The 115,663-nt window shown below is 32.5% G+C and overlaps 2 protein-coding genes across 4 annotated transcripts; one reads left to right on the forward strand and one right to left on the reverse strand.

Moving 5' to 3' along the window:
- The first annotated feature begins 14,278 nt into the window (after positions 1–14,278).
- On the forward strand, positions 14,279–90,351 carry LOC129920939 (uncharacterized protein DDB_G0283357). Of its 3 annotated transcripts, none has more exons than XM_056002488.1 (7): positions 14,279–15,123; positions 21,310–22,624; positions 57,755–58,514; positions 64,758–64,955; positions 65,166–65,442; positions 65,510–66,097; positions 88,882–90,351. In XM_056002488.1, exons 2-7 carry the CDS (start codon positions 22,570–22,572, stop codon positions 89,296–89,298), a joined length of 2,295 nt encoding a protein of 764 aa, XP_055858463.1. In that variant the 5' UTR covers positions 14,279–15,123; positions 21,310–22,569; the 3' UTR covers positions 89,299–90,351. The 3 variants fall into 3 exon arrangements, with proteins under 3 accessions (XP_055858463.1, XP_055858466.1, XP_055858464.1); XM_056002491.1 differs by lacking the exon at positions 14,279–15,123 and adding an exon at positions 15,205–15,530; XM_056002489.1 differs by lacking the exon at positions 14,279–15,123 and adding an exon at positions 15,560–15,712.
- A 14,796-nt stretch (positions 90,352–105,147) lies between these two features.
- LOC129920944 (deoxyuridine 5'-triphosphate nucleotidohydrolase) lies at positions 105,148–106,086 on the reverse strand. Its single transcript, XM_056002502.1, has one exon. It carries the CDS (start codon positions 105,859–105,861, stop codon positions 105,235–105,237), a length of 627 nt encoding a protein of 208 aa, XP_055858477.1. The 5' UTR covers positions 105,862–106,086; the 3' UTR covers positions 105,148–105,234.
- Between the last annotated feature and the right edge of the window lie 9,577 nt (positions 106,087–115,663).

The following is a 115,663-nucleotide window of genomic DNA, read 5'->3' on the forward strand; positions in this document are numbered from 1 at the left end:
TGACATACTGTGGTGCATATCTAGATATGTGCACACTCGAATTTCGGTTATATCAAAACTGCCAAAATATGCTGCCGGCTCTTAGACTATTATATTTGTGATCACATATCTAAAAAGAAATGATTATAAGAAGCATAGAGGAAGGAATACCTTATTCCTATGATAAGAAGAAAGTTTGGTTTTGATTTTATAGGTATAATATACTCACTATCATTGCATTAAGGCTATGGTATCCATCAATGTATATATATTTCCATAGTACTATCATGAAGTGAAACGGTCTCAGGAACTCTGGTGGTAACTTAAAAAAGCAGAATTTGATGGATTCACTACACAGCTCTCTTTCCATTTCTAAATGAACCTTGGATGTAGTTTTTGAATTAGTGCTTTGACACAATCAAATTTTGAACAAATCGCTACCGACAGTGTGCTGGTACCCACCACTTGGTAATAGTGCAAGCGTCGAAGCTAACTGCAAAATTGATGGTAGGGAAGTTGACAAGTGCCCATCAAACCTAAGTTTAGCTAACATGTGGTTGAATGCTTCTTGGTTTAAGCGAAATCTTTTAATGAAACTGCAAATATCCAGATGCTTTATCACATTATTATTATTTGTACACATGAAACTTAGGTACGGCTGTTGGTGGCAATTCTAGAGGGTTGTTTTCCGTAAATTTTTTCTTTATATTCTTCACTCTCAGAAGATGAATCAAAATAAAAAAGAATTGCGGAATTCATGATTTTATCAAATATTAAATTTATTTTGAAAAACATTCGGAGGATAAAACGAAAACAAACAAAAAAAAAAACAAAACTCATTTTGAATCCACAGTTCATCAGTTTTTTTAAAAACTATTATTTGTGGAAGAGTTAAACAATACATTCTTCAAATATGTGAGGACATAATATTTGTTGTTGTGACCCCACTTTCGTATTCGTATTGGAAAAGGTTCGCTCACTACAGAGTTAAAAATCGGAAATAAATAGTGGGAAAATAGTGATTCCGCGGGGTCAGTTAGTTTTAAATAAATTGCTATTTATAGAAAATTAAATTTCCTATCGATGTGGACTTTTTTCAAAATTAAAAAAAAAAACTGAACACAATTTAAGAAAAACCAAAACCTATTTCTAAAAAGAAAAAAAATATATGATTTCAGTTACAAATACTTTATGTTTAAACGTGACGGTCACGAAAATTCATTGCGAAATATGGACTCAAAAAAACAGTTTTTATCTTTTTGAACATTTTTTTCTTTAAACTTTAAAAATTTTAAATGGATACCTACCATTTTTAATTTTTTAATGTGAATTGCGAAACCCTTAGTTTATGTAAGCCAGTGTAATCATCGTAAAACCGTGAACAACAGCAAAAAAGTGCTTTGAATTTATAATTCTTCAGCAATGTCTTGCAAAAATTAGTGAAATCTGTACAAAAACATAACTGGAGTTCTGCTATTTTTTCAACGAATTTTCAAAAAGGAGGAGGTTCTCAATTTGTCTGTATTTAGTTTATGTTTGTTACCTCAGAACCTTAACTTGCATTGGGTGAACCGATTTTGGCGATGCATTTGAAAGCTGGTCGTCCTTTTTCTATTTTGTCCCGTTCTGACTATGGAATCGATGAGAAAACCATAATAGTTTCAAAGAAGTCGGTTTTTTGTTTTAAATCATAAACAATTCTTTTATGTTGCAAAATCTCGCACAAAAATCACTGAAATATAAAAGGCATCAAGGTCTAAGATTTAGATAGATAGATAGAGATATAAGCTAATCCGTTATTCTTGATTGAACGACAATCTGCGTCGAAAAGTGTTGTTCGCTATATAAATCGTATCTAGATAATTTAAACAGAACATTAATTTTAGATTCAAATTCTACTAACGGCCAATTTCTTCACATAAGTCCTAAGTCAGCTTAGTACCCGGTCTAGCTAGACCAGGTACTAGCACTAGTACTCGGTCCTAAGGAAAAGTTAGGACCCGAGCATTTCTTCACATATATAGGACCTGATCTAAATTCACAACGCAGTCCTAAGAATTAATAAGTATAAAACTGGTCTAACTGTCATTCTGACAATATTTTGATGTTTGAAATATTTTATTTTGATATTTCAGAAGATTAAACCAAATGAAAAATATACAAAAAACAGTAAATTAATGAAATTATCATCAAAATAATTCTTTTTAAATATTGTGAAGATTGAAAAAGAGGCCAACAAGAACAGAAGATAAATTCTATTAAGAACTGTCACAATCAAGAATGCAGATAATGTCTGGATTGTATACAAAAGTATCGGCAAGACTGGTAACTAGCTCACCAACGAATATATAGATTGGCCATTGCCTGGGAAAGTCCGAAGACGGAAAAAAAATAATTTTAAAATAAGTAATAAAAAAGACGTTTACTATGCGGATGTTTGTTCATTATTTACATTCATATCTAAATAAAAATAACGTTTTTAAAAACTGCGGGTTTATTGTTTTGGTGCAGTTTTTTTTTATAGCAGTCATAGGACGAACAGAATGAAGACAAGTTTGAGCATAATCTTCAATACTATTTGTAAATAGAATCCTTTTGCAAATACATTTTGCGTTGGAAATTGGAAGATGGTTTTCACACGGCCATCACGAATTCTAAAACCTGTCCTCTGCCCGTAAAATGGTACCGAAAGGTGATATTTTGAGTGAATATTGTATGTAGGTGACTCCATTTATATTTATACTTAACCATGGTTTTCCTATCAGAAATGCAGTGCCAACGATTTTTTTTTCATAATAATTTATTCAAAAGTTGCTTTGTCGTTATTATTCATGAATTATATCTAATGCAAAAAATCGGTTATTATGTTTTTGGTAAATAAAAACAAAATCATCCAAATCATTAAAATCAATAGAAACGCATTTGTCAAGCGCAACAACACCCAAGAAATTAAGAAATCTACCAGATATCTCTTAAAAATAATTAAATCCATTGCTTATATTGAAGTACTAACCGGTAGACTACCGATTTTAAGGTCCTAATAAATACCGAGTCCTAACTAATACTCGGTACCAATTTGACAGTACTAAGGCTTAGGACTTTTGTGAAGAAATCACTTGGTACCGATCTGAGTACTAACGATTGGTATAATAACCAGGTACTAGTCGATTTTGAGGAGCTAGCTAGGACCAGGTCCTAACTAGTACTCGGTCCTAAATTGACAGTTTTAGGACCTAGTACTTGGGTGAAGAAATGAGTTGGTACTGATTTGAGTACTAACTTTAGGACTAGGACCGGTATTAGCGTTAGGACTCTGTGAAGAAATCGGCCGTAATATTATGATACGAAAATGAACTTATTAGTTTTAAAACAAGGCAGAAATAACTTTAAACTTTGTCGGACAATTGAAAAGAAACTCTTAAACATAAAAATATTATGCATAGAATTTATAAATTCCAACATTTAAAACAAAATGTTTATTCTAAAATAGGCTTTTTAAAAATTCTCATCCATAAACATGTTGCTTTACAAAATTCTTTGTCTATGAATTAATCAAAATTACTACCGTCCATTTTCCTCTTAAGCGCTCAAGACAATATCCTGCATCTGAAGCAGCAATGTGCTAAATGCAGTCATAAATTATTTGTCAAGAGCCATCATCAACTTAGCTAGTTGCCCCCAGTTAAGTTTTATTAGCACTGTAAACTTGTGCACCAGATCCAGCAAAGGTTTTAAAAGAAATAATTAGCTCTTCAATGAACTCATAAATATTTAATGCAGGGTAGTGGTCAGATTACAAGATACCTTGTCCAGCATCAGCCAGCATTCGTGTCTGTCGCGTTGACAATATTGCTGTAGTTCACGCAAAACCATTATGACAAGCAGCCATCACATACAAGACATCATTTTGTGGATGTAGCGGCCACCAATATAATGGTTCAAAAGTATTTGGAAAATCTGTTCAAAAATGTTGCTGCTGCTGCTACTGCTGTTTCTCCTCCTTCTGTCTAGCCTATCCTGTAGAAATTACTTTTTCTCTTCATTAATTTTACTTTGTCTTCATGTTCGACTTGGTTTGTCGTTTGTGTTCAGAGTTTTTTGTCCAAAAGTTATTCAAGGACCTAAGCGCTGAGCAGCGTCATCGTCAGCAGGAGGAACCTACGCTTCTTATGTCTAAGCATTTTGTTGGGTTTTCTTTGGTGAGACATATAAAAAAATATTGTTTTGTTCTCTGACCGGAGCAGAACTGAAGACATCCATAAGATCATGAAAGCTCTTGTTTATAACAACTATTTGATCAGATTCAGAAATATTATCAAAAGAACTTGTCTTACAGCGCAGCACATTACTCTTTGCGACCGATGCATGCAATGGTGAGACAGAAAAGAGTTGCCATCATTCGTACGATTATATTAAAATGGTGACATGAACGGGATAAAGTAACGCTTTGCAGGACATAATATTTATCAGTTTGACGAACAGCCCCAAAAAAAGTTGGAACCTACCTGCGCAAATTTAGAAATTAATCAAAGTTTTGCATGTTCTTCATGTTTCACGAAGAAATGAGGAATACCATGATATTTTTGCAGTTGTTCGGTGACAAATGATACTTCATAAGCTTATAAAGGTGTATCTTTCACATTTCTCCATTAAATTCACGAGATTTTATCAACGTTTTTCCTTTTTTCATGAACAACATTCTTTAGGTGAGTCTGAATAAAAACTTTGTTACCACACCAAAGGAATGAAAAAAGTGAGACTATTACAAGTGTTGATTAAATTGATGTCTAAAAACAAGAATTAAACAGGAAACAAATTTCCATTGAGTGCTATTCACTAAGTAAAATATAGTTAAGCAGAATTTACACGAGGCTAAGACATTAATATAAAAATATTTCTTAGGCTCAGCAAGAGTTTAGAGAAAATTACGTATTAATCAAATGAAACTTTGGAAATAAGATCTATGGCAACCCTATTTGCCCAGCGGAGATAAAATAATCCGTGAACACCCATTCAAATAACGAAGGAAAAAAATCAGAGCACAACCGGCAGCATAGCGCATCCATCCCTTGCAGATACAGTGCAGCAGCAGCAAAAATGAGGTAGGTATGTGCAGACCGTGGCATGACTTGCATACCAATATCAACATTAGGTATAAAAACCGCCACTTGTTACTCTATAGTTTATTCTTGAGAGTTAAAACTGAAATTTCTTTTCAGTCAATACAAAGAACTATAACTGCAGGGGTGGGCGAACTTAAATCAACCTGCTACCGACTGGGCTACGTTAACGAACTGGATATTTTTTTAACGAACTGGATATTTTTACGCAAAATGTGACGCCAAAAACTTTCATATTTGCTCATAATGGCGTTATGTGGTTTAAATTTTATGTGGATTCAATTTTATGAAAACTTAATGGTAACATACAATGAACTGTTTATATTCCCCTTAGTCTATCACTATTAGATATGAAGTTTGAACCTAAATAGGTTCATTAAGTAATATTTTTATTAATACATTATATTAAATGAATAAAGAAATCACAACTGAACACAGTTTTTCAATTAAATTAAACCGATCGATGGCGAATTATTAAAAAAAATGTTTTTTTTTGATGACAGTTAATTCAAAACAGTCAAATTATCGAGTTTGAGAAAAAATTTTCCCTAAGACAAGATTTTTCTTCACTCAAGTGACAGCACCATTTTCAATTCGCTTGAAATATTGCTCAACTAACTGGAGTCGAGAAAAATCTTAACTCGAGTAACGACTATGAATTCCGTTCTAAGGGATTGTAGATATAACATGCGTATGTCGACTCACTTTTGATTTAAGAAAATCGATCTCAAAGTTTTTTTTAATGATTAATTAGTTATGTAATAGTAAAGTATAAAGTATAATAGTAAAGGTTGTGTGTATTCGAAAAAAAAAAAATAAGTTAAATGGTATTTGTAAGCAAAAAATATGGAAAAAGAGAACTGGGCTGTCTTTGAACTAGAACCTTGGACTTCTGCACAGTGCGTTGAGTCGAGTGCATGGGGGATGTGGACAAAAATCAGAATAAAAAAGATTTTTGTTTCTTACAATAAAAAAAAACCATCAGAAACACATTTTTATGGTATATTTCATAAAAGTAATGATAAATTTCACAAAAAAATAATAAATATTTAAATAATATCGAATAAGATAAACAAAATTCCTTAAAAAAAACTCCAGATTTTTTAAATTCAATCTTAAAACAGTTTTTCGTTTTGATAATGCAAATACAAAAACAAAACAAAAATATAATATATAATGTAAACTCATTAAAAAAAAATAAATTAAAAAACGACGTAGGAAAGTTTTCCAAAAAAAAAAGTTTTCCGATATTTTGGAACAAAATATTTTGAAAGGCACTTAAGCATCCACAGTTTTTCGTTTTACCTAAAACAAACTCATACCGCACCTTTCCACCTTTGTCGTTGGGAATTTTACAATTTAAAGAAAGAAATCCTTGTTTTTTTGTACTGAAAATGAGTCTACCAACATGTGAATATTTTGAAAATGAGCAAGTATGAGCAAAAACGGTTAAGAAAGTAGAAATATAAGGGAACATAGTGGCATTCAAGACTCTGCTACAGCTTGCTAAAATCTGATATAAATTTAGTTTTTGAGTCACAAAAAACAGACTTTTTAAGGTTAAATTCTTAAATACTTACAAGCCATTTATAAGACTTTATCACGTCAAAAAATAAAATATTCCATTTAACTATATTGAACAAGACGTACACGGAGAAAAAAAGGGCACCTTTAAAAATAAGATGATGCGCCCATTAAATTTCACCACCTTAAAATAAGGTGATATCCGCTTAATATAAGGTGATTCCACTTAAAATCAGTTAAACTTAATGTGAACTTCATCTTATTTTAATGTGAATGTTCATCTTAAAAAAACTGACCAAAAATAAAAATTTTAAATGTTTTACAATTTTGGCTATTTGACAATTCATTATCTAGTTCAATAATTTTTAATGTAAGGCCAAATATTCAAAATTGTATGAAATTCGACGAATATTGACAAAAATATTTAATGCACACATTTTGCATTGAATTTTTTTTTCAATGGAAATTTTTTTATTTGCAATACAATTTTTACTTGCTCAATAGGGCAAGTATTGGTTTCGTGTCAAAAAAATTCGAGGTTTTAATCGAAACTTACAATACGATGATGGAGAAGTCCGAAAAAGTGGTTTTCGTCATGACGTCCGTCGGTCTGTGCGTCTGTGCGTCGTCAAAAAAGCTGTACATGAAGCTGCAGCTTTAGTTGCAGTTTATCATGCACGATGGTAAGGCACTCGACTAGTGAACCTTTTTTTTATTTACGCATTCAAGAAATTGTTATGATTTGTCACCTTAATTTAAGGTAGGTACCAAAAAAACATGCAGAAATCCGGGGGTATTTTTTGTTTCGCTTTTATTTCTCGATTTTCGTTGTATTTCGTCTCAGTCGATTCGCTGTATTATTGTTTCGCATTTTAGTTGTTTAGTTTTTATTTCGTGTTTCATTATTTCAACAAACTCATCTTCGCTTTCTTAAAACTGCGTTTTTGGTTTATTTTGTGAATTACTATCGTTTTGGAATTAAGTTGATTTTTAATTAATTTCGATTTTAATTATTTCGCCAGCATTTGTTTTTTTAATTTTTGTGGATGTTAAAGATTGCGAACTAATTAAAAATAATTATGTGAAAAAAGAAATAACAAGAATCGAAGCCAAGAAAACGAAACAATAGGCACCCGTACAAAACGTACAATTTCGGAGCAATGGAACCAGAAGTTATAATATGAAAATCCAATACTGGCACCAACCTTAGATTTTCCTATATTATGAATAAAATGGACCGATATCTATGGAAAAAAATATATATGAAACAAAATTTTCTAGCTTTTATATGCTGTTCAAAACAAGACGAAAAAGATCACGTATACGCCACAGTGTATATGGACAACGTTCAAATAATGTGAATTACAACTCTGGCCTAGATGCTAATAAACCCTAATCGAAATTAAATAAACGCTTATACTCAATAATTTAACAAAATGTTCATTTTCTTGTCGTCAGTGTTAATAGATGCACAAAAACACAAGATTCCTTCAAATAAGAATCAAAAATTTTAAAATATTTCTGTAGTCTAGTAAATTCTGTGTATTTTTAAACTATGTATTTCAAAATCAAAAAATAAATAAATATAAATTTAACAGTAAACAAAACTAATAAACAAATAAACAAAATAAACGTAGCATTTTTAGTTAACAAAAAGTCCTTTTCGAGGATTTTTTGGAGATCAACACACAATACTGAAAAGCGACTATAGCGCTGCATTTCATTCATATCGGATTTTTTTCCCGATGACCCTTCTGTATACATTATAACACTGAAATACAAAGTTATGAGGTAACAAACACAAAAATAAAAAACAAAAAAAAAATACAGACGATTTGGAATTCGGTAAAAATAATGCGGCACATCACATTTGTTGATTTTATATGGAATGAATCCACATACTACAATTATAATTGTTTCTATAAAACTTAATATATTGATGACCTGACCTGGTCAACCACCAAATTACAAAATAATTTCCTTGGAAATACATATCTATTAGGGTGGGTCAAAAAAATCAAAAATTTTTTTTTGATTTGGTACTCCGAAAAATCGATTGCTAGACCCCTCTAGAATATACACACCAAATATGAGCTCTTTGTATTAATGGGAAGGTCCTCCGCTTTGCAATTTTCCATTTTTACATCAAGCTTCTACTAAAAAAAAATAATTTTTTTATTAATTGACTTTTTAGCAAATTTCTTTTCATATTCTTGTAGGAAATTGAACGCTCTACAAAAAAGGCCTTATACACTTTTTTCGTTTATCTAACCGTTGAATAGATATTTGAGGTCCAAAAATCGAGAAAATCTTAAAAAATTCGTTTTTTGGTCTTAATTTTGTAACAAATTGAAAAATTATAATGATCAAACGCGCAAGACATATTCTTGTTGAAAATTGATTGCTCCACAAAAAAGGTCTTGTTAACTTTTTTCATTAATCTAACCATTCTAAAGATATTCGAGTCCAAAGTAAAAAAAAAATATAAAAACATTTTATACTTTTAAAAAATTTCTAATTCATTGAAACTTCATTATTTTCAAATTAGCAAGATATATTCTTGTAGGGGCTTAAACGTTCTACAAAAAATCCCTTGGCATCAAATTGATTGCTTTAACCGTTTAGAAGATATTCGTATCCAAATCGCAATGCATATGGGTCATAAGAAAACTATTGAAATCAGTGAGCATTAGTTTAGATATGAATATCTTCTAAACGATTAAAGCAATCAATGTGATTCCAAGAGAATTTTTGTAGAACGTTTAAGCCCCAACAAGAATATATCTTGCTAATTTGAAAATAATGAAGTTTCAGTGAATTAGAAATTTTTGAAAAATATAAAATGTTTTTATATTTTTTTTTAACTTTGACCTCGAATATCTTAAGAATGCAATGGTTAGATTAATGAAAAAAGTTAACAAGACCTTTTTTGTGGAGTAATCAATTTCCAACAAGAATATGTCCTGCGCGTTTGATCATTATAATTTTTTAATTTGTTACAAAATTAAGAACAAAAAACGAATTTTTAAAGATTTTCTCGATTTTTGGACCTCAAATATCTATTCAACGGTTAGATAAACGAAAAAAGTGTATGAGGCCTTTTTGTAGAGCGTTCAATTTCCTACAAGAATATGAAAAGAAATTTGCTAAAAAGTCAATTAATAAAAAAATTATTTTTTTTTTAGTAGAAGCTTGATGTAAAAATGGAAAATTGCAAAGCGGAGGACCTTCTCATTAATACAAAGAGCTCATATTTGGTGTGTATATTCTAGAGGGGTCTAGCAATCGATTTTTTGGAGTACCAATTCAAAAAAAAGAATTTCGATTTTTTTGACCCACCCTAATATCTATCCTATTCCTAGACAATAATGCATTTCTTAAATTAAAAAAAAATCTAAGTCATAAACTAACGAAGTAGTATACAGTTCAAGAGAATGCCACTGCATATTATACTAGGAAAGTCTCTGTTATCGATTCGTAATAATGAACCTATTGATTGATGTCTGACCTCCTATACTGTCTTCTTTACTAAAACTGAAACTGTCACTATGTAAACACTGCCATCAACACGCTACGCATGCCTTTTTGAACACAAGCTCATTTAACTTTGACATCAAAGTTTGGTTTGTCACGTATCTACTGTACTCTGTCTATTGTACAGTGTGCATGTACCTACACTGTACAAGTTTACAGTGCACTGTAGAGGAAAGTGCATTATAAAAACAAACTTAACCCTTTGTAGCCTAATGTAACATATCTATTACAAACCAACAAAAATCCCACAAAAGCTGTACAAACTATATTTTTCTTATATATAACATTTCTAATAAAGATTTTTTAATTGGCAGTTAGTGTTTAAGTTCAGAAAAATTATTTTTCCTGCATATACTTACGGTATTTATTTTTGGATTTTAAGAAAGTAAGTGCTTAAAAATTAATATTAGATAGTTTTTTGTTTGAATTTTTGTATTATATACAGAAATAAATTGTTTAAACTTATTTTTTACTCCGTAAATTTCGAAATAACTTATTAAAATGAAGATATTGAATTTAAAAAGAATACGTGTTTTATTATAGTTAAAGGCAAGTCGATAGACATTATTAATTTTCACAATTGGGAAATAATGATTCCTTTTTGTAATTAAGTAATTGAACTTTTTTCAATTACAATTACATGTAATTGTAATATTACATAATTCCATTACTTGTAATTGTAATCAAAAAAGTTCAATTTCTATACAGATGTATCTAATTGAAAATAGTAATGGATTCGAAAGTAATTGGAATTAAAAACAGTTTTAATTACATTTTTCTGTAATTGATTACTGAGATTGTAATTCATTACATGTTTTTATTAATTACACTGGCAAAATATTTTATTTTTTTTTTTTATTCTGCACATAGATTTATATGAAATTTTATGGATTTGGGTTAAAAATCCCCGAAATTCGTATTGGTTTTCTTCCAGCATTTGAAATACTTAATTTTTCACATTTTAGGACATGTTGTTCATACGTGTGTTTCAGTTTCATGTATATAAGCGTGAAGGTTTCAAAATGCATACATTTTGTATAATGAACTGTAGACGGGGGAAAAAAATCGAACTTAAAAATTCAAAGACGCTATCAAACCTCAAGAATTGAGTACGTTGCTAGTGCAGATAACAACTGTTGAGATCAAATCATCTTATACGATTCTCAGAGTGTTTACATCAATAGAAGTGTCATAAGCAGTGTTGCTGAAATTACTACTTTCGACAAATTCGTACTATCGTACTACACTTTTTTTTTTAACCTCCAATAGAAAGTGAAATTCTGTGTCGATATCAATCATAAAAATTTGTGAATTAATTTTTCTGATTCTAGCTCTTATCTTTCTTGCACTGTTATGCATTTCTTGTTTCGCAGAATATATCTATAAACTAAATATTGCATTTAACAAAAATTTCCAGTACTTTTTCAAATTTATCAGAGATTTAATTTCAAAATTTCAATTGGGATTGAAATTGAAAAACGTGTATTTTATGGGCTTCAATAGCGATAACTATAACTAAATTACATAAAAGCATTGATGCATGAATCAAACATCTAAACTAAAAATTAAGAAAAAAAAAAACACTATTGTCCATGTTTGTTCATGATCATAAAAAGAATGATTACTACCATAGTTCTTGTTTTGGCAGCCCTGAGCTACCCTCTAATACTCACAGTAATAAAAAACAACAATGTTTTTTGTATTTCTCTCTTTGCTTTGGTTATGTTTCTCATCATCAATTGCTCTCCTTCTCCATGTTTTGTGCGGGTCATATTTGGATCACTTTTTTATACCTACTACACTCCCCAATGTGTGTGGCTCCCCAATGTGTAGGGTTAAGTATTACTCAAGAGTGTATACGGGAGCTTTTTGGATCATGAAGATACGATGGCTTTAACATTCTACTTCCACACTAGTGTGAAAATCGGAGGTGTTCAGTGTTGCTCATTTGAAGTTAATTAGGGGTGCGTGGCTAAGCACAATTCATTTTTTAAAAGTATGAGTGTGAACTATCTTCAAAAGAAACTTGTAATCTTTTCTGAGATTTTTGAGGTTTGAGGATGGTATATTTTATCGTAACTCAATGTTAAAGTCGTGATATTATCCTGCTTTTATTGTAACACAAATACAAACAAAGATCTGATCCGGATTACGAGAAAATAAAACACACTATCAAATCATATTTTCATGAAAAAAAACAACAGAGAAAAAAAATCAGAATGAAAACATTCATATGGATACAAAACTTTATTAAAACTTTCAAACAGTATGTTTTATTTTGTATAGGATTTTTTGGATTTAACTAGGTATGTATCTAATTTTTGACGTGCAGAACTAAAATTTTTTGACGTGCAAAAGCAGATTTTTTAGATTTTTTATAAGTTATATTGTTCAAACAAAGATGTTTTCAAAACTTTAAGCCTTTTACCAAAGTTTCGAAGTTTATTTAGCTTTTCACACTTATTATACTGTACTAACCGGAGGAGGATTTATAGATTCTACAGCAGCTTCAACAAACAATTAACAACAAAGAAGATAAGCCCGAAGCATGTTTTTTCAGTTTTTGATTTAGTTTTTCTAGGAAGAAAGTATTTCATACTTTATTTATTTATAAAAAGGTAATCAAAGAATTAACAATGGTGGAGAAATCCATAAAAATGGTTTTTTGTCAGGGAGTCCGTCGGTCTGTGCCATATCAATCTTACATTTACATCTCTTGCGTCGTTAGACGAGTGCTTTACCATCAAGCTATCTAAATGTTGATAATTAGTGCGATAAACTTCATCTAAAACTAAAGTCTGATAATTTTTTAAAACTTTTTTTTAGTTGTTTTGTTCCATCTTTAATTTAAAGATGTTTCATGTTAGTTTTTCAAAAGTGAATTAACGTTGACCATATAAAATTTACGCTGCGTTTTTTCCCTCAGTGTCTCTGAGTATATAATTACAGATCTTCAAAAGTTCCCAGTTCCTTCGGTTAAAAGCTTGTGCTATCTTTTTAATGTTTTAAAAAACCGGCAAATCCATTAAGCGGAAAAAGTCTTTTAAAATGTTACAAATGATTTAGGTACGTATAGAGCTATTTTTGCATTAAAGATTTGAAGGAAAAACTTGAAAACTATTAATTGGACTCACTTTTCAGTAATCGATTGACTGCATTCTATAATTTATATACATATGTATACACACTGTGTATACACAGTCCCCCATATTTATAAACGTTGTATAACTTTATACAACTGTTTAAGTTTGGAAAATGTTATCAAAAACCTTGTTTATTGTTGTCATATAGCTGTCAAACTTATACACAAGAGTAGATTGTCTTAACCGCGAATAATGTTATTGTTATTTTAGATAAAAAAAGGATATTTCCAACAGTTTGAAAAAATTTATGCAGTGTATAAGTAGGCAAAAATCTAATAAATATGACTGAGTGTGTATTACACAGTATTGATTTTTTTTGTAAATTGAAATCAAACAATTTGTTTTTAAAATAAACAATTCTTTTTTTAACATATTTAATAACAAAAAAAGAATCACAATCAATTAATTTCATTTAATTTCTTTTATAGACATGCTTAACCAACAGTTAACTGTTGTTACCTAGTTAATTCGTAAAGTAAAGTCAAGACTACTAAAGTAGGATTTAACATACATTATGTAGCTGTTGTGAGGTAAATAAATTCATCTCAAAGTCTCATGGTCATCCCTTTCGAACTGTTATGTGCTTATAATTATGAAAATAGATAGACTAAGTCACTTTTTGCTAACTTACTTTATAATTTTATTTAAACGACTAAGTTATATTTTTTCATACTATGAAGGAGTAACAAATAAGTCTATTTAGATACCGCAATTTCACTCTCAAATGAAGTCTAAATTTTAATATTTTTCTAGCAGTAGCTTTGTCCACTTTCATAATTAAGGGCAACAAAAATTTACCAACAATCACATCACTGAATAGAAGCAGCATATTTTTTTTTAGATCAATTTTGAAATGCGCCACTTTTTCGTCTCTGCAAACATTCTCAAAAGTAGAGTGATGCGCGACGACTCTGGGTAAATACACAGGGCAGCAGCAGCGCGCACAATTTCCCCCCGTCCGTGTTTGCTTTTAATAATTTTCTACATTGAATCCGATCAGTTGGTTAGGTTACGCTATTGCAATAAGATCGTGTCGTAGCTACTTTCGAGCGCGACCAGTGTTTTTATCTCTCGTACTTAATACAAATAAAAAAGAAATAATAATAACTCAGTACACAATTTATTTATCAATAAAGCGATTTGATTTGTTCTTATTCACTATTTATGTACATACCCCGAAATTATACTCATAAATGTGTTTTGTATAATAATATTTTTCTATTATTTATTCGTTGATATCTTTTTTGATAGTTAAATTATCTCGATAGTGCGGTACGGGGTGAATGTGATATTTTGATTAAACTCTTGCACACATATCCGGCGGCAACAACTACATACTGATAATGATAAGATACCTATGCTCTTATGAATTTATGTGTCAATGCTTCATCGTAAACTAAGTGAATCAAATAAAACCACCTTTGAGGTTATTCGTTATTATTATATTTAAACAAATAAATGGAAAAGTTCAGTGAAAAATAACCATACTGCCGCATTGTGTTATTGTGATACCCTCTATAAAAAAAAACGCCTACAAAAAATCTCTACATATATAAACATTGAAGTTATATTACAAAAAAAAAAAAATAGATTAAAAAAACAAGATCATTCATAAAGGTTGGAGCCCGAGCCGTCTGTCGATCACCTCGTCTCCCAATTCACAATATACCGTCAATATTATCAAGCCTTCCCCCCACACACACTAGCAAATATGTAAATACACTGAACGTGATCGCGCTTTGGATATCAAACACGATATGTCAAATGAGAAATGACATGCGCCATCGATAGAGTAGTTGTTTTCGGTGGATTGTTTATTAAAGGTGTGTATACATTTTATTATTATTATTTTTTTTAAATAGTATTTAATAGGAGAAGATGTGTAGAATGTAGATACTTTGCGTTTTTAAACAAAGACATAATTATTTTTATTGTCATTTGGTGTAAGGCGATTGTTATATAGCATGATTAACGATCCTTTTTATATAAATTCCATAAATCTATAGGTACTTGTAACTGAATAACTGCTGCCGCGCGGCGGCCGTCGCCGCTGTTCAGCGCACAAGCACAGCCACGACACAGTTTATTAACATTTTCTTACTCATTTATTGATTGCTGAGAGTGATCTTTTGACAGCAGAAAAAGATCAAAGATCTCGAGCTAGTAATCAACAATCGTTGCCATTTGCAATCTGTCGTATTTCCATGCCGCCAATTTTTCGTTTTCAATGGTTGGTTTTTTTAACTTTTAAGTTAAGTGTATTTGTCGTAGTTCGTCTCTTTTTTAATTATCGATCGTCCACGATATTCCGAGTAAAATATCAGATTTGAATTTTGATTTTTATAATCACATAATGGCATGAAATAAGTTGCAGGCTTAGGTTAATGAACAATCACTGTTTATCAAATTAGGGTAGGTATTTTGTTAGTTTTTTTAGAACTAAAGAATTGGAAGGGGGAGTTGAATGAAAACTCCTTTTATTATAAAAAAATGGATTTAATAACTAAGCACATGAAACTTAAGGTATATTGTACCTACAGTCAGTAACAAAATGAAGTGCATACAACCCTAGCTTTGCTTTAACAAAAACGTTTAAGGGTTTCCAAGATAAAATAATTTATCTTGGAAATCATTAAATCAATTAATTAATTAAATTAATATACATATATAAAACTCATCTAAAACTAAAAAAAAGTACAAAACTTAGAAATAAAATGCGCGCCTGGGGCCACGATCTTTTTATATAAAAATTATGTACAAAAAATTTTTCGAAAAAAAAACATAAATTACTCTAAAAAAACCTGTCCATTTAAATCAAAATTAATCGATGTCGATATATTTTTAAATAATATATTTAAAATTAATTGTAAAATTGTAAAATTATGCCCCCATTGCCAAAGTCAAAGGTGCCCCGGAGGAGTCATAAGTGTTTTTCTTTTTTTCAATAACTTATACTTTTTCCACAAAGCTGGCTTTCATTTACTAAACTTTACGCATACACCCAGAGAAAAAACGCATAGTAATTTTTAATACGTTCTACATTGAAACAATGGTGAAAAACACATTCATTAATTTTCTTAAAATCGTCGTTTGGTTAAGTTACAGTTTGTCACATACATTTTTATAAGTGAGATGGTACAGTGGTAAAGCTTAAGCTTGTCAACCCAGGTATAGCGTTCGATCCCCAGCGGATGCCAGTTTTACTTTTTTTATTTTTTTTTATTTTTTTCAAAGTGGTTTCCATTGATTTTAGGTTGTTTTTTGCCTCAGTGTAGTGCTATCAAAGTATTGATTCATCATAAAAAAAAGTTTTTATTAGGTTCAGAAATTGGTGGTCAAAAATTAGATCAGAAATACAGAAAACACGTGGTACTCCGCGAAGAGTTGAAGAAAGTCTGCGAAATTTCATAACGTTATTTAAATCAAACTAAGCTTCTATCTGCATCCAAAATTTCCTTTATTAAGGGCACGATCATACCGGACGCTATCTACAAATTTTTGGGAAAAAGTTAAGAAACTTGGCGGCTGCTACAATTGTATTTTCTCTCCTAGGCCAAAAAGTTGCACTTAACTCATACCGATTATAGTTCCACATGAAAGTCATTTTTGAAAAAAGTGTCACTTGATACATTCTTACGGGAAGGTATTGATATGATCAGACATTGTAAAAATAAAAAATTCAATTCAATTCAAGGCAAGTATTGGATATTGGTTCATACCAGCATTATGAAGATAGAGAAAAGTTAAAAACAAATGGAATTAATGATAATTTGACCATTTATTTGAACTATTAATGTTTATGTTGAATCGGTCTTTTTTGGTTACTTCCTTCTATATGCAAATAAAAATCTTTATTTCATACTTTTTCCCTACGTTTCGTCGTAATTTCTCGACTTCTTCAGGGGTATTTTTATTAAATCTAATGAATATTATATTGAAAACTTGTAGATACTTTGCTGACTGACTGACTGACTATTACAAAAATTGTTTAAACTTACATGAAAATATTATTTTGTTACATTTATTAATTGACAGAGCAATTTCCTGAGACTCAGTCTTGAATTTTATAATGAATGGGCTTATATTTAGAATTTATAAAATATGTACATATGTATAGGTACTTAAGAAATTATGATTTTGAACAAAATTCTTTTTTATAATTAATGAAAAATTTGTATCGCCATCGCCAGTGATAAAGTTACAGAACACTGTTCTTGAATCTGCATTGACTATAGATGGAAAATGGTTGTAAAAGGCTTTATCCAAGAAATAGTATTATACCTCGTATTTCAAAGCTAAAAATCATCTACTGACACAAAACTAACAGTAAATTTCCTTGTAAAATAAGAAAGAACAAAACAAAAATATTAGTTATTTTTATTAGTTATTAAGTTATTAGATAGTTATGTACATACGAATAAATACATATATGTAGATAATTACAAATATGCTCGTTTTTTTAAGTACAAAATATACATATATTCTAAAACATAATGAATACAGTTTTTGGCGAACAGAATTGTGCTGAATTTTTTGTCACATATCGGCTGTATGTATACAGCAATAAATATCGGACTTAATATTATGCCCACATATACATCCAACAAAATCCCAAATATATATCTTTTTCTGCCCGGTGTATCTACAATCGCCACGAGGTACACCAGCAGGCACGAGATCTTCATATAACTTATATGAATACGAGTATATTTTTAGAATATATTCCGACTTTTTGTTGATCTCTACGAAAATGTCGAAACGTTCGGGAACATAGGTCATAAGGTCTGTGATCTCGCTCTCGACGACGACGGAGCTGCGTAGACGTGTAGGTAGTCGATTTCAAAAAAAGAATCAAAATAAACTTGAAAAACAAAATTATAAACAAAACAAAAAAAAAACATTGAGACAGCAAAACCGAATGCCAACGACACAACTGCTCGCTGTGCGCTAGAGGTGGGTAGTTCAAAAATATATATTTATTCGCCCGGGTTATAATACCAAAGCAGTCAGGCCTGGCTACTTGAATCTGGTTGAAAATGAATATTTTTTTTTTGTGTGCTCCTAAACACGGACCTCATAAAATCTGGTGGTCGTTCTTCTAGGACGACTAGGCATGCGATCGTCCGAACGACTAAGAGGTGAAGAGTTCTTCGAAATGCCCCGCCGTCACTACCGAGTTTTGCTGCCGTCCTACTGATGGGTGTCGACTTGTGGGGCTTTTTGGCGAATACAATTTATTTTTAGACACTCAACTCGGTGTACTTATTCCGAGATGATGATACACACAAGTGGGCAGATATTTAATTGTTATTTGACACAGGCAGGTTACTTATATTATTTTAATGCAAGCTATCAAAATAAAGAATTGATACAAAACTCTGAAAAGCTTCTTCTTGTAATTATCTTGTTCTGGAATATGTATCTACCTTCCATTTTCACAATCATGTAAACCATGTAAAACTACTTAAAACCCTTCGTAGAATAGTAGTATTACATTATATTCAAAAGATCAGCGTTGCCAGGGTTCTCCAACGAAATAAACTGGAAACAAGCGTCAATATGTTCTCTCCGTCACTTTGGAATGGCTTAAAAACAATGTTTTAAGCTTTCAGGGTACAAGTCTAGACGAATAAGTACCTCCAAACTAATATCAATATTCGAAACGGGTTATATACAAATGCGTTTATTGTTACAGGATTTTCATATATCTTATTATGTTATTGGTTTGCTTGACCAGCTTTCAAACAAACGAATACATTTTTTTTAAAACTTTTAAAACCATGAGGGGATGAAGTTTCGTTGTTATTGTTTTAAATATCCTTCCCTATTTAGCAAGTATGACAAGGATACGATGGATTTGGAAAAGCATTTTATAGGGTGTTTTCCCCCATGATGCACCGCTTAGGAGGGAGGGGCAGTTTAACCCTCTGTAGGCACACCTCTTTTTTGTGACGTGATAGGCACACGGGTGCGAATTTGGTTTATACTTTTTCATGTCGCTAGAACTTTTTTCGGTCACAATATTTTATAGAGAATCAAGTATGAAATTGGTGTAGAATATTTCGAGGAATTCGAATATTGTATTCACAATTTCAAAAAAAAATATTTTCATCCTTATAAAGAGACTTTTTGTGACCACTTTTTTGAAAAATCGTAATTTTTTTATTTTTATCTTGCCAAATTTGCACCCGTGTGCCGACAGAGGGTTAGTTAAAAATTGAGTTCAAATAAAAAAAATATTTCAAAACAACGGCGACACTAATGAATTATTATGAATCATACCTATTAAAGCTAGAATTCCACACTTTATTATTCTAAATGAAATTATTCCCAGCAATGGTTTTTAAATACCTTCTTGATTTCTAAGCCAAATTTGGAGAAACAAACTTTAAAAAAAGGAGGAAACAACCGAGATTTCAAAATTTGGTAATTTGTGAAATGCCAAACCTAGGTCTGATCATGACTTAACATTTTGTTGTTTATGAAATTTACGGAGCATAAACAGTGATTCTTCGTATAAAAAGCATGCTGCCTGCCCTGCTTAGATTCAATGATGCCGCTGCGCTCTGCATTTTGACCCCTTTTTTTAACTCGTGTGACCATGATACGACCTTTTGAAAAACTGGGTATTTTGGCCCTTTTTGAAAAATACTGCGACTTTTTCTACTCCATCTTTAAACTAGTCCTCTTTTTGATGAAAACTTTTCAACCTTTTGCATTCAATTTTATATTTTTGTTTAAAAACTAATAAGACCCTTGGATTTGGAAACTGTATAAGTAGATACTTAATTACGAGTAAATATATAAAATTTTGAAAAAAACGTAGTTTTTGGCTTAACGTTATTGTAGGTGTAACTTTTGATATTTACCTAATAAATTTTTTTGCTCCATTTTTGCAGCAAAAAGATAACATACGAAATATATGGAAAACGGTGGTCTTCTCTTTTTTCATCAATTTCTCTGACTTTGTCCTTAAAAAAAAAAAAAAAAAAAACAAGTTATGAAATAATAATAATGTTTCAGAACAGTTAAAATAATTTGCGTCCAGAAAAAATAAAGTTAAATTATTTTTGAGTGTTGAAGATAATGAATTAGTGATTAATAAGAGAAAATTTCCATCATAATCGTGTGGCCACCTACAGTTGTACTATTTTGATCCATCCCATTAGATTTAGATTTCGTTTTGTTAATAGATCGTTATAGTCTAAGAGATGGTTGCAAGTTTTCGGACTGACTCGGGAAATGGATTTTTTTTTCATGAAATTGTTGGATAGGGGTGGGATAAGCAAATGCCAAATTGGCAGAAAGCAGACTGGATGGAATAAGCGGGTGGGGGGTCAAACTTGCATTTTTTTTTGGAAAAAAAACTTTCTCGGAAATGGGTGCAAAGTGGTGGAGGTGGTTGAAGAAGGTGTTAAAGTGACAATTCCAAAATGGCAGAAAGCTAAGTGGATGGAAAAGGGGTGGCAGAAGGGCGCAAAGTGGTATTAATATATTTTATTTAAAATTGTACGCAAAATTTTAACTGAATGATTTTTAACATTTTTTTTTTCTTTGAAAAAAAATTAATTTAAAAAAATTAACCATTTCGAAAAAAAAAACTGATTTATAAACAAATTTAAATTCAAAATCACACTGCTTTTTGGGAAGCATTTAAGACCTTCATGCTACGACCCATCCACATTTCACTCAGCCAAAAAACCAAAAAGAAAAGGTATAATAGTCAAAGGTCTTCATATTTTTGAAAATGGTCGGGTAGCATTCTTACTGAATGTTTTTTGACTTTTGCAAAAGCTATTTTCTTTTCATGCAATCGAAAGCGCTAGCACAATAACAGAAAACGCACATAAAAATTCTTGAAAATGTATCTTCATATCTAAAGGTATCAAGTTGCAACATTACAAGCCATCCAATATATTTTTGCATCTTTCAAAACATAAAAAATAATTAAACAACTCACACGTTCTTGTTTCCTTTTTTTATTTAATTTTCTTTGGCTATTCTTACAGGTTCTCTAATATTCAGTGTCACCTTTTGGTCAACTTAAAGGCCACTTCCAAGCCAACAACCACTGCAACAACCAGCATAGTGGTTAGCTAAACAACAGCAACGGGAAGCCCCAACCGAACGTGTTGGTTGGGTAGGTCAAATTAAATGACAATTTGCCAAAAAAAAAAGAAAATTAAAACAAATTAAATAACAAAACATTGAACAACAAAATAGAATAAAACACGCGAAATATAAATGAAAACAAACGAAACAAAAATAAAAAACCCCGTGAAGCAGAAGTAGAATTAAAAAGTAAAGTGTTTGGTCGTCTCTGGTTATCACTGTATTCTCAACTACACTTTACCAAACTGACCCCTCCTAAAACTCAAACACCCCTAGAGTTAGTCTCCGCTAAGTGACTATCTGACAGATATTCGCTCGCTCTGTGTCCGTTCCGACAGACATGCATAATAAACGTTGCCGTCCGTTTATCCGTCGTCGTCACCGCCGCCGTTTACTCGAATAGCCGCTCATCGTAGTCGTACTCGTCGTCGTCGTGGTCACTCTACAGTTGTGTACGAAAGCACTATATCATCTCTCATACATACACACAGAAAAGACTATCTGTATCGCGTAGACGAAGCACCGAAGGAAGGGGAAACAATCTTGAACTCTGACCGATGACCCGGGTTGAACCCTTTTTCTTTAGTGCATTTTAATGTCAATGTAAATGAAATATTTTTGTTGTTGTGTTATTCTCTGTTTCTTTCTTATTTTTTTATTTTGATGAAGCTTAAGTCTGTGTGTGTTTGTTAAAAGGGGCACACAATAACATTGTAACTGTAGGTGGAACTATCAGTCGATTAAGGTTCCACAAGTCACCAACAATTCTACGGGTTTCGGTGTCGCTGTCGCCGTATCGGTCGGTTGCCATAATGTTTAGTATAAGCATTTTGTCAAGTGACACAAAATCAGCCTTCGATTTCAATCGGAATTCGAATGATATTTTTAAATCATATTGAAAAGTCGTTTGATTTAATCGTAACTTTAATTTGAGAAACTATCCTATTTAAACGTGCGTTTTTAAAGTGCTGTCTGTAGGTAGTAGATACAAAAGCTACCACAGCTCAAGTGACCAGACGTTTGAAAACAAATATTTCCTTCTTATTGTTGAATGAGTGATAAGCTTTGCTAAGAATACATAATTGCGATAAAGTTATTGAAACAAAATACAAAAAAGAAGTGAAAATGTGCTACTTAGTGAGTGCCAATGGTGGACAATGAAGGAAATTGATACTGAGGCTCCAGTTGTATGGCCCGCATGGTGTTATTCAGGTGAGTGTGCTTCAGATTCAATACAATATTATGTATCTATACAATGTTGTTTTTCAGAACGAATTCTCTAAATATTTATAGTTAAGTTAAACTAGGTATAATCTTGATAGGTTCTAATCAATGTTGGGAATATGTGTGTATGTTTGAAGCAGGCTTAGGTGGGTGTATTCAATTTGATGTTTAGCCTGGTAGGTAGGTAGCAACCTAGAAACAAGTGGTGTAATAAGTTTATTAATAGCGATTCCATCTTTTCTTATATTCAAGATCATTCATTTTGACATCATGTAGAAAAGGTGTTTTTGAAGATAAGCATTATTTGTTTACCTGTCTACAGATAATTTATTTATCTAAGCATTCCATCAAGGAAGAATTGACCATGGTTGACAACGCTAACAGTCTAGTAAAAACAATTACCACCTACTTCTTAGAGCTCCGTGAAGCTAGAACTGCGATCTCAAAGTTTTTGAACCAAACTAGTCTACTTTGTTTTTCCTTTTGTCCATCCAAAATCTTCGTTTGTCCACCTATTTTTTAAGCTAAAGCTAAAGCGACACAAATTTGAATTTTTTTTATTTGGGGGATTTTAGGGAACTATGAATTTTTCAGTACAAAAAATTTTGTTTTGTATTATTTTTGGTTTGTATCAATTTCTCGAGGTGGACAAACGATTGTCGTCTAAAAATAATTTTTGGGATGGATTTTTACTAAAAAAAATATATTTTGTATGAAAATTGATACATTTACCCTTAAATGCATGATTTTTTTCAATTTTGAAAAAAAGTTACTCAATTAAACTTGACACCAATAACACGCAAAAAATATTTTTAAAAATTATTTCGCAAAATTTCTCATAAAAATAAGAAAATAAGCATTTGTTTGCCCCTTTTTATGACCTTCAATAATTCTCTTGTAGGTACCTATTTCAATATTTAAAATTTTTTGTTTCCGTATTTAATAACTTATATATTTACGATTCTTTTTCATATTTTTGAATTACAAAATTACGGTTTAAATAACTCTTTTTCTAATTTATGTACTAAAAAAGTTCGGGTTCCCAAAATCAAAAATATTCTTAAAAATTAGTACAATATTTGAAAACAAATTAATAAATGTTTTTTATTAACAATATTAACCCCAAACAATTAATTCATTCACAAAACAATGCTATATTTAATCAATTTCATTTTAAATTACATAAAATTATGTGCGTATCAAAAATGATACAATTTGCATTTAAGGGTTAAACATTTGAATTAAAGTTGAAAGAACTTTGAAAAATCTAAATGTATTTTAACGTCATTCTACTTTGATTTTAAAATAAATTCGAAATTATTCGGAAAAATAGTTAAATCACAGTATTTTTCATTGATTTGAAGTTGTTTTCGCTCAGTACAATTTACAATAGATTCATCTACTCATGAGGCAAATTGCTAAAACATTTACAAGAAAAAAGCAATTTCAAGTACCTTTTATATACTATGTGTTGTCAATGCTAAAAATCATAACTTCACATTTATATTCATTTGTCTAAAAAAAAACGTTTATCTACTTTATTATGTATTTCTAGAATTTAAAGTATCTTGCCTAGAACTTCCAATCAAGCTTAAAATCTAAAAATCGAAACAACACGTGTTAACATCTTGATGATTGGGTAAAAATAAGTTTTGAGAAAATTCTCAAAATCCTACCATTTCCTCAAGTCTACTTTTAGCGACTTTTGCTGCGTTGCGTTGTGCTGACAGATGACCTTTAAAAATATTCTAGTCACGAACCTTGGCCGCCGAATATTTTTGTTCCTCTCTTCCAGCGAAGGAAATCGACTGACATGGTCGCTACCACTGCCAGGCAATTGTTCATGTTCATCATCCATTAAACACTGTATCCGTGTGCGTCGTCGTCTTCTTTGGTTGGAGGCAAGTGGCACACGTGAATCAGAAACGCCTAGTGCTACATGTTTCTCATTCAGATCACCTTCGTTCGATCACCTAGTACGGTTGGCGGTCAGACGAATCGCATCGCAGCAAACAAGTCACCAAGACTTTCTGACCATTCGACGCCCGTTTTATGTTACTCTTTGCTTTGGTTTGCTTTTAAGTCACCTTTCGGAGCTCAGACTTGACTACCGAATCCCGATACGGTGAGCAACGAGAGTGGCTCGCTTAATTATATTCCAAAAGCAAAGAAGTTAATTCGTTTGGGGCTGCGATGTGCGCGCAGATCGGTTTTAGAAAATTTGTTTCGTTTTAGTTTTTTTATTTTGCCTTCTTTTTGCAACCGAATACGGAAAACCGTCTCAATTACAAGAGGTACTTGAAAAAAAAATGAAAAAAAAACAAAACAGGAAAAAAACAAGCGACAAGAGAAGAATTCCTTTTCAGGGCGTCCAGATTATTGCTCGGATGAGTTGAATCTAGTATACTTCTTTGGCTTGGTTTTTACAGTGGAAAGTTGTATTTATTCTGGACTAAGATGCTTCTGAGGTAGAAACTTGTGTAAAACCAGAGCTGGACATGATTTTAGTTGCCTTTTAGGTAAATTCTTGCTGCATTATTGCACTTGTTCCGTGTTTGTGTTAATTCGATGTCCCTTTCAACTAGCAGGTGAATGAACAAAGAACTGAAATCTAATGTATCGTTTCTCAGGAATTATTAATCTTTAAAACTGGTAACAAGTAGGTAATAAGAGTTTTTTTTTTTACCGATAGAACCTTGGCATTTGGTTCATTTAAAATCAGTTTGGATGATAAAATTTGTATATAGGGAAAAATATTTTTGGCTTTCAAAAAACGACAAATTTATAGTTTTATAAGTTGAAAACAATACAAGTACCTACTTACAATGTTTGTACGTTAAGTAAGGGGTGTCACTCTAAATATAAATCATAATGTAGTGCGAAAGCTTACTACTCACATCTTAATCTTAGCATGATAACAAACAATCGCTTTTTAGGCGGGAGGGGTAATTTTCTAAAGTATCACGTAAAATACAACAAAAAAAAAATGATTAAAAATCAATGGCAACACTTACAGTTATGAATGATACCTTTTTCAAAAGCCAGAATTATACACTTAGTTTTTAAATCAAATTATTTCAATTAATTTTTCTCAAAATAATCAACTTCAAAGTCAAAATTTGGGAAAAAAGTTTGAACAAAATGCATTAAATACTCTTTTTACCAAGACTGTGAATTTAAATATGAAATTAATCAATGAAATAAACTGCCTCAATCAATTTCTTATCAAATACTGAAAACCATATATGCTTCTATGCCTTATAGTTTCCGAGAAAATTGAAAATAAGAAAATTACCTTTTATTCTTACAAATAAAATAGGGTGGGCAAACGCCGATTTTTGGTGTAGGTACGTTTAGAATTCGAGGTGAAAAAACGACAGAAATTTGATGAATTTTTGTTTGTATCCATTTCTCGAGGTGGACAAACAATTACCGTTTCAATTTTTGAAAAAAAAAGTATTTTTTTGGGATTTTAGGGACTTTGGTACACTGTGGTGAATGGGTACTTTTTTATGGGGTTTTTGAAAATTTGTTTTTTGAATATCTCCTAAACGTAGGGTGGACAAACGATGATTTTTGGTGTGTATCCATTTCTTAAGTTGGACAAACGATGGTCGTTTGAATTTTTGAAAAAAAAAAAAATAATTTTTGGGGATTTTAGAAAAAACGATATTTTGTATGAGAGTTGCTATAAAAAAAATATCTCTTTGGAATATCTCCTAAATGGAGGGTGAACAAACCATGATTTTAAGCGTGCTCGAGGTGGACAAACGACAGAAATTTTTGAAAAAAAAGATGGGTTAAAACCCAAAAAAACAATTTTTTTTCAAAGATTTCTGTCGTTTGTCCACCTCGAGCATACTAAAAATCATCGTTTGTTCACCCTCCATTTAGGATATATTCGAAATTTTCAGTGCAAAACTTTTTTTTTTAATTGCTCCTAAACGGGGAGTGGAAAAAAGATAATAGTTGGTATGTATATAGAAGTCGAGGTGCACAAACGATTGCAGTTGGTTTTATACGTCTATCTCAATATTTGAGCGTATTAGATTTTTCATTTTTCAGACTTCCTTAAAATAATGTGCTCCAAAATTTATCTGAAGGGTGGAAAAACAAAAAGTTTGGGTGGAAAAACGAATTAGAAAAGTTTGGTTCAAAAATTTTGAGGTCGGAGTTCTGGCTTCAAGGAGCTTGTTACTTCCCCTCTCAAAATTGAATCTATCTTTTTCTAATTAAATACTGTCGGTGTTATTATAGTTAAAACTTATATATTTTAACACAGAATTTTGGAGCTCTAGGAATTTGAATCTGAGTGAATTTCTAGACACTTGTTTTTTTTACAAAGCGGAAAAGATAATTTTTATAATAAGTAAACAATTAAATACGCAATAAACAAACAAAAAAAAATAAGCAAAAATAAACTGAGTTTTTGAATTCGCCTCAAACTTCGAATATGAGTCTTGAATACTAATTAAAATGTGGCCACCTTATACGGAATGCACATCACAAAAATATTTTCCTTCAATCTTTGCCTCCATCGTAGTAGAGCCGTCCAACGAAACGGTCGGTTTTGATCAGGCCCATTGTATGTGGATACACAGAGAAAAAGTTATATCAATGCAAAAGAATTCAACAATTTATTGAGTTCTGTTCTGATTGTTTTAAGTTGCTAACTATTTTTTTTTTTGGGGGGGGGGGGTGTGCTGAGCACCAATTTTAAGTTGTTAAACAATATTTCAATTGGCAAAAAAAAGGAAAGGAAATTGTCAACAATTGTTTACGTCGTACTCCTTTTTTATAGGATTTATGACTTTTTTTCAAATTACCGATGAAAAAATCCAATAAATCAGTACTAATTTGAATTAAAAAAAAAGTGCGGGTACAAATGGCCACGCGATTGAAGTTATACTTCTCTTCTCACTCACAGAAATTCACTTAGTAGGATCACACCATGACAGTCAAAACTGTGTTACAATAATGAGAACTAGATGGTGCCAAGATGATATTATTTGTCCAAAACTAAATTTTTACTCTGCACAAATGCCGGAAAAGAAGTATAACTTCAAAAATTTACATTTAAATTTCTACAACTTATTTCGCTGAGTGTACCTTCTTTAAGTAATATTTTTGTGTATGTAAACATTTTTTTAAGTGCCTACCTAACTTATACCTCGCAGTTGAATTGAGCTTACACTTTTGTGCGAGTGTACCAGAGAAGGTAGGTAAGGCCGAAATAGTACCCAATGGGTACTACCCATACCTCTTCAAGCATTGGTACTATACGGCGATTCACATGTGTTGAATGTTTTCGTTCTCGTTGTTAGCCAGCCGTTTGTGGTGTTTGTCATTGACCATGCACATTCCACAAGGTAGAAAGATAATTTTTTTTGAATTGAATTTAAAAAAGCATTGATCACTGACTGATGATATTGACAAAATGTCGCCCCGTGAACGAAATACTAAGCAGGGTTCTTGCCATAAAGTAAATTGATTTGATTTTAAGTAGTTATTTGACCTCAGCAAGTCGTTCCGTGAATTAATTTTTTTGAGATGAGATTTTTATTTTTTCTAAAGGTGCGGCTGGCCATATTGCTTGCTGCGCCTGCGGTCGATCAGTAAGTTGAGTTTGCCTTTGGCATGTATCTATTTATTGATCGTGTATATATTTATGTGACTGATGACTTAAAGTGTTATCATTTTCATTCGTTTTGCTTACCGTTAATGAACAAAACTAATAAAGAATTAGAAGGAAATTCCATGTGTCACGTCGATCAGTCGTTGCTTTTCGTCTTCATTGTACATTTACCGCATATCTACTCAGCTTGTGTTGAATATGTGCATTAGGGTGCTTCTTAAAAATCAATTTTCGAAATTTTAATGGGACACCCTTTCATTTTGTTCTTCCTGCCTTAAATATAAATTGGGTAATTCAATTCAAAGTTTTGAAAAATACACCAAATTTTGTTTTTTTTTTCTCAGAAAATTTAAAAATTTGTAATCAGTATTAAGTTCTTTATATTAAATCTTTAACTGTTTTGAAAGAAATTTTGATAAAAATACAAAAATACAGTGGAATAAAAATGAAGTTTAATTTTGAATATTTTTGAATTTGACATTTTTTTTGTGTTTTTCTGTAGAATAGCTAACTGAGTGATCTTTCGGAAAAAATCGGGTCTTAAGCGTACTTTGTATTGTAACAAAAAAAAAAAAATTTGTTGAAATTGATCTTTTTTTTTTTACTTAAATCTTTAGTGAATGTTAGCGACCCCTAAATTTTAATATTAAAATCGGAAAAAAATACCATATACATATACTATGCTTATATGGTAGAACATAATGCAGGGGTGTCCCATTAAAAAATCGAAAAAAAAGATTTTTTCGACCATATAAGAAGCACCCCAATGTGCGTTCTACTGTACCTTGAGGATTTTAAGTCCTTATTAAGGTATTCAATTCTTTATACTTTTTCAACATTCGATAGCTACCAATTCCTGGAGAAAATAATTACTTGATATTATTGTACATATATGTATAATAATGTGCTCATGGCTAGATCAAATAATTGTTTTAAAAATCTTTTCAACATGAACAAATAATATACAAATTTGACTCGAGTGCATACATATTATGAATTATACTGAATTCAGTAACGTATTCAATAGTAATTCACACCTTAACGGCCATATTATTCACTAGTTTAAAAAATACATCTGGATGTAAACAATGTCAAATGTCAAAAATAAATCCAATTCCATAATATTCACTACTTAAATCTAATCTTAAATCCAATTTTTTAAATCCAATCTCGTTAAATCCAAACAAATTTAAACTGCTCTCGGGAGGTCCGTTTAACTTTATAAATCCAGATGTAAAATTCATTTTCACAGTGTTTAGTAGATAAAGTATTTTGCGAAGGAAAAATAAAGATCAATGCAAATCATACAAAATTTATTGAATAATCACACAAATTTTTTTGAGTGAATAATATGAACAAAAAATTAAATCCTTGGATATATGAAATTCAGATTTAATAGATTGGATTTAAAATTAACTTTAATCCAAACTAAATCCAGAGTGAATAATATGGCCGTAAGTCATTGGAGATCACCAAACCTGGTACCATCGCCCTTCTTCTTCTTCTTTTTTCTCGGCGCTGTTATGATCTCGATGTCGAGGGGATCATAACCTTCCCACGTTACTGCTTCACACTAGTGATCCCCCTGTGGGGTTCGCCGGGTTGACCTCAGAAATCGGCGGCAAGCCTCCCGGTTTTGTATTGTTCCGTTTCTAAGGCCAACTGAATGCTGGTGTTTTTGCATTTGCTTGTACCAGGAGTTTTTAGGCCTACCTTTCTTTTTATTTCGTGTTGGAACGTGTTGGTACCTCCATCGCCCATCGGAGATTAAATCATTCATCTATCTTCCGGCTTGGCCTTTGAGACTGGAGCATCGAGGTTAATTTGGTCTGTAGCTTTTTGACCAGTGTCACATCAGTGTATATGTATATTCTCTATTACAGACGTTTTCCTATCGATTTAATCGGAAATACTTTCTTTAATACTTCTGGGCTAGAAATACTAAATAAAGAAATACTCATTCTTAATTCTTGAAAAGAAATAAAGATTGAATAAAAAATTATTAATAATATTATTATTATTAAAAAATTCAAAATGCTTTAAAGCGGTCTGGCGGGGAGAAAGCTGAAAAGAAAACTTCTGGTACCCACATTTTTGAAATCAGGGGATTTTTTATGATTTTTTGGTGTATCATGCGTCTGGCAAGGGAAAGCTGAAAAAGTCACTGCCAGACTTTTTGTGTTGACATACTGCGGTGCATATCTAGATATGTACACACTCGAATTTTGGTTATACCAAAACTGCCAAAATATGCTGCCGGCTCTCGGTCTATAAGCGAAGCGTTCCACGAGAAGTCTTATGTCGACCATATTTCGTGGTATCTCGCCAATAACACCTGTAAAGGTGAACTTGTCTTGTAAGGATACAATCAGGGGCGTAGCAACCCTCGCGATTATGGGGGCCCCCAAAGATACAGAGCACAAGACACGTGTAAAAATAGAAACTAAAATCTGTAAACTTAAAAAACTTAAATATAATTTTTTTATTAAAAATGTTATGATAGTTATTTTCTCTGTTTTTTTTTTTGTCGATAGTGTTTTTCCCTATCAACGTCATACAAACTAATACTACTACAACCTCAACATATTGTCACTTTTTTCATTCGAATTTTTATAATTTGTCTGACAAAAGTCATACAGAAACACAAATCAGGACAAAAGTGGGTTTCGGAAGTTCGTCTGTGGGCTGCCTGTCTATCTATTTAAGGAATTAAACCCTAAACAGATGGGCCGATCAATTTCAAACTTAGTATGTGGCGAATTTTGGGATTATTGCAAATAGTTTTGTATGACCAAACAGTAATTCCCATTTTCAATTTTGGAAAAATTAAATTTTCTCAAAAACAATTCAAAAGATTTTGATGAAAATCTTTAAATGTTTGGTTCTAAGCAAGGTCTATACATTTGATCATTATTAACGGTACTAACCATAGAATGGTTTAGTTTTTTTCTGAAATTCTACCAAGCCACTAATTCAATTTAAACGAAGTTCTTAATACAAAAGCATTTACTTTATAGCTTTAATATATTATGTATTAAAAATAAATTTCTAAACAAAATAAAATTTTATCGAAAATGGGTTATTTACCTATTTTTTTTTTGTCGGTGTTAACAATTGTTAAGAAAAATCCAATATCCAACATTATTTAATTTTTTACCTCGGGGTGTACAGACCCGGATGTCTAGTTGTAGGGTTGATGGAGTTGGGTTGGTTTGGATGGCGTTTAGACGCGGAAGTATGCCGACTGGGTGTCGGCGTAAAACTTAACTGCTTCTTCGTTGTCCATTGAAATTATGTGATCATCCAGTATATCCAAATCGCAAAGGTACCTAGGTTCGGGATGTCGTTGTTGGGCTGTCATTCTTCTCATCAGCTGATTAGGGTGATTGGCGATATTTACTAAAAGTATCTTCGCCGATTGCAGTAAATACTTGTCCAGTGGTATTATTTTTGCTTCCTCGTAGAGTCGCTTGTTGCTAAAGTATTTCTGCCGCTGTCGGTCGAAGATGAGTCCGGTGCACATCCTCAGCAGTGGCGAGGCGTGATTGATTTCAAATGGTAAGCCGAAGAAAAATTAGTCACCAAGAAATTCAATTCCAAATTTTTAATGCAGTTCTGCGTCATATATTATAATTTTTTTTAAACAAGTTTCCATTAAATAGTGTGCAAAATTCTACGTTTTTCTTTCATAAAACTCTGCAAGAACTTTTTCTTAAAAGTCAAGTCTACTTTTAGTAATTAGAATTTAGAAGAAGTTTTTTTCTACCTATAGATTAAAGTGCTAGATCAGAAAGTCTATCATCTTCTTGAGAAAGTCTTAAACATGTATGCACGAAATCGCCTTAGAACTAAAAAGATCTCTGGACGCCGACAGAAGCAACTGTTATCTAGGTGTTTACAAAACTATAAGTAAGAGCGTCCTTTTGTTTTCTTCATAAAACTAAACTGATTAAAATTATTTGAATCCTCTAATCCTAAAATAATACCTATAAAGTTACAAAATAGAACTTGAAAAAAACCATACTTTTTTAAAGGATTTTCACGAAGTGAAAATTGCATTGGACCGTCACGTTTTTGAAATACTTGAATATTAACTGGTAGAAAACGTTATTTTTCGGTACTTTTAAAGTGAAATTCTACCAACGTGTATTTTTTTTGGAAAACTAATTTTTGAATGTCAAAAAGTCATACTTGTATTTTATTGTATAAAATATATTTATTTCTTTTCAAATTTATTTGTTTTCAAAGATTATTGCAAATAGAAATTTATATTTCAAAATCTTAGAGGTTAGCAAATGACAATTTGTGATTTCGGAATTCAGAACACTAAATTAAAAAAAAAATCACAAAGCAAATTTCTTCCTCTCGACTTTTTTGTTTGTCGAACAATGATATTAAAGTCATAATCAAAACACTAAATCTTACTATCTTAAAAAAATTTCACAATTTTTACATCATCTAAATTTTTATTATTTTCAAAATTGCACTGCGTTCTGCTTGGGAGTTGGGACTTGCTGAAGTCAATTGGGGCAGTTGTGCCACTTTATGGAAATTGCAGTTACTTTATGCACTTTATGCCAACAAAAATGCATTATGACATTAAATATAACATCCACGCAGATTTCTTATCATAGTGGAAACCTTTGACACAGCAGCCCAGTGGAGAGATACATACAAATTCAGATAATAAGTCGGAAAGGAGCGTGTTATTTTCTTGTTCTATACCTTTTATTATTTTCCTAACTGATTTTCTTCAAATAAAACTTACCTCACCCACAACCTGCGCAACATACATAATTTGGCTCATCCAGCTCAGCGATTGCGCGATACACACAAATTCCCCAAATAAGTCGGAGGAAACCGTCTTATTCCACCTTTTTTTCTTCCTATGAAAAATGAAACCCATGGTATAAAAAGACAAGGTATGATCATTAGAGCCGCCATCTTACAAAATGGGGTAATAGTGTTTTGACGTTTGGCATTTGGCAAAGTCAAAAGCAACAACAATTTCCAAGACAAATTTGTTTACAACAACAATTTCAATGGGCTGGGCTGTCAAAACCTTAAGTAGCCATCTTTTTTTCTTTCATTTGACAGTTCTCGATACTGAGTTTTTTCTAATGATCATACCTTCTCTTCTTATACCATGAATGAAACCTACCTCAAGCAGACACTGACATGCGCACTGCGCATTCATTAACGCAGAGCGAAAATTATGGGAGATACATAAAAATTCACCAAAAAGTAAGACGAAGAATATCGTCTTATTTTCTTCCATAAAAAAGCGTGTATTAAACAGAGAGGTCACAAGGGCAGTAATAAGTAAATGAAAAAAGAGGAAAGAAAACAAATTTGTTCTATTGTTTATAAGACGACATTTTTCGGGTTACCTTTTTTTTGCTCTAGTTTTGTGTTTGTTTATGGAATGAGTTGAAAATCAGATAGGTGTGTAGAGTAGAACTGAAAGAAGAGTATTTGAAATAATGTTGACAGCGTGTGCAGGTGTTGATTGAAATTATATTCATGTTGCCAGAAGTTTATGTTGTTGAGTTTGAGAATTTCAAAAGGTAAGACGGAAATAATCGAGTTATATGAACCCTTCGGCACTGATCCTCAGTAATTTTTTCTCGAACATTTGTAGTTCCTTCATGGCTGTCTTGAAGATAAAAAATGATTTGAACTATCTCCATAGAAAATAGTACAAAGGTATTAAATCGCACGATTCACCGGTCCTTAACAAAAAACGTTGATAAAATAATAGCAGGTTCTTCGTCCAACTATTATTGCCTGGATTAATTTCTTTTTATGATGAAATAACCACGTTTTACTTTGATTATTAATCACGCGTGAGCTATTAAAAAATAAAATGCTGAAAACTCAAACTCCTTAAAACCATCCTTTATTTATATTTTTTGAGATGACATTTTATCATTACTTTCAACTTTATTCACGCTTTATACAATTTATATCTAGCCACTACATCACCAACTCTTTTGAAATTGAATGACCAACAATGTTCTTAATATTAATATCCTTGTTTTTTAGAATCATCAAATTTATGAAACATGTAACTTCATACTTTTAATTTTAAAGGTGCAGACTAAAAGACTCATCATAATATAGCTACTCCTACTCGCAGGTATATTAATTTAAGGACTTTATAATGCTGCCTCCATGTCTTAATTTGTTGTCTGGCCAAAGTGTAGTTACTCGTATATATGAAATCTCTAATGTCTAAAGCCAGAATCGGAAAATACCTATATTTTATATGCTAGTATGGCAAAATAACGATGCCTGGATGCCAAAAACATAATAAAATTTAAATTTTACGATCATTACCAAACCGATTTCGCACAATATACCAATTTGCTTTTGTTCCTGGGGACCACTGTGCTGATGGCAACTGGGTATCATGATTGCGGACAAATTTATCCAATAGCATGACTTCTTTCATTGGCTGTCATTATTGTGAGTCCATGTAGTGGCGGAATAAGTTTGTCGTAGGCCCTAGGTAACAAAATTAACTATGGCCAGTAAATTATATTTTTAAATAATCTATGAATCGAATCTTCTTTCTTCTTCTCCATTATCGAGAACAATCATGATCTCGGGCTTTTCCACTTGATTGCTTCACATTATGGCTCACATATGGGGTCACCGAGTTGACCCCAGGGAACGTGGGTCGTCGAGTCTCCCGGTTTTGAATTTTTCAATGTCTGAGGCCAAATAAATGTAGTTGTCCTTGCATTCGTTATCTCCATGAGTTTTTGGGCCTGTCAACTGTGTTAATACGTAGTATGCCATCGCCTCCTAAACTGGGTTTTCTGCGTATTTTCTTTGTATATGAAATATGACAGTAGCACTTTAGTTGGTCGTGCTTTGTTTTATTCAAAACAATATTTTTGACGTGAAGAATTTCTTGGTCCTGTTTTTGATTTGAATCTTTATCTCAGCTGCTGTCATTTAGTGCCAAACATGCTGTACATTGTACAATGTCCATCACTTTGAACCGTATGTAAGTGCAGGGCGAACAACTGCAGTGTAGACCTTTCCTTTCAGTTCAGGAAGTTTTATCGTCATTTACCACAAGATGCTTTATCATCGTGGTATAAATAATACAAGGTATGTTGGATATGAAATGATATCTCGCCATTTTGTTTTCGTTTGACGTCATCGCGAATGGCAGCTTAATTAATTTTCTGATTTTGTTGGTTTCGCTTAAAAAAAAAATTTGCGTGCTGTTAAAAGATACTAATTATTTCATTTGTTACTTAAAAAAAAAAACAATTTAATTTATAAATATGCCAAATTATTGCACAGTGAACAATTGCCCGAGTTATTCAGATAAAGAAAATTGTAAAAACCTGAGATTCTTTTGCTTCGGAAAAGATACAAATCTGTGTGCTATTTTGATTAAAGGATGTGGGAACAAACACATTAATCCCGACTTTGCACGATATTAGCGCTGCATTTCATTGAAGACGATTATTGTCTCAAAACCCGATTGTTAAATGTGCCCATTCTAAAACTAAAACTCGATCTGGAAGCCATAGATAAGTTCCTTGATTCGATTTGTAGCCCACAGTTTTTCTATTATTTTTTTCACTTTAAACAAATCAAGAAGTTCAACATCAAATTTTTTTTCATTCAAATGATAATTGTTTACTTTTTTTCCCAGCTGACAAGTAAAACATCACTCTCAATGACGTCACTACTCGGTCGACCTGAACTGTCAAACATACCTTGTATATTCTTTATACCATGCTTTATCAATATCATCACTTTCGATCATATATCCAAAATATTTAAACTTTTCGCAATTGAGAAGCACTGTTCCATTTAAGTAAATGACCAGAATAGGACCGCCTGAGTCAGTAAAACGACATGGACAGCATAAATATTCTGTCTTTTTCGCGCTCAGTCAGTATCCACTTCCTTCCGAAACATCTTCATATACAACAAGTGCTCGATGCAAAGATTTTGGATAAAGAGCAAAGTTCTCAAGTGCACACCAATTTTGATCAGGAACTCTTCAGTGACTCCTACGAGGCATCTTATCTTCTTTTTTACTTACTCGTACATGTCCATGATCATCCTCATGTATAGATTTCCGAAACATTTGGATGTCTCAAGAAAGCCCATATCAGATCGCCATTCTAATTCTAAAGTCATTGTTTAAGTTAAAACGTTTTTCAGGATCCTCTTCACTTGCAAGTGAACATCGTACGTAGGTAAAACCAACATAAAATTTATTTGTTTTTCTCTGTTATACAAATTTTACTAAAAAAAAATTATCTTTTTATTCTAGTTGTTTTTTTATATTAAAAAAAAGGGCCCCAACCGATGGACTTGTCAAAAGCCCTTAAGATTTTGTTACGCCACTGGTTTTTCGAAGGGTTTCCTAACAATTATATTTATAACTGTTGGATTCCTGCAATGTCTTTTATACAATTTTTCAGATGTTTTAATGTTAAATGCCTTCGCCCTGTTATTGAATACAGTTGGCCCTGGAAACATAGAATTGTTTCCATTTAAAATTGAAATTCATACGTTATATACATTTATTTTTCCAACAACTTAACGTCTTTTACATGGAATGAAAGACTTGGTTAATAAATTGACGTTTTAATGTTCTGAGATGCAATTTGTCTAATAGGGTATCTTTTGACGTTGACAGGTAAAGTGTGTTTGGTGATAGTCACAAAAGTAAGGTAAAAACTGGTTAGACCAAAATGTGCAAATTCATTTAGTTCATCAAAATTAAAACAAACGAACATAGGTACATATATACAAATACTCGTATATTTATTATAATATAATAGTTCTATACATTTTCAACGTACATATTCTGCTTTTTTTTTTTCTTGAGAGAACGTTATCTTAAATAGTAGCAGTACAGTCGCAAGTTCATGTTTGTGGTAACCTTTTAAAAAGTCAGAGGTGCATGGCATTAAGATAGCCGCCTAATTTTCTAAGATGGGGTTATCATTATTTTATTCTGCCAGCAACGTCGTAAATACAAAATTCTGCGTCATTATAGTTGGTTTTGAATTTGCACTAAGAAAGGCACATTTAAATATAAAAGTGGTTTACTAATTTAACTTAATTCAATTTTAAAATTCAATAATTTAAATTATTTTTTTCTTCGTTATTAAATTAATTTAAAATACTTAAATCACGAAAACAGGTAGGGAAAAACGGAAAAAGATTTATGATTATTGAAATGTTTTTCTGCGTTCGATATATTTTAATAAAACAAAAGTTAAGTGGTCCTTTGTACCTCATCATTTCCTCTACTAACTACTTTTTCCTTGCAAGAAAACTAAGAAATTAAATGAAATAAATTGTTCAAAGACTAAAAAATTGAGAAAAATCGTTTGTTTTTTTCAACACACTGGCACAGTTGTACTTGAACTGTTGTCTAGCTCAATGTTTGTAACAAAATGCCTTGTTGATATTGCGTTATCTTCCCATTTAGATTCAAATTCTCAATTTCCACAAAAGTAGTTTTTTTATAGATGTTGAAAAGTAAGATGAATTTAAGCAATTATACTAAAATTAATACGACTGCATACCTTACTCAATTTCACCAAAAATGGTTTTTTTAACAGTAGGTATTCAAAATTCCATAATTTTTACAATTTTACAATCTTAACTTAACCTATTATAGCAATTTCGAAAATATCAACTAAGAAAGAAATTTTAGCTTCTTTTGAAAACAATATCAGAATAACAATAACAGAACTCATGTACATTGTACGATATAACAAAAGTGGGTAACTTTTTCTTCGGATGTGGTATTTAACTTTGTTCTTGGAATATATACTGTACTTATAACCTTAAACTAATTTCGACCTAGATCTACAATTCTAGATAATTCTGTACTCGTAATAACGCCCAAGTCTTTCAGAGTACGAATTTCAAATTCCTCGTGGCAAGCAACGAGACTTTGTTCAATTGTATTGTTTCTCAGCACCAAAAATCAGCATTCATCACATCTTCTCCTCGCATCACACAAAGTCTGCGTCTGCGGCAATAAAATGCATACAAACAAATTGTAAATTCCATCCAACCCTTTCGTTTAATACGCAATAAAAGTGCTATCGAGGGTTGACCTCGATTACAAATACGTCAGCCTCACGCCCTGCACCGCTCGCTCGTTCTGTGTCGCTGTCGGGCTATTTAGTATTCCGCAACTTTAGCCTGAAGCGAAGCTCAATACACCTAAATATTTACTTTAAAATATTTTCCTCTGTCTTGCCATGGATGGCTTCAATTGGAAGAAAATCTCATATGCATGTGTAAAACCAATGGATCGACGCGACGACGACGGACGTTGACAACGACGACAACGAATTCCTTGTCTAAACTGATAAAAAGTGATAAAAAAGCACTTTTGTATCTGAAACAAACCAAAAAATTGATACATTCATATAGCTTTTTCAGTTTCATCATCATCATTCGAATCCAAATAATAGAGAGTGCGCTTATCGTTCACACTTAACTGGCCGATAGAGGTGCGCAATGATAAGCTTTTTTGAAGCCTTTTTGATATGAATTTCGAAATGTATTATATTCTCATATGTTTTAATTTGCCAGCAGCTAGTGGCGTGTTTTCATTAGTTCACTGTTCGACTGTAGAGGTGGCACAACTGAACAAAAAAGTTCAATTCATTCTAATGACCCGCAAGAGTGACGTCTTATCACACACCCGTGGACAAAAGGGGAGGTCTTCGGGTTCGGGGTTTCATAAAATGAGCACAGTAAATATTTGTTTAGATGATTGTATGAGTGCGAGAACAAACATTTATTTATATTATTCTTATAAGTGGCGGCGCGGCAGCGATAAGACCTTGTATGGCTCCACATATATACCTAACTGTGATGGGCTTTGATCCGAACTTTTGAACTTGTGATTGATTTCGGACCTATCTGATATTTATTTTCTTTTTTATTCAATGATTTTTAGGGTGTAGTTTAAAGCGTTCATTTTTTAAGCGTAGAATCTTATCTGTACGCACGTTGTACAGCAAAACTGTACTCCACCTCAATTTGGTTTAGTTTTATTTTTTGCATGCTAAATGTGGGAAAATAAAAAAAATATGTTTTGAAAAGTTGGTAGTTTACTGAAATTCAATAAAACAAAATAGAGGATAGCATCAGAGAGATAGCACCAGAAGGAGATCGGAAGCTTTCGTACGTTTTACCCCCAAAACCCATTTGTTTATTTCGTGTTTTGTTTTGTTGTAAGGCTTATTTTAGGTACATACCTATAATTTTTGTTTGTATACTTTTGCATATAAAAAAATTGACATAATGAGAAATGCAAATATTTTTGAGATTATAGTAGTGGCCACGATTTTTGATCATAATATCACCAAAAAAATAACATTTTAATCTAAATATACCCCAAAACAAGCGTTCCCGGAATGACGGTTAATTGATGTACGCTACTTATAAATCAGACTAAAACTAACACAGGTAGGAGATAAAGACCCTCAAATTAAAAAAAATAGCACTATCATATTCTATAAATGTTGGAAATCGATGTTTGTCACCTTACATGGGTCTTTGATGACGTCACGATCGATTCAAACTTTTCAATAGAATATACATATCATATTGCATGGGTAGTAGTAATAGGTTATTGTTCAAAGTATTCATATTTAAGCTAACCTACAAGCTATGATCCAATTCTAATCGCGAGAATGCATCTCATTAAATAAAAAAGAAGAAGAGAAAAAAAAGCGCAATTTGTGCAATACAATTTTTTACTCACGTTTTGTGTTGGCGATTCATGTCGAATGATGTAGTTGACCCAAATGAAATTCTAGATCGCTGTGTTGTGGGCTGCAAATTGAGTGCTGCAAATGATTGCACGTGGTTCATCGTAATTAAAATGAGACTGTTGTGAGAAATAAATAATTTATTGTATTTAACGATTTGTTTTTAAAAATCAAAATTTATTTTTAAATAAATTTGTTGTGTTTTTCAAAAACAAAATATCAAAAATCTAAACCATACGTTTTGAATTTTTCATATAATGAAAAGAAGAGCTTTTATAATAAGAGCCAGGAAATATTTTACGTATGAGTAGTAGCGTAAAATGTTTAGTATACTATTGGAAAGTTTTTTTTTAACTGACAGCTTTAAATTGAGGATGTTTGGAATATACATATTTGGAAGCTAAACTGCATAAACAATAGTCTCTTAAAAAATTATGGTAGGTACACAAAAAAATAAAATTAAAATTGGCTGGGACTTAGGCATCATTTAATGCCTAAAATGTATGCATTCAAAGTATTAGCTTTCTAGTACTTAATTACACTTTTTGGTATCATGAAAAACAATTTACCTAGGTTCTATCCAATTTAATAGAGAAATAATATCCTAATTTTTAAAAATAATATTATTAGTGATAGTTGTAAATCTCATGAAATTCAAAAATCCTAATTCCTAAATACCAATCATTTTGTGCGCAACTATTCACACATAAAAAAACGATATTTTGTCCTAACTTGAAAAAATGTATTTGAAAGGATTTTGTTTTTTTTTTTTCAGTTTATTTATAAGCACTTAGAACAAAGAAGATGAAGTTGTTGTTCAATTATTGAGAACAAGTGTTATTTAATATCCATTTGGTTGTTTTGGCACCTAGTCAAAGTTGTAATTCACATTGTTTGCTTGTTGTCCACATGCACTGTGGCGTATACGTGATCTTTTTGAATTTATTTATTATACATATTTTTTAAAACATGATTCTCTAAACATTCGTCAACCGCATCTTTAATATGTTAGCTGTAAAAAAAAATCCTTCAAATTTAATCAATTTTATTGGAGAGTTGGCTGGAAAGTTAGGCAAGAAAGATCTCACTAATGCCAACTTTTCACGAGTCGATTTTTGCCATGTGGCTAAGCTTTTCGGCTCGTGTGAACGTAAGCCGAAGGTGACTAAAGTGACAATCCCCATAGAAAAATCCTAGTCGACTTAAGCCGTGCGACATATCGTGCGGCTAAAATCGACTCGTGAAAAGTCGGCATAACTCGATTACCTAACATTCCGTTCAGAAAATGACGTTGACGTATAAATATTTAGTCTTTAACATTTCCTGAACGTGCCCAGTTTGATGAAAACAGCAGCGTACTTCATAAAAAAAATATTTTTTATTTTATATAATTTTTCTATGAAGTAGGACACTTTTCTGGAGTGTTATAAGCAACAAAAATGGATAAAGTTCTAGTTGTCAGTATGCTAAGCTAAAATTTCGGTTAAACTAAGCGACATAGCCGTTTTCAAAAATGATATTTGTTTCATTTATGAAGTTGACAAATTTTCGATTTCCGAAAAAAAGAATAATAAGTTCTGGCGTCTGAGAAACTTTTGTTGTCAATAAATATTAAGAAAGTAAAAAAACTCGAAAGCTTAAATGCTCTGTCTTGTGACAACTCCACTACATGCACTGAACTGCAGTTGAGTATTCATATTTTTGGATCTAAGGATTACATGGTCTCAATTAATAAAACCAATTTATAATACATAATATATGTTGCTATGTATATGCAAACCAGGCATGTCAATGGTAACTAAGGGCCAAAACAGCGAGATCAAAATTTTTATGGGCCGCAGAAAAAAGTAGAACTAAAATTTTTGTAAAACAAATTATTAAAAAAAAACAGGAAAAATGATTACATTAATGTATTCCATTTACCATGTTTTTTCTAAGACCAAGGTTAGTTAGGCTGGATCTTATAGGTAACTCATTCGTCTTAATGACTTAAGTTTATATTTTTTTGTGGATTATTTTTGATACGACCGATAAGGATAGATACGGATTAACTTAAAAAAAGTAAAAGAATTCATAAATTTCGATAAATAATAACGTGTAAAAGGGATTAAGCTCTTAAAGACATTTTCGTTTTGATTCTACGATTTCGGAATATGCTTGAGGCTCAAAGATGCTATATTTGTGGATAATGGGGTTCTTGCCATAAAATTAAGAATGTCACGTTATTCTTCTATACAAAAATTAAAATATTGTACCAATCTGGAAACTCTCTGGTCATGAAATCCTTAGAAAACGTCTTTTAGGGCTGTACGTTATTTTTTATCAAAATTTAAAATTAAATGAGACAAAAAAATGTTGGATATCTCAACAAAAACTTTAAAAATTGAGCAACATGAAACAAAAAATTGCATTTTTTTCGCTTAGGCCTAATAATATGGCAAAGTACTGTAAATTATAAACTTAAACTCGAAATTATTAAAAATGCGGACTGGGCCGCAGAGTTAAGCGTTGTGGGCCGCATGCGGCCCGCGGGCCGCAAGTTTGACATGCCTGATGTAAACGGTTTGATTTTCGATTTGAACTATCATAATGCAACACAGATTATATATTTTTTGTTTTTCTGATCCCAGATTACCATTCAATTCAATTCAAATACACCTGTTATAATCGTCACCAAAGCTGTAGATGATTTTAAGTAATTCCAACTTCCATCTAATTTGTTTTGATCTTTGTGCTCCGTGAGATAGCGGCGGCGCGCGTTAAGCCTTTAATTACATAAATTCGTTTCGGCTTCGAATAGTCAAAAACTACACAACAACTGCTTACCACACGCCATAGAAATGTGCCTCAAGGATAAATTAAGTTCGATAATCAACCAGAGATTAAAACTTATAGAGCAGCAAAGTGATTTTGCGGATAGCATTTGCAAAGCAAGCAAATCTCCTATCCACCACCGACACCAAATGAGGGACAGTTAGAACTTCACGCGCAAACTGGATCTCCATAGAATCCGGATTCCTCTTAACTGTATTACCATTACCATACATAACTGGCACCGCAAGATACACTTGAACAATTAAACAGAGCTCTGTTGGATGGATGCCGCAAGGTGCTTCTGCGCCTGCAGCCCAGAAGCTAAAAACAAAACAAAAACGGCTGCATTAAGTTAAAAGATTGATATCGTTGTCATGCCTAGATTATTTGCTTACGGAACGTTAGGCTAACCAATGTCGCCCAGCGAAGCGCAGCCAAAAGCAGCGCCACAAATAATTGATTTCATTGGCGCTTTTCTAATTGCACTCTAATGTTGCCGTTGCACTGATGAAGCGCACTTTGAGCGCGCTTCTTTAAATGGCATTTGACAAGATAGTGCAGAGTGATCAGAGAGAGAGAGAGAGAGAGAGAAAGAATAATCGTTTCATGTCGTTTTTTTTTTTTGTATCCCCACCGGTATTCTGCAAACCGCTATGGTGCAGTGCAGATATGGGGCAGCTTTTTAAAATATTATCATTATTTTTTATGTATTTTTCTTCCCCAGCAAGGTGGGGTAACATTGTGGTTTGAAAAATGTTTGTGGCTAGGAAATTATGAACTATGAAGTTGCAATTGGAATTTAGTCTGTATCTGTACCATTGTCGTCCTCGAACTAGTCGAACTAGCTTTGTATTAAGTTTTGAAAAAAACATCCAATAGATAATGGATGACAATTTATTGTATATCAATCTATTGATTTCAATTAATGACGTTCTTTAAGTTAAAAAAATAACAAAAAATGGAATTCAATTTTTAGTTCAATTCAATGTATTCTTTTAGAAACATATATAAGCGCCATGTCGTTTATGATAATTTGGTGGCAAGGGCGCAATATATTTAAACAGCAGTCGCTATAGAAAATTTTCAAAAACTATTATTTTTGAATTTTTTATATACCTAATTTCGCCAAATAATGTCATTACAATAATTTTATTATATTTTTTTAACGCCTGTGCGGACCTGCGGTCTTTAAATTTTGTTTTCGTATGGAGATGTTTCTATTTTTTAAAGGTATAATTAAAGTTTACTTAATGAGCAATAATGTTTGTAGTCTTGTATTTTATTCTAAATTCAATAGGTAGATGACTTCAGAGCCAGACATCGTGGGTTCAAGGCCAACGGTCGGTCGGCTCAGAAGTTTTTTCTAAATCGCCAGCTTAACTGAAGCCACCTGTGCGATAATATGAGACAATTTTCAACTATGTCTCCTCCTCTGTGCCACGTAGTTCTATGTTATATGTTCTTTCTTTGTGTCTATCTGTCTCCCTCTTGTGTCATTTTCTTGTGTTGTCTCAGCCAAACGGTCTCAGTTACCCGTGCTGTTAGGTGTATGTACTTCGTAGGTACATTTGTGTGCGTTCTACATTATAGTAATAATAATAGTAGGTATTCTTAATTCTTATAGATTACAAAAATTTTAAAAAAATTAAAAGTTAAAAATATAAGAAAAAAAGGTTAAAATTTTCAGGTAAACCCAAAATATAGGTAATATTTGGCATTAAATTTCACAGAATTGATGAATAATTCTAAATTCTCAATACGAATGCTGGATCAACCACGAAAAAAAGTAAAAGGCCTATCAAGTCAAAGCTTCAACACCATAGATTTCCATATTAAAGCCGATGTTTTTACCTTCAAAATTTCATTAAGATTGTTTCGTTAAAAGCAAACAAACATTCTTTCAAGTCACACCTTGAAAATTCAAAAACAGAAATGCACCAAGTCCCACATTTCCTTCCACATAAAAAAAACAAGAATTAACATAATGAACGCAAAACCTTCACTCACAGTGTCGCTATATAATCAATGTAAAAGATACTCCGCAAAGAGGCACATACTATCCTATCAACTTCAACAATTTGCCTTTGGACAGAATTTATGATTTCTTTGTGGAACTGACTGATTTAACGTATTGATTCGTGGTAATAACTCTTTCAAAATGTGAAAACCATTGCGCATACCTCGGCAGACCCGTCGCTTCGCGTCGTCTTCATCACTACGGTCGTCGTTGTAGGTACAATTGTTTGTCACCGGGTGCGCGCGGTGCGCTCTCGGTAATTCCTTCATTTGAATAATATGCTAAAATTGTGTGCCTCCTGTCATAATAAATAAGACATCTTCTTAGTCAGGGAAGATCACTCTACTATCCAACCAACTTGTCGCACACGTTTTGTTTTCTGTATATTCCACCGTGCGCATCAATTCTTGAGATATATATTAGAAGCCGAAATGAATTGGCCAGGTAGGTAGATGGATTGATGTACGAACGAAAATACAAAAATGCTGTGACTGCTGCAACATTTGTTGCCCTTGCATACAGAAGTCATTTTGGCGCAAGTTCACACTGCAAAAAACTCCATTGCCACCAAAAGATGGTTTAAAAGTATATTCTGCATTTTTAACACCCTCAGGGCTCTGGCGTTCTTCTGCCGTGTTTCGTCTCCAGTACGCTCAACTTAAGATTGTTAGCTACGATAGAAAAGAAAAACATAAAGAAGAGGCCTAGCGCGCTTCTTGCTGGGACTTAACCCAACAGCAGCACAACAGTTGTCCATTTGGAGGCTATATCCACGGTTATACATATATCAGCAAAAACGAATAAAACACTATCCGATAGCCCAGGGCTGAATTTACTTTTTTTTGTGTGTGGTGATTAAATCTTAGTATGTATGGTGTTAAAATGTTGTTTCTTCTTTTATATGTATACAAACATTAACGAGCATAAGGAATGGAATTTTGGGTTTTGAGTAAACTTTCCATAAATCAAAAATCCCCCAACACAAAATCCCCAACACAAAATCCCCAACACAAAATCCCTAAAATAATATCCCCAAATCTATGATTAAAAAAAAAATAAACAAAATAGCAAAGTAGATCAAATTAGTTTTAAATATAAAACTAATTTGATCTACTTTGCTATACTGAAAAAGTAGTTCAAAGCAGCTTTAAGTACTAAAAAGTAGATAAATATTGTAATGTTTTATTCCGGGTTCACAATAAAACTTATTTAATTTCCACTTATATTTCCGTTCAAATAAGAACACACTTTATTTCAACTTAATTTACTTTTATTATTCGCTCAAACAAACACACTTTTAAATCACTTTATTTACTACTAACAATTCGCAACACTTTATTTCACTTTGTACTGTACTCTTTCACTTTCAAGATTAAACTGTGTCCGGTCGGTGTCTACGCTGCCTTTTATACCGGAATCTCGAGACTCGAGAACGTCCTCGAAGGCTCTCGTCCCTGTCTCTCGAAACTTCCTTTCCAGGAAGGCTTCCAGTCTAGTGGGATATTTTGAGATGTGTTCAGTGTGGGATATTTTGAGATGTGTTCAGTGAGATATGTTCAGTGGGATATTTTTAGATGTGTTCAGTGAGATATTTTTCTTAATTACTAAAGGTCCGTTCACATTTCTACCTTTGCAGTAGTAGGTAGTGTGTTCAGACTTTTATCTTAAAAGTAGTTCAGTAATTCATCGTTACATTGCCCCCCTCTTAGGATTGTTCGTCCCGAACAACTCCATTGCTTCTATCACCATTATAACGATGTAAACGGTCACAATGAACTACCTTTAGTTTGCCTCTTACCCCTCTTTGTATACGGTAAACCACGTCGTTAATTCTGGTTATTACTGTGTAAGGGCCTTCCCAGTTTTGTTGTAGCTTCGGTGATAGTCCCTTTTGTCGGTGGGGATTGTAAAACCACACAAGTTCTCCTTCTTGAAATCCTGTTGCTGTCGCTCGTGCGTCATATCTTGTTTTCATCCTGTCACTAGACGCTTTTATATTTGTCCTTGTCCGTTGGTGAATGTCAGCCAGTGTTCCTTTCAGTTTATCTACGTACTCATCCATTTCATGTGGCTCGTTTGGAACACTTCCAAATTTTATCTCACTTGGCAGACGTATTGTTGAGCCAAATAGGACTTCCGATGGTGTATGTCCAGTAGAACTATGTGTTGCACTTCTATAAGCCATCAAGAATAATGGAATATGTCGGTCCCAGTCTCGTTGATTATCATTGACTACTTTTGACAGGTGTTCCTTAAGTGTCCTGTTAAATCGCTCAACCATCCCATCAGATTGTGGATGAAGCGGTGTTGTTCGCGTCTTCTTGATGCCAAGGAGTGAGCAAACCTCTTGAAAAATCTTAGATTCAAAGTTCCTTCCTTGGTCGGAATGAAGTTCCATGGGTACTCCGAACCTGCTCACCCAATGAAAGACAATCTTATCCACAACTGTTTTGGTTTCCTGGTTTGGAATGGCAAATGCCTCAGGCCATTTGCTGAAGTAGTCCATCACTACAAGGATGTATCGATTTCCGTTGTTGGTTTCGGGAAAAGGACCTGCTACGTCTATTGCAATTCTCTCAAAAGGTGCACCCACATTGTACTGCTGCATCTTGCTTTGGATTTTTCTAGCTGGTCCTTTGCTAGCGGCACAAGTATCACATTTTCGGCACCACTTTTCAACGTCTTCTCTCATACGTAACCAGTAGAATTGCTGTCGTAGCTTTTCCAGCGTCTTGTTGATGCCTAAATGGCCTCCAGAAGTTCCACCGTGCATCTCTCGGAGAACATCATTTACCTTTGACTGAGGTACGACTAGCTGCATTACATAGGATTTACCATCTGCGGATTCCCACTTACGCCTGAGTAGCCCTTCTTGCACATGAAGTGAGTCCCATTGTGCCCAATATGCTTTTAGAGTGGGGCTTCGGTCGGAGATGTCGGCCCATTCTGGTTTCTCTTGATGTTCCTTCCATGCAAGGATGGGTTCGACGTCCGAATCTTCTTGTTGGGCCATTCTGAGTTCTTCATTACTCCAGCCGCAAATGGGATCAGCTCTCGTTCTTCTAACAGCGACAACTTCCTTTTCTTCTAGTCGTGTGCAATGCTTGCAGTCTTGCTTGCACGGGCGCCGAGATAATGCGTCTGCATTTGAATGCAGCTTTCCTCTTCGATGTTGAATCTGACATTGATACGTCTGAAGTATCTCGATCCATCTTGCTACTTGACCCTCTGGATTTTTGAAGTTCAAAAGCCAATTTAGCGCACCATGATCTGTGCGAAGAAGGAACTTCTGTCCATAGATGTACTTATGGAAGTGCTTTGTTGCCAATACTAGAGCTAGAAGTTCCCTTCTGGTCACGCAATAATTTCTTTCTTGTTTCGAGAGTACCTTGCTGAAATAGGCAACGACCTTTTCTTCTCCGTCATGAACTTGCGATAAAACAGCACCAACTCCAACATTACTTGCATCTGCGTCAATGATGAATTGTTTGCCTGGAGTCGGATAGGCCAGCACAGGAGCTTCACATAACCGCAGCTTTAGTTCCTGAAAGCTTTTCTCACACTCACCTGACCATTTAAAGGGTTTACCCTTCTCCGTAAGTTGGTGCAAGCTTTTGGCGATTCTCGCAAAATCCTTCACAAATCGTCGATAGTACGTTGCCAGACCCAGGAAACTGCGAAGTTGATGCTTGTCCTGAGGGGTTGGCCAGTTCTTCACAGTGTCAACTTTTTCAGGATCAGTCTTCACTCCTTGGGATGAGATGATATGCCCCAAATATTTAACCTCGGTCTTGAAAAGTGCACATTTCTTTGGATTCAACTTAAGATGTGCTTCTCGTAGCCTCTGGAATACAGCCTTTAGGTTTTCACAATGGTCATCAAATGTTTTTCCGTAAACGATGACATCATCCAAATAGACTAGGCAAGATTTCCAGGTTAATCCATTCAAAACGCACTCCATCAAACGCTCAAAAGTAGCTGGGGCATTACATAGCCCAAACGGCATGACATTAAACTGCCACAGACCATTTCCTGTGGAGAAAGCCGTCTTTTCCCGATCTTCTGGATGGATTTCCACCTGCCAGTAGCCACTCTTCAAATCCAAAGTCGAAAACCATTGTGCTCCTTCCATTGCATCTAGAGTATCACTGATTCTTGGCAGTGGGTAGCTGTCTTTCTTCGTCACATCATTCAGCCTGCGATAGTCAACACAAAATCGAGTGCTTCCATCCTTCTTTTTGACGAGAACTACCGGTGATGCCCAAGGGCTTTTGGAATTTTCGATTAGCCCGTCTTTCTTCATTGTTGTTATCATTTCTTCAACTTCACCTTGTTTGGCCAAGGGGAGACGTCTTGCTGGTTGACGAATCGGCCTAGCATCTCCTGTATCGATTCGATGCTGCACCAGTTGTGTTCGGCCGTATTGCCCGCTGGGTGAAGAGAAGATATCAGCATATTCATGAAGAAGCCTTCCCGCAACATTAAGCTGATGTTGACTCAGGTTGTCTGAATTGAGAATTTGTTTCTTTAGTTTCTCCGAGTTCATAGTCATCTGTGTATCCACCTCGTTGATCTTAGTTATTGCGGCCACAGATTCACATTGCCCAACAACTTCTCCTTTCTTAAGCTTGATTGGGTACGGTTTGATGTTAAGTATCCGTACAGGTACCATGTTGTTCTTTGGTGCCACAAGAGTCTTCCCGATGATGATGTTTTCGGAACTTTGCTCAACTTCTGGTTCAACCATGAGGTATCGATGGCTTCCAAAGTTCCCCTTTAACTTGGTCCACACAAAAACTTCTGAAGAAGGAGGCAGGCACATGTCTTCTTTGATGACAGTTCTAATTGTTGTCGAGTTTTCGTTGCCATAGACCATTGGAATCTCTACATTTCTGTATTTCAGGACTTGATTACCTATATCCAAAATGATTCCATGCTCCTTCATGAAGTCGATTCCAATGATGCACTCGTCACATATATCTGCCACCAAAAACACATGTGAAAACTCTAGTTCAGCTATACGGATCGTAAGACGAACTTCTCCGTACACTCTTGCTGCTTCTCCTGTGGCGGTCTTCAGACGGTAGCTGTTGGTGTTATGTAGCCATGTCATCTTCACCAAGTCTCTTCGTACAATGGAGGCGGTGGCACCGGTGTCAATTGTAGCCACGTGTTGTTTGTTGTTTATGGTTGCCTCCACTGTCAGACTTTTGTTGTCTCGTTTAGTCTGTGAGACTTGAATTGTGGTTCTGGGGCCATCGATACCAGAAACCAGCTTCTGCCCCTCGAAGTTGGTTCTTACTCGTTTTCCCGAATGGGAATCAAGTTGAGGATGAGCGTTGGTTGTATCGCTTACCTGTTGTTGCGCAATATTCCTGTTTCCACAGTGTTGGCAAGCAGTTCTTCTTGGTGGCAATCTGCACTGCCGCTGGAGATGTCCGGTCTTGTTACAGTTCCAGCATCGAGCAGCTCCGTCTCGCTGGTTTCTTTGGAACGCGAGTTTTTGACAAGAGCATTCCTCCACTGCAACTTCTCTTACCCGATGAACGCCTTGAGAAGCCTGTTCTGCTGCTTCCATAGTCAGTGCAAACGCTAATGCTTCAGGAAGGGAACGTTTTCCAGCTGTTCGAATTGCTCGCTGAAGATTTATATCAGATACAGCACGTACAAAGGCTTCTGTCGCAAACTGATTGATAATGTCGTCTCCTGCTGTCGGATATGCCAGATGAGCCAACCTTTCAATATCTGCTTGAAGTTGTTGCAGAGTTTCTCCTCTTTTCTGGACTCTTGTATTGAGTTGGACGCGGAAGACTTCCTGCATATGGCCATCTCCAAAGCGTTTTTCAATGACCTGGACAAGAGCGTTAAAGTTACCATTCTTTTCTGGTGGTAACGTTTGTAACAACTCAGCAGCAGGACCTCTAAGAGCAAGAGTCAGCGCTATACATTTGTCTTCGTCATCCCAGCCATTTGTTGTGGCAGCTGCCTCAAACTGTTTCTTGTAGATCGACCAAGAACTTTGTCCATCAAAGGTTGGTGGATGCATTTCCTTCTTCTTTAAATACTCACCAGAACTTTCTCGCACCTTAATTTTTCGAACCTTGTCAAGTTCTTCGGTAAAACTTTGCATTTTCACTTCCATTCCTTTCAACTTGTCATCGAATTTTATTTCTACTTTTTCGAGTTTTTCTTCAACTTTCTCGAACTTTTCTTGAGATTGTTTTTCAACACCTTTGATGGAAGCATCAAGAGCAACGAACTTGTTCTCGATAGCATCAAGCTTACCTTCGATGAGGTTTTTCTGTTCATCTAGAAGGTTCTTCTGGGTTTCCAATTTTTCGAGAAGATTCTGTTGTTCACTCTTTTGCTCGGTACGTTGTGCCTCAATTTTTTCGAGAACACTACTCTGTTGTTTTTCTAATTGTTCTCTCTGTTCCTTGCGTTGTGTCTCAATTTGTTCAAGAAGATTTTTCTGTTCATCCTTCTGTTCATTACGTTGTGCTTCAATTTGTTCAAGAAGATTTTTCTCCAACTTAGCAAGGAGAACAGACATCACGGACGACATATCGGAAGCGGAACCAGTACTTACTTGTTCTTCTGGCATTTCAATTTCGAATTGAAATGTGTCCAAATTTTCGTTTATCTGGGTTAAGTGATCCTGCAGACGAATAATGAGGTCATTTTTCGATCCAGCAGTAGGAAGACCTCGCTTAGTTAATTCCGCCTTCAGCTCAGTCAAACTTAACTGATTTAATGTCTTACCCATTTTAACTTTTTAAAACGCGAGCACTTTTACTTATTTCAAAATGTTTTAAACTTTGTTTATTTTTAAAACACACGCGCACTTTTTACTTTATTCGCGAAATTATCTGATTCGCACAAATAAATAAGTTTTATTCCACTTTTCTGACACCAATGTAATGTTTTATTCCGGGTTCACAATAAAACTTATTTAATTTCCACTTATATTTCCGTTCAAATAAGAACACACTTTATTTCAACTTAATTTACTTTTATTATTCGCTCAAACAAACACACTTTTAAATCACTTTATTTACTACTAACAATTCGCAACACTTTATTTCACTTTGTACTGTACTCTTTCACTTTCAAGATTAAACTGTGTCCGGTCGGTGTCTACGCTGCCTTTTATACCGGAATCTCGAGACTCGAGAACGTCCTCGAAGGCTCTCGTCCCTGTCTCTCGAAACTTCCTTTCCAGGAAGGCTTCCAGTCTAGTGGGATATTTTGAGATGTGTTCAGTGTGGGATATTTTGAGATGTGTTCAGTGAGATATGTTCAGTGGGATATTTTTAGATGTGTTCAGTGAGATATTTTTCTTAATTACTAAAGGTCCGTTCACATTTCTACCTTTGCAGTAGTAGGTAGTGTGTTCAGACTTTTATCTTAAAAGTAGTTCAGTAATTCATCGTTACAATATTTCCAAAGGAACGCAGCTATTGTTCTGCTATTTTGTTTATTTTTTTTTTTTAATCATAGATTTGGGGATATTATTTTTTACTTTAAAAAGTAGATAAATATTTCCAAAGGAACGCAGCTAATATCCCCAAAGTTCAAATTTTTAAGCACAAATTCACAACGGCAGCGTGTGCAAAATCATTTTGGTGTTTTCTCTCGGGGATTTATTTTCGATTTTGGAAGATTTTGGCGGATGACATACTCTAGCTCCAAAATTTTAGTTAAAAAAAAAACTTCACGGGGTTCAAAGGACAAAATACCCAAGAAAAAAATCAATTTTTTTTTTCAATATCTCCAAAATCTCCAAAAATCTCTACATATCCAAGAATTTTTTTTTAACGGACAAAATTAACTAACTAAAAAATAATCCTATTACCTCATTGAACTATTTTAGAAATCGTAATTAAATTAAGGAATAATAATGTAATGCATGCTATGAAAACTGATAGGTATTATTATTAACTATACATATTTTTGTCCTTGACAAATTAAACATCTAGGTTCAGTCAAAAACAGACGGTAAAAACCAAACAATTTTGTTTGACACTGCACGGTTACCATTTTCACTCTTATTATGATTTTAAATGGTTAAATTGAAATGCAAAAACAATTTCTCTTCCTAAAATGATGTTTGGATAGTTGTGTATCAAGCAATCAAATCGCGCACGCGATACACAACTAGCGCAACATCATTTTGGAATTTTCTCTTAGGGATTTTTTTGTTTGACTCTTTTTGGGGGGATTTTGGCTTTCCAGAATTTTTTTTGGGATTTAGCCATTGGGATTTTCTATTTGGGATTATGTGTTTTTGGTCATTCGACTTACCCTAACTGGTTATATTAAATTTCAACATAACTGGTATTTTATATTATTATTTGTATTCTACTTTAATCCAGCCCTGAAACTCACCTATACTAAAACATGCAAGAATGGTGAAGGACATAGTCATGACCGACGACAAGGCAACATTATGAACATACCCCAGAGACAAGAAGGCACTTCGAAAACTTGGCATGCAGGGGGAGCAGAAAACTAAGCTTGAATTGTTTATATGACAACGCCAGTAAATTTGTTGCTGATTTGTTAGAAATTTATTTCTTTGACTTCTTGCCTTTTTATTCAAGGGGTTTTGTATAGTAGCTAAGGCGCACGTACTTCAAAAATATTGTATCGTTATTTATTTGTTTCGGAACAATTTGACGTTATTGGTAAAAAATATCAATTGGTAAGAAACGTAACATATACATGAGAATCTCATAGATACTCATTTTGAAATATTGTCATTGAAATGTCAAGTAAGAAGTGAGCTGGCGTTAGCGCATTCTGAAACCTTCTTTGTAATTTGCTTTATTACAGATTTGTCTGTTCAATTGGTCTTACTAGATGACAGAGATACATGGAATGGTATCAAGATCTCTTCCTCTCCATCCATGCGATATAGGTTCTCAAATCCCAAACTTTTATAAGGTGGAAATATTACGGCAATATTTTGTTCGGATAATCGCACTTGATTAAGTACTGCAGATATACGATATATTCAGGGTCTATGTAAAGAGTTCTTCCTCAAAGATTTACATTTCAAATCATTAAAATTTGGATATATTTAAGTTTTGTTTTATCAGTCGTAGTCTCAAACAAGTTATACATCGTTCTTTGATGGTATTTGAATATTTCATATGTTACTTTTTGAGGGTTATTTGCCATTTAATATTTTGTTCATGCAACACTTTTCAATTCTATTTTGCTTTGCACTATCGAAACCTTTACGCAACGTAAATAGCACACAAATAGCCTTGGTCGGTTTATAGGTTGGGATAATTAGCTTTAAAGTTCAGTTGCAGGTCATCGCCTATATGCCCTCCGTGTGCAAATCATCAATATTTACAACACCATGCCAACTTAACAATCACATACTATACTTGTATAATGACTAGTGAAAATATACATATTTTCGATATCGGTATGTGTAAGGAATAAGTTTTGACTTTAGTCTTGCGTTGGGCTTTTAATAGGCATTGAGCATAGCATAGGTTCTGTGTTCCTATAACTATAGTATCTACAACAAAAATACAATATGACATTGTTAAGTGTTTATTCTTGGACAAATTATTATAATATACCACCTGTTTTCATTTTCGGTATGAGAAGTAAAGTTTTAAGACAATATTTTCAAATGTCAAAAGAATAAAAGTGCAGAGTTTTTGAAGGATTCTTCAAGTTGAACTTATTTGAGTTCCGCGTTTATTTTTAAGCACAATCGAACAACATTTAAAATATATCATAAATTCGAGTCTAAATTTGTTATGAGATATTGTATAAGTAAGGTCATTCAAGGTCACCGGGCTTCTCTGTTTTAACATCATTTCCAAAGGAGTTCACGTGATTAGAGATTGTATAGTGACTAAATGTTGCAAGCAATGGATACTTGTTGCTACAATATATTGTTGTTGACTTTGTGGGTCTATGTGGACGACTTTGGACATGCACAGATATTCTCTGTGCTTTGTATTAATTTCTTATAGCAAATTTTCCTGAATTTTGTTTTCTTATTGAATATTTCAGAATGATTTATTACGACTTATGAAAAATCAAGTTTTCGAAAATGGGAGATTGAATTTTTTTGAAATTTTGTTTTTAGATATTGATTAGTGATTTCTACAAAATGGCATACCAATTTTATTTTAAAACTTTTTTTCCAAAAAATTATTTATAAAAAATTAGTTTTTTAAAAAACGGCTCTAACGATTTTGAAATTTTTTTTTTCTAAAAATGCATCTTTATATGTCAATCAAAACTGCATACTTGTTTTGAGGGGCAATTTGATTTCAGATTTTATTTTTTTAAAAAACGATTTTTATTTTTTTTTTTTATTTTTTTGTACCTATAGTAGGTACTTACATTTTCCAAATTTCTATATAAAAAGTCTTAAAAATGTAAGCAACTTGAACTCTAAGAGCAAGTTCGTGCGACCCAGTCGTGCATTTTATTTTTTTGTATGCTGGCGCTGTCATCCCCGGCACACAACAAATAAAATGCACGACTGGGGTCGCACGAACTTGCTCTTAGAGTTAAATTTGCTTAAATTTTTAAGACTTTTTATATAAAAATTTGGAAAAAAAATAAAATTCGTTAAAAAAAAAATAAAATAAAACCTGAAATTAAATTGCCCTCCAAAACAAGTATGCAGTTTTGATTGATATATTAATATACATTTTTAGAAAAAAAATTTTCAAAATCGTTAGAGCCGTTTTTTAAAAAACTTATTTTTTATAAATAATTTTTTGGAAAATAAGTTTAAAAATAAAGTTGGTATGCCATTTTGTAGAAATCACTAATCAACATCTAAAAACAAAATTTCAAAAAAATTCAATGTCCCGTTTTCGAAAGTTGGATTTTTCAAAAAAAAAAATTTTCAAATTTTTTTTTAAAATCCAAAAATTATTTTTTTCAAAATTTTATTTTTGGCTTATATTTAAATTATATAAAAACTTCTTCACAAAAAGTTTCGTTAAAATCGAATAAGCAGTTTTGGAGATAATCGGATTTGAAAAAAAACGGTTCTATGGCAGGTACCATTAATAATGATTTTCAAAAAAAAAATTTTTCATTGAAAAATAGACCTTAGCTTAAAACTAACATTTGAATTTTTTAAACAAAATCGTTAGAGCCATTTTTGAGATATTTCAATTTTACTAAAATCGGTATATGACAAGTACCGTTATTTTTGGTCCAAAAAAATTAATTCCAAAAACCCCTCTGGAGAGTCGCCAAATAACGCTGCATACCAAGTTTGACATCAATCGGTCCATCCGTTTGGGCTGTAGCTCCTTATACAGACAGACAGACAGACAGACAGACTGACAGACTGACAGACAGACAGACGGACTTCCGGGACCCACTTTTTTGGCATTGTCTACCATCGTAATGTCATGGAAAAATGTTATCTCAACTTTTTTTTTTGTACGAATGCATAACTTGATATATAGTACCTATATCGCAAGTAAAAAGGTGGCGTGTACTTAGGACCAGACATATCATTCTATATGTTTTTGGACCCGCTGAATCCGAATTTCAGGTCCGTTTGGACCGGTCATAAAAATTCAAATAAAATTCAGTCACAGCTCAAAACTAGAGGGTGACCGGGGCAAACAGATTTGAAGAACATATAGAAAGATAGGTCTGGTCCCAAGTACATGACACTTTTTTTGTGTGCCGGTGCTATGAGGTAAATTCAAATAAAATATATGGATGCATATAATAATCCAATAAAAATTAATTCAAGTTAATGAAACAAAAATAAAAAAAAACACTAAAATAATCTCAAACAAAATAAATTAATGGTCTTGAGTAGAGATGTCGCGAATAGTGATTTGGCCGAATACCGAATATTCGGCCACACTATTCGGCAGCCGAATATTCGGCCAACTATATAGGTATTTATCTTACTTCTTCGTGACTTTTGTTATGTTTTAATCTATCTTATTCTATTACATTGTATGTGGGCCAAAATATTAGAAGTATTTTTGATTTAATTTGCGAGTGAAAGAATATTTTCAGAAGCTGGATTTGTTTACGAAGATAGACGTAATCGTTTAGTTCCAGCGAATGTTGAAAAGTGTTGTTTTTATTAGCCACAACTTCCCGGGTTAAAATAGAAATTGAATTTTTAAAGAAAAAACAATCTTGACCGGCGCACCGCAGCTGCACCACCGCCTTTTGGCAGAAAATGTTGGCGCACCACGACTGCACCACGTCCGCACCATTTAATTTTTGTATGAAAAATTCGCCGCACCATGATATACATAATTTTGGATTATTGAAAAATTAAAATAAAAACTACCGATGAGAAAGAGATTCGAACCCGAGTATCCCGAGCACTTTCAATAAGATGTCCAACGCTTTAACCAATCGACCACCAAGTCATATTGGTTTTGGATTTCTTACAAGTGGGCCATATTTTCCTAGATATGGCGCAGCTAGTCAAGCTTAGCCACCTATTATTAGCTTTTGTTAAGTAGTTTGAGAAGATATAGCCCTTCATGACTCCTATTGGAATGTTGACTGCTTCCGCTGGCGACTCATGAAGGACCGATCCTTGCCTGGCCAGTTCATCCGCCTTTTCGTTGCCCTCAAAACCATTTTGTCCTGGGACCCAGACAAGAGTGATTGTTAACTACATTCGTAGTTTATAGAAAAAAAAAAAACAAAAAGTTTAAGTAAATGACGAAAAATTAAAAATTAAATCAATTGTTGTTTTAATTTTTTGATCCAACTTACAGATTGTTTTTGTATTTGTTGCATGAAAGTGTTAAGTTTCGTTTATCAAATTCATTTAAAAAAAATTCTTTGACTGTTAAATAATAGCTGAATGTACTTTTTTATTTCAGATAATATCACAACTGACGTACTCGGACAATCTTCTAGAGTTTTAAGAACATCGTCATCATCGCCTTCTTCTCCATCTTTATCGTCTTCATCTTTGCCAGAAATAATACCATCAGTTTTGTCACATAAACCTGCTGCAGCTACTTCAGATTCAACTGCGGATTTGAGTAGCATTGTCGCTGTGACTAAAAAATTGCGAACCAAACGAAAAAGCAACTTGATAAACAGTGTGGATGACAGTATCATTGGACAAAATCATCAAATAGCTAAAAGAAAAAAAGAGCCAAGGAATTTGTCGCTTCCTCTTGTATCTGGTCAAAAACAACAACAAAATTTAGTATCGTCATCTGAAATTTTTCAGGGTCAGCATAACAAGCCCGAGAAGATGCTTAGCGATCGAATGCTGCTGAGCGGATACAACGCAATCGAAAATAGTAAAAAACTTTGTGATAGTTCTTCGTCTGCTTATTTATTTTTGGAGAAAGTGAAGAATGAAACTCAAATGGAGTCCTTGAAGGACAGTGAATTGGCAAATAATAATAATGTGAACAGTAGTAACAACAATAGTAACCCCAGTAACACTAATAATAATAATAATAGCGTAGCCAATAATAATTCATCTGGTAATTGTAGTACAAATAATCCAAGCAGCGTGATCAGCAATAATAACAGTAATAGCAATTCAAACACTAGTAACAATAGCGTAAAGAGGGAAAGACTTAGTCCGGGTACCAATGGCGATGCTCAGTTTTCGTTATCAAGGTAAGTCTGTGACAAGAACATATACCTACATATATTTTCGTTCAAACTTTTTTTCTTCCTTGAAAGCTTATAACATAATTTTGAAGTATCGCTTATTTGAAATAGTCACGATATTTCTAGTAAATGACACCAATAGTTTTAAATTGGCAGTTAATGTTGAAATTTGGGCTTTTTTTGAAAATAACCAACTTTGTGTAACTAACGGGTTTTTTTTTTTGTTTTAGGAAAATGCCTAAAAATTAATATTAGATAGTTTTTTGTTTTAATTTTTGCATTAAGGTATATACAAAAACTTCAACAATGTATAACACATGTAACTAGGTTAAACCATCTAGAATTTATAAGCTGTCAAGTTTCAAAAATTCCATTTTTTTCGTGATTTACCCAACTTCGACATAAAATTAAAGAATATATTTTCACAACAACATGCTGTTTTAAAAATAATTCTAAAATAATATTTATTTCCAAATCAAACGAGGTATTTTTTATGAAAATCAGTTTAAAATTGGCTTAGAAAAAAATTTTTTTTTCGATTTCAACCCAGATACAGAAATTCGAACTTTTAGGTATAGAACAAAAATGTTGTTTCGACACGTAGTAGGATAAGTTGGGCGCCAGGATTTGATAACGGATTTTTGTAGAGGAGCTCAATACAAACTTTTTTTTTCTTTGGGAGGGGGGACTACCTCCTTCCGTTTAGGTGGGAGGGTCATTTTTCTAAAAAAAAATTATCAAAATAAAAAAAAATTATTAAAAAACAACGAAAACACTTACAGTAATAAATGATACCATTTCCGAAAGGCAAAATTGTGTATTTGATTCTTATTTTTAAATCAATATAATATAACCAATAGTTTTTGAAATAATCGATTTCAAAGTTAAAAATAGGGGAAACAATTTTTTTAAAACTAATTTTATACTATTTTTGTCCAGACTGTGAATTTTAGTAAATAAATTACTCAATTAATTCCTTATCGAACAGTGAAAACTATATGTTTCTATGTCTTCTAGTTTATGAGAAAAAATTTGACGAAGCTAGATTTTTTTCAATGGGTGAAAAAACCGTTTTTTGCCCCTAACTCCAGATTTTGGGGGTGTTAGGGACTATTAAATACCGTTTCGTAATCAGTGCGACTAGCTCTACAAAACGTGATAGGTCTCCGCCCGCGTATATTTTAAAACCTCATTTTTGTAACACCGTGTTAGGTATTCCTTGAACTACTTCCAGATTTGATATAGGTATGATCAGGATTTTGAACAAAATGCAACCAAATGTCATTTGTGGTTTTTCCCGCAATACTTTTAATAAAATGCATTTACAAATAAAAATGCGCAAGCCATCAACACAGAACAACCTACACTTTTTTACTTTTTCATCGCATAGACCTCAAAACAATCAAATAGAATGCGTCTGTTTTCGAATTCCGTTTTACGTGTTGTAAACAATGTTTCGTGCAATCGATTTTAATCCGATTTTTTTTTTAAAGGAATTCGACATAATTATTCCGATTCACTGTCACTCATGTAGGAACGTTATACAACTGTGTACAACCTACAAGCTACAACCACCTATCTCCCTCTAAATCAATGCGTTCCAACATAAATACAATTCACTCACTCTTTCTTTAACTTTTCTTCTCATACCACATCTCTGCTCTTTTCATCATTAATCATTAGATATGAAAAACAGAAACAGAATGCTCACAAAAGAGTAAGAAAATTGTCGATATCATGCGTATGCTGTTCGTATTTTGCTATTGAATTTTTGTAAAGTTGTGTACTCAGCAGTGAGCAGCTATATTGAAGAGCAATCACAACTGTTCTCTGCGCAGTGGAAGAGCAGAGTGATTAAAAGCAGCTATCGCAATAGCAGCCTCAGCCCTAGTAAATAATGAAGATATTGAATTTTTGAACAATTCGTGTTTTATTATAGTTAAAGGCACGTCGATTGACATTATTAGTTTTAAAATTTACGACCTTGGGTTGCAAAGGGCTAATAGTTAAGTTTAAAATTTAACAAAACAATAAAAAAAAGTCAGATAATGTTCCAATACAAATTTAAATTTAAAAGAATAATTATTTTTTCTGTTTATTTCAAATTTCTTATTTTTTTCTGTTTATTTCAAATTTTTCTTGTTCAAAAAGTAACCGATTCATATTTATATGACATATGATAGCAAACTTGTAAGTATGTAGTTGGTTTTGGAATCACAACCCAACACAAAATTTTGTAAAAAATTATTTTTTTTTTCAAAGACTGATTGAAAATAGTTATGCCAGGACATGAATGGCAACCCTATTACGTTTTTCATATCCATATATCGGCCACACAAAACTCTAACCGTGACACCCATAGATGGAAGATCGAAACACACTTGTCTCTGACTAAAATAAACAGGAATTTATGTACATTCGGAGCTGATTATAGAATGACACGTATACGCCACAGTGTACCAAAGTTTTACGTATATCGTGGTGTTGGCAAATAAATGTTTTTTCACTTAATGAAAAAAAATCAACTTAAATGTATGCTTCTTGATTTTTTCTATGTTTATATGCATATGTATCAAGATTCATTCTGAAAAAAAAACATTGGTTGTCTTTAACCCTAGAACGATAATCATATTTGTATATACGTCTCATCGACGTATGATTCTTAATTCGTTTTCCAACCATACATAACTATGCATTTTAACTCATTATTTAGATTCTTTTAAGTAAATAATTTAACAATTCAGTTCAATTGAGCAAATACCCAGCATTTCATATAGTATTGTATATAATTCAACGGTAGGTATACATCTCGTATTGAGACGAGATTGTTTTAGGGTTAAACTCGGTTTAAGGACTATAATTTTACGTGATAACGTCACAAGAAAACAGATTGTGTGGTGCCGCTGTCTCTGAATTTCAGATAAAAAAATATATAAAAACAAAAGAAAGTACTATCACAATCCTTAAAAAGATAAATTAATAACCAAGGCAAACAAAAAAGAATAAACACGCTAAAATATGAGGCACCCTGTACTGCGAATGGATTTGTAAATTCTTGTTTGGAATTCTAAAGCTCGGTTTCATTCATTTGTTTTCTATCAGGAAAAAGAACTGAGACATATTATATGCCATCGGGAAAATTTGGCTGTTTTCTGAATTGGTCTTTTCCTTGTATACCACGAACCTCAGAATCAGACCTCTCCTCAAAAAGGGAATTTTTTTAAGGTGAAATTAGATCTAAAACTTGAGTAAGTTTCTTTAAAAGTTTGATGTAATTTTGATACTTGTTATAAATTACATGTAACTTTGCCTCTCATTTTCCCTTAGAAGGATAAATAAAGGATAAAAGAATTCGGTTACAATGAGGAATCCGTTATCACGTCAAAAATGAGATGTGCTAGTATTCGATATCTATAACTAACACTTTTTTGCTCAATCTTTTTAACTACGTATTTGTTCAAACTTGAAATATATAGATAGATAAATCATTAAAACTCTTCTCAAAACCGTTCATAAAAAAAATATTTTCAAAACTTGCCAACACAATATCACATAGGCGCTGATTTTGCAATAATATTTATTACAATTGCATGACACGCCAACATCGATCGCCACCTCCACATTCCAATTAAATTTTTACATTTTAACATAATAGATAAGTTTTTTTCTTATTTATTTTTTTACTAAAACACACAAAAGATGCTATCGGTTCTCTTCAACTCAGCAGCACCAATTTGCAATAATAAACAATACAAAATATCACGATAACTCACCGACTTACCAAATCCAGAGGCACGAGATGCTTTATTCAGAGTAACATACAATATACCAAGAAGAATTTGCAGAAGCTCGTTGAATTCGTATGTTTAGACTCGGATATGATTATGAGTTTCCACATAAGTGTATCTTAAAAATAATTAAATGCACTACTAAGTCGCATCGACTTACTTGCTATTATGACGAAAAATGTAATATGTTAAACCGAAGAGCTTATTTATGTATTAGATAATTTTTTATATTTTAAAGTTTTTTGCACTGAAGACAATTTAAATAAAACCTTTTCCCATAATTAGAATTTAGAATAGACTTTTTAATAAAAAGTTATTCAATTATGTAACTTATTCAGTTGCCTCTATACAAGTAATGTTAAGTACATATTGTTTTTTTCCTGCGAACTCAATAATTCGCCTTTAAAGTAGTTCAATAAAAAAAAAAAACAAGTAAAACAATATCTTATAGTTCGTTTTGTTACATTTTTGTTTGCTACAAATGTTTGAGTTTTGTTATGAGTGATCAAGAGAAGAAATCCGTTTAACAAATTTAACGTCTTGTCTGTTAGCAATGCTTGCTTGCATTGGCATTGGAATCACGCAAAGAATTTCTTGTTATTACTCTTTTTTGAACAATTCTCTATTTTAAAGCTAGTCACACTTCGAACCAAAAGGAATTATAAAACTAATACTATGTGCAAGTTCTTTTGATTTAAAAGCGATTTTGATGCTAGAATCCCACAAGAGGACGTAACTTTTTATGTGCCAAAATATATCTGTAACGAAATATATGTATGTAAAGTTGAGGGCCGGATGTGTTTGGAAGAGAAGCGGCAACATAATGCTTGAATTGCCAAACAGGAGTTAGGAAAATCGTGATACATGCAATTTGCTGCAACACATTACTGTTTCTCTTTTTAAGTTGTGAAACCTTAAAAATGGCACAAGACGATGACTGAAGTTTTGTTGTTGAGGCATAAAAAGAAGTGTGACATATGCGCTAAACGTTTTATAACAACGTTTCGAAATCGCTTGTCATATGTTATTGGAAATAAAAATTTAAGAATTGCATAATTTAAATAAAACAATTTCGGTGCATCAAATTGTAAAATTGAGGTTTTGAGATTTTTCTTGTAGGTATATATAAAAAATCTACTATTCAAAAAACTGAACTGGTACCTATATGTTGATTCCACAGTATTATCGTAACGTTCGAATCAAAATTCAAGACATATGTTTCATCTCGAATGTACAAATATTTTGAAAAAAAAAAGAAGTAGCTAAATCGGTATTTTCATTTTGAATAATTTTAAGAGTTAAACCTTAAATAAAATGGAAAATAGTTTTCTCTTCGACTTTTCACGATTTTCTCGTGTTCGACACTTCAGAAAGTCAACTAGGGAGTCTCAATTACTTCTTTCACTGGCTATGTTTTCTCGAAATTGACCCGTGTGCATAAAATATAGTAACTTTTTGTACTAAGGAATAAATAAGATAAACTAGTTTTGATATGCACAAAATGTGGATAGAAAAAGTTCATTCCTTACAATTTTTCAAGTAAAAGCATTTGCTTCTTTTTATGCGTATGTATATCATATCATTCATTATTTGCTAAGGCTAAACATGTCTTTTTCTTCCTTTTTTGTCGTGGCTGTTATGATCTCGATGTCAAGGGCATCATGACTCTCCAACGTATCCAAGGGTTCAAAAATCGCGCGGTTTTTGGGTTTTATTTTATCAAACGCTTTGAAACTAGAATTCTTAAAGTTTCTGTTCTCAAATTCTCAAAAACAAAAGGTTTATTTCAAATTTTCGATGGATTTCTTATAATCCCTAGTTGGAGCCAAGGTCTACTAAGTGGAGCTAAGGAAATATTTCAATGTAATGCAGTGAGTTTGATAAATTTTGAAACTTATTTAGGGTTATGAATAATAAGGAGGAATATTAGACTCAAAATTTTTATTTGGAACTTATGCCTCGAAGGGAGGGACATAAGTTCGAAGTTAATTTTGGAATCATTTCATATTAAAAAAAAATAGGCTAAATCATCTGGGCGTTATGTCCCTCCGTCTTCTTTTTTTTGTTGTCCGTAGATAAGTGTTGAAATCTTCAAAAGATTCTATGAGGACCGGAAAACACGTGCTTATAGATTATGTCTACTTATCTAGCAATTTATCTTTTTTAAATTTAAGTTACTTGTTGTAGTTAACTTTCCGGTGAAAGTTCCTACTGATGATATTTAAATCATTTAATTAATGGTTCAAATTTTGTAATAAAAAAAATATAAATAAAATCTATAAAAATTTAAATTAGTATTAATCAATGCCGATATTTTGAATATGGAAGTATTTAAATTTATGTTGAATCGATTTTACATTAAAATAAAGAGTTTAAGCTTGGCATTTTGTTAACAAAGCCAAAAATTCATTTCACTGACCTTAATTGGTATTTTACTCTAATTTTTTAATTTTTGTTACAGATCCCGAAGTGCGACTCCATCGTCCTTTCGAGGTACACCACCTCAAACGACGCACCCTAACAACGACTTACAACTGCACAATCTTTCAACGAATTTACTTTCACAAATTCAAAATCGAAGTTCAGATTTTTCAACGAGAAACTACTCCGATTTTATGCGTAGTTTAGCTGCAAAGTACAATAATAATAATCCAAATGAGTAAGTTTTTGTTTTTCATTTCCTACTGTGTTCGAAAGCTTCCAAAGCGAATTGTATTTTGGAATGCTTTCCAAACAAAATTAAGGATAATTATTTTATAGTTTATATCCACACCAAAAAGTAGAGCATAAGCCTTTATGTTCAACTAATATGTATCTAAATTTCATTTTTTTTAAACTCTAAAAGTAATTACATTAATTATTCTTGCAGTTCTGGCACATCACGACGGAGTACTTTTTTTGAAAATAGCAAAATTAGTCAACCCATTAAGTCTTCCACAAATAGCAATACCAACAATGGCAGCGGCCTTAAGGAACAAGCTTCACCTTCAGAGTCAGTTAAGTCAACGCAAAATATACAAAATCTGACGACAAGTGCCTCAAGCGTACCTCCATTTGTACAAACTTTCCTTTCAAGTCTTCCTTTTTCTCCCGGAGTTTTCCCCCCTTTGATTGATATGAGTAGCACGCAGGCGTTAGTTACTTTAGTAAGTTATTCTTTTATGTAAAACCCAATTGAGTAGGTTCTGATAATAATTTTTTTTTGATGATTAGGCTCGAGCGGCAAAAGAAGCTGAAATTAAAAACATTCTTATGTCGGCACAAAAAAGAACTTCTTTATCAAATAATACAGCATCAAGTTCACCTGGCCCAAATCTAACTGCTGCCTTGCAGCAGGCTGCACAGTTTGCATCTCCTGCACTACTTTATTCAGCACAGTTGCAACAGCAACAACAACAAACACGAAATAGACAATCTAGTCCAAATCAAGAAACATCTGCTAATAGTTCAGGAGAGAAACATATGACTGCATCACCGTTAGATCTAAGTTCGGCACCACCAACAAAACGTTTTAAGGCTGAGTCAACCTCTAGTGGAGGTTCAGACAAGAGTCCGGATCCAGATAATGTGCCAGGGACCAGTGGAGGAGGTGCTGTGGCGACTCCTACAAGTTCACCAAAAGTCAAGGCAACAGATACTATTGTCACAAGTGAAGCATCTGTTACAGCTGCTGTAACAACATCTACGCCAGTGCTTCCACTTCGGCAGTGTCAGGCGCAAAGTGATGAAGTCAATGCTTGGAGTGTTGAAAATGTGTGTTCGTTTGTAGGCAGCATAGATATTTGTTCGATGTATGTAAAGGTGAGTGTTTGAAAATTTAAAATTAATTAAAAGCTCTTCCAAACTAATACCTTTTTTCTAATCGCGACAATGATCCGTTCACGTGTGAAATTTAAGCTACACAGCGTCTAATAGGAATACGACAACATTTTTTATCGTCTGTTGTTTGGTTTGGAAAAGCAACAAGTCTTTAATTAGAAAACAAAATATAATTTATTCATATGCCCATTGCCCATAGATTATTTTTGGGTGTATACTTTGTTTTCAAAATGGTCACTATATCTTAAACTTTACCTGTTTTAAATATTTACAAGACTTGTGAACTTATATTTATATACTGCTACAGCGTCAGTTACAGCTCAACAAATTTGCAAAGATGTTACGGGTGTGATATTACAGAACGTTGCACTCGACTTGTATAACATGATTAATAGTAATTGTAGAGACCTACACTCTACTTCAGAGTAAAACGACTAAAGAGAGATGCACTTTTTTACTGATACAGTTGGAAAAATGATACTCTTACTCTTGTAGGTTTTGTCAATTCCTAGAGGCAGTTCCCAGACCTCTCACCTCTAGCATTATAGCCCAACGCAACCTTTAAATTACAATTATTATTTATATAAAAAAAAACTTGACTGTTGATTTAAATTTTTTTAATTTTGTCTTATGACAAATAATACAAAAAACCTTGAACAACTGTTTAAAAAAAACTTAATCAGAGAGCATAGATGTGTAAGTCAAAATTCTGTAAGCCTAACTGTATCAGTTTTCTAAACCTCTCCATTTATACATAGACATGGAAAAGAAAAAAAAAAACATAGTCTCTTTTCATCAGAAATCATTTACAAACTTAATGTTGGTACGATGATACAATTTATGGTATCCTCTAACACAGCACATGCCGAATACGAAATTTATTTTGTCCCTGAAGAGTAGGCATACAACAAAATAAGTAAACGTTTGGTTCGGTTGTGGATTGCCGGATAGGATTGATTCGAGACCTATTGCCAAAGTCGTAAAATGTGAAATCGATTGGATCGATTTTCCAGCTCCATTTGTAACGTTCCTTTTAACTCTAATATAAGAAAATACGCTACGCCCGACATGTGTGGACATCAATAATAATTGCAAATGCTTTAATAGAAAAAGTAGTATAAAATCGTAGGCCTACAACACAAACCGCACTAGCTAACGATGCAGATAGGAAAAAACCAGTCTAAAGAAGACCGCTTATCGTCGCGTCGTCGGACCAAATACTCGTAATCTAGTTCGATTTTCCATAACATGCCAATGACGCCCGGCGGTCGCTGTCCCCTGAGCTCTTAGTTAGCCCTGTTCAACCCAAACCAACCCCTTTACCTCTTCCCATCACAAGCTTTGCTTATTTTCTTCCACAAACGAGTAATTCATAAATTAACAAAGCTGAAGTTGTGTGTATCTTATGCGATAAAATGAAAAAAAAAAAAATATTTGCACTGAAATTCATTTTCCAAACTCAACTCGAGGCCATCCAAGAGATCAGGATACCTTGTCCCGGTCCAGACCATCAGACCAATTCAATCCATATAAGTTGTGCGTAAGTGCACTAGATATCTTAAGTATCACACAAACACACACACTCACCCATAGTTATAAGAACGTGTCGCCTAGCTTGATCTTGGTAGACCTGTTGGTAATATTCAATTTATATTCACTTCAGTCATGAACTTGTTTCGCATTCGCATGTCAAAGGAGAGAAATTAAGAGAATTCATGCGCTAGACCGGATTGGAAACTATCAAAGATGATGTGAGTCTTGAGCTGTGACCAGGAGACGGTAGCGGTGCCATTGCGCGCACGATGCGGCCCGCAGCTCCACTTCAAGCACTCCGTTCGTCTCTGAAAAAAAAATAGAAGAAAATAGTTGGGAAAACGCACAAGAGAAAATTTTTGTTAGAGGGGAAAAATGAAACGAATACCTGTTACAGTTTCATAGGGTGAAATGATATCTGCGATTGGTAAATAAGGTACAAATATAGCAATTCCTGTCACATCATTAATTATGTGATCGTTAACCCTATCTATCAATGGCATTTGTGTGGAGTGTTGTAAAGAAAAGAGTAAATTTGAAATTTGATGATGGATTTAGCTTTAAGTATTTGAAATTAATAATTATGTATGGTGGAGTTTAAGGTTTGGTATAGTTGTGATTTTAATATCTCTGTCCTCCTTGTAGCACTATATACGTAAATGCTGACATTTCTGAATAATGCCCTATACCTAAAAATTCAAAATCTAAAGCATCCAATTTGGGACCAACATTCTCGCAGTACCTACTTGAAAAAAAAACGCTGCGAAATAGACTTAAATATATGAGTGAAACAACCTCATATGGCTTTCAGTTCTAGTTTTTCAACTGTGGCTGATAGCCACAGCGGAGGCTTTATATGAACGAAACAAACTTTCATATTTCCCATTTTTTGGATTCGAAAAACCTCAGGTTCAGAGAATTTAGACATTTAGACTTTTATTTTAAAATTTGTTCCTTCTTTATTTCATGTGTACCACATCCACCACTTTGCCATACAACCAACACCCCATTCTTTGAAATACTTTCAAAAGTATTTGGCTACTCGGTTCGGCGTAATCCATGAAAAAAGCTCACCTATTTTGTAAAGCAATTTTTTAAAAGTTTTGTATGCCAACTTTTTGGCTAGGTCCGATATTTGATCCAAAAAGGCACTTGAGTGAAGTGGACTTTTAGTAGTGTAGGAACTTTTACTTCAGACTTTTACTACAGAAAGGAACTAAGACGTTTACGGGTTTTTATAGCAGGAATCGTTCAATGGCTTAAAAAAGAAGATAAAACCCCGGAGGGCTATTAATTGAAAGATAGGGTTGCAAAAGAAAAAAATCAGAAAATTCGATTTTTTGAGTTTTTTTTGTGGCTTTTTCAGCTGCATCTTTTTTTCATGCTAAGATAAAATAATATGGATAAAATTTCCTTCAAAATGCTGAGTTATCTTATTACCCACAAAAATAGTGGCCCTACAGCTGAGCTGGTTCAATTTGCGTTGTAGAATGCTCAGCCTTTGTAATTAACATCCAAAAGTTTTTCTTTAAAAATAATTATAAAACTGCACGTTAATACTAAAAAGAAATCTAGGTAGGTACAACATTCTTCAATTGCCTGTTGCTGTGAATAACGCAAATGTTTTAGTTTCAAATAATAATTCTACTCTAACGTCCTCGAAACACCAGTCTAATACAATAAACATCAATTTTCTATTGGTGTATTCTATACTTCCGGTATGTTACCGCATTCCACGTTTTCTATATAAATCTGCCAATTGTATATCTTTATCTATGTAAATTCTCTGTGGGCACTTTGTCATTCAATGGTTATGATACGTTCGTCCTTGGCGTCAATAAATACTCTGAAACTAATACTCTGATCGTGTACAGCGCAAATCTCACCTTACTTCACCCATCAACTTCAGCACTGAGACCAAATGTCTTAACAAAAAAAAAAGTCAACACCATCGACCGGAATATGATACTTTTTGTTGATGTGCTCTGATTTTTCTGTATCTACTCTTTTAACCTCAGAATATATTTTTGTTTATAAATTAAAAAAGAAAAAAACACACAAACAAACAAACATAAAACAATAATAAAAATAAATAAATTAAAGATAAAATGGCAGATCATTCGACTGCTTATTCGTATGACTTGTAGACTTATTTGGATTTCTTTTTTACTTGTGTATGGTATTGACTGCCAGCGTCTCCTTCTACCTAACCAACTTATTTATCAACAGAGTATCTGTAGCTTTGGAAAAATAAGAATCATAATAATAATAAATACCACTATGCTGATAATCAGACCCCAAAGGCCGGCTCAAATGTCGAATATCTTGGGCAAAAGTGTAAAGAGCAAACTACCACGACACGATACGACATACAACGCTAACTATAACATTCTTTGAGAAGGTAGGTAAATTTTGGTACATATCTCCTAACGGCTTCATATTCTCCGGAGTCCGGATACACCCCTTCAGTCTTAAAGTTCGCGCCCCAATGCAACTGCTGAACGTAACCTTTTGCAATCGGTTAAAGTAAGCACTCACAAAACTAGGCTGCTGAAAAAGATGAAGATGAAATAAAGCGGTGTAGAAGATCAGCACACAACTACATACAAAGATGTAATATGAAGAAAACTTCAAACTTATTTCTCTCTCTCACCCGCCTGGACTTAATTTGATACCGCTTCAATGTTCCGTCTTCGCATAGCAGTTTAAACAACAACAGAGTTGCCATTAATCTGAATACACTTCTGCAAAATATTTTGCACAACAATAAATTTATATAAAATAATTTATTTAGTACCTAAATATAGCTAATTCATGTACGTAAAAGTGTAAAAAAAACAAAAGGATTAAGAAACAAGCTTGAAATGAATCAGCAGTTTCTGTAAGAATCATGGGAAATGCATTGGAAAGGATGCCTTTTTTGTACCCACGTGACATCAATAATTGTGAATTAAAAAAAAATAAGATTCCAAAGCTCAATGAAATGAAATGAATTAAAAAAATAATAGGTACTCTTTTTATTATGAAAAAACTATTATATGTAAATTCAATGATTATTATATATTATGTTATATTATATATTATTATTATATTATGTATAGAATTCTAAAAGAAAAAATGTCCTGTCCGTGACGATGGAATGCGACCTAAGTTATTATAGTATTATAAAAACTTGACAAAAATGATACCCCAATGAAAATTGTTAGCAATGATTCATTTCAACACAAACCAAAAATCTAAGCAGTCAATGAAAATATTTTTGGCGGAGGTTCTTTGGGAAATGAGGAAAAACCGCAATAAGTCCGTTAAAATCAATGATATAAATGGTACCTACACTCAGAAAACAAAATAGTTATTATTGTGATGATAACTATTAAAATAGTTATTTTTGACTATTTAAATAGTCAATCGAAGTACTCGTATTCTCCAAATTGACTATTAAATAGTCAATTTTAACTACTAAAATGTGACTATTTAAATAGCCAATAATGACTATTTAATAGTCAATAATGACTATTTAAAATATTTATTCCGGTTTTAACTATTAAAATAGTTATTTTTTTTTGTGTATGCTTATGAACTTTATTAGAATTATTTACCTTGCGATGGGAAAGACGAATAAAATGAGTTAATACATTTTGTTCATGCGAAAGGATGTTTTTTTAGGTGTAGACAAAATGTAAATCTATAAAAAAGACTTTATTATAAAAATGGTACCTTATTCAAATTCAGCTATTATTTTACATTTGAAATAAGAAGCAAGAAGCGTATAAGAATATAACGGTTTAAAGTTTTTTTTTTTTTTTTATTGGAAAAAAATTGATGAGGTACCCTAATGAAATTTGTTAATAACGTTACTATTGGATAAGAAATCAAGAATAAAGAGACTTCATAATATAATTTTGGGTGTTTTTTTTCGAAAAGAAAGACAATTATGTAATAACTTCTCTTTTTATTTATTGCTGTCTATCTAACATTTAAACTATAAAGGGACTCTAGACTGTCCTATTTAAATAAAAAATTGTCCTAATTTTTTTTCTTTCATTTAAACATTAGTGAATAGTCGGGAAAAATGTATTCATCGAAACAGTTTGTATTTGTATCTCGTACGCGTTTTTGCGTCAAATTGATTACCAGTTTTATAAAAACTTAATTCAAGTTTTAATAAATCTTAATTTAAAACTTTGATTTTACCAACACCAACCTGAAAATATTCATGTTGTTTGACTTTGAAACTACATATATCTTATATATTTTTTGAGTATGATTGACATTTAAAATCAACTTAAAGGCAACTCTGCCACTTCTCCGGTCTATATCTATATAGCAGTATGGGTGCACTGCTCGTATTTGCTCTGACATTTATCCGCAAATTGTTGACTAAGAAGAAGCAAACAAAAATAAGCATACAAAAAAACTTTTAACCGGAGCGAGGTGGCTTGAGGTTCAAATATGTACGACGAACGGGCGAACAGACACTGACGACGCCTACATAATGCCGTGTCAAATGCAAAACGCCAGAGCACGACATTTTTGCCTGAAACCAGCTCGACCAGATATCTTATATGTATGGCAAGTTCAACCTATCCAATAACTAAATATACCTAGGAGTGAAATAAAATTAAAAAAAAGTCTAAACTATAAATATTAGCATCTTAAGGGAAGAGAGGCAGAAGGCATAAAAGACGTACAGGCCAGGGCACAAACAGCACAACGTATCAAAGAACCTACAATACTTAATGGTCACAGTGTGCTCTGCTATGCAGATGAAGTGATATAAATAAATAATCAAAATAAAGACAGTATAATTATTATTTTTGTCTCTTTCCTTTCTTGCTGATAAAAAGAAAACAACAATTTAATGTTTACTTTTGTTTTTGCATACGATATGAATCTGTGAATTGGTTACTCTTAGTAACCCATCGTCATATTTTATATAGATCTTTAGAATTATTTTTACCTATATTATATGATATTATTAGTTGTCATTAAATAATAATGATGATAGTTTCATTTATACGCGAAAAAGGTCAGGAAGTAGGTAAAAAAGAGGTTGAATATTCATGCAAGGTGGTAATTCCAAAAATAAGTCTAAAAAAATGATAAAATGGATTTTTGTAAAAATGTTTAAATTTGTCGATAAGTATTACTAAATGGACCGATTTGTTTTTGTTTTGGTTCGTAGAATATTATACGCTATTGATTATGTCGAAAAATTCATAGCAATAAGGAACTAAGACGTTATTCCAGGGTTTTTATTGCAGGAATCGTTCAATTGGATACCTACATTGCATTTAAAACTTTTTGTAGAAAATTAAATTTCCTATCAGAATAATATTTTTTTTTTTAATTAAAAAAAAAAAAAATTCATACAGAAACAGTCGAAACAAACATATTTTGTTTCTTTCACTCTCTCTCTCTTTCTCTCTCTCTCTCGCTCTGTTCACAAAATTTTATCATAATCCTTAATTAATTATGTCAAACGACGACATATTTAAGAATGTATTTTAATAATTTCCTCCGGCGAAATGCTAAATATTTTGACTACTACTCTTTATTTGACACTAATAAAAAATTATGTATAATACGCGTGGCATATAGCTGGAGGCTAAGTGAGGATTAGTTCTAACATAATAATTTGTTATAACTCCATTAACTTTGACTACAAACAAACAAATATAATAATTCATTTTATATAAAACCAGCCTATTTCAAATTATCTCGGATTAAAATTCATATTTGTTTTTTTTTTTCTGATTTTATTACAATTATGGATTATAAATGAATAGGTATTCACTTTCAACGAATAACTGAGACCAATTTTATCTATGGATCAATTTTTTACATCTCCTCCTTCCTTCTTTTCGTCTTCATAAAAAGAAAAGAAGAAAACAAAAAATCTGCATTAACCGGAAAGAAATACCTTCTGTCACTCAACAGGTTAATAATGAACCAAATTAAAAAATAATTAAATCGGTCTTTGACCCAATATATGACTTTGAACTTTTGGTTTTCTGAGCCACATTGCATAAGGCTCGTTTCTCGTTTCAATTTTATTTTCGTCTCATTATTCGAACCGATCTTATGTTCTCTTTCGCTGAAAATCGAAACAAATAACTGGTTTACACTCTTCTTTGAGGAAGATATTGATTTTATTATAATTGTATATTATACAACGTGATACTTCGATTTACATACATTTTTGTGAACATCATTATAAAGTTAAAATTAATACCAAATTTATTTTAGGATTTGGATCGATATTATATACTGAGCAAAAAACATTAAAAAGCGGAATTTATTTAAATTGAATTGACTGGTATGATTTGGCTATTTATCAAAATTAGGCGTGTATTCTGTCCAAAACATTTAAAAAGCACATTAATTTAAACATTTTGCAAGAGACTACAGTAAAAGAGTAAACAGAACAGTAAAATTAATTATTTGCAGTACCGATACATTCAATCGTAAGTACATAAAAGCTGGACTAACAGTTGGCGCGTTAACCACTAAAATTTTTCGATCACAGAAGTTGGCAGAATTTATTTTACCGCCATGAGATTCTTCGCTATTGGTTATTGATGTTTGAAATTTTCATACTATGAACGCTTTTTTTAGATCAAAAAGTAGAGTTCATAGGTATTATGTCCAATAAGGACTTGACAACGAATTCAGTTTTCAATAGTTTTTGTAATATTTTAAAAATAAAGAAAATTTACGAGCCTTTAGAAATATATTCAATTGATTCTTATTTGAAAGGATTTTGTTATTCTTATTTGTTTGTTGTTATTATTTATTTACATTGACAAGAAGATGAACAATTTGTCCAATTATTGAGTGCAAGTGATTATTTAATTTCGATTATGGTGTGTAAGCATCCAAGTCAAAGTTGTAGTTTTGCACATTATTTGCACGTCGTCCACGTGCACTGTGGCGTATACGTGCTTTTTTTGTACTTTCTCTATAGGACAAGTATTGGTTTCGCACCGAAACCAATTCCTGGTTTTAATCAAAAGTAACATTCTTCTGTTCGTCTGTCCATCGATCTTTAATATATCGCTTAGAAAGTGTACCTCTCACACAAAATTTTCCTACAAAAAAAAATTTAAAAAAAAAATCAATGTTTTAAAAAACCCAAAAGTTAAAATTTAGACTTAAATTTTTTCAATAAATTTATGTTTTGCTTGAAGTGTTTTCAAAACTCTTCCAGTGATTCATTTGCTTTTTAGACTCAAATTTTTTCAATAGGTTTATGTTTTTTTTTTTTTTTATAATTAACGCGCACTAAAGGGAGTTAAATACCCTTAATATGTTAAACACAGTGCGAGCTTCAGGAAAATAGGGAGGGATTTAAAAGGAGAAACCGATGCACATTAGTTTTAAAGTTCTGGACATTAAAATGGCAGGGAAAAACAGAGGCGGGTAATATATTCCACATTCGTGTGGTGCGGCTAAAGAAAGAATCTCTGTATTTGACGGTACGTCCGAAGTTGGGCTCAAGGGTAAACTGATGAGCATTCCTAGAAGCGCGAGTATTACGGTTAAATTTTTTCAGGGGAGGAATGCAACTAGCTATTTCATCTGAACATTGTTTATAAAAATAGCGATAAAACAAGGAGAGACATGACACATTACGTCGGTGGTCTAGGGACGCAATAGTCTCAGTTATCCATCTATCATTTTGAAAGCACGTTTTTGTATTCTGTCCAAGAAACTCAAATACGTTATCGGAGCACCTGCCCAGATGTGACAATTGTATTCAAGTTTTGGTCGAATGTAAGCTTTATAGATTACAGCTAGATCAGAAGATGAGAAGAATTTCTTGCATCTTCAGAGAAAACCTAAACATTTCGCAGCGTTTTTGGCGACTTCGGATATGTTTTGCTTGAACTTAGCCATAAGTGTTTTCAAAACTCCTCCAGGTAATCCATTTGATTTACCCCAGTAGTGTGAATTACTTTACTTCTGTATCTACTTTTTAAGTCTCCTCTGCAAAATTGATATCAAATGTATTAAGGCATTCATTTTTTTTAAGTCTAAATGTATGTAGATATTACATAATGTAGGTATGCCTTGTCATTTAATAGTATTGCTTGAGGGCGGCTCTTAAAGAGACACTGAAAAGAATTCTTTTAAAATAAAATAGGTTACAGAGTAAGACGATTGAGCAGCCAAAGGCTTCCATAAAGATAAACACATACTTTTTATCAAAGGAGCATATAGCCAAAGGGCAGATATAAGCTTTTTGGAGTGATAGATTCTGTATCCACAAAAAAAAAAACTGTTTACAAAATTATGGCATCAAATCTTGCTCTTGTGCGGAAAAAAGTAGAAGAACATAAATTAATACTAAATATATGCACATGAATATAAAGCTTACTTTCAAAATTAAGTAAGAGTGCAAGAGTATGTTTTTTTTGACATCGGAAATAGTAAATATTTTAACTTATACATCTTCCTAGTAAAAAAAAGAAGCTAATATTAAAATGTGATAAATTACAATAATAATAACTTTTTTACTTGCGATATAGGTACTATATATCAAGTTATGTATTCGTACAAAAAAAAAAAGTTGAGATAACATTTTTCCATGACATTACGATGGTAGACAATGCCAAAAAAGTGGGTCCCGGAAGTCCGTCTGTCTGTCTGTCTGTCTGTCTGTCTGTCTGTCTGTCTGTCAGTCTGTCAGTCTGTCAGTCTGTCAGTCTGTCAGTCTGTCAGTCTGTCAGTCTGTCAGTCTGTCAGTCTGTCAGTCTGTCAGTCTGTCAGTCTGTCAGTCTGTCAGTCTGTCAGTCTGTCAGTCTGTCAGTCTGTCTGTCTGTCTGTATAAGGAGCTACAGCCTAAACGGATGGACCGATTAATGTCAAATTTGGTATGTAGCGTTATTTGGCGACTCTCCAGAGGGGTTTTTGGAATTAATTTTTTTGGACCAAAAATAACGGTACTTGTCATATACCGATTTTAGTAAAATTGTAATATCTCGAAAACGGCTCCAACGATTTTGTTTAAAAAATTCAAATGTTAGTTCTAAGCTAAGGTCTATCTTTCAATGAAAAAAATTTTTTTTGAAAATCATTATTAACGGTACCTGCCATAGAACCGTATTTTTTCAAATCCGATTATCTCCGAAACTGCTTATTCGATTTCAACGAAACTTTTTGTGAAGAAGCATTTATATAATTTAAATATAAGCCAAAAATAAAATTAAAAAAAAAATATTTTTGGATTTTTAAAAAAATTTTGAAAATTTTTTTTTGAAAAATCAAATTTTCGAAAACGGGACATTGAATTTTTTTGAAATTTTGTTTTTAGATGTTGATTAGTGATTTCTACAAAATGGCATACCAATTTTATTTTAAAACTTTTTTTCCAAAAATTTATTTATAAAAAATTAGTTTTTTAAAAACGATTAAAAACGATACTAACGATTTTGAAAATTTTTTTTCTAAAAATGCATGTTAATATATCAATCAAAACTGCATACTTGTTTTGGAGGGCAATTTAATTTCAGATTTTATTTCATTTTTTTAAAAAAACGAATTTTATTTTTTTTTTTTCAAATTTCTATATAAAAAGTCTTAAAAATTTAAGCAACTTTAACTCTAAGAGCAAGTTCGTGCGACCCAGTCGTGCATTTTATTTTTTTAAACTGCTGTGCAAAAACATAAGATGATTTTGTGCAACTCTGGATTGGCAAATTTAAGAACTTTCATATATGCTAAATTATCTTTTTATTCTTTCCATCCACTGAGATTAAGATACGCAAAAAAACATATATTTAATTTAATATTACATAGTATTTTCAATAAGAGTACCTATAAATATTGGTAATTAGGCCACCATCATCGTTGGAACAACTGTTAACTTATCTAAAAATCAGGCCATGTTCTCACATAAAAATAACAATGTCCTATAACGAAGAGCTAACAAATAATAATGTACTTCCCCATACATAACATATTGTAGATTCAATGTTATTACAGTTCTGTCAATTATTGAAGAAATATTTAAGATACGTTGCTGGGTTTGCAGCACCTATTATTATTATTCTGTGACTACACAATTGCTTACATATACATAACAATATTTTCCATTCTTTTGGAAACAATAGAATCGATTGCATCAGATGAAGTCAGCGGTATGAAACTAGGGGAATAGCTTCTTTTTATATGAGGCTACAGACATTTAAAACATAAATTGGTTCAAATATTGGTTTTTCTTGTTGATAGTCTAAATTCTAATAGATACATGTACCTGCAAATATATTCCTGTCAAAAATAATACTGTAATAATTTAAGTTGCAATACAACACTTCACTGTACAACATGAGGAAGGATTTAAAAGGAGGTCATGATGCACGCTGTGAGTTAGAGCTTGTTTTTGGACAAGTTCCTCGTGTTAACTTATCACTACGCCCAAAACCGCCGATATTTTTAACATTTTTTTTTTCACACATGGTAAAAGATAGTTTAATATTTGAAATTCTTTAAAGATTTATTTGCATAAGCTCTTAATTTGTTATCAAAACCGTTTTTATTGGTTTGTAAATTTCGGATTATGTGTAAATAAATGTCATATTTATATGTATACATTTAAATAAAATGAGCTTGGAATTGAACTGAAGGTTTTTAAATTGATTTTAATAGTTCAATGGGCAATACAAATTTCCATAACTAAGTGGTAAAGCTCTCTGGCCATAACAAGTTTAACAATAAATTATTTGTACAAATTTTAAAAATAATAACTTTTATCGTGAACATTTGCTTCTTCATATTTGTTTTCAAGTTGTTTAAGTACCTTTACTTAATTTGACCTAAATTAAACTTGATCTACTCTTTAATCAGATACTAATAAATTGATAGTTACATTTGTTTTTGTTTTTAAACTTGCCGTTAAAAGTAAAAAATGTTCATTACATTAAAACAAAAAATTAAAGCAAATTTGTTATCTATGAGCACTATTACGGCTGTCAATAACAATACGATTTTTTACAAATAGCCACGATTTTAATAAATTGATATTATCGTTGTCAATTTATCAATATTTTTGATAAACCTTGGAATTTGGAAACTATTATGAATAGTTCCATAGAAAAACTTTGTATTTTAATGCTGAAACAAATTTCTATCAATTACAAAATACTCCTAGTTGATAAGTATTTTTATGATGTATGTATATTGGTTGATGGCACCATTGCACTTTTGAAATGAATCCAGATGTTTTGTTTTTCCATTGTTGTCAAATTAAAACAGTTTGTTCCTGCTATGTGAATTTGAAGTATTTTTTTCTTGCTTCGCAGTAGGTACCTATTTATTACCTAATTAATTCAATACACACAGCGCAATACGTTGGATGTTTTTTTTTGTAAACACAATATCTCTCGCACTTAATACTAATAACTTAGTGGCAAACTTTGATTTTTAATTTACTTCAGTTAATTTTAGTTTTATATTTTTAAAAGTATTAAAATCATTAATAGTACAGGAAAGATAGACTTTTTCGTGGAACGAAATACAGGACGGCTGATTTTTTCAAATCTGAAAGAAGGGTATTAGAAAAGCTTAAGTCCTAGTTTTCGGGACGCCAACCCCCTGGCGAAATCCGCCATTTTGAAAAACGCGAATTGGTCTATATCTACTTAACTATTGGCTTGACCGAATAAGTTACTTGACCAAAGTTGTAGGTAATATAATTAACTTTTCTTGTGCATTCACTGTTTTTCAGCGAGGACAACACTTTTGAGGTTATGTCGTTTTATTTTTAATTTTTTCGGTTTTTTTAATTGTTCTCAGTCACTATGATAGTTACATAATTTTTTATCATCCCAAAAGTTGTAGAGCATCAAATTTCCATTAATTTGGTATACTTTTGAAGATTATATGTCTTTTCGAACCAAAGATACAGAACCTTAAAGAAATTATGTAACTATTACCGGGAATGATAAAAACTTTAAAAAAAAAGCCGAAAAACAAATAAAAACAACATAACCTCAAAACTATTGCCCGCTTAGAAAAATAATTGTATTACAAAGAAAAATATAATTAAATTTCCAAGAACTTTGGTCTGATAACCAATTCTATAGAACCTATAGTTTTGGAGATATAGAGCGTTTGCGTTTTTCAAAATGGCGGATTTCGCCAGGGGGGTGCCGTCCCGAAAACCAGGACTTAAGCTTTTCTAATACCCCTCTTTCAGATTTGAAAAATTCAGCCGTCCTGTATTTCGTTCCACAATATGCCTGTTTTTTTACTAACTTTCCTGTACTATAACATTTATAGAAAAAAATCGCTTCCAACAGAAACACAACAAATACAAAATTCAACGCCAACTGACAAGTCAAATGAAAATATATTTTTACAATGGTTGCAAAACTATAAAATTCACAATGATTCTTAAATCTATCAATTGACAACCGTAATACCAAAATTTCTTGATAGTTTCTATCGTTTGTCAATCGATGGATGTTTAAAATCCATAATAGGTCTGTCTGTTTTTAAGAAGCTTTAATTTTAAAGGAACCATAAATCGCCAAGTTCAAAATTGTTTGAAAGAAATTTTGATGAATCGCAAATTAAAACCTCAAGCCTAGTATTCTGCTGATGTGAAAAAAAATCGTATTTTTTTATCTACGATAGATGCGTTTTCAAGTCCCATGTCTCATTTTTGTAATTGATGCTGGGTTTTTGTTGGACATTCTCCTTTATAATATAGTTACATTTTAATGGTTTTGAACAACATATTTTTAATAAATGAGCGTAGGAATCACGTATCTCATGTCCCACACATTACTGGTAATTCCTTATTTCCGTTCATATGGATGTACGGATCTGCATCAAAGCTTTAATACGCACCTACATTTTCATCGAACAATATGAAAATTTAATCACAAACCCCAAGGAAAGCACAGGCAAAGAAAATGGTGATGAGGAAGCATAAAAAGAGCGCGCGCAGTTCGATTGTGTTTCGCCGATCAATTTAGTTGTTCAGTTTTTGACCTGGTTAACCTTTTGTAGAGTGGTAGGTAGATAGGATAGTTATTCTTAACGTGGGCATTACGCTGATCGGTGATCATATCCCAAGAATACAGGCATCGTCGACCGATCAGCCAACCGGATCATTCATGCACAGACAGAGGCAACATTGGTAAAGTAATTCTTTATAGAAGCAAAGGAAGCCAACCAATATTTTGTCTTGATTTTTTTTTTAAGTAAACTGCCCCCGGGGCACGCTGACTGTAGATAGGTATACAATTGGAAGAGAAGAAAACTCTTAGTCAGGAAGAGAGGTAACTACGGAGGGAGGCAAAAAGAGGCAGGTATGGCAAACGCTGCTGCCGTTGCTGTCACACTAAATATGCTAAGATTGCTTACGTTAAAGACGGGCGCGGTCCAAGAGGCAGTGCAACTCAGAGTTCGAAAGTTGATAACACAGTTGGCCGCAACCATCCCAAGAAAACAATTTCAAATGATTCAGACCATAACCAAACAAGAATGGGCAGATGATGAAGAAGACGACGACTACGACAACAATACCCACCAGAGCAGGATGAGCAACAAGAGCAGCAGTTTCATCAGCCGGCAAAAAACAACCAACCACTCTAGACGACAGGGGACACGATACATTCAGACCAAGCTAGACATGGCTGTATCATATATTTCACGGGCCTTCTGCTGTGAGTGTGAACATAACTTTCTAGAAATTAATCGTACAAATAAGACCTTTCTTTTTTTTCGAAGGGTACAGGTCTTTGTACCCTACACACCACTATTCTCCAGGACTATGAGAATTGAAAATAATGGTACCTACATATCGTCGGCACAAAGCCAAAACCGCGAATCTGTATTTTTTGACATTTTCACTTTAATGCGTCATTTAACTTGTTATCGGTCCCTCTATCCACTGCTTCGACCCCAATCATCCATCTGTTGCCTAAAAGCCTAAAATATCAATTTCCGTAGCACGAGCAGTAGTTTTTCTTAAAACTACAATTTTACAGATTCGTGGTTTTGGCGTTGTGCCCACGATATGTAAGTGAGATGAGTTGTTTCCTAGCAATTACGCGTTTCTCACAATGGCACGGCGCACAGTGTGCAATTTTGCCAATCTAGCGGTACTTAATTCTAATTCCAAGTAAACTTAATTTTTTTGATGCAAACCAGCAAAATTTTGTTAAGTATTGTATTTCTATAAGGGTTTTATTGATTTTCAAAATTATATATCTAACTATGTCCAATATGTGGTATACGGGTACAAAATGTACCACAATGGATGGGGAAGAGCCGACATCGAGCAAACGATTTTGGGAGTTGGTTCTTAAACTGTCTCTATTTCGAAAACGAAGCAAAATATCGAAATTTTATTATTATTTAATCTTTTTGTCTTATTTTGCCAACAAGAATCTAAAAAAGTCATTTTCAATTTGTAGAAATGTATGATGATTAAAAGTTCAAAAAATTGGTTTTTGGCCTATGTACCTGAACAAAAAAAAAAAATTAATGGTTTCGCACACCAGACGCAAGAAAAGTAAACGAATTCTAATACAGAATACATCAACGGAGATTTTAAGCCCAAAAACAGGACGGATACAGTAGGATACATTTTTAAAACGCTTTACAAAGTTAAACAACACAAAAAAAAAGACACTCTTTAGGTCTTCACACAAATGATTTTTATTTTTTTTATTTTTTAGTGCACAAAAAAATTTACTTACCTTAAATATTTCTTAAATGTTACTTAAAATAAAAAAAATAAATTTAATTTAACAACTATTATTTTACTTAACCACGCTGTTATCAAAGTGACACAAGAAAAGCAATGAGCTTTAAATTTTTTTTCTCTTGAACCAAGCTAATGTTTGTGATTATGTGGAACGGTAAATGTGAATATTTTCTTGTTGTTTTTTTTGCCATTCTATTGCCTGAGGTTTTACCTTTCATATGATACCAATTTTGTTGGATATGGGAGACATATATTTTTCATTAAAGTACAGCTAGATTGCGAAAATTGCACACTGTGCGGCGCCAGGGTACCTCTTCTATATAGCCTAGCTCCTATCGAATGTTCATTGCTCAAAGCAATTAGTGGAGTAACTAAAAGATTATTAAAAAATATAAACATGTCATTTTTAAAACTTTTTCGTAATATAAAATGCATTTATTTTCAAATTTTTTTGGCCACATTTATTATGATTTGAAATTATAAAAGGAAATGTCAAAATGTATTACGGTTTATGAAAAAAATTAAAAAGTATTTCATTTTCGAAGAACTTTTTTTAATAGAAGTTTTGAAAAAAAAATGTACTTATTTTTTTTTTATATAGTTAAACATCTAAATATAAAATTATTTTTTATTCATTTAATAACCCTTACTGTTGAAAGTTAAATAGTAAAACTTTAAAGACCTTATTTACCAAAGTCTTTGAGAAAATTAATTATTTCAATGCGAAAATTCAGTTTTTATCAAAAAAACCCATTGAAATTGAAGTAATTTTTATTTTTTTTCAAAAGTTTGATATATGTATATTACCTTTTCGGCTTCGGAATTCAACTGATAATATTTATGGCCAAAAATTTTTTTTAAAATAAATTCATATTTTATTAGAAAAAGTTTTGAAAAAAGTCATTTTTAATTTTTTTTAATAAAGAATTTTTTTTTTAATTCTGAGTTTGAGGAATATTTTTTCAAAAACTCTTAATTAAATTTAGTGGATTTAAATTAAAGAGATAAGAATGAGCTTCTGGCTTTTTAAAAATGTATTTTAAAATATTTTAGGTGTTGCCGTTGTTTTCAAAATATTTTTTTTACGTTTGAAGTCAGATTATGAGAAAATTGCATTTATAGCTTAAACGATGGAAGATTGTCCCTTACTCCCTTGTATTTTTTTTCCTTAAATTACCTACAGAACCTTTTGCTATCATTTGTTTTATGAAATTTAAGCAAAACAAATGTTTTTTTTTCAAAAAAAATTTAATTTTAGTTTAAAAAAACAATACTTAAACTATAGTATTTTTAATAACCTACGTTTGAAAAAAAAAATCGTCAAAATCTGAGCTGTTCGGCTGGGTTCCCTAATAATTTGCTTTAGTTACTCTCCTAAATGACAGTTTTAAAGGAGAATGGGCAAATTTGTATGGAACGTGGACGCTGCGCGGCCACTGATGAATATGTGATTTTATGATGTTATTAGGTCTTACATATATTTTGCAGAAGTTGTATCCTTGTGAGGCACTTCAGAAATGGATAAAATGCAGATCGTCTCTATGTTGTAACTTTAATATTTATTTTAAGTGCATATTATGATACTCTGTCATTTTCCCTAACTCTGAAGGTCTTAATCTTGAATATCTCCCCACTAGAACCCAAACTATTAGCTTTTTTAAACAACAATTTCAAGCCTATTTTGAGAGTTTTCATGTTCAATTTTTTGTTAGTTTGAATCGTTTGAAAAACAGTCGAACAGAAACAAAAGTGGTTGGCTTAAAAATCTTGTATTATGCGTTCTATTGGTCTGATTTTCAAGATCAATGTCTTCAAAGTCAGGGAAAATGACAAAGCTTCATATTATATATTTAAAATAAAAATATAACTCAATTTTTCCTTCATACATTAAACGATGCATTAACAATACTATATTGCAATACCTTGAATTCTTAAAGTAATACCGTGAAACTTCCAATGTAAAAGTTTTTCCTAAGATATAGCTCTTTCACTTGATACCAATTTCATTACTGGCCGGTCAACGTCCAAAACGCCCATTCTCCTTTACTACGATTTACGATTTTTCTTAAAACTCTCAGAATTGTTAAGCAAATACAATGCTCTTTTATTTGTCATAGTAAAATTCTAGTTTTAATATTTGGGCCTAGTGAGTACTGCTCTCCAAATGCTGCCATGGTGATACTAACAGACAACTATTTTCTCTGCCACTGCTTCAGCAGCTACAGCACTACCACCTCATCAATGGCATCAGTATCATCAACATGATCATTAGGTTACTGATGGAGATGGGAGGGAAGAGAATATTTTTGCCAGCAACCTTTGATATAACCCTGCAACGCAAAAATACTTCGGTTATAGGGTCGTCCGGTTCTGTTCGTTTGGTGTCCTCTATATATTTTGGTTCTACCTCATACTACCTGCAGCGTTGTACAGAATGTGAACTCTTTTCATCTCGCATTTTTTTTTTGTCCCCTTTTGTTATACAACGAGATATCAGTTTCGCTTTTTCAAGATTAAAATAACAAAAAGCGTGTCTATCCAAAGATCGAAAAGTGGAGATGTATAAGAATGCCTTTGACCCTTTGGAAAAAAAATGCTTGCCCACGTATTAACCGGATTTTTATTATAATAGCGTTAAAGTTATAAAAAATAATTAGGTATCTGCTGCTTAAAATTGGATTTCAAACTCAAACAGTTTTTTTTTTCAAATGACTATAACTGGAGAGTTAACGGACACAGCCAAACACCTTAATTTCAACTCTTTTTAAAAATTTACGTTTATACTGTTTTTAAAGAAAACCTTAAAATCATCAGGATTTTAATCAAAAGCGACGCATATTTTGACCATGTATAAAATTATGCTAAGTTCAATTTAGACCGATAGTCCCCATCAGAATTTGGATGTTTGTCTAGATATAAGCGTCCTGTCCTGATATAGAATAAAAAAGTCTAGTAGCTCTAATTCAATGCCTGTAGGGGGAGTGGTAAATTCCACACTTTAATTCGTGGTTAAAACCTCTGCGACTAATTAACTTTTTATTAAGATATTTTGCATATAGTATTTTGATATAAGTATTTTATTGGGTTGTATAATTAGTAATACTGGGTTCCTTACACATTTTATTTTTAAACATGCATTTTGAAGCATTTCGTATAGAGCTTCAAAGGCGTCTGAAAGAGGTATAAAGCGATTTAAATGACTAGGACTTATTAGATCTGTTCCACCTTCCACACTTTTGTGCACTAAATTAGAAAGTCTATCAAAGTGATTAGATGTGAGAGGATTCTCTCAGAAGGAAATAATACCACGAACACTAAAAAAGAGTCTGGATCACGTTGAACATAGTTATACAACACAATTTCATATTTTATCTTTATTCGATAAACATAAACATTTCTTTAATGCTAAAAACACGTAAACGCGATTCGATTCAATTTAAAATTCACCACAATTTCATTTGTTTTCGTCTTCTATTTATTTGTTTGGCATACCGAATACTTCATTTGACAGAACTCATATTTATCTCCAAAGAAATTCTTGGGACTACATTTCTCAGGGTGGGCGTGGGGAAATTTGTTTGCTCTCTCGCAACTCTCTCTTCTACACAACTTTTGTAGTTAGGAACAGATTCGGTACCAAAAATAACCAAATACTAAATTCGACAGTCTCAGACTGAGTGTGGAACGGACCTATTAATTTGTTGTCAGGATATAATATTGGATTAGAAAAGATTATTTTAAGCATTGTGTACTATTACACAGGTCTACAAGGTTTTTGGTGCTGAGACTAAGATAAACTTTTCTATAGGTTTTCGGTGTGCTGAATACGAATCTGAAGTCAGAAATATCCTATCAGCTCCCGTTTTTGAAATATTACCGTTAGAAGATGTAAAAAAAACTACTTTTGAGGTTATGCTTTTATGTGAAGACATTTTTGTTTTAATATAAATTATGACGGTTTCTATAAGAACTATTTTCCTTCTTTCAAGATCTTTTTAAATCTTTTCGATATCTTCTTTATTGTTTGAGATATCGTCAGTTTTTTGGCTTATTGAAATGTATCAAACAGATGTTACGTTTTCATCTCCTTTTTATAAAACACACTTAATTCATTTTAAGATATCTTGGGCAATAACAAAGATATTGCAAAGATTTAAACGGGTCCTGAAAAAAGTTCTTACAGAAACCGGTATGATTTATATTTGAAAAAATTTCTTGAAACTAAGGCATAACATCAAAAGTGGTAAAAACACGTTTTTTTTTGCATATCCTAACGGTAATATTTCCAAAACGGAAGCTGATTAATTTTTGACTTCAGATTCGAGTTCAGCACACCGAAAACCTTTAGAAAAGTATATTTTGGTTCATATGGGGGAAATCTTGTTAACTTCAAAATAAGTCAAAAAACGATTTTTTTTTTAACTTTCTAACTGTAATATTTCAAAAAACGGGAGCTGATAGGATATTTTTAACTTCAGATTCGAGTTTAGTTTTCATCAAAAACCTATATAAAAGTATATTTTAGTGTCCGCACCAAAAAAAATTAAATTTTCTAGACCAGTGTTATACATATACAAAATTTTCCATCTTTGTGTTCAACACTCACTACCTTTTATGATACCATTACGATTTCCAGGATTTTTTAATTAAATCTTGTTTTTTCAAATAGAAAACAACGTTGAAGCGAAAACATAAAGTACCAAAGCAAGTATGTATTTATTTAATTTCGATTAGCATCCAGGCCAAAGTTGTAATTCAAACAATTTGCACGCGGTTCACAGGCTTTATTTAAGCCCCATATGCAAGAGTAGGGGAGGATCAAGCTAGAAAATGTAGGTACATGCTATAGGCTCATATGACACATTATTATCCGAAACTTTGAAAATATAAATATTATTTGAGTACGGCTTGCGAGAGGGTTTAGAAGTACATGGAAAAAAAACAATATCAATTTAACATTTTTTAAATATCAAATTAACATTTTTTAAATATCAGCCAAAAATGCTCTATAAAATGTGTTTTATGATTTTTTAAATGTTAAAACAATATTTTTATTATCAGGATGATATGTCACATTTTGGAAATTTTTTTTGATATTTTATTATCATTTTTTCATATTAATTTCTCATTCCAAATTGTTGAAAAATGTTAAATAAAAAATTTTTATTTCTTCTATAAAGAAAGAAATAGGTTTCATCATAATAAACTAAACCGTAAAATCTAGTCAACATTGATATTTTAATTGTAAAAATGAAATTTTCATTATCCACTTAAACTTAAAAAAATGTCAAAATAATATTTTAAGTGTCAAAGTGAAATTTGCACTATCCACCTAAAATTAAAAAATGTCAAAATGATATATCTAATAAAATATCGAAATTGACATTTTAATTGTTGGACGACTTTTGTCACTCAAAAATGTTAATTTGATAGCTGTTATTATCAATATTTTTTTTTTTTCGGTGTAACAGGTGTAAGAAGTAACAGCTAAAAAAAACACTGTTCCTCTTAGAATTGAGAGCTGTTTTTGAATCATCAATAACGGCAAAACGTGTAGTTTTGTTTTGAAAGCCAAGAGTTAGTGGATTGTGTTCATAAACATGATCTTTGAACAAAATGCATAAAAAGTGACAAATAACATTCTCTTAGCGGCTTGGACATCAGAAGAGCAAGGAATAGTCAAAGATTTTAGCAATAAAGTCCTAGCAACTTGTTGAATTTTTCAAATTCATGCATTGCATCTTACAGCAAAAAAAAGTCCAATTCGGTTAAAAACTTAAACTGGTATGTAAATGATTGAATTGAAGATTATGAATTAAATGACCTTATATCTGTTGTCAAATATGACCAAATATGACATTTACCCGAAATATCCCAAATACGTTACTTTACTTTTCATTTCTGAGAAAAAATTAACACAACAACGTCAAATGCATACCTCGATCCGAAACTTTTTCCTGAACTATACAAACATATACTTTTAATTTTTTTTATCAACTATTAATATTGAAATAAAAAATAAAACAAACCAAAAATAAACATTTCAACCTTAGTTGGTTGGAGCGCAGAGTTAAAAGCAGCAACGATAAGATCATACTATTGCTACCCGAGGGCGCGTGCCCACTTACAAACATCTTGTACACCTATAAAAACTATTACATACTGGTTTTCTGCCCATATGCAGCATCCCGGATCCATCCTCAAAACCACCTCACATTCATAAGTTTCTCCCTCTGACTGAGTCCCTGGAACCTCATCAGTGTGCCTTTGTGCGTTATTTTCAATCGACTTATTATCGATAATTTCCACAGATTTACTCAATATAGCTAGTAGCAGCTCTTGAACTGGTTACTACACTGTGGCACATGCCATGGCAGGCAGCAGTGGGCAATCATCATTATGTTTTATGCTCTGTACTCTGGCAACGCAATCTTTTCTGAATCTATTATTATTATTATTACTGTACATAGGTTGGCAATTTTAACAATGCTTCTTCTTATTTTCATTCCAGAACTTCCGAGAACAATGCATCGATGGGTCTGGCCTGCCTCTACTCACGGAGGATCACCTTATAAACCAATTGGGTATGAGACTTGGACCTGCACTCAAACTTAAATCAATGCTAGCTAAGAAATTAGGTGGACCTTGTCCATGTGTATCGTGTTCGTCGCAGGCGCAACTTTTGGCTGCAGCACAAGCAGCAGCCGTAACGGTAGCAACATCTTCCACATCAGCAATATCGACGCCTTCCAGTGGAATAACAGGTCAAAATCAGAATCACCCGCAACAAAATCAGCAGGCACAACAAATTAGTGCGAGAAATTCAACCACTTGCACTAGCAACATAAGTCAAACGACAACGGGCACGGGGGCCTCGAGTTGTTGTGGTAGCGTTCCGAGACCAAATAGTGCGGATTCTGGAAGTTAGTTTGTGTGCCTGTTAATGTGTATATATTTTAAATTTGTAAATTTGAATACCTATATTTTTAGATATTTGATATAGTGAAAATGTTTGAATGTAGGTATGACAAGCGTCTTTGAATTAGGGATGTTTAGGATAAGAAAATGTAAAAAAATTATTAACTGTATATTTTTTATGTGAACAAATCTAGGTCTTCCATGAAGTTGTTGTCGTTGACAATTGTAGAAAAAAAATATTCAAATTTTATAATCCTTAATTTTGTTTAAAAATGGCTAAATTATATTTATGTACCTATATACCTATTGTCTTAATATCGATACCTTCCCATAAATATTTACTAAAACATGAAATAAGAACATTGAAAATTTTTAAAAATTTTTAGTACACTACATAAATGTAAAATTTTAAAAATTAAATTTTATTTCATAAAACAGCTTAATTTAAAAACCGAAGTTTTTGGCTGTACAAAAAGTTATAACATCTTATTGTTGATTTAAAATTTGTGTTTTCCAAAATAATTTCAATTTTTTAGAAAAGTGCCCCTCCTAGCTAAACAGGGGCGAATAAACTCCAAATCTTATACGATTTTTTTCTCCTCTTAGCCCAATTTACACGCACTCCATATCCTAGATATATTTTTAGAGCTCCTACCTCTTGCGAGGAATCAAACTCATCAAGAAATTGTATGTCCTTCTATTTTTGAAAATTATGTGTTTAAAAGAACAATCTTACTTGTCATTTTTTATGCTTAAAAAAAAAATACTTTTAAAAATTTTACTTGCGACATGCTAATTTTTTTTACTTTCTTTTCACTATTTTGAAGCTACCTTTACTTGCTAAGCTTATAGTCTACTGAAAAAAAAACATGATGATTAAGAACTTAATTGTTTAATTGGCAAAAAAATAGCAAAATATTCATCGCTTTTTTATTAAATGATATTGAAAAATAGGATGTTTTACATAATTTGTGAGCGTAATAAATGTTTGATATATGGCTTTTTGATATTTTGATAAAAATAATAATAATTTTTAATAAAATCGAAAATCTTAAAAAAAAAACTATTCGATCTACTTTTATCAAGAAATTTATAGGAACGTAGGTACATCAATACTTTGAATTAACTCCGCCCTATTTTACTCATTGGTGTTAAGGACATATCAAAATCTAACATGTTTATATAATATTGTTTATTAAAAGACAACCTAATGCAAATTCAATAAATGTAACTCAAGTGTTTAGTACTTAACATTATTTTTAGAAAATATTATTTTGTACATACATATACATAAGAAATCAAAGCTTATGATATCTTTAAAAGTGTTTGTTTGTATAAACTAGTCAATAATATTCTTTAGCGTAGTCATCTTGTAAAATCAAAATACATATACACAGGCTATGTAAAATGCAATTAATGCTTATTGTTTTTATACTTGAATAACTCTGAAAACTTTTAAATAAGTTTGCCAACATTTTCGGAATGAGTTAACGTTTTAACAAAACTAGCAAATAAAATGTAAATAAATACCTATTTTAATTTTATTGTTATGATTTATTATATCAACGATTTTATCTAAGTCCCAATGTCCTTAATATTTTAAGTATAATATTAAATACTTTCTTTATGTATTAAATTATACAAAGGAAACTTACATAATAATATGCATAATGTATAATCAAGAAATATTTTTTATGAGACTAAAACAATAATTTACTTTATTATAATTTCAACAGTATTTATATATACGGAAATGATAGTAAAAATGTGAAATTATATACGTATTTACAAACTTATTTTTTATTGTGTATGTATTTTTTTGAAAAATGCATAGCACATTAAGAAACAATAAACAAAATATTGAAAACCATAAAATGCTGTTTTATCTTTTTTTATTAGACGTTTCAGTTTTCTGACTCGATTTTGAAGTTATCTCCATTAAAATAATTTTTTTTTCTGGAATTACTGCATTTTACATTTTTGAAAAGTTTTTTGGAAAAAAACCATTTCAGATCTAGGTAGTTTTTAAAAAAATACTTACATGCTTTTTTGATGACTTTATTTCAGAGATCAGAAATAAATCTTAACCTTTTGAAAGGTTGTTTAATAACACTTTTTTGTTGCCATTTTCAATTAAGGTCATAAAATAACCTTTATTTTTAAAAAAGAAAAATTTCGGTCAAGGTCTGAGAAAAACCTTTAATTTGTATTTTTTTATGTTTCGGTCAACCAGTTAGATTTATCGCTGAGAGAAAAAAATAAATCTCATCTGCAAATTTATCAATTAGAACATCACATCGATCGGTCTCCTAAAATATTCCAAATTGCATTGGTCATCCCAGCGACTCAAATCACAGTGGAGAGGATATTTTTCATAATTAGATTTTATTTTAAGCAAAAAAGAGATATTATCTTGGGTCAAAGAACTTTGAGAGTCTATTATTAGGTGAACTTAATACATAAACTAAAAACATCCTTTTCATATCTATTTTTGCAAAATAAAGACATTTTTGACTTATTCGACTTTTTCCGTTGAACTAACCATTTTTGATTTATTTTCTGCGAAAACGGTTAAAGGTTGACCTTTTCCATTTATTTTTTTGTAAAAATCTCAACCTTTGAGAGATATTTTACAAAATAAAAATTTATCTCAACCGATAACTTTTATTTTTGATTTTTAAAAATAAATCTCAAACCTTAACCGAAACTTATTTAAAGTAATAATTGGTAAGTCTCAGAGAGAAACCAGTTGAAAGTAAAGGTTGACTGATATTTCTGATCTCTGCTTTATTTAAATCTAATTTTTGTTCTTAAGAGATTCATAATAAATTGGACCCGGCCGAATCCAACCCTCTTATACCTATGGATTTTAAAAAATTATCTACCTAAAATTGTATTCTTTTTAGTCCCAGTTTTTGCTTTCATCGTAATTCATCAAATTAAGTGGTACTACAAGGATTTCTTTTACAAAAATATTAATGTGTGCTGTTATTTTTTAAAACACAAAAATGAAGCAACAACCAGCTCGTTTGTCTTTTCAACTTACTTTTAAAATTCAAATGATCAGTTATGAACACCTTTTAAACACCCAGAAAAAAAGATCAATTTGTTGGATTAACTGATCATTGATAAAAATTTTATTTTAAGTTTCTCTATAGAAAAAATGTTACGCATACGCCACAGAGACTTATTCTTACATAATAAGACTGCAGTACTACGTGAAAGACGATACTATAAGAAATAAGCACACAAAACGTCCTGTTTTCTCTTTGTTTGGAGTTCAAAACTATTTAAGAAGTAGACCGAGATACGAGAGCCCACAGCAGATTTTGGGAGTGGAGGTATAACCGTCCTGATCAAGAATTCGAAAGTCTGGCAGGTTTATTTCACGGCATTCTATGGTTTATAGGGAGTTGAAAAATGCATTTTTTTTCCGATTTTTGTGTGGAGTATATAACCACTTTAATTCATATAGAGCCGATAGAGGGCGATACTTTGTTTGCAAAAAGTTCGGTCCCAGACGCTTTATTCGCTGCATTACTCTTGCCAGACGTTCCCGAAATTGGTAAAAAAATCAGTTTTTGATGTCGGAGGTATAACCTGATATATCAAAATATACCACGGTTACAAAAATCTGAGTCCCAGACGTTTTATTCACGGCAACGGCATTCACCCACCTACCAGACGTCATTGAAATTCTGAAATGCATTTTCAGAAAAGAGCTAAGCAAATTTTCTTTCCCGTTAAATATAACTATCTGGTGGTACCTCTTAAAAAAATATAACTACCCCTTGATAGAAAATAAATTATTACCAGACGATTTAACCACGGCGTAACCCCAACCAGACGTCCTTGAAGAGTCGCGAAATAGCGATTTTCATACAAAAATCGCTATTTTCGGACTCTTCAAGGACTCTGTTGGGGGTAATGCCGTGGAAAACAATGTGCAGCCCATTGTTTTTGGGGAAAAAAAAAATTACAACTGTCATCTGTTTACCACAGATTTTTTTTTTCAAGAAAAAAAATTTTTTTCTTCACCACTCATTTTTTTTTATCGAAAAGAACTGTACCTAAGCCTAGTATACCTAACCCTAGTATACACTTCTTTTTGAAAAAAAAAAAAAAAAAAATGGTGAAGAAAAAAATTTTTTTCTTGAAAAAAAAAAAATGAGCTGCACATTGTTTTGCGAGAAAAAAAATTGTGGTGAATATAAATTTTTTTTCGATTTTGGTTTACAGCTGTGAGTTAAAAATATTTTTTTTTTTGGAAAAAATCTAAAAAAATCTCTCCCGTAAGAAATGCATTCGTTTTTTTTGCTAGAAGAACTGTATACTAGGCTTTAAAGAAAAACTATATTGTTTTGCTTGTAAATTAAGTTTTAACAGTTTTTGTGTTTTTTAGCGAAGAATAGAAATTTAAAAGAATACTTTATTATAAAAAAATAAGGTTGTGTCAATGAGTACAAAGGTTTTATTATACAAAAATAAAAAGCGCAGACATGTCGTTTTCACCAAAAGCCGAACACTTGGTGCCTAATTCCGAACACCATAAATTTTAACAATTTCCTTCTATTATTTAGATAAAAACTCTTTTATAATGTCATACAACCCGACCCACCATAATCAATACCACAACTGGACAACCGGGACGGAACACGGGGATAACCTAGTCAGCAGACTTGTAAAATTAAGCCTATTTATGTACTATATTTATTTGTATTTTATCTTTTATCCATTGTATATAAGGTTAGGCCGCATATGTGCCAACAAATTTTATATCAATCAATGTATCTTATTAGAAATAAGTTAAGCTTAAGTTAATTGTATACATATAGTATGTTCAATAAAACAAAATTTTTTTCTTGAAAATTGAATTGACTCTTTTATAACTAATTTAAATAACAAAAATATGGAACCTTCAAGGTAAACAAAAATATTCCATAATCCATAAATATGGTTCTGGCTCTTCGAGGGGCTCAATTTCCTGCTTCCGATACAACTTTAAGAACGGTTTTAACATTAACTTTTTTTTAGTTATGGCTATGAATATGTGGCGTTAGGTGTGCATTCTAATAACTGGTTGGTAGACACATTAGAGAAAGTTATTATGGATGCATTTTGTATGGTCGACCGCGTTAAGGTCGAAGGGATAAATTGCATATCTGCGCAATGCATTTTGTATAAAACCAAAACCGCAGAAGTTTGTTTTTGTCACCTAGGTATTTTCCAACGTCCGTTGCATTTTAACTGATCCATTTCCACATTGAAGAAAATATATATGAAGGAAATTTAAAGCAATTGACTAGTTCCAAACAGTAATGTTCGGGAAAAGGAAACTCATAAAAATTGGCTTCCTATATTACCGAACAGTTTAAAATAGGAATAAATAAAAACAATTTAAAAAAAAAATCAATAAAAATTAATTATTTAGGGCCATTTGCTCATACGGGTCATAAATTTGAATCCCTACTAAGTCAAACATAGTTCTTATGTTCTTCTTATTTTATTCTACGTTCCTAAAAAATATTTATGTGGAACTCAGCAATGATTTACTTTCATGATATAAATCGCTGAGAACTTCAAATCAAAATGTCAAATCGATAGAAAAGTCAAAAAATTCGAATTGTTTTTGAGAAAATTAAGCAGTTAGAATGCAACAAATTTGTCGTAAAGAAAAGTTTGTGTCTTTTTATTAAAGACAAAATAGATTCAATAGTGAAAGTGACCAAAAATATGTGTTAAATATATTTTTTTTAAACATATTGAAAGAATTTGCTTTTTAAATGTGTGTGTTTGACAAAACTAAGAATGGACACGTTCAGGAAATATTAGGGACTAGATATTTATTTAGGCAACGTCATTTCTGTGGCCTCAATCAATAACCGCTTAAGTCGAAAAAAAAACAAAATTTAGTTTTACAATAATTCTCCGCATTTTTTAATTTGCCTCAAAAACAACTCAAGGCTTGGCCACACCGGAGGGTACGCGGTAGCGGTACGGGTAGTGGCAACGATATTTGTATTAAAAAAATTCCACACCCGAACGTTGATGTGTCAGTTTGGAATTTTTTCCATACAAATACCCGTACCGTTACCTGTACCTCTACCGCGTACCCTCCGGTGTGGCCAAGCCTTCAATCTTTTCTTAACTCGATCTTGATAGTTTTAATCTATCGTTTTTAATAGTTAAAAAATTAAAAAGATGTAGATTTAGCATTGGGTAGCATCATAAGACCTCTCAAAAAATTTTATCTTAACTCACTTAAGGCTTGGCCACACCGGAGGGTATGCGGTAGCGGTACGGGTAAAGGTAACGGTACTTGTATGAAAAAAATTCCAAACTGACATATCAACGTTCAGATGTGGAATTTTTTTCATACAAATATCGTTACCGCTACCCGTACCTCTACCGCATACCCTCCGGTGTGGCCAAGCCTTTAAGCGGTTATTGGTTGTGGCCACAGATTTTCTGAACGGAAATTTGAGTAAATTGACTAAATTAGTTTGGATGTGATGCTATTGTCAAATTTCGAAATTTATTTAAGAATATTACCGGTCGCATGGGTAAGACACCAAATTTCACTTAACTGTAATGAATAAATTAAATTAATTATGACCGATAATGCACTTTTTAGTTGTTTTTCACACAAATAAATTTAATTTTGCTTAATTAATTCTTTAAATAAAAACAATTTGCTGTCATGTTGACAAAAAAAACTTTCCTAAATTTTTAGGGAAAATTTTCTTGCCTAACTTTCCAGTCAGCTTTCCAATTAAATTACCTAAATTGGAAGGATTTTTTTTGACAGCTGACCAATCAGAGACCGAGAAATTACCTAAATATTTAGTCCCTAACGTTTCTGAACCTGCCCAATGAAAAATATGATAACAAAAAGTAAACAGTGTTTCAAAAATTTGTGTTGAAAATTTTTCCATAAATTTTTTCTTAAGCCGCATTCTTACTTTTCTGTTCAATAAGCATAAACTGCTTATATTCTACTATTTCTTCCCCATAAGTTATGTTCAACTTAGGATCGTTTATGAAATAGTTTGAAATTCGAGCAAATCGTTATGTGAAATTTAGCTCTTTAGGTTTTACTTTCAGCAAATGGGACTAACTGCCTAAACTAGTACCTACATAAAATTATAAAATTTTGCTTAAACTATATTTTAGCATTGTAGGGTCAATGTGGGAAATGTAAACAGGGATAAATGAGAACATGGCTCATAACAAGCTTCAGTTAAATCTCTTTGACAGTAATTTAAACAAAATGGGAAATATTTGTTTATATTTATAAAGAAGAGTTGCCATCATTTCATATTTGCATTTGAAGATACCATTCAAGTTGTTCCGTTAAAACATATTAAAATCTAAAGTCAAAAGAAAAAAAAGACTTGAAATTGTTTACATTTACCCACATTGACCCTATTTGAATAAGAAAATATAGATACGTGTTAAGTCATAAATGATAGTTTGCCAGAAAATGCGATTGAAGTTGAGCTAATGTATGAAAATCGATGCATTTTTAAGCATTGATCGTCTTATTTTTATAGGAAAGAGTTGCTCTAAATTTATGTTTTTGATACCAAATAAAAGAGCTTATTCTTGTTTCATCAAAACCCGAAAAGTGCAATTTTGTGACTTAACCCCTTTGTACCCGGGGGCAAAGAATTATTGTCTCGGTTCCTTTGTTGTTCGATAATGTGTGTACTTCCAATTGTAATTCCATCTTCTAAGCAATATCCATAACTGAAGCAAATATATGCTTCCAAATCATTCTTCGTAAAGTAGTTCAGTCAATCGGAAAAAATGTGAAAAAGGTTTAACATCAGCTGGACCTGTTAGGAAATAGGTACATCCACCCTACATAGATTTGTTGGTGCAAAACAACGCTAATCTTACCACTGACCTTTGCTTAAGGTAGGTACCTATTTTTATTAAAGGAAAGGTTTCCTATTGAGAACATTATTATTTTTAAATAGCTACGCTGCACTAAATTACAAGCAATTTTCGAAGAAAAAAAATTAACAACTAAACATAGGTAACTATACTTATTTCCACTTGTTGAACTCTCTCTAGAATTCAATCATTGTTTTTTAAGACACTAGGTACCACCACACACATGTGATACAAGGGTAATTAGCGCATCTTAAGCTGTAGCATAATTAGAAGATAGCGTGTGACCATGCAATTAAAGTCCACAGAAATTCTTCGAGAGTACATGCGCATCTCTGTGAGGTACAACCATAGTGCAACACTGAAGCTCCGATTTAAAATCATACACCAAAATGGAAGAGCCACTTAGCGAAACGGTCAGGCATGACCTGAGTTCACCAAGGTTACTGGCAAATTAAAATCAAAAATGCATCCATTCGAAGAGCTCGTTCGCAGCCAGCTCAGGTATATGTATACTCGGAATGAAGCTCTATTTTTGCAAAAAAAAAAAAAACCATCAACCTGAAAAATATTTAATTATTATTCGCGCGAGTTTGTTGCACTCGCAAACAGCACGCTATGTTTTAAGATCGTTTTTAGTGCAAGATAAAATAATAATATTTTTGCAACTTCGAAAGCGGAACCTTCTTGCTATTACATATATCTATATGTACTTATTCTACGTTGACCTTAGATACACGCAAATGTTTGGCTTTGAACTAATTGGCAATAGGGACAAAACATTGAAGAATTTTCATGGTTCCAAGTCCAAGGAGTAGCAAAAAAAGTTCAAAGCTAAAACAACCATTTAATATGGTTCAAATACATATTTTGTGATGTTTTTATTCGATTTAAAACACAAATGCTAAACCAATCGAATATAAATGATTCAAAGAGTTTTTTTCAAAAAGAAAATTAACATTGACACAGTATTCACCCCTATTACGTAAGTCGTTTTTACTAAAACGACGAGAAAACGACTTGCTCTAAGAGGGCAAATTGGGTTAAATTAGAAATTTAACTTTGCAGTCCCCTCCGCTTTTCGTTCTTCTTCCTTATGAAACGATAATTTCTTTACTCATGGCTTGTGTCGTTTTAGTACAAACGACTTACGTAATAGGGGTGATTGTTTTTTGCAAATTGTATTTACATATACCTACCTTTTTGTTTTCCTAATGCCAGCTGATTGACATTTTATAGTGCAGGTGTTAGAGGTAGTTGAGTGTGCAAAATATGAGGACCGAGTTTCATCAATAGATTTGAGTTCAGAAGAGGTCAAAGAATAATAATGTGGATCCTGCCCGTCAATTTTGTGGTCCATTTTTTTTACGCCCCTACTCTTATTTGTATAGGAAACTAGCTGACCCGGCAAACTTCGTTATGCCTCTTCTGCTATTTACTTCCAATTTTGGAGTGTGTCAATCTTTTCCAAACAAAAATCGGGTCACAACATTAAACACAGGTCTTTATAAATAAAAGAATGCGTTTTTTTAGTTCTTTTGATCGCATTATCAAGATTGATGTCTGTAGGCTTAAAGTTTCTGTATTTAGAATATGAAATATTACGAATTTACGCTATAGGTATTCATATGAGTTGGAAAACTAACTTTTTTGAACCCCATGAAAACAATATAAGGCCAGGACTTGAAAAAATCTTTAAAAAAATATGGAGTGGACCACGCTTACCATTTATGGTATGAAAATAGATGTTGGCCGATTCTTAGACTTACCCGATGTACCCACAAAATTTTATAAAAATCGTCCCAAAAATTCATAAAAAATTTTTTTGGTTGGACCACCCTTACTATTTAGTGGTATAAAAATAGATGTTGGCCGATTTTTAGATTTACCCGATATACCTACAAAATTTCATAAAAATCATTCCAAAAAAATTTAGAAAATTTTTTGGTTGGACCACCCTAACCATTTTATCATATTAAAATTCATATTGGTCGAATGGCCGATTCTAAGACTTCCCGACATAAACAAAAAATTGCGAAAAGATCGTTCTAAGAAGATATAAAAAAATTTGGCTGGACCACCCTAACAATTTAGAGGTATGAAAAATAGATGTTGGCCGATTCTCAGACCTACCCGATATGTGTAAAAAATTTCATAAAAATCAGTCCAGCCGTTTTGGCGGAGTTTAATAACAAACACTGCGACATGAGATTTTATATATTAGATAGGGCATTTGGATATTATGTCACAAAAATCATAGCAATAAGGAGCAAAGACGTTCATGGGTTTTATTGCAGGAATGAGGGGGTGAAAATTGAATATAGGGGGCAAAAGCCTCCTTTTTGGTTTTTTTCAAAATATCTCGTAAACAAATCAAAATTTTGATAGATTGCACTTGAAACTTTTTGTAGAGAAGTAATTTTCCTATCGGAATAATAGCCCAGGGAAATTAGTAAATTAAATCGCATTTTTCGCGGGACAAAATTTTTTTCATGGAATGTGTTCGGGTGGGTGTTCTTATCATAAAAGTCAATTTGTTGGGATAATTGGAGGTTGGGAACAGCCGCCATCTTGGAAAAGAGATTGGTATCGTTTTTATTTAATAGCTCCATTGTTATACATTTTAACAAAAACTGACAAAGGTAAGACTTATTAACAATAAAATTATCTAAAAAATCATATACAAAACAATTCCGTGAGTTGATTAAAAAATAAAAGTGCGTGTTTGTATCGCAAGGTTGGGGCAAAATGACATTTGTTCATATATCTGACGAACTTTTGATTTGTTTGGATAATTCTTCAAAAATGAACTATAGTATTTATAATTATCTATAAAATGAGACCACAGTCGTTATTGTGACCATCATATTGTAGAAGTAATCTAACTCCGAAACTCTACATGTACTAGTCAAAAGTGAGAAAAAAGCTAGTTTTTTACTAGTAGGCCGAGCAAATTTTGGGAGTAGAGGTACAACCAAAATATAAGTACGCAGTTTTGCAGCCATACGCGTCTTAATATCGATTTCAAATGTCTGACAACTCTAATTTTGTGCTTTATACGGTTTTCGGGGGGTTAAATAACTTAAGTTTTCCACTTAATGTGAATGGGCTAAATTTATACTTTTTGAAATTATAAATATACAAGCTGGTGCTTTATTATTTTTCCTAAATCTAGACACCTCAATCTCTGCGATCGGGTTAATAGAACTTACGATATAAGCTTTTTTAACTAACCATATCCATATCACGCTTTTCAATTCAAATAAACAAACAAAATCTAAACAAAAAAGCCTCTAATGTCGTTTCCTTTCACTCCAATGAGAGTACCCTTTTAGTACTTATTTTTGCACTTTGACGCCACAAAAGTGTAAAAAAAAATTACTCCGGAGTAATTTTAGTACTACGGAGTACCCCGGATTTACTCCACATTTTTAGTCAGATTTACACCGATTTGCACAGGGACTTGCACACACACTTATGAATTTGAAGTTTGACATTTTAAAATTTTGTTTGAAAATTGAAAAATGCGAAAAGTTTTTCTTTCAAACTTATTTGTTATTAACAAAAACAACCATTATGAATATATTTTCTACTGTATTATATTCCGCCAGATATATTTGTTCCATTTTGTCGTTAATTCTTCACTTTTCCCAAAATGAAATTGAAAACCGAATAAAAAAAATTTTCCGCCAGTGTTCTTCATCCATAAAAAAAAAAATCCTGTGCCATATACAAAAAAATCCCATTTTTTTCTGCATTGATGGGATATTTTTATTTTACAATTATAAAATCAAACTAAGGGTGTGTGTTAATTGCGTGTATAGTAACGTTTTTAATTTATTCAAAAGTTTTCGTTGCACATAGACCTCACTGGAGTTGTTGTTTTTGTATATTTTGGGTTTTTTTGGTATTAAAATGCATAAATACAAGAAGACGTAGACGCACAAGATGCACATAAGAGCAAAGGAGAAATCGATCTTTCTCTCTCTCTTGTTCTTATGTGCATCTCGTGCGTCTACGTCTTCCTGTAGAAGTCGTCATACGATAACAAGAACAAAATAAAACCAAATAAAATAACTGTCAAATTTGCGTCTTCAAAAAAATAATACGTGTGGAAGCGCGTGATACACCGAAACGAAAATCAAAAGGAAATTTGAAGATGATTTCTGCGCCTTGCGTCTTCGTGTAGAAGCAGACTTATTAACGAACGCTTATTATGCTTCATATTTTATTATTATTAATATTTTTTTAATTCATAAAATGTTTTCCCTAGGCCTGTTATCACTATTTTTTTCAAGGAAATTATCCATTTTTGCCTTGTCACACACACAATTACAAAAAAAAAATTACTCTCATCATTATGTTCTTTCACACCAGAAAAAGGAGTAAAAATTTAGAGTACTCCTTAATAGAGTGAAAGAAAACGACATAAAACATAATCGCATCAACGGCTTATACCTTGAGTTCTATTGGTCACATTTTTTAGATAATTTTATTGTTAATAAGTCTTACCTTTGTCAGTTTTTGTTAAATTGTATAACAATGGAGCTATTCAATAAAAACGATACCAATCTCTTTTCCAAGATGGCGGCTGTTCCCAACCTCCAATTATCCCAACAAATTGACTTTTATGATAAGGGCAACCACCCGAACACATTCCATGAAAAAAATTTTGTCCCGCGAAAAATGCGATTTCATGCCCATATTTTGACTAATTTCCCTGAGCTATAATGTTTTTTTTAAAATTTTTTTGGAGTCATCTATCTATTCCACGAATAAAGTTTTGAACGTCTTGTTGTAAAATACTCTACGACTCTTGTTTCACTGTAGTTTTCAGGTGATCAAGATAGCCTTTATATTATTATATTTAATTTAAATCCGGATTTTAAGATGGTTAATGCAAAGTTGGTATACCAATGCCTTGAAGATATCTGAAACTAATCTAGCACTAGGTTTGTTCGTTGTGAGCTCTAGGGCACTCTGGGTCGCTCCGAATTCGGTGTCAAGCGGTTTTTGTCGCTCCTTTTTCAACCAGAGTTATTTCCTCTGTGCTCTATGTTCGCTCTGAACGCACCCTGAACAACTCTGGGGATTTTGTCAGAGCGCGGAATTCAGAGCTATCAAAATCAAATCAGCTGTTGTCATTAAAGAAAAAAAAAAATTGTTTGGGGTGCGAAAAGTGATTTGTCGTTTTGTGGATATAAAATTTGTGGTAAATATGAGATTTTTCACGAATTTCATGAAATAATACACTAAATAGAGAAAAAAATGTCAACACAGAAATCAGCTGATGAAATTAAAGCTCTGAGGTGTTCGATGTAAAATGAAAACCCGAGAAACTCTGATTTTTTGACATGACTCAGAGTGCCCCGGAGCGGGAAAACAACGAACAGACCTACTATTAGCTCCTGCACTATCGTACATTAGAATTATCTTTGGGCCAATTCTAGGGCTGATTGGCAACGCAAGCTGTTTCAGGATATCGGTCACGTATACTTGGGCACTTCGCAAAGGTCTAGAACAGCTCACTAACTCCATGCGTGTTGAAAAGCAGATTCTACCCCACACAGAGAAAAAATAAAGCAGGGATGACTATGCTTCTGGTATATTTAACTTTATTTCTGGTATATTCAACTTTATTCTGATTAAATATACTAGAAGTAAAGTTATCCCTGGCGTTATGTTTTCTCCGTGCAGTAAACTTTATGACGCACAACGTTCGCGGGTGGAAAGACAGATTTCAACAAATCTCTCCCAAAAACTTCTTCAGAAACATTTCATTCCATCCCTTGGATTTAATCTCACTCTTGTCTCAACTGAGGAAAGAATCATTATGCAGTTGTAAGAACGAAAGAAGTCCACTTTTTTCCGAAATTGACTTTTTGATGCAAATTTCATCTTTAGGCGTCGACACATCTTCCAAGTTAAAAAAAAAAACAACAAAATTATTTTGTGTGTCGAAGTTACAGGGGTTGAAAAATTTTATAAGTTTGAAGAACAGAATAAATCCAGGATTTCAGGCTATTGATTATGTCTTAACGTTGAATGGGTTATAAGAGAAGATAATACCGCGGAGTGCTAGTAAATGAGAGGGTGGAAATTGAAGATAGGGGTGCAAAAGCCCCTATATATCTCGTAAACAAAGCATAATTTTGATAAATTGATTTTAAAACTTGGTGTAGAGAATAAAATTTAATATCGAAAAAATGTTTTTTTAAAAATTGAAAAAAAAAATCCATACCAAAACAGTCCAAAAAAACATGAAAAAAAAGTCAAGAAAAGCGATTTTTTGATTTTTTTTCCATTTTTAACGGTATTTTTTTCGGGTTGAGATAGTCATTTGCATTGCTGTAAATAAAAACAGAAGATTAAATTCAAATTCAAAATGATGGGCTCAAAAAGTTTTTTCATTGAAAATTAACCAAAGAATGATCATTCGAACCTATGTTTATTTCTCCATTTTTTTTTTAACTGAAGTAAAAATGAGACCACAACAAAAATTTTTGTTTTACTATGTATAACACTTTTTTTTGTTGATTACTCTAAGGGCCGGTTTGTTCACACTCGATTATCTTTTAGTCAATGATTTTCGTATAGAATAATCCTTGGTTAGAAGATAACCGACCATGAACAAACTGGTCCTAACTTTATCAATATACACTTAGGAGCAAAAAAACGGAATCAAATTAATTATATTATATTAAAAACAAAAATTGCCATGGATAAAATATTTTTATTCAAAGTCTCATGGTCTCATTTTAAAGCTTGTATTTTTTACTTTGAATTGTTGGTAAAAATATAAAAATGCATACGATAGTGTTACCGCTATCTGTCAATAAATTGCACTTCATTTTTGTTTTAATGTTAAATTTTCCAGATACTCTCTGTTTCAATTTCAGTCTTTTTTTTCCAACGATAGTATTAGCGTTGTCTGTCAATGAATTGCACTTAATTTTTTTTAAATGTTAAATTTTCCAGATAATTTGTGTTTTAATTTCAGTTTTTTTTTTCCTTACATACTTCACTTATGTTGGATGGATGGAAACAACGAACGGATTTTTGAGTTCTTAGTATTGACTTAAAGTTTTTGTTTCAAGCTTTTCAATGGTACCATTAACATTCATGTATGTCGATTACTTCACGACCAATTATCGTTTTGATTCCATTTTTTTGCTCCTAAGGGCCGGTTTGTTCACACTCGATTATCTTTTAATCAAGGATTTTTTTATGGAATAATCCTTGATTAAAAGATAATCGACTGTGAACGAACTGGTCCTAAGTGTAGTTAATCGATTGTTATCAGAAACACTTTTGTTTTAAATAAATTATATGTTTATTTCATTCAAAATTTGGCTTTTGGATGAAATTTAAAACCGTAAGTTGTAAGGACAGAATAAGTCCAACGTTTTTAAACCGTTATACCTGTGTACCAGAAACCGATAGAAATAAAATTTTTGTCTCATTCTACACAAATCTACATAATCTTTATCTGAAGGTCAAACATCTGAAAACAGTAAAATACAGAAGCTATTCAGTTTTCCCCACAATTTTGCAGTATATGGATTTATTCCGTTCTTACAACTTACGATTCATGTGTGAAGTAATAAAAGATTCTTCTGAAGAATAATAGGACGTACGTTAAATTTTAGTATTTGTCAATGAAATAAATACAGAATCGGAAACTTCGCAACTCGCAAAACTTTAGATGAAGTGCAAGTTTAATATTTTAATTAAAACGTTAGATCTTATACTTTGGCTCGAATCTCGACAAATATCTTTAAAAGAATACCTCGAATCGATTCTCAATTCTCATTGTCGGAACAACTCCGTCATCAAAATCAAGACATTTTGTAAATCCCCTTGGAATGGACATGTCGCAAGAGGAACCAGCCTAACAAATAGGTACTCTGTAAATTAAGATAACGAATGGTTTATTGAGCCAAAAACAAAAAAAAACCCTACATAAGTATTTAGAAAAGAACAGTTTTATTATTTCATAACATTTATTTGTACATCAAACTTAAAAGTGGCAAGTAATTTTTGGAAAAGCCTAGACTTTGTTCGGCTTTTGAGATTCAGTAGCTGATTTTGGAACTCCATTTCCATTCTTTGCTTGGAGCAATTCTTTCAATCCAGTCGATCCATAAGCACCACCTCCTAAATCAACCTTTGTAGAGTCTACTGCATCGTGTCCATTTTTTGATTGTGGCAAATCCTTTACACCAGTAGATCCAAAGCCACCTTCTCCTCGTTCAGTGTGATCCAAAGAATCAAGCTGTTCTAATTCAGGGTAGAATATTTTCTCGCAAATCAATTGAGCAATACGGTCTCCTTTCTTAACTTCAAAATCTGTATCGGAGTGATTGAACAATACCACTCCCAAGTTTCCACGATAGTCTTCATCTACAACACCAGCCCCAACGTCGATAAAGTTCTTTACAGCCAGTCCAGAACGTGGTGCAACGCGCCCATAAGAACCTTCAGGGACTTGAATTTGTAAATCAGTTTTAACTAATTGCTTACCACGAGCTGGGACAGAACAATCGTAAGCACTGCGTAGATCAAAGCCGGCTGCTTTGGCAGACCCTTTTACCGGCTCAAAAGCGTTTTCGGTTAATTTTGCAAAACGAAGAACACATTTAGTATCGACACGCATTTTCTTTACTTCTGGTTCCATAAATCGATTGGATAGATTCGAAGAGAAAAACTACTGAAATGCCGGTTGTTAACAAAACACAGAAGTGGTCAGTTTTATGAGTTCAAATTATCTGATTTGGAAATCAAATAGCGCGCAAATTTTTGCGTTTGCTAATTGGAGTTATACCGTAGCAAGCGGCAAAAAAAAAATAAAAAAACAACTGTAGATTTACACATGGGAAATTTTAGAACGAAGAAATGACAATGAGCGCGTTCCACCAAATGAAATAAAAAAAGAGAATTTGTCCCTGGCTACAGGGTGACTTTTCCTCCTCATCCCTCTGCCAATAAACCTTAGAGGATATATACCCCGTTTGTATGGCGATTTGAATCCGAATTGAATCAGGATTTAGGTCTATATATACCTGAATCGAATTGAATCCGGATTTGTCGATCCGATCCGACTCGGGGAGCTGAATCGAATCGAAAATATGCATATATACCTAACGAATTGAATACTCGAGATATTATTTATGGTGGAAATTGTGTGTGATTGTCTTCTTATTTGCAAATTCACTTTATGTATGTCTAATGATATCTAGTTTTACTTGCACTTTGTTTTTGGTTAGATTTTTCTATTTTACTGCAAATATATTAAAAAGAAAAATTGTGTTTTCGATTCTATTTCAATTCGATTCCTCGATCTGGTACTTCCATATACCTGGATCGGAATTTCGATTCAGTTTCAATTCGATCTTTAAATCGGTCATACAAACGGGGTTATAATAGCTGCGTTCCTTTGGAAATATTTATCTACTTTTTAGTACTTAAAGCTGCTTTGAACTACTTTTTCAGTATAGCAAAGTAGATCAAAGTAGTTTTAAGTACTAAAAAGTAGATAAATATTTCCAAAGGAACGCAGCTAATATATGGAGTGCTTGTTTCTATACCTAATACATTAGGTGTGTTTTTTATTACCACCGGTCTTAACTGGTCTTAACTGGACATGTTAAATGCAACAACTCTTTACACCCCGCCTCCACAGGAGATATTTTTCTCTAACTCCATGTCTAACATCTACAACATAACAATTTTTTTTTTCTTGGCTGGGCAAATTTTGTTCGGACAATTCATTTCATATGCTTCGTTCGCCAGAGGATGATGTATGATTTTTTGCGGATTAAATTTATTTTATATGGTCAATTTTGTATGAATACTTCTTTTTTTTAAAGTTTTTTCAATTTGTACATGTACCCATTGCTTGGTCTGTTTTTTATTTGCCTTCCAAAAAATAAACAATTTATTTTTATAAAAATCAATTATAATACCTGTTAAATAAATTCAAAATTATTAAATAAATTCAAAAAGTATAATACCATTTCATGAAATCTAATTCATTTCAACATAAAACATGCAAAAATTCGCAAAACAAACAAATATATCTGTGGCCACAACCAATAACCGCTTAAGTGAGTTAAGATAAAATTTTTTGAGAGGTCTTATGATGCTACCCAATGCTAAATCTACATCTTTTTAATTTTTTAACTATTACGGCCATATTATTCACTAGTTTAAAAAATACATCTGGATGTAAACAATGTCAAATGTCAAAAATAAATCCAATTCCATAATATTCACTACTTAAATCCAATCTTAAATCCAATTTTTTAAATCCGATCTCGTTAAATCCAAACAAATTTAAACTGCTCTCTGGAGGTCTGTTTAACTTTATAAATCCAGATGTAAAATTAATTTTCACAGTGTTCAGTTGTTTTTTTCACGTATTTTCTGAAGGAAAAATAAAGATAAATGCAATTTATACAAAATTTATTGAATAAACTTATAATTTTTTTTGAGTGAATAATATGACCAAAAAATTAAATCCTTGGATTTATGAAATTCAGATTTAATGGATTGGATTTAAAATTAACTTAAATCCAAACTAAATCCAGAGTGAATAATATGGCCGTTAAAAACGATAGATTAAAACTAGGTGTGTTTTTTATTACCACCGGTCTTAACTGGACAAAAAAAAACGCAGTCGGGGCTAAGGAATTTACTTGTTAAATGCAACAACACTTTAGCCCCTTGGGCTTAGCTGTTAAGCCCGGAGAATTCTCTGGGCTTAACTTTTTCAACAGATTTAAATCTGTGCTACCAAACAAACTTGTTCGTAAATTGTTTAGAATTTGTTTAAAAACATCAAAACTGATTTTTGAAAGGACAATTATTATTTTAAATATTTATTTAATAGTTAGTTGAACTTTTTTTTTCAAAAACACACAAGAAACCCCAAAAGCGAAAAATATGACAACTTTATATTTTTTTTGTGTCAGCTGATTTCGGAACATTTAGTATGCAGTGCTGCCAATTTTTCTCACTAAGCCCCGAGGCGTTTTTTTTAACCAGTTAAGCCCGGTGGTAATAAAAAACACACCTACTATCTAGATCGAGTTAAGAAAAGATTGAGTTGTTTTTGAGGCAAATTAAAAAATGCGGAGCATTATTGTAAAACTAAGTTTTTTTTCGACTTAAGCGGTTATTGAATCAGGCCACAGATATTTTGTCGTCCGCTACTAGACAACCTTCTTCATGAGAGGACAAAAAATAATGAAAAAACTGCAGTTCCAAAAGAAAAAAAACACATCTGTCAAATTCGATGTTAGACAATCGTGTTCAGACAAAATCGAAGAAATGGCGAGCCTCCACAAGACATTTCTTGTTAAGACACGTCAACATGACAAAAATTATCTCCTGTGGAGGCGGCCTGTTAGCCCCTTGGGCTTAGTTGTTTAGCCCGGAGAATTCTCTGGGCTTAACTTTTTCAACAGATTTAAATCTGTGCTACCAAACTAACTTGTTCGTAAATTGTTTAGAATTTGTTTAAAAACATCAAAACTGATGTTTGGAATGACAATTATTATTTTAAATATTTATTTAACAGTTAGTTAAACTTTTTTTTTCAAAAACAAACAAGAAACCCCAAAAGCGAAAAATATGACAACTTTATATTTTTTTGTGTCAGCTGATTTCGGAACATTTAGTATGCAGTGCTGCCAATTTTTCTCGTTAAGCCCCGAGGCGCGAGACCGGTGGTAATAAAAAACACACCTATTGTAACGCCATATGTATGGATAGGGGTCGCTGCCTTCGTTTTTCAGTGAGAGTCCGGTTCCGCAGCTGTAAATAAACACGCTTGTTGATCATTGTATATATATTTCTATAGTACTATCATGAAGTCGAATTTAGTATTAGTTCATGTCGCCACTTTTTTGAGGTGGCGCTCAGTGTGTTTTTTTCATACAAATTCTGCTTTTTCAAGTCACCACTAGAGTTCCTAAGATCGTTTCACTTCATGATAGTACTATGGTAATATATATACAGTAGGTGTGTTTTTTATTACAACCGGTCTTAACTAGACAAAAAAAACGCAGTCTGGGCTAAGCAATTTACATGATAAATACAACAACACCTTAGCCCCTTGGGCTTAGTTGTTTAGCCCGGAGATTTCTCTGGGCTTAACTTTTTGAAGAGTTTAAAATCCGTGCTACCAAACTAACTTTTTCATAAATTGTTTAGAATTTGTTTAAAAACGTGAAAACTCACGTTTGGAAGGACAAAATGTATTAAAATAGTTTTGCTAGCATACATTTTTGTATCTCTTTGTAAAACATACATGAAAAATACAAGAAAATGACGAAAGGGAAAAATATGACAACTCTAAATTTTTGTTGTGTCAGCTGTTTTCGGAACATTCAATATACAGTGCTGCCAAGATTTCAGGTTAAGCCCCGAGGCGTTTTTTTGTCCAGTTAAGACCGGTGGTAATAAAAAACACACCTAATGTTGTTGATGACAGCCATCAAATGAAAATAAAATGGAGACATGCACTCATCGAAAAACTTAAAGAAACTAGAGCCCTCTATAAAAGCTTCACGGAACTAACAGTACAAGCACTCCATATATTATATCCTCTAAGCTATAAACCCACTGGCTAGGAACTTGAAAAATCCCAGTGTAGAGACTTCCTTTAATTCTTCACTCATATTCAAACATAGTGCCTGGCTACACAGTGATTTTTTAATCGATTGAAAAATCACATACGGTGGCTACACACTGTTGTGCCCAATCACGTTCCACATTTACATTTTCTAGGAACAAACGTCAAAAAGAGGAAAATTTTAGCAATGGAACTGTACTGCCCTCAGAAAATTCAGTTCCCTTCGTGAGCATTTTCCCCCTTCACTCTTCATCCCTCTTGCCTACAAACTCACTGCTTAGGCGATTGAAAAATCACCGTGTAGCCAGGCACATACTCATTTCAACGATGATATTCAATTGTTTCTTAGAGCCAGTTATACAAAGATAGCCACGTATTTATTAGATTTGCTTAAATTGGTTCTCAAAAAGGTTGTTTAGTTAAGCTTGCTTACATAAGCTGCGTTCCTTTGGAAATATTTATCTACTGCTTAGTACTTAAAGCTGCTTTGAACTACTTTTTCAATATAGCAAAAGTAGTTCAAAGTAGATTTAAGTACTAAGCAGTAGATACATATTTCCAAAGGAACGCAGCTGTATTTAATTCACCTTTAAAGCCTAGTACGCTACTGATGCGAAACGAAAAATTTTCAAGTCTCCAAAGTCGACAAGGAAAATGCTAACGAAAAAATATCATCGAGTATTCTGTCAAAGTCAAAATAAAAAAAATCAAAATTAATTTAAAATCAAGAAAAATCAACAGAAAATAATTTTTAAAGCAAGAAATAAATGAATTAAAAGTAAAAAAAACGTCGATACTGCTCTTGGAGTCCAGAATAATGCACAGGACAGTAAAAAGTAAGTGACAAATGAGTGAACTCTCCAATTTTTCTCTAGAGCTGCGTACTGAAAAACAAAAAGCAAAACGAAATTTTCCGTTCAGGGGTCGAATTACGGCATACGATTACGATCATACGTGAACGTTTTGAATATTGCTGTCTTTATTTAATTAGTAGAAAAAGATAGAGACATAAAGCGTCAATACGTTAACGTATGATCGTAATCGTATGCCGTAATTCGACCCCATTTCGTTAACGAAATTTTGTATGGAAGATTTCTTTTCGCTTCAGCAGCGCGTACTAGGCTTTACAACCAAAATAAAAATACACATGTGTAGGTAGGTATGTTTTTGTTCATTATTAGATTAATTACAAAAAATGTCGTTTTGACAGCAAATGTAATAGATCTGGTAATAGAAGGGCAATTAGTTAAACGCGTGTTTATTCTGATTATTAGTATACACATAAATTTACCCGACGGTAAAATTTAATTCGATTATACTTAAACGTGTGTTTAGCGATTCATTAGCCCTGTTCCAATGGGAGGTGGCAAAGTACTACTAGTAGTTTACTAGCGATTTTCAATGGAACGCACTTTCAATGAATTCAATACAAATCGTATCTACTCGGGAAGAAGAGCATGAGTAGATGATAGTACTAGATTAACCAAAACATCTAGTAGTAGTAAACTACCACCTCCAATAGAACGAGACTATTATTGGTATCGTAAGGCCTACAGTATTTATTTGATGTTGGATAGAGAGAGAGTAGATGAAAATGCAGATTATAGGCGAAGACAAACATGTTCGTATGCATCATGTCTTCATCTCTTTCAAACGTACCAATTTCAGGTTTATATCTATCCCCCTTTATAGCCTTTTCCCACCAAGCCAAAAACGCGGTTTTTGCGAAAAACCCCAAAAACACAAGTTTTTCCATACATTTTTCATAAACCACAAGTTTTCGTAAAACACAAGCTTTGATTAAACTCGCCAAAAACCTGAAAATGAAAACATTCAACTCCAAACGAAATAACCAAATAAACCTTTTGAGGAATTCAGCAACAATTCAGCAGACAAAAAAAAAGAACTGACAGCAGACAAAAAAAAAAGAACTGACAGGCAAAGATAACTACCCTTCAAGCAAACAGGTCCGACCTCGGTCCGAATCCGCTCCGCCTGAGGCGGAGCTGAGTCCGACTTCGGATCAGAAACTGGTCCGAAGGCGGCTCAAATTAGTATGGAAATTATAATCACCGCGAAGTCGATTGCATATGTATTGGTGTGGTGAAAATCTCCATTCCGAGAAAACGGAGCCGAAGGCGGACCTGAGCCGGAGCAGCGAAAACCTACCAGAAAGAGGAATAAGAAAGGGATGACATTTCGCATTTGCGACCAAAAAAAGAACAAGAAAACTGTTTTATTTTTTATTTTATTTTGGCAAACGAAATTTTCACAATAAATACAATATAAAATACAATACATTTTTTTTCATTTTATTTCATTTGATGCTGCTGCTGTTGTTGGTGTTTTTTTAGATACCCAATCGCATGTTTCACCTTCTAGATTTTTCTTCATCATTAGAGATTACATCTACAACACAAGAAGAAACAACATTTTAACCCAAACACTTTGAGCGATATATACAACATACCTTTTTTTGTTTCCATATTGTTTATAATTTGATATTGTTTATAATTATACTAATATTATAATAACAACGACACGAGACACGACGCGACGCGACTATAAACTTCAACGAAACATAACAAAATGACGCTTTTGCTCTTGTTGGCTATGTCTGTTTCACTTTTTTTTCCATTTCTCACTTTCCACCACGATTCTCGTTCGACTTTGTGTTCATACACAAAAAGTTGCAAGTGTGTGAGTGCAACCCCTCTTTTCTCGGTCGGAGGTCGGACTGTCTTTTCTGGACTCCGTTTTCTTGCTTGAAGGGTACCCTTCAAGCAAGAAAAGACAGCCCGACCCCCGACCGAGAAAAGCGGGGTTGCACTCATACACTTGCAACTTTTTGTGTATGAACACAAAGTCTAAGAGAATCGTGGTGAAAACTGAGAAAAGGAAAAAAAAGTAGACAGACATAGCCAACAAGAGCAAAAGCGTCATTTTGTTATTTTTTGTTGAAGTGTTTAGTCCCGTCGTGTCTCGTGTCGTTGTTAATAAAATATAAGTAATATGGAAACAAAAAAAGGTATGTTGTATATATCGCTCAAAGTGTTTGGATTAAAGTGATGTGTTTCTGTTTGTGTTGTAGATGGAATCTCTAATGATGAAGAAAAAGGCAGAAGGTGAAACATGCGATTGGGCATCTAAAGAAACACCAACAACAGCAGCAACAACAAATAAAATAAAATGAAAAAAATGTATTGTATTTTATATTGTATATATTGTGAAAATTTCGTTTGCCAAAATTAAATAAAAAAAACTGTTTCAGTGAAAAAAAAAATAAATCTTGTTCTTTTTTTGGTCGCAAATGCGATACGTCATCCCTTTTTTATTCCTCTTTCTGGTAGGTTTTCGCTGCTCCGACTCAGGTCCGCCTTCGGCTCCGTTTTCTCGGAATGGAGATTTTCACCACACCAATACATATGCAATCGACTTCGCGGTTATTATAATTTCCATACTAATTTGAGCCGCCTTCGGACCAGTTTCTGATCCGAAGTCGGACTCAGCTCCGCCTGAGGCGGAGCAGATTCGGACCGAGGCCGGACTTGTTTGCTTGAAGGGTATACCCTTCAAGCATATAGGTCCGACCTCGGTCCGAATCAGCTCCGCCTCAGGCGGAGCTGAGTCCAACTTCGAGGCAGAAACTGGTCCGAAGGCGGCTCAAATTAGTATGGAAATTAGAATCACCGCGGAGCCGATTTTATATGTATTGGTTTTTTCACCACGATTTCTCCTTCGACTTTGTGTTCATATACAAAAAGTTGCAAGTGTGTGAGTGCAACCCCGTCTTTCGCGGTCGGAGTGTCTTTTCTGAACTCGGTTTTCTTGCTTGAAGGGTAGTTATATTAGGGGTATTCTCGATCTGGTGCAACAGGCCTAGTAAAAATGTAAAATTTTATTTTTTTACAATAGATAGTGAACGCCCCTCTTCTTATCTATAGTAAATATGTGCCTGGCTACACGTGATTTTTAATCGATTGAAAAATCACATGCGGTGGCTACACACTGTTGTGCCCAATCACGTTCCACTTTTACATTTTCTAGGAACAAACGTCAAAAAGAGGAAAAATTTAGCAATGGAACTGTACTACCCTCAGAAAATTCAGTTCCCTTCGTGAGCATCTTCCCTCTTCACTCCTCATCCCTCTTGCCTACAAACTCACTGCTTAGGCGATTGAAAAATCACCGTGTAGCCAGGCAATATTGAAGCATGAATGATGTTTTTTTTCCCACCGTTGCTTCTTCTTTTTTTCAATTTTTTATAATTTAAAGGCTTAACTACATACACCACTTTTTGAAAAAGTACAAAAGTGAAAAGAAAAGTGTTTTTTAGGCCAAAAAATAAGCTTCCTGCATCATTTGTTTTAATTTTCCATCCCGAAAAACTATATAAAAATGCGTTTGAAAATTTTCACTTTTGTACTTTTTCACTTTTTGAGCCAATGTAGTTAAGCCTTAATTCTTTGTTTTGTTCGGGTTAATTAATTTTCACTAATTATTTTACATCAAAAGAAACTAAATTACGGGACATGAGTAGCGACAACCATTATAAACAGAATAAAAAAGACAAACTGTTTATCATGGGCGACGCGACGGTGAGCTGCCATCTGTCAAAAATAATTTTACTCCATTGTATTTTTATTTTGCAATAAGGTATAACTACATTGGCTCAAAAAGTGAAAAAGTACAAAAGTGAAAATTTTCAAATGCATTTTTGTGTAGTTTTTCGGGCTGGAAAATTAAAACTAATGATGCAGAAAGCTTATTTTTTGGTCTAAAAAACAATTTGTATACTCTTTTTCACAAAACAATTGCGCTAGCGAGAAAAAAAATATTTTCACTTTTGTTCTTTTTCAAAAAGTGGTGTATGTAGTTAAGCCTATAGGGTTAGGGTATTGCAAAAGTGCAAGACCATTGTAAAATTTCAATCCATATATTTTGTTGTTGTAGTGTTGTAAGATTTTACACTTTTGCACTTTTGCAATGATACTAGACCAGTTGCATCGGATCGTGAATACCCCTATTGTTTAACAAATGCGGTTTGTTGATTTTTTTTTGATAATATAAATCAAATTTCATTTTTATTTCTTTCATTAATTATAAAAAATGGAAGAGTAGAAACAATACACACAAAAAAAATGTGGGGGACCGAAGATGAAGAGTTCCTGTTGGAATTTTGGGCTGAAAAGGAGCCACAGCTCAAAGGCAGCCGAAAAAAGGTCATATATATTGGGTGCGTTCACGTACGCACAGATACCCTATCCAAGATACCTAAGTATCCGATACGTTTATGAACACGAAACAGCTGTTCATCAAATCTCCCATAAGATACACGAGAATCCAGAAATTTTTAGGATACCTTTGGATTTTTTTGCTTGTCAACACAGCTGATCGATCAGCTGAGATTTTATATAGGATTACAACAACACAAAGGTATCCGGATACCCTTGGATCGGTACGTGAACGCACCCATTTACATCAAAATGGCTTAAGAATTTGAGGGTCGGCCAATATATTATTCTCTGGAAGAAATTAAAATTAAACTACACAATTTAACGACCAAATAAATAAAATTATATTTAAATAGTCAGAATTCATTTTATTTGATCAATTTTGTGAGCTCAAGCTTATTTACGTTTACGGCCATATTATTCACGAGTTTAAAAAATACATCTGGATGTAAGCAATGTCAAATGTCAAAAATAAATCTAATTCCATAATATTCACTACTTAAATCCAATTTTTTAAATCCAATCTCGTTAAATCCAAAAAAATTTAAACTGCTCTCTGGAGGTCCGTTTAACTTTATAAATCCAGATGTAAAATTCATTTTCACAGT

The sequence above is a fragment of the Episyrphus balteatus genome, chromosome 1, assembly GCF_945859705.1.
Source record: "Episyrphus balteatus chromosome 1, idEpiBalt1.1, whole genome shotgun sequence".
In the NCBI taxonomy this organism is placed as follows: Eukaryota; Metazoa; Arthropoda; class Insecta; order Diptera; family Syrphidae; genus Episyrphus; species Episyrphus balteatus.

Coding starts and splice junctions, on each gene's coding strand:
- LOC129920944 (XM_056002502.1), bottom strand. CDS start 105,861: ATGGAACCAGAAGTAAAGAAAATGCGTGTCGATACTAAATGTGTTCTT.
- LOC129920939 (XM_056002488.1), top strand. CDS start 22,570: ATGAAGGAAATTGATACTGAGGCTCCAGTTGTATGGCCCGCATGGTGT. Junction 64,956..65,165: donor AATAATAATAATCCAAATGA/GTAAGTTTTTGT, acceptor TTATTCTTGCAG/TTCTGGCACATCACGACGGA. Junction 65,443..65,509: donor CGCAGGCGTTAGTTACTTTA/GTAAGTTATTCT, acceptor TTTGATGATTAG/GCTCGAGCGGCAAAAGAAGC.